This window comes from Salmo salar, chromosome ssa11 (genome assembly GCF_905237065.1).
Source record: "Salmo salar chromosome ssa11, Ssal_v3.1, whole genome shotgun sequence".
Taxonomy (NCBI): domain Eukaryota; kingdom Metazoa; phylum Chordata; class Actinopteri; order Salmoniformes; family Salmonidae; genus Salmo; species Salmo salar.
This window is the reverse complement of record NC_059452.1, coordinates 73,011,522-73,133,417: the sequence shown is the minus strand read 5'-3', so window position 1 is coordinate 73,133,417 and position 121,896 is coordinate 73,011,522. Positions and strand designations below refer to the sequence as shown.

Here is a 121,896-nt window from a genome sequence, read left to right as displayed (position 1 = left end):
AGCCTGATCACTGCATTCACCATTCTATTTCAGTGAACACAGCAATCAAGAGGGGTATCCTACATAGCAAGCTAGATCTACTCAGGATTTTCTAAAGCTAACCAGCTTCAGATTCCAGCTCAGGCTCCCTTTGTACTACGACGGTGGATATTGCTAATCCACCAGGCCACTAACTCTACCAGGCTTGTAACTGCACGTGCATGTCACACGTGGCTAGCCGAACTCCAAGCTATTTTCATTGAGACAGTGGTGAAACATCAATCCATGGGTGATTAAGCGCCACATTTTAATTTGTGCCCAAATCAAAATTAAAGTTCGTTCAAATGCAATGAGGCTATGGTGTGAAATAGGCTTTTAAAAGTGCTGTCTTTATTTTATCGTTAATGCCGCCTTTGCACAAGCACATTTTCCCAATCCTATAGATTTTTTTTATTAAATCATACAAGTGTTACATTGCGTTAAGTTTAAAATGCATTCTGTCATTACTAAATGTGATTAACATTACTATTTAACCAAAAAACATTTGATTAATAAAATGTTTAAATCTATAGTCCTCAAATGAAGGGAATTATGAAAATCTTTGCAAGAGGCAGGGAGTTGTCAAACTTGTGGCTCAGTCATTTAATTCAAGGTAAGTGGAGTTGGTCTATACCTGATTGAGGTTGACATTTAAAATGGTTAAGGATTAAGGTAAAGATGTCCCAAGGATTCTGGATAACACTGACCAAGTGGAGTTAATAAACTAAACTGCTCCGGGGCAGGCTATGAAATTTACCTGGCTAAAAAGGTGAGCCACTTTCGTATTACCGGTTATCACGAGTTGATGAAAATGACCTCGCTAACTCCTCAAACCTGCTTCATAGGCTACCCCTCTGGCTGGTTCCACAAGGTACTTGGAGGGAGAAATCTCACAACCTTTAGCTAATTCTACATTAGCTGTAACCTAGGAAACAAATAGCCCGTAAGGTAGCCTGAGGAAATCTACTGAACAAAAATATAAACACAACATGGAAAGTGTTGGTCCCATGTTCCATGAGCTGAAATAAAAGATGAAGACATAAGGGTGGAAACGTTATCACCTGGGAGCATCAGCAGCATTTTATTTTCCATGAAACAAAAGATCCCAGAAATGTTCCATATGCACAAAAAAAAACGTATTTCTCTCAAATTGTGTGCACAAATCAAATCTGTTTACATCCATTAGTGAGCATCTCCTTTGCCAAGATAATCCATTCACCTGACAGGTGGCATATGAAGCTGAAACAGCATAATCATTGCACCTTGTGCTGGGTACAAAAGGCCACTAAAATCTGCAGTTGTCACAAGTTGGCGAGCATACAATTGGCATGCTGACTGCAGGAATGTCCACCAGAGCTGTTGCCTGAGAATTTAATGTTCATTTCGCCCTCATTTGAGAATTTGGTTGTTGAAATTGTTGTGTTTATATTTTTGTTGAGTATAAATTAAGAAAACCACATATGGTCATTTCAGCAATTGAGATGAAAGTCACCAGAACACTTTATTAAAGTTTCATAATGTCACAATGTCTAAACAGAAGAATGTCCACTATACACACACACACAGGATCTTATATTCATAGCACGAAAACACTTAAAACAAAACAGATTGATTTTCAAAATTGAATTGCTTATTTTTGGGCTAAAATTCTATTAATTAGAATTAGTACTTTATTCATCTCCACAAATAAGTCCATATAAATAGATGTCACACATATACACTAACCATCACAGAAACACATTGATACTAGAAGCCAATAAGACAGAACCACAGAGACATTGCACTGCATCAGACCAAAACAACCTCTGCCTGCTTCGATTAACTAATTGAGTCAATATGCTTTATATTAGACTAGATAAATGTATAGCCTACCTATGTGAATCTTATACCCATCTGATGATTCAATTTCTAGAGAAAATAAGACTTATGAATAGAGCATTCAAGTGAGTAGGCAGAGAAAGGAGTTTGCTCCATGGGTGTAGTAGACTTATCAATGAAGCATGTAAACTGATGGCAGTGCAATGGGAGGGTGTCAGTGCTTCCTTAGTTTAAGGGATGGGGGGGATTCTAACCAGCAAAACGGTAATTGGCATGGATCTCTGGCTTGATGTCACACACCATCTTCAGCAGATTGCCCAGCACCCCTTCGCGGTTCCGCTGGTAGCTAGTCTGGATGCTGCCCATCTTGCCTACCGTCTCTTTGTCCACCTCCACAGCAGAGTTACCATGGGATCCAAGAGCCTAATGGAGAAATTAGTAATTAAGGCCACCTTACAACAAGACAAACCACTTCACAAACATACAGTGAGTATAAAGTAGGGCTGTGGCAGTCATGAAAGTCAACAGGTAACTCAGTCAAATGACTGGCAGTCTAATGTTCATTGACCATAAATTAACACACATTTAGCATCTCCAGGCTTCTATGTATACAAGCTGCTGGTGCGCACATTTGGAACATATCCATTTTAAAACAGTCAAATCCATTTAATATACACGATCACAAAAAATATATATATAATTTGAAACAGGTCTTATAGGCTACACTTAAATCAAAGTTAATTGGTAACTTTAGTTGTGATAGAACAATGTTTTAGAACATATGGGCTGCATGATGCTACTCTGTTGATGATTTGGAAAAAGTTGCAAAAGGGCATGCGCTCTGATCGTTGCGCTTCCCACAGAGAATTGCATGGCTGCTATGCTTGTGTAGCAAGCAAGTCAAGAGATTTCTAATCAATGGAAAATGAGAACGAAAGTACCTGTCAAGACAGGTATTATGTAATCGGATGGGATGATAAATAACTAGCAAGAAGTTAAGTGGTTGCTGTCTCTCTTCCTCTGGTGATCTGAACCTCCTGCGTCTTCCACATTCAAACCTCTTCCCCTGCTCCCTAGTAGCGACAGCTGCTCGCTCTGTGCCTCCTCTCCCTTTCTCCGTAGCTCTGGTTAATAAAGTAGCAAAAACAATTAGCTTATCTGCTGCTTCCCTCACTCTGATCGCTACCAACTACAGTTCCTTGACTAGGAAAGCATATGCCTCGTTTCTCCTTTGCCAATTCAAACCGTCCCCCCAGTGACTCACCGCAGCCTCCTTGGTCTTAAACTCCTTCTCCCTCTGCATACGGTACTGCTCAATCTCTGCCTGGGCTTCCTCCTTGGCCTGCTTCAGCCGACGGTTCTTACCTGATCAAAACAAACAAATCTGCACTTAGGCTTAGTAAGTCAAATGCATTGGAGCAGACACTGAATTCCCAGTCCCATGAAGTCTACCATAACTATGCAGTTGGTTGTGTGCTTCCTGGCAACAGAGGAAGTGGGAAATCCTATTGTTAGGGAAATGAGACCCAACACGGAATCCAAACCGGCTGTGCGCGTGCGCCATCGTGCATACATTTATTTTGTCCCCCTACACCAAACGCGATCACGACACACAGGTTGAAATATCAAAACAAACTCTGAACCAATGACATTAATTTGGGGACAGGTTGAAAAGCATTAAACATTTATGGCAATTTAGCTAGTTAGCTTGCTGTCGCTAGCTAATTTGTCCTGGGATATAAACATTGAGTTGTTATTTTACCTGAAATGCACAAGGTCCTCTACACCGACAATTGATCCACACATAAAACGGCCAAACGAATCGTTTCTAGTCATCTCTCCTCCTTCCAGGCCTTTTCATCTTTGAACTTATATGGTGATCGCATCTAAACTTTCATAGTATTACCAGGACTGGTCAGGTCTGCTCAGTATGTAAGCTGTAGTTGAATACCCATACTACAAGTTCATTTTAGTATACTGCAAACAAACGGTATCCTTTCAGTTGAGCGTCCTACCGCTTCGCCTGTCTACCGGAAGTTGATGCTGTTGCTATGCAATATCTTGCTAGCATAACAAATTACTAGCTAGACATTTTACAACTTCGCATGTGCCAGAGTGCGCTCTGGGTGTTTATAAATTCAGAGCATTGTCAGATTGGCTGTTTGCAAATTTAAGGCGTTTCTCTCTCAGAGCGCACACTGGACGCTCTTGCCGCGGATTAGGGTTGATTCGAGCGTTCTGACCTTACAACAGCAGTCAAGCACCCAAGCTAACGTTGGCTAGCTACTTCCAGGCACAAATGAGAGAACACCTCACTGACTATTTTACTTGCCCTATCAGAGCTGGTTAGGCTGTTATGTTATCCAGAGGGTTGGTGACTAACTGTGCTGCTGGCAACAATTTATTTACGCTTTTTTTGCCAACACCGGCCAAATTCAGCAGGTGTTGAGCGTTTGTAAATTCAGTTATTCTGCGCTCCGGTACAGTCAGACAAGACTGCTCTGACATCAGAGCAGACAGCCAGAGCGAATTTACGAAAGCACCCAAATGTCCATTGAGAACACTCAACTATACAACTTCGCTAAACTAAGAATGACATGAATAATCAAGTCAAACGTTAGGTAGTTAGATCGCATATAGTTCATATACTGGCAAGTTTGTATTAGTAGCCAACTAACGTTAGGTAGCGAGCTAACCCACCGCCACATACTGCTGTAATGATATGCTATGTGGTTCGTACGGATAGTGTAGCTAACAAATTGTCAGCCAACATAATGTGTAAGGTACCTTATTTGAAAAGTCATTACATTGCTCAACATTTGTCATAATTAGTTAAAGCAATGAATTGGTATCCGCTCTCGGACATCGGCTGCATATTTTACGCCATTTTCTTCAAATCTGAAAATGATGCGAAGCCATGCCCATTTTCTGACGAATTGCATTAAGGACCCTAAAAGCACAGAAAGAGTGTGCAAACACCATGCTCTACCAACTGAGCCACAGGGAAGGCCATTAACAACAAATCAATACAAAAAGTACATGGAAAACATAATATACTGCTCAAAAAAATAAAGGGAACACTTAAACAACACATCCTAGATCTGAATGAAATAAATAATCTTATTAAATACTTTTTTCTTTACATAGTTGAATGTGCCGACAACAAAATCACACAAAAATAATCAATGGAAATCCAATTCATCAACCCATGGAGGTCTGGATTTGGAGTCACACTCAAAATTAAAGTGGAAAACCACACTACAGGCTGATCCAACTTTGATGTAATGTCCTTAAAACAAGTCAAAATGAGGCTCAGTAGTGTGTGTGGCCTCCACGTGCCTGTATGACCTCCCTACAACGCCTGGGCATGCGCCTGATGAGGTGGCGGATGGTCTCCTGAGGGATCTCCTCCCAGACCTGGACTAAAGTATCCGCCAACTCCTGGACAGTCTGGTGCAACGTGGCGTTGGTGGATGGAGCGAGACATGATGTCCCAGATGTGCTCAATTGGATTCAGGTCTGGGGAATGGGCGGGCCAGTCCATAGCATCAATGCCTTCCTCTTGCAGGAACTGCTGACACACTCCAGCCACACGAGGTCTAGCATTGCCTTGCATTAGGAGGAACCCAGGGCCAACCGCACCAGCATATGGTCTCACAAGGGGTCTGAGGATCTCATCTCGGTACCTAATGGCAGTCAGGCTGCCTCTGGCGAGCACATGGAGGGCTGTGCGGCCCCCCAAAGAAATGCCACCCCACACCATGACTGACCCACCGCCAAACTGGTCATGCTGGAGGATGTTGCAGGCAGCAGAAGGTTATCCATGGCGTCTCCAGACTCTGTCACGTCTGTCATGTGCTCAGTGTGAACCTGCTTTCATCTGTGAAGAGCACAGGGCGCCAGTGGCGAATTTGCCAATCTTGGTGTTCTCTGGCAAATGCCAAACGTCGTGCACAGTGTTGGGCTGTAAGCACAACCCCCACCTGTGGACGTCGGGCCCTCATACCACCCTCATGGAGTCTGTTTCTGACCGTTTGAGCAGACACATGCACATTTGTGGCCTGCTGGAGGTCATTTTGCAGGGCTCTGGCAGTGCTCCTCCTTGCACAAAGGCAGAGGTAGCGGTCCTGCTGCTGGGTTGTTGCCCTCCTACGGCCTCCTCCACGTCTCCTGATGTACTGGCCTGTCTCCTGGTAGCGCCTCCATGCTCTGGACACTACGCTGACAGACACAGCAAACCTTCATGCCACAGCTCGCATTGATGTGCCATCCTGGATGAGCTGCACTACCTGAGCCACTTGTGTGGGTTGTAGACTCCGTCTCATGCTACCACTAGAGTGAAAGCACCGCCAGCATTCAAAAGTGACCAAAACATCAGCTAGGAAGCATAGGAACTGAGAAGTGGTCTGTGGTCCCCACCTGCAGAACCACTCCTTTATTGGGGGTGTCTTGCTAATTGCCTATAATTTCTACCTGTTGTCTATTCCATTTGCACAACAGCATGTGAAATGTATTGTCAATCAGTGTTGCTTCCTTAGTGGACAGTTTGATTTCACAGAAGTGTGATTGACTTGGAGTTACATTGTGTTGTTTAAGTGTTCCCTGAATCCAATTGAGCACATCTGGGACATCATGTCTCGCTCCATCCACCAACGCCACGTTGCATCACAGACTGTCCAGGAGTTGGCGGATGCTTTAGTCCAGGTCTGGGAGGAGATCCCTCAGGAGACCATCCGCCACCTCATCAGGAGCATGCCCAGGCGTTGTAGGGAGGTCATACAGGCACGTGGAGGCCACACACAATACTGAGCCTCATTCTGACTTGTTTTAAGGACATTACATCAAAGTTGGATCAGCCTGTAGTGTGGTTTTCCACTTTAATTTTGAGTGTGACTCCAAATCCAGACCTCCATGGGTTGATAAATTGGATTTCCATTGATTATTTGTGTGATTTTGTTGTCAGCACATTCAACTATGTAAAGAAAAAAGTACTTAATAAGATTATTTCTTTCATTCAGATCTAGGATGTGTTGTTTAAGGGTTCCCTTTATTTCTTTGAGCAATATATTTCAACAATATGTCCAGCGTATTCCATATAAACTCATCAAAAAAAGAAACGTCCTCTCGCTCTCAACTGTGTTTATTTTCAGCAAACTTAACATGTGTAAATATTTGTATGAACATAACAAGATTCAACTGAGACATAAACTGAACAAGTTCCACAGACATGTGACTAACAGAAATGGAATAATGTGTCCCTGAACAAAGGGGGGTCAAAATCAAAAGTAACAGTCAATACAGCTGGTGGCCACACCAGATACTAAGTACTGCAGTGCATCTCCTCCTCATGCACTGCACCAGATTTGCCAGTTCTTGCTGTGAGATGTTAAGGCACCTGCAAGTTCCCAGACATTTCTGGGGTGAACGGCCCTAGCCCTCACCCTCCAATCTAACAGGTCCCAGACGTGCTCAATGGGATTGAGATCCGGGCTCTTCGCTGGCCATGGCAGAACACTGACATTCTTGTCTTGCAGGAAATCACGCACAGACCGAGCAGTATGGCTGGTGGCATTGTCATGCTGGAGGGTCATGTTATGATGAGCCTGCAGGAAGGGTACCACATGAGGGAGGAGGTGGTCATCCCTGTAACACACAGCGTTGAGATTGGACTGAGCTTGTCATTGCAGGCAATGATGCTGTGACACACCGCCCCAGACCATGACGGACCCTTCACCTCGATCCAGCTCCAGAGTACAGGCCTCGGTGTAAATGCAAATCTGACCATCACCCCTGGTGAGACAAAACCGCGACTCGTCAGTGAAGAGCACTTTTTGCCAGTCCTGTCTGGTCCAGCGACGGTGGGTTTGTGCCCATAAGCGACGTTGTTGCAGGTGATGTCTGGTGAGGACCTGCTGCCTTACAAGCCCTCAGTCCAGACTCTCTCAGCCTATTGCGGACAGTCTGAGCACTGATGGAGGGGATTTTGCGTTCCTAGTGTAACTCGGGCAGTTGTTGTTGCCATCCTGTACCTGTCCCACAGGTGTGATGTTCGGATGTACCGATCGTGTGGAGGTGTTGTTACACGTGGTCTGTCACTGCGAGAACGATCAGCTGTCCGTCCTGTCTCCCTGTAGCGCTGTCTTAGGCGTCTCACAGTACGGACATTGCAATTTATTGCCCTGGCCACATCTGCAGTCCTCATGCCTCCTTGCAGCATGCCTAATACCCTGACTACACCGCTCACGTGCGTGAGCATTGCAAAATCATTTTTGAAATCTATGTTATTCAATAATTGAGTGCGTCTGCTTTGCCAAGGGCTAAAATAGAAGTCCTTTCTATTTCTGACGCAGATCTCACTGCAAGTCCTGCCTCTCCCATCTTATTGGTTTATAGAAGCAGGCACCCACGTGCCATCTCCTCAATGGTTATACCCACGTGGGTGATTGAAAGACGAACTGTGTTGCCGGTTGTCGTGGTAATACTATGAAAGTTTAGATGCCAATCACCATATAAGTTCAAAGATGAAAAAGCCTGGGAGGAGGAGAGATGACTAGTAACGAGTCGGTTGACCGTTTTATGTGTGGATTAATTGTTGGAGTAGAGGACCTTGTGTATTTCAGGTAAAATAACAACCCAATGTTTATATCCCAGGACAAATTAGCAAGCAACAGCAAGGTAGCTAAATAGAACAAGTTAGCTTGTACTTGCTAACTAGCTAAATTGCCATAAATGTTTAATGTTTTTCAACCTGTCCCCAAATTACTGTCATGGTTCAGAGTTTGAGCGCAGCCGGTTTGGGTTCCGTGTAAGGCACGTTAACGCAGATGAGCAGGGACACTGGGCATCTTTTCCTTTTTAGAAAGGCCTCTTTAGTGTCCTAAGTTTTCATAACTGTGTCTTAACCGTTCCACAGGTGCATGTTCATTAATTGTTTATGGTTCATTGAACAAGCATGGTAAACAGTGTTTAAAACCCTTCACAATGAAGATCTGTGAAGTTATTTGGATTTTTACAAATTATCTTTGAAAGACAGGGTCCTGAAAAGGGATATTTCTCTTTTTGCTGAGTTTATAATATCTGTGTGCAGAAAATTATGCTTATGAATTAAGGACCATAACAAGAACACCTGCTGATGGAAAGCAGAGTTTCACTGGAACTTTGTCAATATTAAAATTGCAAACCAACATGACGTTAAGGCCACCAAAAGTAAAGACATGAGGAATAAAGTCCCAGATAGAAGTGGGTCTTCTTAGGAATTGTTTTATCCAATTGATCTTCAGTGTTATTTACGGTAGTAAAGCTCAAAAATCCAGCCCACCATACTCATAAGTGTTCATTACAACAGTTTTCCTAATGTAATGGGTACGGTTTTGCCACAGAAAGTTGAAAAGCATCTGGTCTCGCTATTTGCTTATTTTACCGTCAAGATATAAAGACTAACATGCCGCTCTCTAGAGATATCTTTAAAAGGAAGAGCCCTAATAACCAAGGCTGAAGGTAAGTCCCTCTGTAGCCATTGATTTAGCTTCTGTTTTGTTATATGAGGTTTAAAATTTAGTAAGCCTCTAGACTTCTGATCCTTAGTAATGGGTTAGCATCGTCAGCCAACTGGCTTATAATAATTTCTTTAACAGAAATGGAAATACCTTGTACAGGATTATTATTAAGCATTTGTAAGAAGTTGGGTGATTCATAAAAATAGATACGGTGAGACATAACCTTGCCTAATTCCTCTACTAAACTTAAATCTAGGTGAGGTGCCATGTTTCAGTTTGAGTGTTTACCATTCGTATAGACTATAGTCTTAGCCTTACAGAAGAAAACTTCCCCAAAGCCAAATTTCTCAAGGGAGTGGAAGAGAAACTAATGCTCCACTGTCAAATGCTTTATAAAAACCTAAAAATATGAAGCTATCCTCAGTTATTAGGTCTGAGTAGTCAAGTATGCGTAATACTAGTCTGATATTGTTAGAAATATGTCTGTTCCTCATAAAGCCAGATTGCGTTTCAATGATTGCATCTAGGACTTCTTTATTTTTGCAAGTAGTAAAGCTAATATTTTAATAATGACTATGACAAATTGGACGCCAGCTATCGATGAGCAGCAGTTCTTTTTTAGGCTTAGGTATCAGTGTTATTAACCCCCGATTCATTGTAGGAGGGAGAACATTGTTTTAATACTGTAAAAAGACTTCAAGTAGCTACTTGGTCAGAAAATAAATTGTACAATTCTGCCATAATTCCATCAATATATGGGGATTTACTGTTCTTTAGATGTTTGATAGGCTCGATAATCTCTTCAACTAGGATGGGTTAATCTCACAGTTTAGATTTTATATCACTGATAGAGTGAACATTATTCAGGGAGGCAAAAAACATCTGGATTCCTGACAGTACGTAGAGTTATACAATTTCCTGTAAAAATTGCTACAGTAGTTAGCGATTAATTTTTGGTCATCTGTAATAAATGCTTAAATTATGGATAGTGTTATTTGTAAAGTGACATTTCTCAAGTCTAAAGAAATAGGATGAATTCTGTTCTCCCTCAAGCCATTTTTTCCCTTTATAGATCTAATAAAAGATTTCTTCTGCTTTTTATATATATATAAAAAAACAGTTTATTTTGTAACTCAGTTCCATGTCCTCTTCCCGACAGGCTGGCTGGGGACCTCTGAGAAAAGGGAAGTTAAATGATCACCTTTTCCTCCTCAGCCCTTCTGGTCTTCGCAAGATTACTACCATATTTTCTAAGGTACTTGGCCATTTCAAATTTAAAGAGCTCCCGGTTCTTGTAATAAGATCTCGTCACAAGTTCTTTCCCAAGTGTGAGAGCAGACCTTTAACCTCAAACTTAACTATATCATTATTTAATAAGGAGCTATTTAGCTTCCAGTAGGATGCTCTACCAAGGGTAGTATCAGGGGTAAATATTTTTGACATCAATATAAAAAAATGGCCCTATGGTCTGAGGGGAGTAGTACAAATATTTGTAGCAACACATTCACCATCAATCCATTTCGACAGAAGACAAATCTATTTTGGACTGTAAGGAACCTGTTTTGTTAATCCAAGTGAATGATCTGTCGGCCAGAAACCTCTCTCCATATATCAGTAAGATTAAACTTTCCCATAAAAAGTATTAAACCCAAATTCTGATTGTTTGGCCTACCTGGGGGCCATCTATCAGTTGAATTATCTATAGTAATATTAAAGTCCTCTCAATGATAACAAATTTGGACATTTAGATAACCAATGAAGTTTGTTTCTCTAAAGATTCAAGCAACTCATTCTCATGTTTGGTGTTGTACCCGTAGAAGTTGACAGTAATGAGCATAATGTCATTGTAACTGATTACAAGACAAATAGTGACACAGTCCAAGTGTAGAATATTCCCAAAGGTATTTTTCATTGTAATTACCCCAGCGGAGCGTTCAGAGCCACGAGAAAGCCAAATATCGTTGCCCCACTGTGACTTCCAGAAGTTGGCATCAGCCAAAATTTAGAGACTTCAAAAAAATAAAAATAATAATCTGTTCTAAGTTGTTTAGCAAATAAAAGGCCTTGCACTTCACATTGTTTCGTAACCCCCTAGCATTAAGCGAAACTATAGACAAAGACAAAAAAGTATAAACTGCAGGATGAGTCAAAAACGTAGGAGCAGTGAACATAAGCTTTAAGGAATCGAGATCTGCACCATTTTAGTCAACTTAATGTGACAATAGCTTATACCATAAACGGAGCTAGTTTTTAATCCAGCTCTTGAAATTCAACTCAACAGAAAATTGACCAAACCAAGTGTTCTCTACAATAAGAGAGAATAAAAACCCTCTTTAGTGTAATCACAGACAATTCTGATAAATAAAAAATGTACACCACCGTTCAAAAGTTTGGGGACATTTAGAAATGTCTTTGAAAGAAAAGCAAATTCGTCCATTAAAATAACATCAAATTGATCAGAAACACAGTGAAGACGTTGTTAATGACTATTGTAGCTGGAAACGGCTGTTATTCGTTTTTTTTTTTTTTTTCATGGAATGTCTACACAGGCCCATTATCAGCAACCATCACTCCTGTGTTCCAACGGCACGTTGTGTTAGCTAATCTTAGTTTATCGTTTTAAAAGGCTAATTGATCATTAGAAAACCCTTTTGCAACTATGTTAGCACAGCTGAAAACTGTTGTTCTGATTAAAGAAGCAATAAAAAAACTGGTCTTCTTTAGACTAGTTGAGTAACTGGAGCATCAGCATTTGTGGGTTCAATTACAGGCTCAAAATGGCCAGAAACAAAGAACTTTCTTCTGAAACTCGTCAGTCTATTCTTGTTCTGAGAAATTATGGCTATTCCATGCGAGAAATTGCCAAGAAACTGAAGATCTCGTACAACGCTGTGTACTACTCCCTTCACAGAACAGTGCAGACGGGCTCTAACCAGAATAGAAAGAGTGGGAGGCCCCGGTGCACAACAGGACAAGTACATTAGTGTCTAGTTTGAGAAACAGACGCCTCACAAGTCCTCAACTGGCAGCTTCATTACATAGTACCTGCAAAACACCAGTCTCAACATCAACAGGCAACTCCAGGATGCTGGCCTTCTGGGTACCCATACCAAATCTTTTCAGTCTCCTGAGGGGGAAAAGATTTTGTCGTGCCCTCTTCACGACGGTCTTGGTTTGTTTGGACCATTATAGTTCTTTGGTGATGTGGACACCAAGGAACTTGAAACTCTCGACCCGCTCCACTACAGCCCTGTCGATGTTAATGGTTAACTTGCACATCTATCACTCCTATGTTAAATTGCTAAATTGTAATTATTTCACGACTATGGCCTATTTATTGCCTTACCTCCCTAATCTTACCTCATTTGCACACAGTATATAGACTTGTCTATTGTGTTATTGACTGTTTGTTTATTCCATGTGTAACTCTGTTTGTCACACTGCTTTGCTTTATCTTGGCCAGGTCGCAGTTGTAAATGAGAACTTGTTCTCAACTGGCCTACCTGGTTAAATAAAGGTGAGAAAAAAATGGTCTGTTCACCCTGCCTTTTCCTGTGGTCCACGATCTGGTGTACCAAAATGCAATGACGCTGTCGGTGTGATCGAAGCGTTAGGTCTGACAGGCCTCCTACCAGGTTCTTGAGAGCTAGGCATATGGTAAGTGTGAGATCAGATGAGATCTACGTATCTTCACTAGATGTAGGCTAGGTGTGTTTTTTCCAAGATAATTTACTAAGGGGACAGTATAGGTGAGTTACCCGTACACACCAATTGCTGTCGCTTAATTGCCACCACTATAGAACATTTCACATCTTACTAGCTCAGTTGTGTATGATATGGAACAGCCAGCCAATGCCAATTGTAAAAAAACACAGCACTAGGCCTATTTGGTTGGCATCCATCATGTGCACGACACCCTTGAGCATAGATAGCTACTGTTATTTCTAGTAAAGGTCTAAGTTACTACAGGTGGCAATAATTTGCTAAAAAAACAAACCACAGAGACCTTAACAGTTAGCTAGTTAGGTTAAAAAAATAAAAAATAAATAAACATACCGCTGGTAGCTAACTTAGCTATCCGATGTTGCTAGCTAGTTAGCTTGGATTGAAGCAAGGCTTTGTAGGCCATCTGTACATCGCCACATTCTGCCGTTACCCAATCAATGAATGTATTCCCATCTAATCTGGGGTATATTCGAGTAGTTATTTATTGATAAACTGTTTGTTATGCCATTAGCTAGCTAACGTTACCTTCCAGCAAAATGTTAGCCAATCAATTTAAAGTCAGTTAACTGCAATCGAGCTAGTCTAGTTTACCTAAACCGTTGAATATCAGATTTTAACTTACGTTTACGGGCTTCTGCTACCTTTTCTGCAGCTCGTTTTTCAGCTTGCAGTAGCTGCTGGATACCTTGGGACTGGCTAGCCATTATTCGGTTCGGAGAGAGAGGTCTAGATGGACAAGAAGATGGTGTTCCAGCTGCTGGTCTGTGTTTGCAGAGAAGGTCGGTGAATTTACTGCAGTCAGCTGACAACGCATCATACCTTTGTCATGCTCAAACCACGTGACTGGGAGTGCGGTCGATTTGCCCCCCGGCGTATCCGAGATGCACCCCGCAGCAGCCTGTGACTAAATCTAGCCTTGTCACTAAAACCAATACTATAACCATATACTGACCGTGGTTAAACCCTACCACATACTTGTGAACACCACCTTTTCTTTCCTTGATTCCTTTCCACCTTTCCTTTCCTCTCATAGCTTCCTTTCAGCGCTCCCTTTCCTTTCCTAGCTTCCTTTCCTCATTTCCTTTCTACTGGCTGTGGTTAATCCCTACCACATACATGTGAACTCTTTTACTTTACTAGATTCCTCCTTTCCTTGCTCCCTTTCTTTTCCTTCTTTCTAGCTTAATTTCTTAACTTCCTTTCCTTCTTACTTTCCTCTCTACTGGCTGTGGTTAATCTTAGGAAAGGAGGAAAAGAAAGGGCGCAAGGAAAGGAGGAAAAGGAGCAAGTAAAGGGAGTTAGGAAAGGAGATGAAAGAAGATAGGGAAGGAGGCGCGAAAGGGAGGTAAGGAAGGAAAGGAAGGAAAGGAAGCTAGGAAAGGAGGACAAGAAAGGGAGTGAGGAAAGGAGAAAAGGAATCTAGGAAAGGGGCTGCAGCTGGATATTGTTGATTTATCCCTTCAGTGGGTGCAGGTGCCATATTACATCAGTTTGGGGCAGAAAAATCTAGCCTGAGTAGCAGTAGTAGCTTCCCCCACTCATAACAAACATTGTTCCAACAATGTTTCCCTTGACTTTCTTCAGCATAAAATGTTTGTTTAATAAATAGGGTTTCTTCACAGATTGTGTACATTCATTCAGCATCCATTCGAATAGGCTACAAACAAGCATTTCTGAAATAGAGTACAGTAATCTAAACTGTCAACAGAATGCAGTTTATACTGTAACAAACACATTATGGACATTGTATGCACAGCCAAAGACTGAAAGAATGACTAATATTGTAAAATTATATGAAACAGCCTCACCTGGAGGATGCATAACTTATTGCAGCCTGAATAAACAGTAGGCAATAAAAAATAAAGAGAGTTGCACACTATTTATAAGTTCCCAGAAATGTATTGGGTATACCACCAATGTTTCACCATCACATTTTCTTCTTCAGGGAGGGTGAAAAACTCTAAGCCTAAAGCAGGCAATGTGATGCTGAAACGTGGGTGGTTTACCCAATACATTTCTGGGAGCATAGTGTGTGACTTTTTATTTCTATAGCCTACAGTTTACTTTCAGGTAGTCAGCTCATGCCAGCTAATGCCTTTTACAAGCCTGAAAAACAGACCAATGGTGCTCAAGCCCGGAAACAAAGGAATCTATTCCCATTGGTAGAGACAGGATTAACTTATCTCATAATTGACATAATTTCAATTTCTTTGATTAATAACAAGAATTTTAACCAATGTATATCAAGCACACCTAAATACTTTAAAGTATAGATATATTATCTGACCTACAGTGCCTTCGTAAAGTATTCAGACCCCTTGACTTTTTGCACATTTTGTTAGGTTACAGCCTTATTCTAATATTGATTAAATAGTTTTTTTCTCCCCATCAATCTACACACAATACCCCATAATGACAAAGCAAAAACAGGTTTAGACATGTTTGCTAATTTATAAAAAATAAAAAAACAGAAATATCACATTTACATAAGTAATCAGTACTTTGTTGAAGGACCTTTGGCAGCGATTACAGCCTCAAGTCTTGTTAGGTATGATGCTACAAGCTTAGCACACCTGTATTTTGGGAGTTTCTCCCATTCTTCTCTGCAGATCCTCTCAAGCTTTGGGGAGCGTTACTACACAGCTATTTTCAGGTCTCTCCAGAGATGTTCGATCGGGTTAAAATCCGGGCTCTGGCTGGGCCACTCAAGGACATTCAGCGACTTGTCCCGAAGCTACTCCTGCATTGTCTTGGCTGTGTGCTTAGGATCATTGTCCTGATGGAAGGTGAGCGCTCTGGAGCAGGTTTTCATCAAGGATCTCTGCACTTTGCTCTGTTCATCTTTGCCTCGATCCTGACTAGTCTCCTAGTCCCTGCCCCTGAAAAACATCCCCACAGCATGATGGTGCCACCACCATGCTTCACTGTAGGGATGGTGCCAGGTTTCCTCCAGACGTGACGCTTGGCATTCAGGCCAAAGTGTTGAATCTTGGTTTCATCAAACTAGAAAATCTTGTTTCTCATGGTGCCTTTTGGAAAACTCCAAGTCGACTGTCATGTGCCTTTTACTGATGAGTGGCTTCCTTCTGACCACTCTATCATAAAGGCCTAATTGTTGGAGTCCTGCAGAGATAGTTGTCCTTCTGGAAGGTTCTCCCATCTCCACAGAAGAACTCTAGAGCTCTGTCAGAGTGACCATCAGGTTCTTGGTTACCTCCCTGACAGTTTGGCCGGGCGGCCAGCTCTAGGAAGAGTCTTGGTGGTTCCAAACTTCTTCCATTTAAGAATGATGGAGGTCACTGTGTTCTTGGGGACCTTCAATGCTGCAGAAATCTTTTGGTACCCTTCTCCAGATCTCGACACAATCCTGTCTCGGAGCTCTACGGACAATTCCTTTAGTCATGGCTTGGTTTTTGCTCTGACATGCACTGTCAACTGTGGGCTCTTATATAGACAGGTGTGTGCCTTTCCAAATCATGTCCAATCAATTGAATTTACCAAAGGTGGACTCCAATTAAGTTGTAGAAACAGCTCAAGGATGATCAATGGAAACAGGATGCACCTGAGCTCAATTTTGAGTCTCATAGCAAAGGGTCTGCATACTTATGTAAATAAAGGGTTTCTGTTTTTTTTTTTATACATTTGCAAACATTTCTAAAAACCTGTTTTTGCTTCGTCATTATAGTGTATTATGTGTAGATTGATGAGGAAAACAATTCATTTTAGAATGATGTGGAAAAACTCAAGGGGTCTGAATACTTTCCGAATGCACTGTACATGGGCAAAGAATCACAGGACAGTCATCTTTCCACGGAAATGTACTTCCTAAATAGGCCTATGATTAGGCTATAGTTTACTACATTGCCTAGAAATACGCCTAAATATTGATCACCCATATTTCTCAGTCTGAAAATCTTTCCACTCCTAAAAGGTAGGTTATAAAAATAGCTCAAGAGAAAGTGCAAGTCTCTCCAACTCTGCTCTCTTCAAACTACATCTAGCATATTGGCTGATATTGCCCAGTAATACAATGTAAGGGCCATGTGAGAATCTATTTTTGCACATTTGATATTGCTTATTAAAGGGCACAAAATTGCTGGGACCGTGGCTGGCAAGTGAGCTGTGTCAAATACGCCTAAAATAACATTGCTGGACAACCGTTGGGACCAGTTCTTGCAGAAGCTAGCTGGTGCGGGCAGGATGAAGAAATCTTCCCGCAGACTTTTACTGTGCACCATGACAGTGAAGCCTGTAATGTTAGAGCTGTTTATTTACATTTATAATTATATATATTTACAATTTATTACTGTGTCACTGTGAAAAGTAGGGAATTGGCTAGGGAAACTGACAGATCAGTAACGTTACATTGGCATACTGAGTAATACAACTCACATTGCACTGAAAAAACATCAGAATATCAAATCTTCAATCGTTTGGCTGATGGTTTCATCATTTGATTCAGGTCTAGTTTGATTAAGGCAAAAATAATAACAAATGTAATCCAACTTTTGGCCAGCTCTTTCTCTAACAGTACATCAACTGGCGAAAGCTTGCCAAGTTTTTTTACTTCTGAAACGTGACAAAAAAGAAGCTACAAAACGTCCATACAAACAACGGCTGTTAGACAACAATAATCACCATCGGACAGATAACTAGAGGCTAGAGCTGCCCTGGCTGTGGTAGCTACTCACTAGCGTAGCTTATTCATTCACCTCAGTCGAGAGGGGATGAAACATTAGCTAAAGTTACGTCAGTTACAATATTAGCTCAGCACTGCAAACACTAGTTTAGTTTTTTTCTTTTGTTAAGTTAAACAGCAGTTACCTTGCCAGCTACATCAGTTAACTACAGAGTAGCCCGTTTCTGTTCTTTTTACATCTCGTGAAAGAGTGCAACGCATACACTGAATGCTCAACTCTCCCGTGCTGGTCCAGCCAGCGTTCCAGAAGCTTTGCCTTCAGGTGTCCGCGTGGTCCTAAATCCAGTCGGATAAACACTCTGAACAGCCTACCCGACCGCTCGGTGGCGTCTGCATGGTCCTAAAGCACACCATTGCCTTGTTTTGGATCACATTCCAATGATAGAACTGGGGGGGACAAAAATGCAATTTCAGAATGTGTGTGTGTGTGGGGGGGCGCATGTCCCCAGTGAGGTGCCACCCTGGCGGTAAAAACCATGAGCTCACACACACGTCACCTGATGTGTGTTTACCACCACCATTTATCTGCAACTAGTGGTCTGTAGTGTAATTGCCTGAATATTACCAGACTATAAGATACACCCAAATTGGCTCCAACAATAGACATTTACTTTATTTATTGGACAATGACAAGGTTTCATGATTGCAATTAATTTTTTTACAAAGTAAAGTAGCTCGCTAGTGGCCTATCGATTGTTGGGACACTTGGCCTTACGGCTTATGTCGGAATCCATGTCACTGTCAACTGGTTTTCTACTCAAATGTATTTTGTCACAAAAACAAACACTAATGCAATATGTTTCCAATCAAAACCTTAACTGATTGGCTTTCTGTATAATTAGTGAAATCCTGAGTTTTTAGAACCTGAGAGAAGAGGGAAAACAATGATTCAAAGCACACCAAACTGGAGAAATGTCAAACATTTCTTTCTAAACAGGACTAAATAAGTGCCACAATTTCACAGTACAGTTTAGTCAATCCCAACAGCTTTAGCGTGAACACTTTTATTTACACAATTTTCCAAACATTTTACATTCAGTGCAAATGTAACTTCATTCGTAGAAGAGGGACAACTTATTGGGACAGTTTGCGAGACCCACATTATGCTGATTCCAGGACTAAATTGTATGTAGAACATGCTTTTAGTCCAGAAGTAGGCTCAATCTGGGAGTCTGGGAAACCAGCCTTTAAAATGTCTTTCTAACCAGGTATTTCTCCACGTGGCTTTATACATTAGTCTAGAAATAATTTATTGGACTTCTTCACAAAGGGGTGAACATAAAGGTAAAATCACTTGACCAAATCAAGGATCAGTTGGAATGAAAGCCAGCATACAGGCCACACCATCATCCTCTAAGAATTTGAACCAATCTCTCAATTGGGCAGAAAAGTTGATTGGCATATAGCTCCTCCAATGACCTGGCCTTTCGGTGAACATCAGTTTCTGCTGACTGCAATATCACAATGTTTGAATTAAAAAGGTATGAAATTAATTTAGATATCGTATTAACCCCTTAGTTTCATATAAATAGGTAGTCTGAAATTAAAGACAAGTCTTCACTGTGTGGAGACCATCATTGTTTTCACTGAAGTACCCAGCAGGCGACAAAGCCTCAGTCTGCTGTAAAATGTAGAAACTGTCTAAACGGAGGGCCGAGTGTCTGGGGGTTTTCGCTCCTCCCTTGATTGATTAATTAATTAAGGTCACTAATTAGTAAAGAACTCTCCTCACCTGGTCCTCTAGGTCTTAATTGAAAGGAAAAACCAAAAACCTGCAGACACTAGGCCCTCCATGGAATGAGTTTGCCACCCATGCCTTGCTTAAAAAAGGACCTCCTTACTTCCTCCCTTCCTACTAATAACAGCCCTGACATCATTCTGATTGGATAAGGGTCAAGTTTCAGGTTTCCACTCAGTCATATCAGGGATGGCAGGAGGGAAAGGGACGATAGTCAGGTATTGGAACTAGGCCCCTGGCACGTCTCTAGTGATTTAATATGGGTGTACTGTCTATCAGCACCCTCTCCCCCTACCCAAAACGTATTGTATCATCTCCCCCAGTCTAAGGCATAGAGTCAATTCAGTCACAAAAAGCATTTGCAAACATTTTTACAGCTGGCTGTGAAGCAGAAATGGTTGTTGACATTATATACAATCATAATCCAGATATCTAAAATCGAAAGTGTTATAGTGTAACATTGAAACCCAAGTACAACCCCAAAATAAAGAAATGTGAAGATAATACATTTTCAATATTTGAAAATAAAATAACTTTTAGCCTCGTCCCTCCATCAGTACCAGCAAAGTAGTGTTTTCACCAGAGAGACAGAACAAAAAGTCTTATGTCATAGGGGTCATAGTTCAATGACAGCCTTCTGGAATTTTGTCGTTTTTTGTTTCTTACAAACAAGACGATCATTCTGGAAAAAAGGCGATCCGATTTTGTTGTACTAAGACAATTAGCAGCGTGAGAATAAGCTGTAACCACTGATTATTATAAAAAGCTAAATCAACACAAAATAGGAACAAACTCCATCTCTTAAAAAAGGACTACAAAAAGCAGGACTAAAATAGAGTAATGTTTTGTCTTCCAGTCTTGAAAACGGCTTTCTTATAAATTTCTTATGACATATACATACATTTATATATTATATTAATATATCTCTGCCAGAAAAGGGAACGCAATTGACATTTTCTTACAGGTCTTTCTGCATTAGCTAATGAAACTAGCATGGGAGCTAGCATAAGAACTAGCATGAGAATTAGCAAAGGACCTAGCATAAGACCTGGCGTAGGAAACTAGCATGAGAGCTAGTATAGGAAACTAGCATGAGGAGCGAGCTAGTATAAAGAACTAGCATGAGGTATAGAATGGGAAACTAGCATTGAAGTTAACATGAGGCCTTATATTGAAGCTAGCTGAAGACCGAGCAAGAGAGCTCGCATGGAAGCTAGTCTGAAAAGGCCTAGCTGTACCCTAGCACTTAGCATGAGGGCTAGCTAGAGTTGGGTTGCAATGGTACACAATGTTCGGAACAGTCTGTTGTGTGGACAGGGGTGCTGTGAGTCCTGTGAGACTCAGAAGAGGATAGGTTTCCCGGCTGTCTTCTCCTGGACATAGCTGGTGAAGCGTTTGAGGAACTTGGGGTACTCCCTCTTGGCCACAGCCCTCAGAACTGATGCAGGAGCCCAGCCTCCCGGGTTCACTGTGACAGACAGGAAGAGGAAATGCACGTTACACAGGATATCACAGAGAACAGTTGAATTCACAACACCTTCATATTTAATTAGGGCTGTCAAACGATAAAGAATCAAGTTAATCACATGGTTTTCTGTGGTTAACTACTTGCCTCAGTACAAATATCTCCTATAGTCACCCCTGGTGGAGTGGGTGCGTACACCGCTAGGTAACCCTTGCTGCTATATGCTAGAGAGATAGCCTCCACAATCCAGTGGGAGAGATGCTGCTTAGGGAGTGCCATGCTGCGAGTTGGATTAGTAAAACAGGTCACATAACCGGATATTCTGGGTCCGTTCAATCTACGTGCGTAAAGCTCACAAAGGACACAGGCCATGTAACCTCTGCTGTTCTTGAGAAGCAAACGGTGGAGGTGAAAAAATTATAGCTCAAAAGCTAAGGACCTGTAGGACATATCCATGACTTGCCAAACCTGCCCATTTGGACGCAACATCCCCTTAGTCGCCCCGGGCGAACTGAGTACCTGATAACGCGGAGGTCTCCAAAACGTTCAGTTGAGGCCAAAGCCATGAGCAGAGAGGTTTTGCAGGAGAGGTGAGCAGAGAGGTTTTGCAGAGATCCAGATTCCAGAGGCTCACACAGTGCATCCAAAACCAGCGCCAAGTCCCATGTAGGTTGAGATCGGGTTGAGACGACGTACACCTTTCAGGAACTGCACAACCAGGACTGAGATAGCAGCCATGTACACTTAACGTGGAGAATGCCCGTCCCTGCTCGAAAAGCTCCTGTAGGAACATAAGGATGAACCTCAGAGAACACCGAAATGGAAGTCCTTTATCTTGACACCAGAGCTCAAAATGCTTGCCACTTATACGTATACAGCCCTCTCGTGGAGGCCGCCCTTGCAGACTGAATGGTAGCAATAACATTCGGAGGTAAACCTCTAGCTATCAGATTGGCACTCAGGGGCCAGGCCCGTAGGAACCAAATCTCCGGCCTCGCTTGCCAAACCTGCTTGTGCTCCTGGGACAACAGGTCCCTGCACAACGGTCTTCACCTAAAAGGCGAATGATCTCAGCGAACCAAGGCTGCCTGGGTTACAGGGAGCCACAAGTGAGTCTAGCTCGAGACCCAGAAACAGAATGTGCTGTGATGGCGTCAGACAGCTCTTTTTCTGGTTTCTTATGAAGCGTAGAGACTGAATACGGGACAGTAGCATGGATGTGTATAACACCGTTTGCCCCCTCGATTCTGCCACCACCAACCAATCAGCTGTAATAGCCGGCGGCTCGTGAGCTTTCTGAGTTTGTAGACTGAGGTGCTCGCTGAGGGCACGTAGGTCTAGAATGGGACGCAAAGTCCCTTCCCTTTTCGGAACCAGGAAATACCGTCTGTACCAGCCATCCTGGATCTTCGAGAAACCATTTGGATTGCCTGCTTCTGGAGACGGGAGGACCTTTCCTACCTCAAAACGGGTGCCGAGGCCTCAGGAACAGCCGACGTGGTGAAGCTGCAGAAGCGTGGGGGATCCACAACAAATTGTAGCCTGTACCATGACGTCACTGTTCGGACGATCCAGGGCGACAGTGCGCATGCTTGCCATTGGTCGGAGCAGACAGCGAGCCTCCCGTGAAGTGCCATCGGAAAGGGTGTGACACCACCTTGTGGACTAGGAGAGATTGCTTATTCTTCCATTTTCACCACTCTTGTGAAAAGTGTGTCTGAACGTGGAGAAGGAACACTTTTCATCAAACTCACATGCGAGAGAGAACACTTTTGTCACATGACCGCTATGGAACTTGAGGTTGAAAAGAATTTTATGTACCAAGGTTTCCCTAAAGCTCGGCCCACTCTGGGTACAAGGGCTCCGGAGATCAGTGACGTACCCCGATTACCGCCTAAACCGGTAAGATGCGTTCCGGTAAAAAATGTAAAATAGACCCAGTGAAAAAAAACATCATGGAGGTTACACTACTGACCAGTCAAAGGTACTGGCGACAAAGCGCCTTGTAACCTAGCTTGGAATGGTAACCTTTAGGGGTGATTCATAATCAAATCTAATTCCCAGGAATGAAAAGCGCTAAACTGGAGAAAGACCGCTCATTTCAGGGTTCATATGAACCACCTAGACCGTGTGGGACAATAGCATCGTTGTGTCCAACCCTGCTTGTTCCCTCAACTCCGCTACCAACCACCAATCGCCTACAGGGCCCATAACCTGCATCCCTGGACACCTCATACGGACTAGTGAGCTAAAGGCAGGAATCCACAATAAATCCCAGTGATGAACCACCCATGGGGTAGGATGCCTCCTTGTGGACACAGAGCAAATTGCCCAATTTATTACTTCCACGCTGGGGAGATTGATGAACCCTGTGAACATCATGGAATGCAGGGTGCCAGAGGGTAATTAAACATGGACAAACTTCCAAAACACGTTGTGCTTCCGTGAGACTGTGTAGCCTGCATGAAGCCCGGCTGACTCAGTGCCCCGTTTGCTGTAATAAAAAGTGGGGGGGGGGCACGGTCATCGCAGCTGTGTTTTTGTGTAGCGGTGCAGCTGCTCAGGGGGGCTACGCGCAAAAGCCTGCTCTATGTAATCCCTCCAACTCCAGGAACTTAAAATAGGAATAGGGTTGCCATAGCGCTGGGGGAATGTTAATAAGCTTCATTCACCGGAAGTTATGCATGCTAGCGGACGTTAGCCAGGAGGCTCTTTGGTCTAAGCTAGCTAGCCTCTGACCGCAGCGCGGCCCATTTAGAATAACCAAGAGACTTAACGCTACATATACTAAACAAGAGAGCTACCCCAAGCAACGCCACCGCGGGGAGGCAGGAATAGCTAGTAGTAGCTAGCTTGCCTCGGCGCTTGTTGGCTTGCCTAACATTCACTAACCCTATAACATTAACCCGGACCCTAACCTTATTATTCCGGAAAAGGAAGTCACTCAAATCCTAATTGAAGAATACGTAGTTACTGGCAATGTACTACATGGCTATTGTAATACTGCTTATTTTGTCCGTTCCAGCATGGCCATCTCTAGTGCCTATTAGAGCGGTTAAAGAGGTGAGCTCACCATTTGCGACATAGGTGATTTTACAGGTAAGGTTGTCTCTGCTGATCTCTCTGTCGCCCTCTGGTGGGCTAACCAGGGTCTGGCATATCATGGCAATGTTGATTTTGGCACGAACACACCTGTTGGTGGGCTGCAGGGCGACAATGACATGGAGGAAGATCAATTACAAGCATAGGAGATTCTTACCAAGTTTAATATTTTAATTAAGCATCATTTTGTTGTCATTATTTGGGTTGTCCCATTGAGACAAAAATATTTATTGCCAGAGAGACCTGGCCAAAGACAGACATGAATAAGAGTTTAATTAATCAATACAACATCCAAAAATCTTTGAGCTCATAAGTGGTAGGATGGGTCAAATGACCTGGGCGTTGTCGTGGTCCACAGAGAAGTTGCAGACCAGCCAGGTGTCTGGGTCGTTCTCATTGTTAGCCAGGATCTTCCTCATAGCAGACAAGTACAGCACGTCTCTCTGGGATGCTGGCCACACCCTCTGCAATACAGTTCACATGTATGCTTTACATCACAAGTCTTCAGGTTTTGGCTTTGTCTCCTTCCTTTAAAAACCCAATCGTTTCTCAGAGCCCATAGATTGTGTGTGTGTTTTATACGTTCCCTCTTACTTTGTGTGTCTGATAGACGATTACAGCATTGTCCGATAACATCTCCACAACGTTGAAGTTCTCAATGGTGGCTGAATGAATGAAAAGAGAGACGAACAGAGAAACAAATTAGAACATGTCCACTAAAAATAAGGAACATAGCAAGAAATGACAGAATTTAAAATACTGCTCCACTATATTACATTGTTCAGATGAGACTTACTCTCCCAGTCGTTGCGTACGTTCGTGTCCCAGAAGTAGTGACACAACTCATGTCCCGTGACTCCCTTCACAGAGTGGGTGGCCTTCAGGGGGTCCAGGACAATACCATTCTCCTCTACCTCCCTCCTGTACACCTACACAAAACAGAGAGGGGTACCGTGGTTACTACTTTACTTCAACTATGGGATTGAAGACAGAATGGCTTAGTTGAAGTGCTGGCAACACAAAGGTTCTTTCATTCACATAAGGCACATGCATAAATCAAATCACTGCTCTCTCTCTCTCCTCCCTCCTACCTTCATCTCCCCCTCCTCAACCACCAGCTGCCAGTTGGCGTCCCCGCCCATATCCTGCAGCGAGTAGGTCATGTGATTCTGCACCATCTCCTCCACCTATTAAAAGCAACCAGGAAGAGGAACAGGAGGGACAGATGGGGTTAAATGTCAGATGGAAATAACAGCTCACTGACAAACACAAACGTGTTAAAGAAAAGACAAACCACCAATTGTACTGTGGTGAGGTAACAGCTATGACATGCAAACTGCAAAGGCCAGTCAATCTCTGTACTAACAGAAAGACAAAAGCATGCTAGCTAAATATAGTGTAGTGACTCAGGGTGGCAACCAATAATATCATGCAGGGGTGGGCAATTCCAGTCCTCGAGGGCCTGATTGGTGTCACACTTTTGCCCCAGCTAACACACCTGACTCCAATAATCATCTAATCACAATCTTCAGTTTAGAATGCAATTTGATTAATCAGCTGTGTTTGCTAGGGATGGAGAAAAAGTGACATACCAATCAGGCCCTCGAGGACTGGAGTTGCCCACCCAGGTAAGAAAGCAGCTAGACAGATGCGATGGGGGGGCGGGGGGCAGTAAGTCAGCCAGTAGTGGAGGGGGCGCTATTGCTCTGCCACGAAGTGCAAGGGGGGGGGCAGTGAGTATCAGAGGACAGTGACTATGGGGCTACAGGGAGGATGAGAAGAAAGAGGGATGAGGAAGGAAAACAAGAGGACACACAACCAAAAAAAAAAAAAAAGAGTGAGATAAGGAAGGAGAAAAAGATGAGAGGGGGGAAAGGAAGAGAGAGAGAGCATAGCGTGATGGTGACTGTTCAAGTAACGTGTTCATGGACTAAATGAGGTGAATTACCTTGTCAGCGAATCTGTGTGATCCTATGGTGGAGTAGACATCTCCCGGGGGAACTGGACTGGATCTCTGTATCCTCGACTTCTCGGTGTGAGACTAGAGACACACGGCCAGGATGAAACACTCAATGTAATACGAAGATTGATCATTATTATCATAGAATTGGATTTCATCTCTATCAATAGAAGCGGAGGAATTTTGCCCTGGCTCCTGTACCTGTTCCTCCATCTTGTCTTGCCTGTCAAGAGCTGCTTCAACGGCATCGAAAAACTCATCCTCATTGATCAGGCTGTTAGGCCCCTCCTGGAGGAAGAGGAGAGGGAGGAGGAAAAGAAGGATAAGAAAAGGGAAGAGCAACACGGCGCTCATTACCTAGTGAGAACGGGAATGACAGGTGTCTTTTTCCACCTGGCTCAAAACCATCAGAACCGACCCAGTCGTCTCACCTCGTAATCAGGCCCTCCAAAGTGAGACTTCTTCTTGAGCTCAGAGAGAGCGGAATGGTAGCCCTCCTCTATCCTCCTCCTCTTCTCCGTCTCCTTGTCCAGTCTCTTCTGCCAGCTGTCCTCTCTCTTCACCATCAGGTCGATGCAGTGGGACAGGGTGGACAGGATCCCAGCTGTGGTGGCCTTAAACGTGATCGCCTCGCCCTTAAAGTCTATTCCATTGATGCCCTTAGGGCTCAGAGATCGGAACACTGCACAGAGGAATGTGTGTGTAAAAACACGTTTTAACATAGCTAGGTGTTTTGAAACATTTATTTCATGCTTACTACGTACATACACACATGGACTAGAAATTGTTTTTCATTTTCAACAATGGTTTTCAAAAGCACAAATAGCCTCAAAAAGGTTGAACCTGGCAAGCCATGTAACCTTTCCATAGAAGTGATTCTACTGTACTCACGCTTCTCCTTGCTACCGTTGTTGTTGTGGATGAACTCTCCGTCTGACCGAGTGTTGGGGAAATCATCCTCATCATCCTCAACAACTAGAGAGAGAAGGAGGGAGAGAAAAAGAGGGAACGAGAGCGCGAGAGGGAGAGAGAGAGATCGGCAATCGTCAAACAGTAGTACACCAGTCCCGACAAAGCCCCTGCAAAGAGTCATCAATAGAGCCCGAGTAGTGCCAAGAGTCGCCTATGCAGCCACCCAGCACGGCACGCTAACAGAACTCTACTGTCCTCAGAACAACAACAATGGCCTGGCCTCTTAGGAGTAAGGGATGGACGGACTGAGGGAGGGGGCATGAGAGGAGGGAACGAGGAAGGGATTTGATGGGTAACAAAGGAACGGTTTGATTGTTCGTGGTCATCCAGAGCCGTCGTTCGGCACGGTGACAAAGCGCAAACTCCACCATGAGCAAATGTTCTGGCTGCAGACAGAGAGAGGGGGAGAGAGGTTGAGAGGGGGAGAAAGAAAGGGGGAGAGAGAGAGAGGGTGAGAGAGAGGGGGAGTGGAGGAAGAGAATGAGAGGGAGGGTGAGAGAAAGAGAGAGTGAGGAAGGGAGAGAGAGGGAAAGTGAAATGACTGCATCTCAATGAGGGGGCTGACGGAAAACATTCCGTTGAAGATTCTGCAAATGTTTCCCCAAAGCACATGCTTAGCATTTCTGCTGGGAACACCAAATAACGTTTAGAGGCATTTTGTGGCACTTTGCCATTGTTTTTTGAGGTAGCTGTTGAGGTGTTTTCTGTTCATTTGCAAGTCAAGCAATATGTAGGAAGGAACGTGTTGGTTTTGCTGTCACAGAGTGCATGTGGAAGCATCTTCCTCCACGGTTACACAAAGGATCGTAGACCTGTGGCTGTCCAGCACTTAAGGTTTTATTGTCTGACATAAGCATCTGATTGATTGACTGATTAATTAAATCGTCTTACCTTTGTCTCTCTGCAGCTCGTCCTTGGAGACAGCGTCGGAGCAGCCGTCAAAGTATTTCTGCAGCGTGTCCACCTGTCTGCACAGGATGTCTCTGAACGTCTCCATCTCTGCCAGCTTCTCTCTCAGGCTGTGACCCTTTCGGATCCAAACAGAGGAACGGCAAGGTCAGCAAACACTCTGCGTGTGTGTGTGTGTTTGTGTGTTAGGTCAAGTCTCACCTTGAAGGAGGATGTGGAAGTGGCAGAGTAGCCGCTGGTAGCAGACGTGAGAGATAGCATGGAGCCATGTCTCCTCAGACTGGGTTCTGACCCATACCCAGACTCTGCCTAGACACAGGGAGGGAGAGAGAGAGAGACGTTAACGATGTGGATATATACTTATCTGTTATCAACTTAACACATTAGCCAAACATGAAGTGTCCTAAGCGTTTCGTCAGCAGCAGCATGGGGAGGTGACATACAAGTCACCGTATCACGCCACTATATCTACCACCACATGTAACACACCTAAACTCACCCATCACCCAGTCAGACAGACCCATGGTGTATTCAGTCAAACACTTCCGACAGTAAACATCCTGATCCCCCAAGCACCTTCCCCGCTACTTGTCACACTGGGACAGAGTTAAACACTCTCCGTCCCCATTTCTGTTCTCCGTTTGTCCCATCCCTCCCTCTATCCTTTCCTCCCAATCAATCACTTCCTGTGTTTCTGACAAGTCATGAATCAAATGTAACTTCCTCTGTGATTAGGTAACGACACATTTTCCCATGACTATTTCTTCTGTGTGCATGTTATTCACGTGTCTTTTCATATGTCCACGGTTCTACGGGTGTGGTAAACAAGGTTTAGCTAATACATCTTGTTTAAGAAAATGTGTTATAACGCCGCTATACTTCACTTGAAAACAACGTCCAGTCTTCCCTGTGGCTCAGTTGGTAGAGCATGGTGTTTGCAATGCCAGCATGGTGTGTGCAACGCCAGGGTTGCGGGTTCGATTCCCACGGGGGGCCAGTACAATTTTTTTTATTTTTCTTTAAATGCATGAAATGAAATGTATGCATTCACTACTGTAAGTCACTCTGGATAAGAGCGTCTGCTAAATGACTAAAAATGTAAATGTAAAAAATGTAAAATCTTCTACCACCCCTGTGTTTCAGAAGTGTGTGCGCAACAACATCACCCTGACCACACAGAGACTTCTCTCTATGACCCTGACACAGCAACACAGTGGGACCATGGCAACAGTGACCACGGCGACCATGGAACACTGTCACAGAATGGAGTATTGGGTGACATCCTCTAACAGAGGATAGAAGCTCTCTGGTCTCTACAGCTCTGACTTCTTACCTAACCCCGATACTTAAAATAGAGAGAGCGAGCAAGGTGGGAAAAGAGGGAAGATCTGTCTGGAGAGGACATAGTGATTCACCCTGTGTGAATTAGCACTCAGAAAAGAGTACAGACACTGTGTGGGGCCATAACACAGGGTTAAGGGTTCAAGTGGAACCGAGCCCTGTAGCCTAGTTAAGTATTTCCAACGAAGATGAAGACGGCATGTGCTTCCATTCTTCACCACCAGGTGGGAGACTGTTCCCATGGGTGCTGCCTAGCCCTGCATCACCCACCCAGAGCTTACTGTCGGTCAATGACCAGGAGTAACCATTTTCCTGCCTCCACCAGAGCTTTCAATACTACTGTCGCCCTCTCAGCTGTACCCATTTCAACAATGACCGTTCAATACAGCCGCCATCTGCCAAATCGCAGAGCTGCTATTGAATATAATGCAGTTTCTTATCTGGTTGGTTGATAAAGACAATCGCCCACAGGATCAAAGAAGCCAAAGAAGCGGTGTGTTTGATATCAGTCTATACAAACACATTCAACAGAAATTGTATTTTCATTTTTTTAAACTAGACAAGTCAGTTCTTATTTTACAATGACCGCCTACCCCGGCCAAACCCTCCCCTAACCCGGATGACGCTGGGCCAATTGTGCGCCGCCCTATGGGACTCCCGGTTGTGATACAGCCCGGGATCGAACCCGGGTCTGTAGCGTTACAGTGCCTTAGACTGCTGTGCCACTCAAGAACCAAGAAAGATGGGGAAGAGAGAGACGGAGAGAGAGGAGAGAGAGGGAGAAGAGGACAGAGAGGGAGAAAGAGTAAATATGCAATGCCCCGAGTCTGAATATAACTTAAACACACACATTGCTACAGTACTAAAACGTCTGTGTCGATGTGTGTGTGTGAGAGAGAGAGAGATGTGGACTGATTATTTAAAACTAGCTGTCTCTCAAGGAATACTAACAGATAAGAATATTTTACAGGACAGACGTGGAACTTTCCATACAATCACACCCAGACCATGTTGACTCATGAAGCAAAGAGCAATACATAATATTATTTACTATATACATTTTTAAATTTTTTTTTTACATTTTAGCCCTCACCAGATTGTTTTTCCTCTAGCGAGAGTTGACACTTTGCTGTGAGTCTGAAGAGTGATCAGAGGGAGACAGATTGCGAGGGAGAGAGAGGGGGACAGAAGGGCCTCCTCACAGGCCGAGAGTTTCTGACTGGTGACTCACTGTGGGGAGAAGGTGTGGTGTAGTGTGTGTGTGTGTGTGACTCATTCCTTCCTGCTCTGGCTGAGTCAGAGGGTCACCCTGGGGCTGGGAGGAACAAGAGGAAGGGGGAGAGTGTGACAGAGGGGTTTCCCAAAACCCACTGCCAGGAATGACTAGCATGTGTCAGGAGGAGAGGAGAGAGCGAGGAAAGGAGGGAGGGAGAGAAGAAAGCCTTCCGCATGCGTCGGTTCAGCTGGCGCCCATCCTAGGCGAACCCAACGAGTGTTCTCGCATACTCCCTGAAAAGACCTTCGCTTGAAAAAACGAGAAAAAAAGCTGCAAAAGTTTCGTTTTTCCCATCTTGAGATGTTGTAGGCAGTATACACTTCCTCAAAATAGTCTGAATTCATCTAAGATAACCCAAGAAATTTGTCATACATTTTTACGCAATTTTACATGAAGATGTTTGGTGCAGTATTTCTCAAGGGGAAAAATGTGCATGAAAACATTCGTCTCTAATTGAATGACAAACACTTATTGAAGAATCCCTACGGTTGACCAATCACCGACGAAGGGGGCATAGACTTCAGCATGCCTCGAGACAAAATGTGTGCACGAACAGCTGAAAAAAAACCTTAAAGGGATACTTCGGGATTTTGAGAATGATGCCCTTTTTTCCTTCTTCCCCAGAGTCAGACGAACTCGGCGGATACCATTTGTATGTCTCTGCGTGCAGCTTGAAGGAAGTCGCTAGCCGGCACTAGTGCAACGGCTAACTAGCATTAGCGCGCTAGCAGATACCCATTGACTTCCAGTCATTGTGCGGGCTTTGGCTGGCGAAATTTCCTTCATACTGGACTCATTGTCAAAATCCCCAAGTATCCATTTAAGGGTGGCTACTCTGCCTTCAAGAACAAATTCAGCATTATGTTCTGAAGCATTAGTGTCCGACACCACATACAAACACAATGTTCACTATTTAAATATGTTCATTACATGGTCATAGGACAAGGTCTACCATTTGTTCTGCTGTGTTCCGGGCTCTCACAAACACCCTTTCCTTCAAACTATCTGCGACCTCACAACTAGGCTTGGGCAGTATGCCGTATATCAGGGTATTTAGCCACGGGATGGTTTTTCAAAACCGTCCAAACTATTTGATGTTTTTCAATAAAATGTGAATATATGTAGCAATTTTTTTAAACACCTGCAGTCAACTTGCGCAATACGTTAAGAGATAAAAACATATTGCTTTCTTCATTTCACTGGTCACATTATGAAGCGTGCCGTAGTTCCCCAGAACAGTTGAGCCAGTCACGTGTTTGTTTGTAAATAGCACAACGGGAGACTGCGGGAGCTGGTGAGTCCGTAGTGTTCGATCTATCAGCGAGTCTCTGCTGAGCGGCGCACATGAGGTGATGAAGTTACGCTTGTATGCAATTCACTAGTAAAATCTTTGCCATCAGATATCTTAGATTGGTTTTTTGCCAAAGAGCTCTGGATGAGTTGTCTGTACAGTTGCCATTTTTCCCTGTGCTTCCTACTAGCGTTTTTTCCCCTCCTTCGTTCTTCTCCCCTCTGCTTCATGTACACATGCTGCTCGTCCTTCAGAAAAGCATCACAACTTTGTTCACTAGCACAATTTCTCTCGTTCACTTCGGCTTGTGGTAGCTACTAGCTAAGCTTGTATAACTTTGAGCTGAATTTGCCTGTCTTTGGAATTAGTTTGTTTGTTTTCACTTGTTAGCATTTAGCTAACAGTGTATGTGATTTCACTATTAGTTTGTGCTCATTTTGTTAGCATTCTGGTAATCGAGGCCCAATGGGCTTTTATTGCATTTTTAGCGCCCCCTTGTTTGCTATGCCAGTAATACCGTAAATCCCACCAAAGTCTTCTCACAACCCATTACCATTGCGTAAGCATATCCCTTCCCTAGAAGATAGCCTCAGACTGTCAGTAAGGAATCCCTTCTGTCTATTATTGTCCTCCCACTCATACACTCTTCCTCCTCCACATCTTGCCTCTCCCCCACCCTTCCTCTCTATCCTACACTCTATGCTAATCCATCCACAACTCCCTCTTTCACCCTCCCTCTCTTCCTCCTCCCTCCCTCCCTCCCTCCCTCTACCCCCTCTCTGATGAGTAACAGGACCTAATTCCAGAAGGATCAGAGCGTCTTTGGAAACATTTATAAACTGGATCAGTGATGCAGAGCCCTGTACAAGCTATTACTGCGTATGTGCATGTGTCAGTGAGAACCCCTCCCTTGGAACTTTATCCTTTAACACCGGAGTGTAAACAATAGGTGCCACTCATTACCTGACCTGCTTTCAATGGTGAGAACAGAAAATGACAAGTCTGGATAAAGCGCGCACACACACACACACACACACACACACACACTAGATTGAGGGCACTGTGCTAAATGGTAGTAGAACACACAGTAGCTGGTTTAGTATAGGTAGACTTGCCATTAAACACACTGCTGCTGGAGGGACTAGTGATGTCCTCTGGATGACTCCACTGTCTATCCTCCCCTCTCTTAGACTCTGATAGAAACACACACACACAGGTAAAACACACACAACTGTAACAGGGAGTGAGTGCTAGGTTGATACGAAATGAATGAAACAACTCAACCATCTACACTGAACCAAAATATAAACGCAACATGTAAAGTGTTGGTCTCATGTTTCATGAGCTGAAATAAAAAAAGTTTTCCATATGCACAAAATGCTTATTTCTCTCAAATTGTATGCGCAAATTTGTTTACATCCCTGTTAGTGAGCATTTCTCCTTCGCCAAGATAATCCATCCACCTGACAGGTGTGGCATATCAAGAAGCAGATTAAATAGCATGATCATTACACAGGTGCACCTTGTGCTGGGGACAATAAAAGGCCACAAAAATGTTCCGTTTTGCCACACAACATTGCCAAAGATGTCTCATGTTTTGAAGGGGCATGCAATTGGCATGCTGAATGCAGGAATGTCCACCAGAGCGGTTGCCAGATAATTTAAATGTTAATTTCTCTACCAACGTCGTTTTCAACCGGCCTCACATCCGCAGACTACGTATATGGAGACGTGTGGGTGAGCGGTCCGCTGATGTCAACGTTGTGAACATAGTGCCCATGGTGGCAGTGGGGTTATGGTGTAGGCAGGCATAAGCTACGGACAACGAACACAATTGCATTTTATCGATGGCAATTTGAATGCACAGAAATACCGTGACGAGATCCTGAGGCCCATTGTCGTGCCATTCATCTGCTGCCAGCTCATGTTTTAGCATGATAATGCACAGCCCCAGACCTGCCAACCCTGTCGCGTGTGGCAAATTGTGCTTTGACAAACATTATGGATCACACGTGGTTCAGTTCAGTCCTCTGAAAAGGTATTTTACAAAACAGAAATAAAAAAGATTCATACTGCTAAGTACAGGACATATAAAATAAATATATGTTTTGTGGAATTAGCACAGATTGTCTATGTTTATTCCATTAAATGTACAGTGTAGAATGGAGATAAGTATCTATAATGTTTTTCTTAGCACATGCCCCCAAGTTTAGTCTCTATAGTAGAAGAAAGCTTGTCACCTCTCAAACAGGGCCAATCACAAGTATTGGCTTTTTAGACACGGTTCCTAATCAACAAATAAAAGCAAATCATTTTGAAAACATAAAAACAAATGATCGCGTCGACACAGACTGCAAACTGGCTACACAAAGCTTAAGTAGGCTAGCGCAAAGGGAATCTGACCGCTGATCGCTTGAAAAGTCCGCTGTTTCAGCCTATGTAAAAGGTACCTATTGGATTTCTTTGCAGCGCATACATCATTTCAGATTTTAGAAATTTGAAAAATCTCAAATCTGGCGCAAAGGCATTTTAAAAGCATTGCCTCTATAGTTAATACTGGACACTCATTCACTCTTCATTGCACAGTCTTCTAAACTCCAGACCCCATTTAATGCCAAGATGTTTAGATTTATTTTTGATTATACTTTTATAATGCTTTTTGTGACGTGGATCATAATTAGTTAGTCTATCAGGTTGGGTGATCCTCATAATGTTACGTGGAAAATACAACTAACGGGACGTAGAATGAAATGTATCACACTCGCACAAATGCGTCCAGTTCTTTTTCGTATTTGCATTAAATTTATTTTACTAGCAAACGTGAGTGAACTGCTGGCACTTTAGAGCCCACTGAATGTCCATCTTACGTTAGCTTCTCTAACGTTTACCTTTCCACAACACACGGAGCCGATAAGGGATTTGTCCATGTGTTTACGTACAGATGACAGTCGGCAAACTCAGCAACACAACAAACAGGAGGAAGGGCAGACACTGGGTAACTACGTTGAATAATTATGTATTAAAACCTGTTGGGGCTAGGGGGCAGTATGAAAAACATACCCAATTTGAACAGGTTACTACTCTGGCCCAGAAACTAGAATATGCATATTATTAGTAGATTTGGATAGAAAACACTCTGAAGTTTCTAAAACTGTTTGAATGGTGTCTGTGAGTGTAACATAACTCATATGGCAGGCAAAAACCTGAGAGAAAGTCAAGCACGAAGTGAAAAATCTGAGGTTGTAGTTTTTTCAAGTGATTGCCTTGACTGTATACAGTGACTTAGGGTTCATTTTGCACTTCCTAAAGCTTCCACTAGATGTCAACAGTCTTTAGAACGGTGTTTGAAAATTCTATGGTGAATTTGATAGGAATAACAGCACAAGGAAGTAGGTGTCCCATTATAAGGCATGGGCTCAGTCACGCGCAAGGACTTGGGAGCGAGCTGAGTTCATATTCACTCCTAAAGAGAACAGATAGGTCCGGTTGGAATTTTATTCAAGATATATAATAAAAACAACCTAAAGATTGATTCTATACATCGTTTGACATGTTTCTACAAACTGTAGTATAACTTTGACTTTTCGTCTGGACTAAGTAAGCATGCGCGTTGTGGATTTGGATAGTGAACCTAACGCGCGAAGAAAATTGATTATTTGGACAAATATGAACTTTATCGAACATTCATTGTGGAGCTGTGGTTCCTGGGAGTGCCTTCTGATGAAGATAATCAAAGGTAAGTGAATATTTACAATGTAATTTCTTAGTTTTATTGACTCCAAGATGGCGGGTTTCTGTTTGCTTGTTGTTGGTGTCTTCTGGGCTGTACTCAGATTATTGCAAATTGTGCTTTCGCTGTGAACCTTTTTTGAAATCTGACAAAGCGGTTACATTTAGGCGAAGTGTATCTATAATTCTGTGCATAACACTTCTATATTGATCAAAGTTTATGATGAGTATTTCTGTAATATGTGTGCTCATTCACCGGTAGGTTTGGAGGGAAAACATTTCTCAACATTACGCGCCAATGTAAAATGCTGTTTTTGGATATAAATATGAACTTTATCGAGCAAAACATACATGTATTGTGTAACATAATGTCCTAGGAGTGTCATCTGATGAAGATCGTCAAAGGTTAGTGCATAATTTTAGCTGAATTTCTGGTATTTGTGACGCCTGTCCTTGCTAGGAAAATGGCTGTGTGGTTTTTCTTGTGTTGGAACTGTCCTAACCTAATCTAATTTTATGCTTTCGCCGTAAAGCCTTTTTGAAATTGGACAATGTGGTTGGATTAAGGAGAGTCTTATCTTTAAAATGGTGTAAAATAGTTGATTGTTTGAGAAATGGAATTATGAGATTTTAGCTGTTTTGAATTTGGCGCTCTGATTTTCCACTGGCTGTTGTCAAAATCAATCCCGTTAACGGGATAAGAACGGGAAGGGGTCCCCTAGAGGTTAATCTCCATGTCGGTTGGCACAAACTCCTACATCTGCGTGTTGCAGCTCGAGAATCGGATGTCAGATTTACTCAGTGGATTTATTTTTTATTAAAATGTTTTAAATAAAAACAAACAAATTAGGCGCTATTCATTTCTGCGTACTTTTAACTCGAATCTCGTACATGTACAGAGAATTGTGTAGTTGGTACGCAAAATGCGTGCATGTTGGCAGGTCTGCAGCCCCATAACATAAGGATCTGTACACAATTCCTGGAAGCTGAAAATCTCCCAGTTCTTCCATAGCCTGCATACTCACCACCAGACATGTCACCCATTAATAATGTGTGGGATGCCCTGGATTGACGTGTACGACAGCGTGTTCCAGTTTCCGCAGATATCCAGCTACTTTGCGCAGCCATTGAAGAAAAGTGGGATAACATTCCACAGGTAACAGTCAACAGCCTGATCAACTCTATGAGAAGGAGATGTGTCGCACCGCATGAGGTAAATGGTGGTCACACCAGATACTGACCGTCCCCTCCCCACGCCCCCTACTTTTTAAAAATGTATTTTTAAGGTATCTGTGACCAACAGATTCATATCTGTATTCCCAGTCATGTGAAATCCATAGATTAGGACCTAATGAATTTCTTTCAATTGACTGATTTCCTTATATGAACTGTAACTTGGTAAAATCTTTGAAATATTGTTGCGGTTATATTTGTGTTCAGTATATGTACCACATCTCTGATTGGACTGTGTGCAACCATGACCTGGCACTCATAAGATGTGACGATAAGAAACATGCAGCCTAGGTAAAACAGAAAGACATATTGAACACTCCAGTGGTGTGTGTGTGTGTTTATTATTATAAGTCTTACCCTGTGTAGTTCGATGGAGTTGATCCATTGGTGTCTGTGTTCTGGGTCTGTGGCCCTCAGGTACCACACGCTGTCGTTAACACTGACGTCCAGCCTGCACTCGTCAAACTCATGGGGCTGAGGGAGTGAGAGAGAGACGAAGGGAGGAAAGAGAATGGGAGGAAAAACTGTCAAATGTACAGCAACAAAACACTTAAATATTGCACAAGCCATAGTCCTGGGAATAACATACTTATTTGCGATTCACACGGGACAGTGAAGCTGTACGGTTTTGTAGCTTATATAGCAGGCCATTGAAAGAAAGAGAAAAAAGGCAGAGAGAGAAATCAGAGTTCAAAATCAGAACATCCTCCATTTTATGAGGCAGGCGAGAGACAAATGGGCTTTTGAAGTAGCCGATCAGCAGAAGTGAACAGACCCCTAATGTCTCTCCAGTGGCCTTCCTCTCCCTATTGCTCAAATCTGAGAAACTGATGTGCTGGCACTGCCTCTCTCTCTCTCTGTGGCGTTTATGAGCCGTTTCAGGCCCTCTGAAGGACGCATCTGCAGTGAGAGTCTAGGAGCCAAACGCTAAATCACAAACCAGGGCTAATCACAGCCAGAGGACTGTGTGTGTGTGTGTGTGTGTGTGTGGGGGGTGGGTTTGGTCAAGGGCAGTTTAGGACAGCGAGTGATAGAGAGTAAGGTAAATATCCACATCCCCAAGCTACAACATAAGATGGCTCCTTCATTTACCCCTAAAACCTGTCCAAATTCTGAACGTCAGACATTAGGCTAATTAAAAGTGGTTTTATAATCCTGTTCTGTAATTCATTCATTAGTAGAAATCTACATGCCTCAATCCCACATAAATTGTAAACACTGACAGTAGGCTCAGACATTCTTGGAGAGCTATGGCAAAAAACATTTATTTGGGGGTGAACTAATGTTAAGCCCCTCCAGACTAGTACCTCGTAAGATGGTCAATTTATTTTACAACACCCCACTTCCAATACCACACCTCACACTGGCAGATCTAATGGAATGAGAGAGTGTGTGTGCATCACAGCAGAACGGGACTATTTTAGTGAGTTGGCAGAGTCATTCTAGCCCAGCCAGCCAGCATCAGCTCTATAGAATGGGGGCTCAGTGAAAGAGTCTAATTTAGCTGTGCTGAAACCTGGACAGGAAAGAGGATAGGACCAGATGCTCAGTTTGGGTGAGAAATAACGTAATAGTAAATGGCATACAAAACACACGTTCAACGTTGCTGTCCATTACTGAAGTTAACGTTCTGAAGTCTGCAGAACGTCAATCTCCAGTCTTCGTGTTGCTCAGTAGCCTCAGCCCCACGTCACACACCAACTGACACTCAGTGACTGATTGACTATTAGCCAAACCTTGTCTGTGAACAATTTATCCGACCTTCAGCCTGCTTATAGAGAAGGGCACTCAACGTGTACTGCACTGACACAAATGACTGATGATTGGCTGAAAGAAATTGATAAGATTGTGGGAGCTATAATGTTAGCCTTTGATATTATTGACCATAGTCTGTTATTGGAAAAACTTAAGTGTTATGGCCTTTACATCCTCTCTACCATATCATGGGTTGAGAGCCATCTATACGTTAGAACATCGAGGGTCTTCTTTAATGGAAGCTTCTCTAATGTAAAACATGTAAAGTGTGGTATTCTGCAAGGCAGCAGTCTTGGTCCTTTATTGTTCTCTATTTTTTACTAATAATCTACCATTAGCCTTAAAGAAAACCTGTGTGTTTGAGGGGAGAGGAGAAGGGGTGGTATCCAGATTTTCATATCATCATACCGTCTTTCTCTCATCCCGGGATTTATGGTATTACCGGTTTAGCACGCATGGGGCCTCAAAAGACACAAAAAAAGCCCATTGGCCATCTATTACCAGAATGTTAACAAAATTAGCACAAGTAATAATGAATTTCCATGGAGGCTACTAGCTAAATATGCTAACGAGCGCAAATGAAAATAAACAAATTGCAAAGACAGGCAATCCAGCTCATAAAGTTATATATCAAATCAAAGTTTATTTGTCATGTGCGCTGAATACAACAGGTGTAGACCTTAGTGAAATGCTTACCTACAGGCTCTAACCAATAGTACACAAAAGGTATTAGGTGAACAATAGGTAGGTAAAGAAATAAAACAACAGTAAAAAGACAGGCTATATACAGTAGCGAGGCTATAAAAGTAGCGAGGCTACATACAGACACCGGTTAGTCAGGCTGATTGAGGTAGTATGTACATGTAGATATGGTTAAAGTGACTATGCGTGCGTGCGTGCGTGCGTGTGTGTAAATTAAAGAGCTACCGAATGTTATTTTTGGTGAGTTTGGACATTTACAAGTGAATGTGAACGAGAGACATTGTGTTTATCTGAAGGAAGTAGAGTACTAGCTTTGGAGTCTGGACTCGCTAGGGCAACTTTTATTTAGCTAGGCAAGTCAGTTAAGAACAAATTCTTATTTTACAATGACGGCCTGCACCGGCCAAACCCTAACCAGGATGACGCTGGGCCAATTGTGCGCCGCCCTATGGGACTCCCGATCACAGCCAGGTTGTGATACAGCCCGGGATCGAACCAGGGTCTGTAATGACACCTCTAGCACCGCGATGCAGTGCCTTAGACCGCTGCGCCACTCGGGAGCCCGCCTGCTCGGAGAAGACGGGGGAGGAGCGTAAGGAAATCCAAAATATAGCAGTGGCAGCTGTACAGATAACTCATCCAAAAGGGCTTTGACTTCTCAAACATGGCAGAAAGCTAACACATTATGATGCCCCGTCCCCTTAATAATTCAGATACTTTCTTAGATAAGGCGACCCCTAAATATAACTTGCTAGTTAACGCAGAATTCTTCGTTTTTTCACGCAGGAAAGAAAAAGGTTAAAAAAACGCATAAGAAATATCTTGCTGCGTTCTGTAAACGCAGATCGAAAATGCTTCTTATTGTAATTTCTGCTCGGCATCGGACTGATTTTGTGCCTCAGATGCACTTCTCCACTCGGATGAGAATTCACGAACGGGCATATCAGCAAACAGCGCTCTGACTTATGCAAGATTAAATTTAAGCAAAACATTAGGAAATGTATATTGGTCTACATTATTTCTACGATAAACATTAGAAATATGATGGCCGTGCATCGTTTTTGGGGAAATAAAGACCGTACTTTTTCAATTGTAAGCTCATTTACTTGTGTGGCTGCCAGCCAAATGTTTTGCACTAATGTATTTTCTGTGAAGGAAAACTATAGCTGTACTTCCCTGATCACTCGAAGCAAAACACTTGACTTTTAATATAAAAACGCAACCCCTGTAAATACACAGATGGACTCATCTGCTCCTGCTTCCTCCCGTTGTGCTGTTTTTAAAACAAACATGACTGGCTCAACTGTTCTGGGGAACTACAGTAAGCTTCCTAATGTAAAATAATGTGACAGGTGAAATGAAGAACGCAATCTGCTTCATCTCCTAACGTATTGCACAAGTTGACTGCAGGTATTTACTTAAAAAGTAGCTACAAACATGAAAATGTACTGAAAAACATCAACAAAATAGTTTCAACAGTATTGACGGTATTAAAAACATCCCGTGGCTATTTTCAAATATCCCGACAGACGATACTCTAGGGTGCTAGGAATGGGAGAATATGGTGAGAGGGCTACTTGGAATGGTCTGCCGGGCGTGGGTAAACTGGGAGGGTATACTGGGAAGCAGGGTTAAAATAAACACCCATTCCTCTGGAAGAGGCAAAGAGTGGATCTCTCAGCTGACGGACATACACACGCGAGTGAATACTTAGTTACACTCTCCTCCAATGTTCTCTTTAAAAGTTCTGTCTGAAGCATGTAGGGAGGAGTCCAGAAACTTCTAAAGGACAGGTTTAAGGCTGAGGCCTCTTTCACGCCTCTCTTTCCCAAGACAAACTCCCCATTGTGCTGTTGCAGCGGCCGGCCCAACCTGTTTTTAACATGCGATTGCATTTAGAATTGTTGCACAATGACTGGGCTTCGAATTAGAACACTTTTCACTCCAGCAGCATCCAGCTGTTCGAGAGCTGCACTGTCCGACAGGTGATATTATTCAGCTCATGGGCTACTAGGTTCTGTAACATATGCTGTGTGCGTGTGATAAATAATTTACATGATAAACTAAGAAAACAACACCCATCAATTTAATTCCACTCAATTATGCAAATTATCCTATAGATCAATAAGCATGACGCTCAAATGTATTTTCGCCGTCTAACCGATTAACAGTAAACCGTTAACATCACTAAGAGAAACCAATCTACATATATAAACAAGACTTCCAGCATTTCACAGACAGTATTACTGCGGTGTATACAACACTGAGCATAAATCTGTGTTCTGGTACAAACACTCAAATCCTAAAAGGGTAGATGGGTGGGGTCACTGGGGAAAGGAGACTATAATGGAAGACACTGATCTAGCTGAATGAGAGAGAGCAGGATAGGACAGCACAGGACGAGAGAGAGCAGGATAGGACAGGACGAGAGAGAGCAGGATAGGATAGGACGAGAGAGAGCAGGATAGGACAGGACGAGAGAGAGCAGGATAGGACAGGACGAGAGAGAGCAGGATAGGACGGGAGAGAGCAGGATAGGACGGGAGAGAGCAGGATAGGACGGGAGAGAGCAGGATAGGACGGGAGAGAGCAGGATAGGACAGGACGGGAGAGAGCAGAATAGGACAGGACTGTCTATATACAGTGCACACACTGTATATAGACCTTTCTATTGTATTATTGACTGCAACTCTGTTGTTGTTTGTGTCGCACTGCTTTGCTTTATCTTGGCCAGATCGCAGTTGTAAATGAGAACTTGTTCTCAAGTTGCCTAGCTGGTTAAATAAAGGTGAAATAAATAAAAATAGGACAGGACGGGAGAGAGCAGGATACGACAGTGGGCCAGAGACGACTCGTCTCCTGTGATATCAGCCCACAGGATGACATGAGAACCAGACAGGATGAAGAGACCCATTTCCTGTTTCAACTAACACTTTCTAACACTTTCAACACCTCCCCCCATAGCCTGTCTGTCGCTCCGGTTCTCTGTTGGTCTCTGTCTCGCCCTCTTTTTTTCCATCCTACCCTCCAATCTCTCTTAGTAAACCCTTGAAAATCAACCCTGATTGCCCCTGTCCCTTATATTCCTCCCCATCACCCCATCTCCCTCAAACTGCAATATCACTGAATAAACGACAGATTCAGCCATTCCTTGGACAGATTAAACCCATCAAAGAGCTTCCTTCTGCAATAGCAACATAAATAGGCTGAAGGGTTTGAGGTGGGCAAAGAGAAGATGTCTGATTTTGCACAAATTTACATTTGTCAATTATCTTGACCTCTGCTTTGCCATCCTTCCTCAGAGTATCACTGCCAATGGCCTTGGCTTTATCAAATATGCAGAGAGAGTCAGAGAAGGGGGAGATGGATGTATAGAGAGAGGGGGAAGGAAAGAAAGAAAGGTAGAGCGCAAAGCGGAACAAGAGCGAGAAAGAAAAGGAAAGAAAGAACGAGAGAAAGAAAGAGAAAAAAGAGGATGTAGAGAGAGAGAAGTGAAGAAAGTACATGAGAGAAAAAGAATGCCAGAAAAAAATGAAAAAGAGAAGATAAAGTAAGAGAACGAAAGAACGTGAGAGCACGATAGAAAGAACGAGAAGATGGCGAAAGAGGGAGAGAAGGAAAGAAAGAACGCGAGAGGAAGAGAACGTCAGAGAGAGAGAGAACCAAAGAACATACGAGAGATTGAAAGAACGAGAGAGAAGGAGAACGAGCGAGGGAACGAGAGAGAAAGAACCAGAGAGAAAGAGAACCAATCAACAGACCCTCCCTGTTGTGTGGTCTGTCTCCAAGCCCCTGAGGGGAGCAGAGAGGAGAGTTGAAGCTAAATCTGGAGCTAATAATGGATGCTCGTGGCTTTCTGAGTGGCGAGGCTAAAGGCCAGGTCTACTACTTTAGGGCTCTAGGCTACTCTCCAGCCTTTTGAACTGAGGAATTGATCCTTAAATGGAAAGGGGGATACCTAGTCAGTTGGATAACTGAATTCCTTCAACTGAAATGTGTCGTCCGCATTTAACCCAACCCCTCTGAATCAGAGAGGTGCGGGGGGCTGCCTTTATTGACGTCCACGTCGTCGGCGCCCGGGGAACAGTGGGTTAACTGCCGTGCTCAGGGGCAGAATGACATTTTTACCTTGTCAGCTCGGGGATTCGATCCAGCAACCTTTCGGTTACTGGCCCAACGCTCCTACAAGCAAGGCTACCTAAAGTGTCCTTTTGTTGTTGTTGTTGTTGTCTTAAGCAGGGTAAACTAACTCCTAAAACACACAAACACATTCTATTCCCCATTGTCCTGAGAAAATAACAACAAATGGACCCTTTTAATTCATGGACCACTCAAATGAAAAAAACAAATAGGCCAAAGTCCCAAAACATCCAGCCAGTAGCTGCATATTACGGTATTATTATGTAATGTTAGTTGAATGGCTGTAATATTTACATGCCTACTATTTTCACGTTTGCTTTTCTAGGAAGGCTATGAAAAGCGAGAGTGACAACAGAAAAGGTGCTTTCCTTGAAATTCGTCCTCAATGTCTAACGGATGGAATGTGTGTGTGTGCCAGGACAGCAGGCTGAAGTGGGCTTGAGCAACTCCAGTTTTAGTTCTAACAGAAACTCGTTGACCAACTGGTTGACCAACACACACAAACACACTCTGGCTCTGTTCAGTCGTTTGTATGCACTGGCTAAAGGTGTCAGCATGCTTCAGTTCGGCTATGTGATCAAGTGTGCTTGCATACTCCCTTAAAAGACATACGCTTCAAAAACTTGAAAAAAAAAGGCAGTAGTACGGTTTGTCTATTGTGAGACGCTGTAGCCAGTACAAACTTCCTCAAAATAGTCAATGACAGATTTCAGATTTCTTGAGTTTTGACGGTTTTTTTTGGCCGAGATCTTAGTTGGACAATTTTACAAGATGTTTGGTGCAGTAAATGAAAACAAATGTGCATGAAAATGAATGACAAAGACTTTACTGAAGAATCCTTACTGTTGACCAATCACAGACAAATGGGCGTAGAGTTCGGCTACCGACTTCAGCTTGAAGAAATGTCATGATACATGCAGACATCTTAAGCAGTGGCCTGACAATGAGCAGTCACGTTTTAATAGCATTCAACTGAACATATAATCCCCACTGAATGAGAGAGGAATATAGGAGAGAGAGAGAGAATGGGAGTGAAAAGAGCGAGAGAGAGAAAAAATGACGAGCGAGAATTAGAGAACTTCCCATGCTGCAGATCCACAAGGATCTGTGCTGCTTGACCACTCAACAGATATACTGGCTCAAATCTCTGATTTACCACACACACACACACACACACACACACACACGAGAGAGAGGGGATAAAAAAAAAAAAGCTAGCTCATTGAATCGGTGCAGAGCAGCAGCGGAGACGGCAGACAGACCCATTGTCAGCCCCCTCTGAGTTTCTCCCTCTTTCCCTGGGTCGTTTCTTTCTTCTTTGTCTTCTCTGCTTCCCTCAGGGAACGGACACACACTGCACGATGCGATTTCATCTGAAGCGGAACCCTGTGACCGCTCTCTCTCACTCTCACACACACACCTACCTCAGTGTCTTTCAATGACATGATAACATGTCTATTAACACTGACAGGGAAGTAAAGCCACATTTCAGCATGACCTAACCTGACTGGTGACAATCACTAAGCACTGGAGAATGACAATATATATATTTTGCCTGCCGAACCAGCCTGAGGCAAGCAGCAGACGTCTTCCACTTCAGTGAGCGTGACAGAGACAGACACACTTTGTGTAACTGGGGAGTGTGGACCTTCTTTGGGAGTCACTCAGTGATTTCAAGGCAAGGGGAGTACGCCAGAGCCACATGCAGAGTAGCAAGGGCAGATATTATATACATAAAGGAGAGACGTATATAGAAAGGGACATATATACAGGGAGAGGGAGACCGAGCGAGAAAAACCTGGTGTATTCCAGAATAAATGGAATCAGTTCAATTGAATAGAGCTGAGAGCAGTAGATCGTATTCGATCCAGGTCACAATAACTGGGAACCCAATTGTCCTGACTGCCAACCATCCTCCACTGCCTAGCTGGCGAGTAGGGTTGGGCCCATTTAGTTGACTGGTTAAAAACGTTATGGTCGACCGAGATTTCTTTAGTCGAGCAGTCGCAATTATTATTATTTTTTTAATTCTTCCATGGTGCACAGTTTTTTTCATTGCGCCCACAATGCTCGCGAGCGTCCGCGTAGCCAGGCGCTAAAATAGAACTTGGTTCTATTTGTGACACTTGAGACTCTGTAAGTCCCGCTTCTCCCATAGGTTTTTATGAGCATACAGTGAGGGAGAAAAGTATTTGATCCCCTGCTGATTTTGTACGTTTGCCCACTGACAAAGAAATGATCAGTCTATAATTTTAATTGTAGGTTTATTTGAACAGTGAGAGACAGAATAACAAATCCTGAAAAAAGCATGTCAAAAATGTTATAAAATGATTTGCATTTTAATGAGGGAAATAAGTATTTGACCCCTCTGCAAAACATGACTTAGTACTTGGTGGCAAAACACTTGTTGGCAATCACAGAGGTCAGACGTTTCTTGTAGTTGGCCACCAGGTTTGCACACATCTCAGGAGGGATTTTGTCCCACTCCTCTTTGCAGATCTTCTCCAAGTCATTAAGGTTTCGAGGCTGACGTTTGGCAACTCGAACCTTCAGCTCCCTCCACAGATTTTCTATGGGATTAAGGTCTGGAGACTGGCTAGGCCACTCCAGGTCCATAATGTGCTTCTTCTTGAGCCACTCCTTTGTTGCCTTGGCCGTGTGTTTTGGGTCATTGTCATGCTGGAATACCCATCCACGACCCATTTTCAATGCCCTGGCTGAGGGAAGGAGGTTCTCACCCAAGATTTGACGGTACATGGCCCCGTCCATCGTCCCTTTGATGCGGTGAAGTTGTCCTGTCCCCTTAGCAGAAAAACACCCCCAAAGCATAATGTTTCCACCTCCATGTTTGACGGTGGGGAAGGTGTTCTTGGGGTCATAGGCAGCATTCCTCCTCCTCCAAAAACGGCGAGTTGAGTTGATGCCAAAGAGCTCCATTTTGGTCTCATCTGACCACAACACTTTCACCCAGTTGTCCTCTGAATCATTCAGATGTTCATTGGCAAACTTCAGACGGGCATGTATATGTACTTTCTTGAGCAGGGGGACCTTGCAGGCGCTGCAGGATTTCAGTCCTTCACGGCGTAGTGTGTTACCAATTGTTTTTTTGGTGACTATGGTCCCAGCTGCCTTGAGATCATTGACAAGATACTCCCGTGTAGTTCTGGGCTGATTCCTCACCGTTCTCATGATCATTGCAACTCCACAAGGTGAGATCTTGCATGGAGCCCCAGGCCGACGGAGATTGACAGTTCTTTTGCGTTTCTTCCATTTGCGAATAATCGCACCAACTGTTGTCACCTTCTCACCAAGCTGCTTGGCGATGGTCTTGTAGCCCATTCCAGCCTTGTGTAGGTCTACAATCTTGTCCCTGACATCCTTGGAGAGCTCTTTGGTCTTGGCCATGGTGGAGAGTTTGGAATCTGATTGATTGATTGCTTCTGTGGACAGGTGTCTTTTATACAGGTAACAAACTGAGATTAGGAGCACTCTCTTTAAGAGTGTGCTCCTAATCTCAGGTCGTTACCTGTATAAAAGACACCTGTATAAAAGACACCTGCCAGAAATCTTTCTGATTGAGAGGGGGTCAAATACTTATTTCCTTCATTAAAATGCAAATCAATTTATACAATTTTTTACATGCGTTCTTCTGGATTTGTTTGTTGTTATTCTGTCTCTCACTGTTCAAATAAACCTACCATTAAAATTATAGACTGATAATTTCTTTGTCAGTGGGCAAACGTACAAAATCAGCAGGGGATCAAATACTTTTTTCCCTCACTCTATACCCACGTGGGTGATTGAAAGATGAACTGAGGTCCACACTCCAGTCCAGTTGGTGGTGGTAATGCATCTTAAAGTTGGTTGCCAACCGCCATATAAAGTCCAAAGAAGAAGAAGCCTGAAGGAGGAAAGATCACTAGAAAACAAACTTGGATTACGGTTTTATCTGTGGATTAATTATGGGAGTAGAGGACCTTGTGCATTTCAGGTAAAATAACAACCCAATGTTTATATCCCAGGACAAATTAGCTAGCAACTGTCCCCAAATTAATATAGTTGGATCAGAGTTCGTTTTGATATTTAAACCTGCATGTCCTGATCACGTCTGGTGTGGGTGGACAAAATCAACATGCTCGCGATGACGCACAAGTGGTCTGGTCAGCATGTAAGATGTGATACTGAAATTATCAAATATTTTATCAATAAATTGATTTCTCCTGCATTTAAAAAAAATATGTATTTAACAATTAACAAGGCAAGTCAGTTAAGAACAAATTCTTATTTACAATGACGGCCTACACCGGTCAAACCCGGACGACGCTGAGCCAATTGTGCGCCGCCCTATGGGACTCCCAATCACGACCGGTTGAGATACAGCCTGGATTCGAACCAAGGTGTCTGTAATGACGCCTCTAGCACTGAGATGCAGTGCCTTAGACCGCTGCGTCCATGTGTTAACTATTTAACTGTACTAGAATGCTTAAAAGGCTGCAAAAATGTTTTATTTTGGGATATCGGTATATATTTTTTGGGCAAGGAAAATAACGGATATCAGCCAAAAATGTCACAGCGGTGCATTAGTCTGAATACTTATGTAAATGCGATATTTCAGTATTACATAAAGAAAAATTGTTTTAATCTAACAGCACCTGTTTGTCACATAATATGCACACAGCTCTCGCTCCTATACCCTCCTTTTTCTTGATCTCCTTATTGTTATTATTCCAATTATTATGATGATCATCATTATAATCATCAGTGATGTCGTTATCATTAGTACGCTTGGTATAGTATCCTTGTGTAACCATCGTGCTGTAGGCCTGTTTAGTCTTAATACCGTAACTTACTTAGGCCTATATTTCAATATATAGGCTACTGTATCAATCAATCATTTGTTCATGCCATCTCACAGCATACGAGACCTTCATGCTTCGAAATGCAATCAAGCATTTTAGTTTTAAAATTAAATAAAGAGAGCTTTGAATAATTATCCTAAACAATTCATAAAACAGACATTCACGAATGCAATGCAACCGTTTCTAGTCTGCTGTAATAAAGGCATTATAATTTTGTTTTAACAGACTCTCATACACTTATTAATTTAGTGCCGTTTACACTGTTACAAATGGTCATAAAAAAGTATAATATTGTAATCTAACAGCAACTGTTGGGCGTATATAATACTCACACAACGCTTGCTCCTATACCCTACTTTATCTGGATCCCCAGTAGTTTCCACAACTAAGTCAAATGTCTTTCACACATCTGACTTCCCCTTTCCCTCCTGAGCAACCAGTAAACATTCGCCCGCTTTGCGTTTCTTTTTCACGTCCTCTGCATCCATTTTGCTGTCACTTGTTACTGTGTTCGGAGTTTGGTTATAACCAATTTATTAATGTGATTATGATAGGCTATAGGTCAAGGCCCTATAGGTCAAGGCCCTATTGGCCACATGCATGCGATGCATACATATCACGTGAAGAGAGCAAGGGTTGAGGGAATGGTTTTCTAAACAAATTACAGATTTTGGTAACAGAACCTTTCAGTCAGAAACAAGCAAGAAACTAAATGACTGAAATGTTGAGCTTCAGCACAAACACTTGCTGTGGTGCTTTTTCGATGCAGTAGGGAGGAGAGCGAGACAACGTGCGCCAGCCTCGCAGGCACTCGCTGTCATTTTTTTAACAGTGTGACTATCGGGCTCTTGAGTCCTTTGTGCGTCTTAGTTATTTAATATATCAGTATGCCTAAAGCATCAGACAAGCTCAGTGCATACATATGTAGTTGATTTTATTCAAACACATTGGGTGTGTCTGTCTATATGGGAAAAATAAGGTTAAAAAATGTTTTGGGTCGGGGGACAGCTCTACTGGCGAGTGTCTCTCTCTCACACACACAAACATTTTACATTCTAATCATATTGTGTCTGAGCCAGGGGGAATATTTTGTTTTGTTTGTTTCCATTGTTGATTTCTTATGATCAAATGGAAGCTTCCGTTATGGAAAGTTTGCTCCCCAGGTCTGGAACATAGACTAATTTACACACACAGTGGAAGTTAATATTTACAGTGGTAGAGAATGGATGAAGCTGAATAAATACAGACTGAATAGATTGACCACTCTGACCAGCCTGGGAACAGTCACTCATTCATCATGCTGTGTGTGTGTGTGTGTGTGTGTGTGTGTGTGTGTGTGTGTGGTGGTGGGATATGATAATGTGCTTGGCAAACCACTGAGCTGCCAGTTACAGGACAGTGACGGTTCACAGGGTTCAAAGCCCTGAGGAATCAGTCTTCAACGTTCATCAGTTACCATGACAACCTGACCTTTGAACCCATCCTTTTTTTCTCATTCATGTCATCATCCTGCTATGGTCAGTGGATGACATGACTGGATTGGTAAAAGCTATGATAGCTTTCCCCCTTGCCTTGCTCAAATAGTGTTAGGGCTAGATCTGCGTTAGACGACAGAATGGTTGTTTTGGCGGTGTCGGAGGTGGAACTGCGTTAGAGCTGTCAAATCCACAAGTGGCTCCCGGTGTTATACCTAAAGTGGACATTGCCATTGGCTGCACGGGGTTGCATTAAGAGAAATCCCATTTCCCCTCGTTTACAAGTCCGAACACTGGAATGTGAGATGTGATCTACACCTCAATTAGGCTGATAGAAAATCCTCATTATTTCGTTGAACGATTTTCAATTTTCGCATCATTATTTCTATAGGCCTATAGTCGTCACTTCCTCGTTCTTAACTTCTGAGGCGAGTGGGATGGGTGTAGCTTCGTGACAATCAGCTGCTCATCAATTTGACAGCTCCAACGCAGTTAAACCTCCGACACTACCAAAACATCAGCTATGCTTGTGTCGGCTATCACCGTTTAACGCTCGATCTGATTGAATCTAGGCCTTAGATCAGTGATTACTTCAAGGAAGGGAGGAAAGACGCATTGTGAAAGGATCTGAGTAGGTCTGAGTAGGGCTTAAGTTTATCCCAGCTCAGAGTGTTGTGTTGAAACCAGCAGTCACCTGATGAGCTACTTACCCTCCAGCACTAAGTTGCAATCAGGAGTTTTGTGTTGTTTTTGTTTTTAAATGAAAACAGTTTCTTCTGCTCAGTCATACACTCAGCTATAGCTCTGGGCCCAGTTCCCCAAGGGCATCTTAAGTTGAAGTTAATCTTTAGAACCATATGATTCTAATTATGAACTTGAGCCATAAGATGCTTTTGGTAGCTAGTTTTTCCTCAGTTGATTAAGAGGGCAAATTCAGGATCCAATGCACATCTCAGAGTCCATGTTAAATGTACTGTCGTTGTCAATAGCTGATCCCTCGCTAGCTCGTTACGCTGCCCATAAAATACCACGTCCAGATCATTCACATACCCACTAATTCAACTGGAGTCAGAAATCAACAAGAGCTCAGAAGTATGTGCTGAATTGTGATCTTGGCACAGCGCCAGACATGTCAGGTCATTCTCTGACCCAAACGCACTTCCACACGCCACGCTGTGTGTGTGTTGACTTGGCAGGCAGCTTGAGTCAGGAGATACCACTGTGCACCTAATCTTTGCTCGGCTGGCTCCATCCATCCATCTCTACACCTTGGAACATTGCCATTTGTGCTAGCCAGGTCCAGATCTGTTGGCCAATGTCCCAAAGCCAGACCATTCCTCAGAATTTTGTTGTCATGCCGTAAAACGGCAGAATTTGTCTTGTAGGTTTGAGCTCGGACGTCTACTCACAAGGAGGACAGCCTTGCTGACATACAGGGACCCTCTACAGCTGTTCTCTATTGCTCTCTTCGTAACAGTGTAGATCAGAAACCATGAATAGTAATGTGGTACAGTATTACCTATTATATGTACTCAGGGACAAAAGCCGTGTTGAGGCAGAGGGAACCTCTACAGCCGAACTGTCTCTCTGTCGTCGGACAGTTCTTTACTTCGTCTTCAGCATTTATAAAGTAGTATAGTAACATACTAAAGTATATAGCAGTGTTTCCCAAACCTTTCCACTCAGGCCCCCCTCCATCATTGGGGAACATCCCGCCAGCCAACAAAGCTCATTTCCTTCAATTTTACACATTTTGGAATTTCTTGTGTGTGTTCATGTGATATCAGTGACTCAAACATTACAACAAAAGCAATGGGCTAAAAAACCTAGCTTAAAAACATTAGCTGACATGGGCTAATTGATCTGGACATTTATGACAAGTTATAAATAGCTCTAAGTTCTGCAATGACTGACATGACAAGAGGAAAGCTGCAGATGCACTACCATTCCCCCCGCCTACCCATCGACCCCCCCCACAGTATGACCATTTTATTAGCATATGCTAAATATTTCGCTGTGCGACCTGGAATTTTTATTTAGGTGCACCCAATTATTACCTCAAATATTTTTTATTGTGCTCGTAAATTTCTTTATGCGCGCCTACATTTTTCAACTTAGACGCACACCTTGTAGTAAAAAAAAAAACTTTCCTTTTTTCCCCCCCTTCTTTTTTTTTTTTAAGGTCAGCGTAGAACCCTGCTAGGGGGCCCGCCTCAGTTTGGGAACCACTGGTCTATAGAACAGGGTAGCATACTCACAGTGATGACAGCCTTGCTGAGACACAGGGACCCTCTGCAGCCGAACTCTCTCTCGTCCTGAGACTTGTAGTAGCTCAGAGTGTTGTTCTTCAGGACCACCCAGCGATCCTGCCAGCCGTGGATGTAGTTAGTCCACTGAAGGGAGAGGAGAACGTAAAATAAATAAAAAGTTACCTCACTATGAGGGAGGAATTTACAAAGTGATAATGTTATGAGGATGCGCACGACAGTCTGGAACACATTAGTTGGCTACAACAGAAACACTGACAATTCAAGCAATCTGAGAAACCCCCCCCCACTAAATGAGACATTTGAATTGGATGAAAACAACCATTTCAAATCACACAACGGGTAGGTGATAAAACACTAGGAAGGGAGAGTCGTGATTAGGATAGCCAGTCGGGGACACAAACCGTAAACTTACTGTGCTTTGAGCTCTCTGGCTAAGTCTATAACATCTACATTCATATCCGATTCTTGACAAAATGCATTTGTTGCAATCGTCTACTGTGGCAACAATCTGAGGTAACAATCTGTGGCAAACACACACACACACACACACACACACACACACACACACACACACACACACACACACACAGAATATAAGGAATGTAATGTTCATCCATCTAAAACTCATGTATCATGTGTAAGGGGCTCACTATGACCGCGCAGGTGAGTTTAGCATGACGACGTGCAATAATCTCCCAAGCCATAGAAATAGAATGAATAGAACGGGTGTCCCCATTCAAGTCATTGACGGCATAAAGGGAAGATTGTTATGTGCGCCCATACTAGGCTAGGTCTAAAATATACAGGTTAAGACAATGTAATAATTCCATGCAGCAGCGTTAGAAAATAAAACACATTTATTGGACCTTTATTGATAACTACTAGCAACGCTGCTAACTAGCAAAGCTGGTCCCATTTTTGCAGAATTATGGTATATTAGAATCCCATTGCCATCTTTCAACTAGCCCATAGGAGCAAAGCAGGAAGTAAAAGCAGAAAGTACACCCATCAATCTGTGCTGTAATTTGTTGAATCAACTCAAATTACATAAAATGCACTATACAAAAATACAATTTCAAAGATTTTACAGTTCATAAGGAAATCACTCAATTGAAATAAATTCATTAGGCCCTAATCTATAGATTTCAGATGACTGGGAATACAGATATGCATCTGTTGGTCATATATACCTTTAAAAAAAAGTTAGGGGTGTGGATCAGAAAACCAGTCAGTATCTAGTGTGACCACCATTTGCCTCATGCTGCAGGACACATCTCCTTCGCATAGAGTTGATCAGACTTGATTGTGGCCTGTGGGATGTTGTCCCACTCCTCTTCAATGGCTATTGGATATTGGCGGGAACTGGAACTCGCTGTCGTACACATCAATCCAGAGCATCCCAAACATGCTCCATGGGTGACATGTCTGGTGAGTATGCAGGCCATGGAAGAACCGTGGCGATTTTCATCTTCCAGGAATTGTGTACAGATCCTTGCGACATGGGCCGTGCATTATCATGCTGAAACATGAGGTGATGGCAGCGGATTAATGGCACAACAATGGGCCTCAGGATCTCGTCACGGTATCTCTGTGCATTCAAATTGCCATTGATAAAATGCAATTGTTTTCCTTGTCCGTAGTTTATGCCTGCCTGCCCATACCATAACCCCAGCATGGGGCACTCTGTTCACAATGTTGACATCAGCAAACCGCTCGCCCACACGACGCCATACACACTGTCTGACATCTGACTGGTACAGTTGAAACCGGGATTCATCGGTGAAGAGCACACTTCTCCAGCGTGCCAGCGGCCAACGAGGGTGAGCATTTACCCGCTGAAGTCGGTTACGACGCCGAACTCCAGTCAGGTCAAGACCCTGGTGAGGACGACGAGAACCAGATGAACTTCCCTGAGACTGTGTCTGACAGTTTGTGCAGTAATTCTTTGTTTGTGCAAACCCACTGTTTTATCAGCTGTCTTGGTGGCTGGTCTCAGACCATCCCGCAGGTGAAGAAGCTGGATGTGGAGGTCTTGGGCTGGCGTCGTTACACGTGGTCTGCGGTAGTGAGGCCGGTTGGACGTACTGCCAAATTCTCTAAAACGACGTTGGAGGCTGCTTATGGTTGAGAAATTAATATTCAATTCTCTGGCAACAGATCCGGTGGACATTCCTGCAGTCAGCATACCAATTGTACACGCCCTGAAAACATGAGACATCTTGTGGAATTGTGTTGTGTGACAAGACTGTACATTTCAGAGTGGCCTTTTATTGTCCCCAGCACAAGGTGCACCTGTGTAATGATCATGCCATTAAATCAGCTTATTGACATAGCACACTTGTCAGGTAAATGGATTATCTTGGCAAAGGTATATCCACTAACAGGGATATAAACAAATTTGTGCAAAACATTTCAGAGAAATAAGCTTTTGTGCTTATGGAACATTTCTGGGATCTTTTATTTCAACTCATGAAACATGGGACCAACACTTTACATGCCGCGTTTATATTTTGGTTCAGTATACATTCCATTGCATGAGCCACATTAGTTAGCATAATTTGAATGAACATTCTACATTATCATGGAAATACCAGGCAGCCATTGCAAGTGTACCCATGAGTTTACCAGTCAAATTGTCAGGGTTAGAGATTCCAACCCCATTTAATTAATTACATTTTTATGCTCTCAACATGCTTGGGTTAGCAGGTCAGGCATACAATGTCTTTAGAATGACAACCCGACACACCTTTCAATTAGATTATCCCATCTATAAATAGCCCAAACAACTACCTCTTCCCCTACTGTATTTATTTATTTAGCTCCTTTGCACCCCAGTATTTCTACTTTGCACACTCATCTACTGTCAAATCAACCATTCCAGTGTTTTAATTGCTATATTGTATTTACTTCACCACCCTTATATCACCTCATTTACTCACATTGTATATAGACTTATTTTTCTACTGTATTATTGACTGTATGTTTGTTTTACTCCATGTGTAACTCTGTTGTTGTATGTTGTCGAACGGCTTTGCTTTATCTTGGCCAGGTCGCAGTTGTAAATGAGAACTTGTTCTCAACTTGCCTACCTGGTTAAATAAAGGTGAAACAAAATAAAATCAATCAGGCAATAACTGATTCTATAAGGCTTAGTTAGCTATTGAAAATATTTCATGTAACATCTTTCAGCGGTTACATTCGCCCACAGTTGGCTCTACGTGAGCCGAGGGGGGAAACCAACACTGTTTCGTTGAACGAGCCCACATCCGTACAGGCGAAGTACCCTCAAATCATCAACCTGTATAATTTTTGTATCTTATGAAGAGGGGGAGTGAGCCTAAAACCAGTTTAGACGTTAAAGTTACCTTGCTGATGATTCCACCGAGCTCGGCGATACCAACAACTGGCTGCCCGACTCCCGAGTCCGACGTCTCCACATCTTCATCGGAACCCGAAGAATTCCAGCTCTGGTTATCCGACATTGTTGTTGTTTAACTAGCTATCTTGCTAACAAGCTAACGTTATCTGACTGCCAATGGAATAAATACAGATATCAAAAAATGAAAGTCAAATAATGACAGCGCAATATCATCCGCGTGACACCTCGGTGTTAGGAAAGACACATATAGCTATAAAAATGTCCTAGATAATTATTTCACCGCTAGTGTTCGTCCAAATTGGCTCTTCACCTGGCAGGCTCAGTGACAGTATTTCTCACCAGACTGTAACGTCAGATTAGCTAAGGTGTTGCACAGGACTGGAGCCAGCAATGAATCGCACCCGCCCCTTTATGTTACTTCTTCTAGCGGCAAACGGTCCAGTTTGAAATACTCAAAACACGAGTAGCTCGTTTTAATAAAGAATGTCGCTCTTCTAACTGATTTGGTAATGTAATCCCTACTTTACTACGACAAAAAAAGAAACGCTCTATACCAGTAGATATGTATTTATATTGCGGCTGACAGCTCTACCAAACACCATGTACACGCCTGTAGAATTCGAGTGGAGAGCGAGTTAGGGCTTGTGTGGAAGGGGCGCTGGCTGCTGGGGTGACGTCACTTAAACTATTCCCGAAAAATAAAGCAAGTACCTCCTTCGTGTACTACATAGAGTAATTTATTTGTATACTACATCGTTTTTTATTTTATTTTATTTATTTCAAACTTTATTTAACCAGGTAGGCCAGTTGAGAACAAGTTCTCATTTACAACTGCGACCTGGCCAAGATAAAGCAAAGCAGTGCGACAAAAAAACAATAACACAGAGTTACACATGGGCTTAACAAAAGTACAGTCAATAACACTATAGAAAAATCTATATGCAGTGTGTGCAGATGGAGTAAGGAGGTAAGGCAATAAATAGGTCATAGTAGCGAAGTAATTACAATTTAGCAAATGAACACTGGAGTGATAGAAGTGCAGATGATGTGCAAGTAGAAATACTGGTGTGCAAAAAAGCAACAAAGTAAATAAAAACAATATGGAGATGAGGTAGGTAGTTGGAAGGGCTATTTACAAATCAAATCACATTTTATTTGTTACATACACATGGTTAGCAGATGTTAATGCGGGTGTAGCGAAATGCTTGTGCTTCTAGTTCCGACCATGCAGTAATATCTAACAAGTAATCTAACCTAACAATTTCACAACAACTACCTTATACACACAAGTGTAAAGGAATGAATAAGAATATGTGCATAAAAATATATGAATGAGTGATGGTCGAACGGCATAGGCAAGATGCAGTAGATGGTATAGAGTACAGTATATACAGTTTCTCACAAAAGTGAGTACACCCCTCACATTTTTGTAAATATTTGAGTATATCTTTTCATGTGACAACACTGAAGAAATGACACTTTGCTACAATGTAAATTAGTGAGTGTGCAGCTTGTATAACAGTGTAAATGTGCTGTTGCCTCAAAATAACTCACACAGCCATTAATGTCTAAACCGCTGGCAACAAAAGTGAGTACACCCCTAAGTGAAAATATCCAAATTGGGCCCAAAGTGTCAATATTTTGTGTGGCCACCATCATTTTCCAGCACTGCCTTAACTCTCTTGGGCATGGAGTTCACCAGAGCTTTACAGGTTGCCACTGGAGTCCTCTTCCATGACGACATCACGGAGCTGGTGGATGTTAGAGACCTTGCACTCCTCCACCTTCCGTTTGAGGATGCCCCACAGATGCTCAATAGGGTTTAGGTCTGGAGACATGCTTGGCCAGTCCATCACCTTTACCCTCAGCTTCTTTAGCAAGGCAGTGGTCGTCTTGGAGGTGTGTTTGGGGTCGTTATCATGTTGGAATACTGCCCTGTGACCCAGTCTCCGAAGGGAGGGGATCATGCTCTGCTTCAGTATGTCACAGTACATGTTGGCATTCATGGTTCCCTCAATGAACTGTAGCTCCCCAGTGCCGGCAGCACTCATGCAGCCCCAGACCATGACACTCCCACCACGCTTGACTGTAGGCAAGACACACTTGTCTTTGTACTCCTCACCTGGTTGCCGACACACACGCTTGACACCATCTGAACCAAATAAGTTTATCTTGGTCTCATCAGACCACTGGACATGGTTCCAGTAATCCATGTCCTTAGTCTGCTTGTCTTCAGCAAACTGTTTACGGGCTTTCTTGTGCATCATCTTTAGAAGAGGCTTCCTGGGACGACAGCCATGCAGACCAATTTGATGAAGTGTGCGGCGTATGGTCTGAGCACTGACAGGCTGACCCCCCACCCCTTCAACCTCTGCAGCAATGCTGGCAGCACTCATACGTCTATTTCCCAAAGACAACCTCTGGATATGATGCTGCACTCAACTTCTTTGGTCGACCATGGCGAGGCTTGTTCTAAGTCGAACCTGTCCTGTTAAACCACTGTATGGTCTTGGCCACCGTGCTGCAGCTCAGTTTCAGGGTCTTGGCAATCTTCTTATAGCCCAGGCCATCTTTATGTAGAGCAACAATTCTTTTTTTCAGAGCCTCAGAGAGTTCTTTGCCATGAGGTGCCATGTTGAACTTCCAGTGACCAGTCAGTATGAGGGAGTGTGAGAGCGATGACACCAAATTTAACACACCTGCTCCCCATTCACACCTGAGACCTTGTAACACTAACGAATCACATGACACAGGGGAGGGAAAATGACAAATTGGGCCCAATTTGGACATTTTCACTTAGGGGTGTACTCACCTTTGTTGCCAGTGGTTTAGACATTAATGGCTGTGTGTTGAGTTATTTTGAGGGGGACAGCAAATTTACACTGTTATACAAGCTCTACACTCACTACTTTACATTGTAGCAAAGTGTCATTTCTTCAGTGTTGTCACATGAAAAGATATACTCAAATATTTACAAAAATGTGAGGGGTGTACTCACTTTTGTGAGATACTGTACATATGAGATGAGTAATGTAGGGTATGTAAACATTATATAAAGCGCCATTGTTTAAAGTGGCTAGCGATACATTTATTACATCAAGATGGCAAGATGCAGTAGATGGTATAGAGTACAGTATATACATATGAGATGAGTAATGTAGGGTATGTAAACATTATTTAAAGTGGCTAGTGATACATTTATTACATCAATTTTTCAATTATTAAAGTGGCTAGAGTTGAGTCAGTATGTTGGCAGCAGCCACTCAATGGGCTATGTACAGCTGCAGCAATCAATAGATATGGCCTAAATAGCATGGCACATCATGTCAATGACTGCGTAGCAGTCAGACGTCTTTGTCTTTGTCCTGTTGTGTCCCTTGTATATATCTTTTTACATATTTTTCTTCGCATATCTTTTTAAAATATTTTCCTAAACCTCAACTCCTAAATATTCTCCTGCAACCCGCCTCACCCAATGTGGTGTGGATCTGGTTTTTTTTCTAAAGTATTTCTATTTACTTTGGATCTGGAATCCCTCAACTGAAGCTAGCCAGCTAACTACCTACCAGCTATCAGTCAGCAAATCATTGCTAGCGGTCATCAGCTAACCTTTAGCTCGGAAAGCTCTCGCCAGTTCGAACATCGTGACTCAAACCAGAGCATAACGGACCTATTATTATTATTTTTTTCCCCCCATATCCCCGGATTCCTACCACAAACTCTGAACATTTTAATCTGGATCTTCGCAACTAGCTAACTGCAATCCCGGGTGACTACTCCTGGCTAGCGTTTCCATCCCAGAGCAAGCACCAATTAGCCTGAAGCTAGCCCGGCCAGGGCTCCAGTGCTACCACTGAAGTCCACTGCTGGGCTACAATATCCGGACCCCTTCTACTGCCGGTACGGGGAACGGAACCCCGCCGATCCTCTACGACTGGAATACCGACATAATCTGCCAGAGGATTCAAACAGGCCCCACAGGCGCGACGTCCGCTGAAGGCCCATTCTGCTAACCGCGGCCTACTAGATACCTAGAGCTACTTGGAACCCTACTAATTCCATGACTGGTCTATCGACGTCACCGCACGAAGAGGCAAAAACAGACTTACCCCCATCGTGACGTCCCTCAAAGGCTAACTTGCTAGCCCCGGTCTGCCCATATGTTCACTTGGCTACGCATGCCTCTCTCTAAAATCAATATGCCTTGTCCATTACTGTCCTGGTTAGTGATTACTGTCTTATTTCACTGTAGAGCCTCTAGCCCTGCTCAATATGCCTTAACCAACCATGTTGTTCCACCTCCTACATATGCGATGACATCACCTGGTTTAAAAGTCTATAGAGACTATATCTCTCTCATCATTACTCAATGCCTAGGTTTACCTCCAATGTACTCACATCCTACCTTACCTTTGTCTGTACACTATGCCTTGAATCTATGCTATTGTGCCCAGAAACCTGCTCCTTTTACTCTCTGTTCCCAACGTGCTAGACGGCCAGTTCGTATAGCCTTTAGTCGTACCCTTATCCTACTTCTCCTCTGTTCCTCTGGTGATGTGGAGGTTAATCCAGGTCCTGCAGTGCCTAGCTCCACTCCCACTCCCCAGGTGCTCTCATTTGTTGACTTCTGTAACCATAAAAGCGTTGGTTTCATGCATGTTAACATTAGAAGCCTACTCCCTAAGTTTGTTTTACTCACTGCTTTAGCACACTCTGCCAACCCGGATGTCTTAGCCGTGTCTGAATCCTGGCTTAGGAAAACCACCAAAAACCCTGAAATCTCCATCGCTAACTATAACATTTTCCGCTAAGATAGAACTGCCAAAGGGGGCGGTGTTGCAAAGATAGCCTGCAGAGTTCTGTATTACTATCCAAGTCTTTACCCATACAATTCGAGCTTCTACTTCTAAAAATTCACCTTTCCAGAAACAAGTCTCTTACTGTTGCCGCTTGCTATAGACCTCCCTCTGCCCCCAGCTGTGCCCTCGATACCATATGTGAATTGATTGCCCCCCATCTATCTTCTGAGCTCATGCTACTAGGTAACCTAAACTGGGACATGCGTAACACCCCGGCCATCCTACAATCTAAGCTTGATGCCCTTAATCTCACACAATTTATCAATGAACCTACCAGGTACAACCCCAAATCCGTAAACACCGGCACCCTCATTGATGTCATCCTAACTAACTCGCCCTCCAAATACACCTCTGCTGTTTTCAATCGAAATCTCAGCGATCACTGCCTCATTGCCTACATCCGTAATGGGTCTGCGACCAAACGACCACCCCTCATCACTGTCAAACACTCCCTAAAACACTTCTGCGAGCAGGCCTTTCTAATCGACCTGGCCGGGGTATCCTGGAATGACATTGACGTCATCCCGTCAGTAGATGATGCCTGGCTATTCTTTAAAAGTGCCTTCCTCACCATCTTAAATAAGCATGCCCCACTCAAAAAATGTAGAACTAGGAATAGATATAGTCCTTGGTTCACTCCAGACCTGTCTGCCCTTGACCAGCACAAAAACATCCTGTGGCGTTCTGCATTAGCATCGAATAGCCCCCGTGATATGCAACTTTTCAGGGAAGTTAGGAACAAATATACACAGGCAGTTAGAAAAGGTAAGGCTAGCTTTTTCAAACAGAAATTTGCATCCTGTAGTACTAACTCAAAAAAGTTCTGGGACACTAAACACTGTTAAAACTGATAAATCCATTATAATTGAGAATTTCAATAAGCATTTCTCTACGGCTGGCCATGCTTTCCACCTGGCTACCCCTACCCCGGTCAACTGCCCAGCACCCTCCACAGCAACCCGCCAAAGCCCCCAACTTTTCTCCTTCACCCAAATCCAGATAGCTGATGTTCTGAAAGAGCGGCAAAATCTGGACCCATACAAATCAGCCGGGCTAGACAATCTGGACCCTCTCTTTCTAAAATGATCTGCCGAAATTGTTGCAACCCCTATTACTAGCCTGTTCAACCTCTCTTTCGTATCGTCTGAGATTCCCAAAGATTGGAAAGCTGCCGCGGTCATCCCCCTCTTCAAAGGGGGTGACACTCTAGACCCAAACTGCTACAGACTTATATCTATCCTACCCTGTCTTTCTAAGGTCTTCGAAAGCCAAGTTAACAAACAGATTACCGACCATTTTGAATCCCACCGTACCTTCTCCGCTATGCAATCTGGTTTCAGAGCTGGTCATGGGTGCACCTCAGCCACGCTCAATGTCCAAAATGATATCATAACCGCCATCGATAAGAGACAATACTGTGCAGCCGCATTCATCGACCTGGCCAAGGCTTTTGACTCTGTCAATCACCACATTCTTATCGGCAGACTCGACAGCCTTGGTTTCTCAAATGATTGCCTCGCCTAGTTTACCAACTACTTCTCTGATAGAGTTCAGTGTGTCAAATCGGAGGGCCTGTTGTCCGGACCTCTGGCAGTCTCTATGGGTGTGCCACAGGGTTCAATTCTCGGGCCGACTCTCTTCTCTGTATACATCAATGATGTTGCTCTTGCTGCTGGTGATTCTCTGATCCACCTCTACGCAGACGACACCATTCTGTATACTTCTGGCCCCTCTTTGGACACTGTGTTAACTAATCTCCAGACGAGCTTCAATGCCATACAACTCTCCTTCCGTGGTCTCCAACTGCTCTTAAACGCAAGTAAAACGAAATGCATGCTATTCAATCGATCACTGCCCGCACCTGCTCGCCCGTCCAGCATCACTACTCTGGACGGCTCTGACTTAGAATACGTGGACAACTACAAATACCTGGGTGTCTGGTTAGACTGTAAACTCTCCTTCCAGACTCACATTAAGCATCTCCAATCCAAAATGAAATCTAGAATTGGCTTCCTATATCACAACAAAGCATCCTTCACTCATGCTGCCAAACATACCCTCGTAAAACTGACCATCCTACCGATCCTCGACTTCGGTGATGTCATCTATAAAATAGCCTCCAACACTCTACTCAACAAACTGGATGCAGTCTATCACAGTGCCATCCGTTTTGTTACCAAAGCCCCATACACTACCCACCATTGCGACCTGTACGCTCTCGTTGGTTGGCCCTCGCTTCATACTCGTCGCCAAACCCACTGGCTACAGGTTATCTACAAGTCTCTGCTAGGTAAAGCCCCACCTTATCTCAGCTCACTGGTCACCATAGCAGCACCCACTCGTAGCACGCGCTCCAGCAGGTATATCTCACTGGTCACCCCCAAAGCCAATTCCTCCTTTGGTTGTCTTTCCTTCCAGTTCTCTGCTGCCAATGACTTGAACGAACTGCAAAAATCTCTGAAGCTGGAGACTCATATCTCCCTCACTAGCTTTAAGCACCAGCTGTCAAAGCAGCTCACAGATCACTGCACCTGTACATAGCCCATCTGTAAACAGCCCATCTATCTACCTACCTCATCCCCATACTGTATTTATTTATTTATCTTGCTCCTATGCACCCCAGTATCTCTACTTGCACATTCATCTTCTGCTCATCTACCATTCCAGTGTTTAATTGCTATATTGTAATTACTTCGCCACCATGGCCTATTTATTGCCTTAACTTACCTCATTTGCACTCACTGTATATAGACTTTTTGTTTTCTTTTGTTCTACTGTATTATTGACTGTATGTTTTGTTTATTCCATGTGTAACTCTGTGTTGATGTATGTGTCGAATTGCTATGCTTTATCTTGGCCAGGTCGCAGTTACAAATGAGAACTTGTTCTCAACTAGCCTACCTGGTTAAATAAAGGTGAAATAAATAAAATAAAAATATGCATTGTTTCTCATTCACATGCCATGCTCCATTTGATCTTATGTGTCTATTATAGGACAGACAAACAAACATCTGCCAAGAGGTCTGGATTTTCATGGCACAGGTGGGAGTGACTAGCCCAGAGGGTCACCTGGTCAAGGGTCAAGCCCTAGTTAGCTATTTGCTACAATCTCAATGAACAAACAGGTTTTGTAAATTAAAATGTCACTTGAGATCAGTATGACCTGGTATGAATGGAACAGTACACCTCTATTTGTTGATGACAGTAGATTAGTGTGTTTGTGTTTCAGTAACAACCCATTAGAACAGACCCACTGAGGAAACCTACACCTACCTTTATAATACCTGTGTTGTCATATAAGTGGAAAGTAGTGATTTATGTGAGCCTAGTAATCAATCAACCAGTCACATTTATTCATAAAGCTTTTTTTACATCAGCGGATGTCACAAAGTGCTTAAACAGAAACCCTGCCTAAAACCCCAAACAGCAAGCAATGCAGATGTAGAAGCACACACACACACACACACACACACACACACACACACACACACACACACACACACAAATAGCCTACCCACTGACAACATCCCTTACTCAATTCTTAAAGCCCTCCCTCTAACCGTCAATGACATCCCCAAAGCCCCAAGTTCATTCATCTTCTTGTCGCACCCCCTCCCTCTCTGTCCCTCCCTCACTGTACCAGTCATATTGGTAAGAACACATGAGCTGACTCAAAGGAGAGTTTTAAATATAAGTCACAGTCATGTGACAATCCATGCTCGCTCGGCTGGGCTGCTCTCCCTGTCACACACACACACGCCTGAGTGATATACCTATCCTTATTCTCTCCTCCAGTCTGAGATGAGATGGCCTATGCTACGCTACGCTATGATTTCCAGAATGGCTCAGCTAGATGGGTCCCTCTGATTCTATTCTACTTAGAACCATATGTATATCACAGTGGTATATCACAGTGGTATGCAGCCAAGTGTGTGTACGTGTTTGTGTTTAAATTACCCATAAACACTGATCTAGGGTCAGTTTTGTGGATTTAAAACGGGCATTTAGAGAGGGTGAACTGATCCTAGTTCTGAGCCTGAGGGCATTCTCCTCTACTAGCAGGTCACCATGTAGCTGTGTCATGGGTTCCATGGCTCTGACTTGGAGCTCAGTGCGATCATGAGACCTGTGAGAGGAAACCACAAGACCTCCATTAGCTGAACACAACACACACACACACACACACACACACACACACACACACACACACACACACACACACACACACACCTCTGTTAGCCAAACAACAATACCATCCCTCTTCACAGGAAGCAGCAGATTCCCTCCAGCTCTGTGGATTCCAGGCAAAGCTCAGCATAAATTAGCAACGTTAGTGTTATTATGCTTATGTGGATAACTCACGTCAGAGAGTTTGGTAAAATGCAAGCATAATCCCAGTGGTAGTAAAAGTACCCAATTGTCATACTTGAGTAAAAGTAAAGATATGTTACAGTTGTCAAAACTTCACACAGTCCGCGAAACAGAAGTGTATGTGGACCAAACTGTAAATCCTTTTTCATTGCTTTCACACAAAATGCATTCAATGACCACATTCTTCGAAATCCATGAACTCTTCTCATTCATACTTCAACACCTGCAAAACGATATATTTGCAGCACATGTTTTCAAATGCTAACACACTGTTTCCAAAACTGTTAAAAACACATTTCAGCTAAAAGCCCACCCAAGTGTCCTGTTTTAAGTCTCGTTACCATACAGACAAAAGAGGACGGCTTCGGAATGGTTTAGTTTGGAAACATGGATCAAGGAAGACAGGTTGGTGGGGAAAGAAGAGTGGCAGGGAGAGGGAGAATGCGTGGAGGACAAAGGAGAGCAAGAGAGGTGGTCACTGATGAGATAAGGGCCACAATTATTGACCATGTTGTAAACCATCGTCTCTCTTTGAGAGAGGCCAGTTTAAGGGTGCAACCAAATCTGCAGCGTTCAACAGTTGCATCAATAGTATGAATTTTCTGGCATATTACATATTACAGTACTACATATTACAGATAATATTACATGATAATATTACATATTACAGTACAATAGAGTATGTTCACATTTTTACATGTACTGACATTTTGAAATATATTGATTGTTTTGTGTTTTTCAGTAGGATCCAAAGGTTGCCTCCCACAGGAGGGAGAGGCAGAATATTATCAGATGTGCAGGAAATTGCCATTGTTCAAATGGTAGTTGGCAACAATAAAATAAAACTGGGGGAAATTCGGGACAGAGTGCTGGCAGACTATCACTTTTGGGAATGTGAATACAGTCAGCACAATGACGAATGCCAGAGTCCTAGAGAAACATAAAATAAGGATGAAGCAGTTGTACACTGTATGTCACGACTCCCGCCGAAGTCGACCCCTCTCCTTGTTCGGGCGGCGTTCGGCGGTCGACGTCACCGGCTTACTAGTTGCCACCGATCGATGTTTCACTGTTCATTGGCCGACTCTAACCACGGTAAAGGAGATGCAGCGGTTTTTAGGGTTTGCCAACTACTACCGAAGGTTTATCCAGGGCTTTGGCCAGGTGGCGGCTCCCATTACCTCCTTACTGAAGGGGGGACCGGTGCGGTTGCGGTGGTCGGCTGAGGCGGACAGAGCTTTTGGTAACCTGAAGGCTCTGTTTACCACGGCTCCAGTGCTGGCGCATCCTGATCCCTCCTTAGCGTTCATAGTTGAGGTGGATGCATCCGAAGCTGGAATAGGGGCTGTGCTATCTTAGCGCTCGGGTAACCCACCAAAACTCCGCCCCTGTGCTTTCTTTTCGAAGAAGCTCAGCCCGGCGGAGCGAAACTATGACGTGGGGGATAGGGAGTTGTTAGCTGTTGTCGGGGCTCTGAAAGCGTGGAGACATTGGCTTGAGGGGGCTAGACACCCTTTCCTCATTTGGACTGACCACCGAAATCTGGAGTATATTCGGGCAGCGAGGAGACTGAACCCTCGCCAGGCTAGGTGGGCTATGTTTTTCACACGCTTTTCTTTCACTCTTTCTTATAAACCAGGTTCCCAGAACGTCAAGGCAGACGCACTGTCCCGGCTGTATGATACAGAGGAGCGGTCCACAAAGCCCACTCCCATAATTCCAGCCTCATGCCTGGTGGCACCGGTGGTATGGGAGGTGGACGCGGACATCGAGCGGGCGTCACGTGCAGAACCCACTCCCTCCCAGTGTCCCGTTGGGCGCGTGTACATGCCGTTTGATGTTCGCGATCGTTTGATCTGTTGGGCCCACACATCACCCTCCTCTGGTCATCCTGGTATAGGTCGGACGGTGCGCTGCCTTACAGGGAAGTACTGGTGGTCCACGTTAGCCAAGGACGTGAGGGTTTTTGTCTCCTCCTGTTCGGTATGCGCACAGTGCAAGGCACCTAGACATCTGCCCAGAGGGAAATTACAACCCCTTCCAGTTCCGCAACGACCGTGGTCACACCTATCGGTGGATTTCGTGACGGATCTTCCCCCGTCACGGGGGAACACCACGATCCTGGTCGTTGTGGATCGGTTTTCTAAGTCCTGCCGTCTCCTTCCTTTGCCCGGTCTCCCTACGGCCCTACAGACTGCGGAGGCCCTATTTACCCATGTATTCCGGCACTACGGGGTGCCTGAGGATATAGTCTCTGATCAGGGTCCCCAATTTACGTCTAGAGTCTGGAGGGCGTTTATGGAACGCCTGGGGGTCTCGGTCAGTCTTACCTCAGGGTTCCACCCCGAGAGTAATGGGCAGGTGGAAAGAGTCAACCAAGAGGTGGGTAGGTTTCTGTGGTCCTATTGCCAGGACCGGCCGGGAGAGTGGGCATCATTTATCCCTTGGGCGGAGATGGCCCAAAATTCCTTACGCCACTCTTCCACTAACCTTACCCCTTTTCAGTGTGTGCTAGGGTATCAGCCGGTCCTGGCACCATGGCATCAGAGCCAGATCGAGGCTCCTGCGGTGGATGAATGGTTTCGGCACTCGGAGGAGACATGGAATGCTGCCCATGTACGTCTGCAACGAGCCATCAGGCGGCAAAAGGCGAGTGCCGACAGCCACCGCAGTGAGGCCCCGGTTTATGCACCGGGGGATCGGGTCTGGCTCTCGACCCGAAACCTGCCCCTTCACCTGCCCTGCCGGAAGCTGGGTCCGCGGTTTGTGGGGCCATTTAAAGTCCTGAGGAGATTGAACGAGGTTTGTTATAGGTTACAACTTCCGCCTGATTATCATATTAACCCCTCGTTCCATGTGTCTCTCCTCAGGCCGGTGGTAACTGGTCCGCTCCAGCAGTCGGAGGTACGGGAGGTTCCTCCGCCCCCTCTGGACATCGAGGGGGCCCCGGCATATACCGTACGAGCCATTATGGACTCCAGATATCGGGCGAGGGGCCTTCAGTACCTCGTGGAGTGGGAGGGGTATGGCCCGGAGGAGCGAAGCTGGGTACCGGCGGAAGACATCCTGGATCCATCGTTAATCCAGGATTTTCATCGCTTCCGTCCGGATCGCCCTGCTCTCCGTCCTCCGGATCGTCCCCGAGGCCGGTGTCGCGCGCTGCTGGAGCCGGGCTTCAGGGGGGGGGGGGGGGGGTACTGTCACGACGCCCGCCGAAGTCGACCCCTCTCCTTGTTCGGGCGACGTTCGGCGGTCGACGTCACCGGCTTACTAGTTGCCACCGATCGATGTTTCACTGTTTGTTTGGTTTTGTCTTTATTGTGCACACCTGTTTTGAGTTTCCCTAATTATGTTCATTATTTAAACCTCTGCATTTCCTGTTTGTCTTGTCGGTGATTGTTTGTCCGTTTAGTGTAGTTGGAGTTGTTTTCTCCAGACTATGTATTTTTATGAGAAGATGGATTGAATAATTTTAGTAAACACGTTTTGTTTACCTTCATCCCTGTGTCCTGCGCCTGACTCCTCCACTTCTCTAAGAAGATCTGTTACACTGTACCCTTTGAGAGAAACTGTGAACGTGTGAAAGAACTCCGGTATCAATATGTCCAGGTAAGATGTGTGTTCAATAACCAAACAGGGTACATACACAGCTATGCATAATGTAAAGTACTGGATTTACTGTATTTTACAGTAATGGAGATGAATGTATGTGCAGTTTGCCTGGCTTCCATCTTTGTGGATGAAGCTGGATTCAACCTGGCAAAAATGACGCAGGGGAAGAAATGTGATTGGACAGAGAGCAACCGTGGATGTCCTAGGCCAGAGAGGAGCTAACATCACAATGAGTGCAGCACTATCCAATGATGGTTTGCTGTTACACAAACCACTCATTGGCCCCTACAATACAGACAGGCTCTCTTTCTTTTCTGGATGACCTGCACGATTGACTTGTGCCAGCGGAGGAGAGAGGGGCAAGAAACTCCCCTACCTTCGTTGTGGTGTGGGATAATGTGGCATTCCACCGCTCTGCTGCAGTCACCGACTGGCTTGCTGCACATCCCAGGATGTAAGAACTATTCCTGCCTCCATACTCCCACTTCCTAAAGCCCATAGAGGAGTTTTTCTCTGCGTGGAGGTGGAAGGTTTATGACCACCCTCCACATGACCAGATGTCCTCACTGGACATGAATGCGGGGTGTGGAGACACTTCTCCTGAAGACTGCCAGGGTTGGATTAGACATTCCAGAAGATACTTTCCAAGATGCATTGCCAGAGAAGACATAAGATGTGATGTTGATGAGAACTTGTGGCCAAATGCAGGGGAGAGGGAGAACTAGAACCCTCACAGCACTGTACAGTATGAGTGATTATACTATATATGTTGATGATTGTTTTGTAATTATTATTGCGGCCCTGGAATTTCAGGATTTTAAAAATTTTTCACAAGTAAATGACTATTTGCAAAGATATAGAACAAATAAAGGCTATTGAAGCAAATTGCTGCATTTCTGATTCATTCTTGTTACATATACTTTACTACAGTCAATAAAGTGATAAGGTGTTTGTCACGGCTGTCAAAAGGAGAAGAGGACCAAAGTGAAGTGTGTGTCGTTCCACATTTTATTTATACTGTATGCAATACATAAATACACTGAATGAAAACAAACTGTGACAGAGATGAACACATACACAACTCAAAATTAATCACCCACAAAACCCAGGTGGAAAAACCCCTACTTAAGTATGATCTCCAATTAGAGACAACGAGGACCAGCTGCCTCTAATTGGAGATCATCCCAAACAAAACCCCAACATAGAAATACAAAACTAGAACCTAAACATATAAATAGAAAACATAGGGAAAAAAACCCTGTCACGCCCTGACCTACTCTACCATAGAAAATATCATCTTTCTATGGTCAGGACGTGACAGTGTTATTCTTATTCTATAATGAAATACTGATTTATGTGAAAAATCATTCAAACTTCAAAGAGAAGTTCATCATTTATGTATTGCTACCTGTTAGTGTGTTTTAGGTCAGTGTGATATGAGTGATGCATGCTTTCCGAGTGAGAATTGTTGCCAGTGTTATGGACGAACAAGCTTATTTTGAGACCTGTATGAAGTGTTTTGGTGGTTTGAGTGAGTTTTGGATGTGAGATTAACTGTTTCGTCAATATGCATGTTGGTAATGCTGACTATGACGAGTTTTGAAAAATTTGAATTGAAAAAAATTGAAAAAGAAATGGAATAGAAAATAACTAACAGAAAATAACTCAAGTGAAAGTCACCCAGTAAAATGTAACTTGAGTAAAAGTCTAAAAGTATTGTTTTAAATATACTTAAGTATCGAAAGTAAAAGTGTAAATCATTTCAAATTCCTTATATTAAGCAAACTAGATGGCACCATTATCTTTTTTAAATTATGGATAGCCAGGGGCACACCAACACTCAGACATAATTACAAACAAAGCATTTGTGTAGTGAGTCTGCCAGATCAGAGGCAGTAGGGATGACCAGGGACGTTCTCTTTCTAAGTGCTTGAATTGGACCATTTTCCTGTCCTGCTAAGCATTCAAAATGTAACGGGTAATTTCAGGGGTCAGGGAAAATGTATGGAGTAAAAAAGTACATTATTTTCTTTAGGAATGTAATAAAGTAAAAGTTGGAAAAAATAAAAATAGTAAAGTGCAGATACCAAACAAAATGACTTAAGTAGTACTTTAAAGTATTTTTACTTAAGTACTTTACACCACTGCATAATCCTTTACTCAGTTATTACATGTTACAGGTCATGACATCCTAATCAAACACTCATAATGCACCTGTTTATATATCTTAGATAGGTGCCCCACTAGCGCCATCTCTGGGTTGGCATTATACCCATTTATCTTAACATTTTCCTTTCATGTATAATTAGCTCGAGCACTTCATACCATTTTAATACCACAGTGAAAATACCTATTTACCTTTTCAACACTTAAATAAAACCAAAACATAAGAAACATTTTTTATTGTTCATCTCTTAATGGATGTTCGCCCTATGTTCGCCCTTGTCCTAGTGTGTCGCACTAGTAGCATATTGTGCACCTCTCGGATGTTGGGCACCTCTGGGAGCCTTAGGGCCTCTCCTTCCTCTTCCACAGCCTCCTGAAATTGTGGAGGCACGGTCGGCAGAGAACTGCCCTGGTGGGGTCTTCCCCGTCTCCTCATTATGTGTCCTGCCCACACCGGAGCACTCTGACAGCTTGGCCTTGTTTTATTACAGGCAGATGTTTTGCATGCTGGCCATAGAAATGTTTTGACTTGTCCTGACGTGCACGTTTGTGGGCCTGAACATCCCTAATGACCTTTGGTGCGAGGAGCTTGGGAGTTGTTGGCGACAGAGAGCGAGTGCATCTAGACATTAACCTGTTATGGCTAGGGGGCAGTATTTTCACGGCTGGATAATAAACGTACCCGATTTAATGTGGTTACTACTCCTGCCCAGTAACTAGAATATGCATATAATTATTGGCTTTGGATAGAAAACACTCCAAAGTTTCTAAAACTGTTTGAATGGTGTCTGTGAGTATAACAGAACTCAAATGGCAGGTCAAAACCTGAGAGATTCCTTTACAGGAAGTGGCCTGTCTGACCATTTCTTGAACTTCTTTGCCATCTCTATCTTTTACAAAGGATCTCTGCTCTAACGTGACACTTCCTACGTCTTCCATGGGCGCCCAGAGCCCGGGAAAAACGTCTTCCATGGGCGCCCAGAGCCCGGGAAAAACGCTATTCGGATATAACGACGGATTATTTAGGACCAAACCAACATTTGTTATTGAAGTAGTAGTCCTGGGAGTGCATTCTGACGAAGACAACAAAGGTAATAACATTTTTGTTATAGTAAATCTGATTTTGGTGAAGGCTAAACTTGCCGGGTGTCTAAATAGCTAGCCCGTGATGGCTGGGCTATGTACTTAGAATATTGCAAAATGTGCTTTCACCAAAAAGCTATTTTAAAATCGGACATATCGAGTGCATAGAGGAGTTCTGTATCTATAATACTTAAAATAATTGTTATGCTTTTTGTTAACGTTTATCGTGAGTAATTTAGTAAATTGTTAGTAAATTCCCCGGAAGTTTGCGGGGGGTATGCTAGTTCTGAACGTCACATGCTAATGTAAAAAGCTGTTTTTTGATATAAATATGAACTTGATTGAACAAAACATGCATGTATTGTATAACATAATGTCCTAGGTGTGTCATCTGATGAAGATCATCAAAGGTTAGTGCTGCATTTAGCTGTCTTCTGGGTTTTTGTGACATTATATGCTAGCTTGAAAAATGGGTGTCTGATTATTTCTGGCTTGGTACTCTGCTGACATAATCTAATGTTTTGCTTTCGCTGTAAAGCCTTTTTGAAATCGGACAGTGTGGTTAGATAAAGGAGAGTCTTGTCTTTAAAATGCTGTGAAATAGTCATATGTTTGAAAAATTGAAGTTTTTGTATTTTTGAGGAATTTGTAATTCGCGCCACGCCTATCATTGGATATTGGAGCAGGTGTTCCGCTAGCGGAACGTCTAGATGTAAGAGGTTTTAAGCGCTGTACTGGACTGCTGCTGAAGCCCTCTGTGGGAGTATTTCTCCATGCCAAAATGGCTTACCACACATCTGTGCCTTCCCTCATAGCCTTAGTGATGAGAGTCTTTGCTATTTTCACTGCTGACCTCCGCCTCACCATTACTCTGACTGTGGTATGGTGAAGAGGGCACAAACAAAGCGAAGTCTTGACTCGTGAACTGGGGCCACTACTCGTGAACTATACCACTGTCAGGTATGCCATATCTGCTGCTAAACTGCTGCTTATTACAGTCGATGATGCAAGCGGCTGTTGTGTCAATCACTTTCTCCACCTCCCAAAAATCTGAATAGTAGTCCACTATAATCAGAAAAGGAACGTTCTTTACTGTGAACAGATCTATTCCCTCTTTAGACCAAGGACGTGCTGGTACTGTACGTCATGTGGCTGCAGTGTTTCCTTTTGCTGCTTAGGTAGATTAGCATTACATATGCTGCACACAGCCACAAAATGTTTCAATTCTTGGGTAATGTTCGGCCAGAATACTGAGTCTCTGACTTTCCTGAGACTGGCTTCGACCCCTGAGTGCCCTGCATGGATACGAGACAGAATCGTTGGGCGTAGAGTTTCTGGCACTACCACCCTGTCGCCTTTGTAGACAACCTCTCCCTGCATTGTGAGTTCGTCTTAGTCCCTCACCAGGATGGGCGTACTCTTTCTTGTGTCCGGCCAGCCTCTTAGGATAAAAGACTGAAGCATTCGAGAAGTCTTTGTCCTCTGCTGAATGAGCTTTGATAGCATCCCGTGTCTGCGGGGAGAGGTTTTGATCAGTAGCATGGTTCACATCTTCAAACTCAGCTTGTACAGCATATACCGTCTAATTTGTCCGATATTGCGGGTGACTTGTTGGTAGTGCTGCTCTAGACAAGAAATCTGCAATGTGAAGCTCTATTCCTTTCTTGCATACTACCTGTGGTCGATAATGCTGAAGCTTTAGCATCATCCTTTGAAGTCGCTTCAGGGTAGACAGAAGAGGTTTTTTGAAGATAACCTCAAGTGGCTTGTGATCAGTGTGCACCGTGATAAAGTCCCTACCATGAAGGTATTGATCAAAACGCTCACAGGTTAACACTATGACTAGGCACTCCGTTTCAATTTGTGCATATCCTTTCTCCGTAGGTGTCAATGTCCTTGACATCTCAGGCGAACAGAGAAGAGATGTTCAAGACAAATCCCGCATATCATTGATGACTCACATTATGATGTTGCTGAATTCCGAGCCAGCTAAATCCCCACATAACAACTCAGGCAGGCTGCAGTGAGGATAGTGTTGCTGTTCGAGGAGAGCTGGAAGTTGGTGGTTAAGTACGTGTCAGCTGAGGCCATTGACCGACCATCAGAGACAGTAAGGACCATCTAATTCAGAGTCAACTCCTGCACAGTAAAAGTTCCTCCTGTTCTGTCAACATGACGACCGCCTTGGAAGAACTACAGGAAGAGGTAGTAGGAGAATTGCACACCCTGACTAAAGACAAGTTACTAGAGATATGTGATTTCCTTGACATCTCAGGCGAACAGAGAAGAGATGTTCAAGACAAATCAGGCAGGCTGCAGTGAGGATAGTGTTGCTGTTCGAGGAGAGCTATCATTGATGACTCACATTATGATGTTCCTTGAAAGAGAGGAAGTTGCAGAGTTAGAAGGTGGCGACATATCGGAATTGTTGCTACTTAAAGACAAAATGACAGAGATGATCAGTGGCATAGATAACAAAACAGGGCAAACTGACCATGATATTGAAACAGCCGGAACACATCACAGAATAGAGGAACTGAGAACTGCAACCCTACAACAAGGGGTGGGAACTGAGCAGATTACTGCAGCCAAAGCCAGTGATTCTCTGCGTCTGCCCCAACCCCATGCTAATCTTCAGGTGAGCGTGCCGCTCTCACCCAGTGCACAGCCCAGCTCATACTGGCGCAAAGAGTTTAAAATTTATGGTCAGATAGGTGAACCGGGCCAGAAAGATTTTTTCCAGCCTTGCCCATCAGATCGAGAATGGACTTAACAGAGGCTATCCTGGGGTAGAAATAGTAGACGCAGTAGTCAGGGCTATTTCTCCAGGCTCACAGCTACGCAGCTACTTGGAAGGTAAACCCCAGCTAACTCTTCCCACAGTTAGATGTATCCTGCATTCCCACTTCCAAGAGAAGAGTGCAACAGAGCTTTACAAACAGCTAGCTTCAGAAGCACAGCATAGCAAGGAGACCCCTCAAAGCTTCCTGATGCGTGTCTTAGATTTGAGGCAGAAAGTACTGTTTGCATCCCAGGAGTCAGAATCAGGGCTTAAGTATGACCCTGCTCTAGTCCAGCACATGTGTTTACACACAGTCCTTACAGGTCTCCAGAGTGACAGTATCTGGATAGACATGCAGCCTCTCCTGCTAGATAGCGAAACATCAGATGAGGTTTTGCTAGAGAAGCTTAACCTGTTATGGCTAGGGGGCAGTATTTTCACGGCTGGATAAAAAACGTACCCGATTTAATCTGGTTACTACTCCAGCCCAGTAACTAGAATATGCATATAATTATTGGCTTTGGATAGAAAACACCCTAAAGTTTCTAAAACTGTTTGAATGGTGTCTGTGAGTATAACAGAACTCATATGGCAGGCAAAAACCTGAGAAGATTTCATGCAGGAAGTGGCCTGTCTGACAAGGTGTCGTTCTTCTTGTCTCTGTTTATTGAAGGGTGAGGATCTTAGCTGTCCCGTGACACTTCCTACAGCTGCCATAGGCTCTCAGAAGGCGGCAAAACGCTGAATCGTGGCTTTGCAGGCTCTGGCTGAAACAAAGTAGCGCGTTTGGGTAGTGGCTGGTTACAGTACTGTGAGACTCAGGCTCGTGCCCGCGTCGACCGAAAGCTTTGTTTTCTTTCCTCTGTTTAGCTAAATGGACATTCCCGGTCAGAATATTATCGCTTTTTTACGAGAAAAATGGCATAAAAATGGATTTTAAACAGCGGTTGACATGCTTCGAAGTATGGTAATGGAATATTTAGATTTTTTTTGTTACGAATTGTGCTATGCGCGCGACCCTGATTTACCATTTCGGATAGTGTCTGGGACGCACGAACAAAACGCCGCTATTCGGATATAACGATGGATTATTTTGGACCAAACCAACATTTGTTATTGAAGTAGCAGTCCTGGGAGTGCATTCTGACGAAGACAACAAAAGGTAATCAAACTTTTATAATAGTAAATCTGATATTGGTGAGTGCTAAACTTGCCGGGTGTCTAAATAGCTAGCCCGTGATGGCTGGGCTATGTACTTAGAATATTGCAAAATGTGCTTTCACCAAAAAGCTATTTTAAAATCGGACATATCGAGTGCATAGAGGAGTTCTGTATCTATAATACTTAAAATAATTGTTATGCTTTTTGTTAACGTTTATCGTGAGTAATTTAGTAAATTGTTAGGCATTGAACGATTGAAAATGACTATTTCTCTAAAGGACTCTGAACCAGTCAAGCGCACATACATGTCAGTGCCCAGGCCACTGTATCAGGAGATGAAGGGTTACCTTTATGACCTCATAGCCCAGGGCTGGGTTAGGAAGTCAAACTCTTCATATTCTTCACCTGTCGTGTGCGTTCGGAAGAAGGACGGGACCCTCCGGTTGTGTATAGATTACAGAGACCTGAACAGAAAGACACATCCCGACCGCCAGCCTATCCCTCGGGTCCAAGACATCATGGACAGTTTAGGTGGTAATTCCTGGTTCTCCCTCCTAGATCAGGGAAAAGCGTATCACCAGGGGTTCATCTCTGAAGAAAGCAGACCACTGACAGCATTTGTGACCCCATGGGGACTCTATGAGTGGATACATATGCCATTCGGCCTCATGAACGCTCCTGCAGCTTTTCAGCGGTGTATGGAGGAGTGTTTGGAAGGGCTCCGGGATAACATCTGCATTCCTTATCTGGACAACACGCTAGTTTTCAGTAAAACCTTCGACAGCCATGTGAATGATGTGCGAAAAGTTTTGCAGCGTCTCAGAGAGTATGGCATTAAACTCAAACCAAGTAAGTGTGATCTCTTTAAACCCCAGGTCCGGTATTTTGACAGAATAGTGTCTGCAGAGGGCAGCCGAGTTGACCCAGCCGATTTTGAAGCAGTAAGAGCATTGAAAGAAATCAGACCAGAGACTGTGGGCCAGCTCAGAAAAATGCTTGGTTTACTCACTTACTACAGACAGTACATCAAATACTTTTCTAGGAGGGCCAGCTGCCTGTATGACCTCCTGAAAGCAGATTCAGAGAAATTACCTGACCACCCACGGAAAACAAAAACAAAGAAAGTAAGTCATGTGGTGCCCTCAAACAAGCCAATCCTGTGGACTGACCAGCATCAACAGGCACTTGAACAGCTGATTGAGTGTTTGCTTCACCCACCAGTCTTAGGTTTCCCTGATTTTACTCAGCCATTTGTTGTACACACTGATGCGTCACACCAAGGCTTGGGAGCAGTTCTGTATCAAAAGCAAGATGGGAAGCTTAGGGTCATTGCTTATGGCTCTCGAACCTTAACAGCAGCTGAGAAGAACTATCACTACCACTCGGGCAAGCTAGAATTTCTAGCTCTAAAATGGGCAATCACTGATAAGTTCCATGATTATTTGTACTATGCTCCGACCTTCACTGTATACAGCGATAACAACCCCCTCAGCTACATTCTGTCTACTGCAAAACTGAACGCAACCACTTCCAGGAGGGTTGCAGAATTGGCTGATTTCCACTTTACAATAAAGTACAGGCCAGACAGAGAGAACGGTGATGCCGATGCTTTGTCAAGGATGCCACTGGATGTAGTCACTGATGGAAGAATGTTCTGAGGAGCTTCCACCAGACACCATTGCCACCACGATACAAGCAGTTGAGGTACAGAAAGAGGCTGTTGTACCTTGGTCACTTTCAGCTGCATCTATGGCAGTATCAGCTGAAGGTGAGACAACCACTGCAACAATCAGCTCGATCCCAAAAGATGGGATAAGAGAAGCACAAGAATCTGATCCGGTCATCCGTCCTGTGCTCAATTTCAAACTGTCTGGTTCCAAACCGCCAGTTAAAGAGCAAAAGGAATCCAGTCCAAAGACAAAATGCCTATTCAGAGAATGGGACAAATTGACAATAGACAGTGATGGCATTCTGTACAGAATCACTACAGCCCGCAAGCAGTTAGTTCTACCAGAGCAGTACAAAGGTAAAGTAATGGAAGAGTTGCACAATAACATGGGACACCAAGGTACTGACCGCACTGTACTGACCCAACTGATCTCCGCCATGCCGTCCATGGGAGGGGTGCGTCACTTGAGTGGGTTGAGTCACTGACGTGGTCTTCCTGTCTGGGTTGGCGCCGCCCCCCTTGGGTTGTGCCATGGCGGAGATCGTTGTGGGCTATACTCGGCCTTGTCTTAGGACGGTAAGTTGGTGGTTGGAGACATCCCTCTAGTGGTGTGGGGGCTGTGCTTTGGCAAAGTGGGTGGGGTTATATCCTGCCTGTTTGGCCCTGTCCAGGGGTATCATCGGATGGGGCCACAGTGTCTTCTGATCCCTCCTGTCTCAGCCTCCAGTATTTATGCTGCAGTAGTTTATGTGTCGGGGGGGCTAGGGTCAGTCTGTTACATCTGGAGTATTTCTCTTGTCTTATCCGGTGTCCTGTGTGAATTTAAATATGCTCTCTCTAATTCTCTCTTTCTCTCTTTCTGTCTTTCTCTCGGAGGACCTGAGCCCTAGGACCATGCCTCAGGACTACCTGGCATGATGACTCCTTGCTGTCCCCAGTCCACCTGGCCGTGCAGCTGCTCCAGTTTCAACTGTTCTGCCTGCGGCTATGGAACCCTGACCTGTTCACCGGACGTGCTTGATGCACCCTCGACAACTACTATGATTATCATTATTTGACCATGCTGGTCATTTATGAACATTTTAACATCTTGACCATGTTCTGTTATAATATCCACTCTGCACAGCCAGAAGAGGACTGGCCACCCCTCATAGCCTGGTTCCTCTCTAGGTTTCTTCCTAGGTTTTTGGCCTTTCTAGGGAGTTTTTCCTAGGGAGTTTTTGCTAGCCACCGTGCTTCTTTCACATGCATTGCTTGCTGTTTGGGGTTTTAGGCTGGGTTTCTGTACAGCACTTTGAGATATCAGCTGATGTACGAAGGGCTATGTAAATACATTTGATTTGATTTGACTGTATCACTAGTACGTGACCGCTTCTTCTGGCCATATATGCAATCTGACATTGTGCACTATGTGACTAAAACTTGTAGCTGTGTCAAGCAGAAAAAGCCAGCCCATGAAACAAGAGCTCCTCTGACAAACATTGTGACGACACAGCCATTTGAACTGGTATGTATAGACTTCCTTCATCTCGACAGATGCAAAGGGGGATATGAGTACATCCTCGTGATTGTTGATCATTTTACACGTTTCACTCAAGCCTATACCACCACATCAAAGTCAGGTAAAACTGCTGCAAATCTCATCTTCAATGACTTTGCCGTGAAGTTTGGGTTCCCGTCCCGCATCCATGACCATGACCAAGGGGGAGAATTTGAAAATCAGTTGTTTCATCAGTTAAAGAAACTCAGGGGCTTGGCGGGGTCCAGACCAACACCCTACCACCCGATGGGGAACGGTCAAGTGGAACGCATGAACAGAACAGTGTTGCAAATGTTAAAGACACTAACTGAGACACAAAAGTCAAACTGGAAGGAGTCTCTGAACAAACTGGTTTATGCCTATAACTGCACCTGTTGCGAAGTGACTGGCTATTCACCATTTTATCTTCTGTTTGGGAGATCACCCAGGCTTCCAGTTGATATGCTCTTTGGATTGTGCACAGAGGCAGGTTCCAGTAACCAGCGAGACTACGTGGAGAACTGGAAACGAGGGATGGAAGAAGCATACGCCATTGCAAATGAAAATGCTCAGAAAGCCGCTGAAAGAAGTAAGAAGTACTATGACACTAAAGTTAGGAGTTCAGTGCTACAGCCTGGCGAGCGAGTTCTGATTAAAAACCTGACACCAAGAGGAGGACCAGGAAAACTCCGTAACTATTGGGAAGATACAATTCACACAGTAGTGAAACAAATGGGTTCAGACCTGCCGATTTATGAATTGAGACCAGAAAAGGGTAGGGGACGCTCCAGGGTCCTGCACAGAAACCTGCTCATGTCCTGTGACCACTTACCTTTTGAGACACAACCAGAAATGACCAAAAATGACAAAAGTCAGAAAAAAAGGAGACATCAGCCTAAATCAGAGCCTCTAGATTCTGATGAAGACAGCGGGGATGAATATGACCTTCATCATGAGCCGCTACAGGTTCCCACATCTCCTACAGTACCTGAGGAGAGGAATGCTGAACCAGCGAGAGAGTGGGAACACAGGCCCCCACCAGTGAAACAGACAGTTGCGGTGACAGTCCCTGATACGCTACCAGCACAGCCTCTTGTTGAAAAGCGGCTGGAGGAGACAACAACAGTTAAAGATCTGCCTGCTGAGGAGCTGAACTTGCCTGCTGAAAATTTGCCTGATAATCGTCCACCAAGTGCCTTTCCTTCATTAACTGCTGCTGCTGAACCTGAGGAACCAGCCTACCAGCTGCCACAAAGAGAGAGACACCCTCCAAGACGTATCACCTATGATCAGCTTGGTATCCCTTCCTGCTACAGTATCCAGCCACAGCCACAGTTGTTCCCTGTCTACTCTGCACCAGGAATGGTTCCATGGCTGCCATCACTACAGCAATGTTACTTTCAGCCACCTTACATGTATGGGCTTCAGCAAACATGAGGCTACAGAGTTGACATGTTTGACCATGGACTACTGACTGATTTCACAGACTGTCACAAGAGACAATTTGCAGACTATGCATATAGATCATTAAAATTGATGGATTGTTGATCAATAGTATGAGAAAAGACTGCTTATGGACTGTTTATACAGCTGGTCAACAGATATGGACTGTGAAAATAACTTGTTAGTTATATTCGAACTGTGACCCTTGACCTCTGCTCAAGTACTACCTTACAGAAGAGGATTTCCCAAGTCCAGTGCATACAGACTGTTGAAGACAATGTTGGTAATGTTGGGACAACATTTATTTTGTCGGGGAGAGTGTGACAGGTTAAAGGAAATACTCATAGCCTGTTATACATTAAAAAGTATTAGTAAGTTCATAGTATGTGAGGATCTTAAAACATCTAAGGTTAAAAAGATCATGCATTCTGTATTAGTTGATAGAGATTGATAACATTCATATAATTGGGTTAAAAAGTTAAAATCCATCAAGCGTACAAAGGGTAAGAATTGTAAAAGGAATGTGTAAACGTTATATTGATTACAGAGTCATTTAAATGTAATAACTCACTAACATGTCAAGAGTGTTTAAGGTGTGTCTTAGTAACATCTTGAGGAAGTTAGAGTTAAGTTTGCTGAGAGTAATATGAGCCCTGCTCGGTTGCAGCGAAGGCTAGCTTCGTACTGAGAGTAGCTGCCATTTTATGTCGATCGTGAATGAACATGTGCGTTGTTAATAAGATATTTTGCGGTGTTATTTGTATAATGGTTTTTCAAACACTTTATTGACTGTTGATAAATTGAGTTATGGTTTACTGAGTTAAAGCTTTGTGCTTGACAGTTATATTGAAATTAGTGTATGTTTCAGTGAATTACAGTGTATACAGTTGTGGCTTGAATAAGCCTTGTACCCTACAACACTAGCTCTTTCCTGTAGATCTGTTGTTTTGTAAAATGTGTTACTTTTGTAAAATGATTTCAGTAAAAGTTCTCAGTGAGGAAACAATACCGTATCACTCTCATGATTATTTCTCCCCTTTTTCAGGGGCGTAACATCTGCAGCCGATGTGAGACCTTTAAACAGGTCAACATTCAAAAGGCTGCAGGGCCAGACGGATTACAAGGACGTGTACTCTGAGCATGCGCTGACCAGCTGGCAAGTGTCTTCACTGACATTTTCAACCTCTCCCTGTCCGAGTCTGTAATACCAACATGTTTCAAGCAGACCACTATAGTCCCTGTGCCCAAGAACACTAAGGTAACCTGCCTAAATGACTACCGACCCGTAGCACTCACGTCTGTAGCCATGAAGAGCTTTGAAAGGCTGGTCGTGGCTCACATCAACACCATTATCCCAGGAACCCTAGACCCACTCCAATTTGAAGACCCAACAGATCCACAGATGATGCAATCTCTATTGCACTCCACACTGCCCTTTCCCACTTGGACAAAAGGAACACCTATGTGAGAATGCTATTCATTGACTACAGCTCAGCGTTCAACACCGTAGTGCCCACGATGCTCATCAATAAGCTAAGGACCCTGGGACTAAACACCTCCCTCTGCAACTGGATCCTGGACGTCCCGACGGGCCGCCCCCAGGTGGTAAGGGTAGGTAACAACACATTCGCCACGCTGATCCTCAACACAGGGGCTCAGTCCCCTCCTGTACTCCCTGTTCACTCATGACTGCATGGCTAGGCACGACTCCAACACCATCATTAACCTGTTTGGGCTAGGGGGCAGTATTGACACGGCTGGATAAAAAACGTACCCGATTTAATCTGGTTACTACTCCTGCCCAGTAACTAGAATATGCATATAATTATTGGCTTTGGATAGAAAACACCCTAAAGTTTCTAAAACTGTTTGAATGGTGTCTGTGAGTATAACAGAACTCATATGGCAGGCCAAAACCTGAGAAGATTCCATGCAGGAAGTGGCCTGTCTGACAATTTCTTGCCCTTCTTGATTATCTCTATCCATTACAGAGGATCTCTGCTGTTACATGACACTTCCTACGGCTCCCATGGGCTCTCAGAAGGCGGCAAAAAGCTGAATCGTGGCTTTGCAGGCCCTGGCTGAAAAAAGTAGCGCGTTTGGGTAGTGGCTGGTTACAGTACTGTGAGACTCAGGCGCGTGCCCGAGTCGACCTCATGCTTTGTTTTCTTTCGTCTGTTAACCTAAACGCAGATTCCCGGTCAGAATATTATCGCTTTTTTACGAGAAAAATGGCATAAAAATGGATTTCAAACAGCGGTTGACATGCTTCGAAGTACGGTAATGGAATATTTAGAATTTTTTTGTCACGAATTGCGCCATGCTCGTGACCCTTATTTACACTTCGGATAGTGTCTTGAACGCACAAACAAAACGCCGCTATTTGGATATAACGATGGATTATTTTGGACCAAACCAACATTTGTTATTGAAGTAGCAGTCCTGGGAGTGCATTCTGACGAAGAACACCAAAGGTAATCAAACTTTTGTAATAGTAAATCGGAGTTTGGTCAGGGCTAAACTTGGTGGGTGTCTAAATAGCTAGCCGTGATGGCTGGGCTATGTACTCAAAATATTGCAAAATGTGCTTTCACCGAAAAGCTATTTTAAAATCGGACACCTCGATTGCACAAAGGAGTTCTGTATCTATAATTCTTAAAATAATTGTTATGTTTTTTTTGTGAACGTTTATCGTGAGTAATTTAGTAAATTCACCGGAGGTTTGCGGGGGGTATGCTAGTTCTGAACGTCACATGCTAATGTAAAAAGCTGGTTTTTGATATAAATATGAACTTGATTGAATAAAACATGCATGTATTGTATAACATAATGTCCTAGGTGTGTCATCTGATGAAGATCATCAAAGGTTAGTGCTGCATTTAGCTGTCTTCTGGGTTTTTGTGACATTATATGCTAGCTTGAAAAATGGGTGTCTGATTATTTCTGGCTTGGTACTCTGCTGACATAATTTAATGTTTTGCTTTCGTTGTAAAGCCTTTTTGAAATCGGACAGTGTGGTTAGATTAACGAGAGTCTTGTCTTTAAAATGGTTTAAAATAGTCATATGTTTGAGAAATTGAAGTAATAGCATTTCTAAGGTATTTGAAAATCGCGCCACGGGATTACACTGGCTGTTGCGTAGGTGGGACGATTTCGTCCCACCTAGCCCAGAGAGGTTAAGTTTGCCGATGACACAGCAGTGGTAGGCCTGATCAGCGACAATGATGAGACAGCCTATAGGGAGGAGGTCAGAGACATGGCCGTGTGGTGCCAGGACAACAACCTCTCCCTCAACGTGATCAAGACAAAGGAGATGATTGCGGACTACAGGAAAAAGAGGACCGAGCACTCCCCCATTCTCATCGACGGGGCTGTAGTGGAGCAGGTTGAGAGCTTCAAGTTCCTTGGTGTCCACATCACCAACAAACTAACATGGTCCAAGCACAAGACAGTCGTGAAGAGGGCACGACAAAACCTATTCCCCCTCAGGAGATTTGGCATGGGTCCTCAGATACACAAAAGGTTCTACAGCTGCACCATCGAGAGCATCCTGACTGGTTGCATCACTGTCTGGTTTGGCAACTGCTCGGTCTCCAACCGCAAGGTACTACAGAGGGTAGTGTGTATGGCCCAGTACATCACTGGGGCAAAGCTTCCTGCCATCCAGGACCTCTATACCAGGCGGTGTCAGAGGAAGGCCCTAAAAACTGACCACTGTGAGTGACCCAAAATTAAGGAAAGCTTTGACTATATACAGACTCAGTGAGCATAGCCTTGCTATTGAGAGAGACCGCCGTAGGCAGACTTGGCTCTCAAGAGAAGACAGGCTATGTGTACAGTGCCTAGAAAATGAGGTGAAAACTGAGCTGCACTTCCTAACCTCTTGCCAAATGTATAATCATATTAGAGACACATAATTCCCTCAGATTACACAGACCCAAAAATAATTTGAAAACAAATCAAATGTTGGAAAACTCATATCTACTGGGTGAAATACCAGTGTGACATCACAGCAGCAAGATTTGTGACCCGTAGCCACAAGAAAAGAGCAACCAGTGAAGAACAAACACTATTGTAAATACATCCCATATTTATGCTTATTTATTTTACCTTTTGTACTTCAAATCAAATTTAAATCAAAACTATTGGCACATCATTATAACACTGTATATAGCCATAATATGACATTTGAAATGTCTCTATTCCTTTGTAACTTTTGTGAGTATAATGTTTACTGTGCATTTTTTTATTGTTTATTTCACTTTTGTTTATCTATTTCACTTGCTTCGGCAATGTAAACATAATGTATGTTTCCCATGCCAATAAAGAACTTTGAATTGAATTGAGAGGGGGGAAGACAGCGAGAGCGAGAGCGAGAGAAAGAAAGGAGCAGCGCAAGCCAGGGTGAATGTTTGCAATCCAAAAACTATTTTCAGGCCAGAGTTCATGGTAGAAGAGTGAGACACACCACCTCTCCAAATTCTGAGGTCAGCTCTAGTTTTTGTGCCACTAAAAATCCTCCCAAAATCTAATAATACTGATAGTACTGATACTGATAGTATAGCCAACGGGAGCGCTCGTAAATTACCTGCTGTGTTGTAGTAGAGTGGATGAGAGTAGGAATCTGAATCAATCACCATGAGTTGCAAATCACCCTGGACTCCCTGGCATTGTTATTCAGTTATGGGCTGTGAGTCAAGAGCTGGGAGCCAAGAGGCAGCAGGCTGATTCAATCACACCCCCACTCTTATTGCATATTCCTCATTTCCTGGCTGTTGGGCCCAGTGTGTATGTGTGTGTTCACACACTCCTCCTGCTTAATGACTCACACCCAGCGGGTGTTTAGGGTTCTTTAACCCTCCCTAAACGATCACAGCATGGAGGAGAACCTCACACCAACCCTCCTCAGACACGTCTTATGCCCCTTACTCCTAAGATATATTATTTAGTTCTCACACTGCTGGGATGGTGCTGTTTTGTTGTTGATGTAATCATTGATGGGGAGTGAGTCTACATCCTTGAGCAGGAACGTGAGCGTTACTGTCCATCTTCACTCTCCGTCGGTGTGAGATGTGCGCATTCGTTTATCAGCGCTTTGTTTTTACTGTAGCCTATGTCTAGTTGAAAGGGTGTGTGTTTGTTTGTGTGTGTATTTTTGGATCTCAGTAAGGTACAACAGCTGTGGCAGTAATCCTGCATAGGCACACTGACACGATTACATCACTGAGCTGATTGACTTGGCAAGACAGAGGGATGAAATAAAACCTTGTTGCACTGTGTGTGTGTGTGTGTGTGTGTGTGTGTGTGTGTGTGTGTGTGTGTGTGTGTGTGTGTGTGTGTGTGTGTGTGTGTGTGTGTGTGTGTGTGTGTGTGTGTGTGTGTGTGTGTGTGTGTGTGTGTGTGTGTTGCGTGCATGTGGCCTCATTGCCCGATATGAAGACACCAGATGTTACCCAGTCAGAATCACAGGTAGTGAGAGGAAACAGTTGGGATAATCTATGTCTGCATAGCACACCACAAACTTTCTTCTCATTGTAATTTACAGCCAGCCATCCTCATCATCATGTGATAATGCAACTGGTTTACATAATCCATTTGGGAGCAGCTGGGTTAGATTTCTATGGCCATAGCATCTGCCTAATTTCTAGAAAAATGTAGTGGAATCTCCCTTTCCGTTCTACCTCCTTGATGTATTATGTGTATTGTATACGACACAGCAGTAGAGACAGGAAATACAGCCATCTATAATATCCTCATCTTTAGCAACACCCCCCCCCCCTTCCCCCCCTTTTCTGTCTTGCTCCTGCACTTTTCAGCCCTGTGTTTATCACTCTCCCCCTCCCTCTCTCTCTCTCTGTTTACTGACGATGGCAAGGCTGTCTGTCGGCCTCATTCATCCTCATCCCACATACACACACTTTATTTATCCTCTGCTGCCGTTGGCAACGAGCAGGCTGTTGCTAGTGCGACCAGCCAAACGGAGCGGCCGGTCGGTCAGACAGGGACAAGTATAGAATTTCCCTAGTGAGGGGGGTGAGCATGGAGGGACAGGTGTTGGTTTGTGTATGTCTGTGTGAGGAGAGGGGCAGAGGCTGGGGGTGGCTGCTATGGTGGCATGGGAAAGCCAGGCTGGAAATATTGCCCCCAATTCTGAACAAACCATAAATTGCCTTCTGTCCACTCAGACTAGCCAATCAGATCCATTTCTGTGGACTCATACGTTATGGATTCTTGATAGTAATTTCCACATCTCCATCATTGGTGAGGGGAATGTTTGGCCAATATTACCCCAATGTCTGACCAGGGCAAGTCTGGGCAGGGGACACAAAGGATTCCCCCCCTGGATACACACACATACAGACAAATACAATTAACAATATCTGGTATAAGAACCAATATGTGAGTACAACCGGCATAAAAAGGGAATGTTTTAAACTAGATAGAATAACAGGTTTGACGATGTGGGAATAATGATGTACGGCTGAAATGTAACGTGCAGATTATACTCTTTTCAGTATCTTTTAACCATGTCGCTGATCTGTATCAGTCTGGGCTACATCACTGCAGGAAGAGAGAGATGACACACCAGCACATCTACTATACCATCGTATGTGTGATCGCTCTACGGTCCCAGTCAGTGACTCTTTCCTCATCTCTCTTTCCATCCATTTTTCTCTTAATCTCTTTTGTTTTGTTTGGAGATGGCCTTAGATTGCTGCTCCATGGGGGCCAGAGAGAGAAAGAAAGAGATACATGGTTTTAATCTCCACTGGTGAAGGGCCTCTCTTCCTCAATACCCTGCTGACTGGTGGAATCAATCCCTTTTTTTGTCCACCAGTCTTCCTTGAGTACTACAGGCCCAAACCTGTAGTTTTTCATTTAGGCCAAAAATGTAATTGTTTTGCTGTGTTGTCTTGCAGTATTACTTAATGTCTTTGATGCAAACATAATTTATTATTTGGAATGGATTTTATTAACACAGGCCTCCTTTTTTTCACTTTGTCATACAGGCCAGTAGTGAGGAGTGAATGCAATGTTGTTGATAGTCTGTATTTTCAAATATTGTCGTGGCAGCATCATTTTATGGGTATGCTTATCACCTGCAGACACTGGGGAGTTTGTCAGGATCAAAATAAATATGAGGAGCAAAGCCCAGATAAAAAGTTAGAGGAAAACCTGCCGTAGTCTTCTGAAAACCCTGGGATAGAATTACAATTTTCAGCAGGACAATTATGCAAATGTGAGTGCCAAAGACACACCAGAATGGCTTTCCAATTGTTGTTGAGTGTACCTGAATGTGCTTGTCACAGTCCTGACTTAAATCTGCTTGAAAATCAGAGACAAGGTTTGAATATCGCTGTCCATCAATGATTCCCAACCAAATTGACTAAATATGAGACATTTTGACAAAAACAATGGATATAAACTCAGCAAAAAAAGAAACGTCCCTTTTTCAAGACCCTGTCTTCAAAGATAATTCGTAAAAATCCAAATAACTTCACAGATCTTCATTTTAAAGGGTAAACACTGTTTTCCATTCTTGTTCAATGAACCATAAACAATTAATTAACATGCACCTATGGAACGGTCGTTAAGACACTAACAGCTTACAGACGGTAGGCAATTATGGTCAGAGTTATTAAAACTTAGGATACTAAAGAGGCCTTTCTACTGACTCTGAAAACACCAAAAGAAAGATGCCCAGGGTCCCTGCTCATCTGCGTGAACATGTCTTAGGCATGCTAAAAGGAGGCATGAGGACTGCAGATGTGGCCAGGGCAATAAATTGCAATGTCTGTACTGTGAGACGCCTAAGACAGCACTACAGGGAGACAGTGCTCATCCTCGCAGTGGCAGACCACGTGTAACAACACCTGCACAGGATCGGTACATCCGAACATCACATCTGCAGGACAGGTACAGCATGGCAACAACAACTGCCTGAGTTACACCAGGAACGCACAATCCCTCCATCAGTGCTCAGACTGTCCGCAATAGGCCGAGAGAGGCTGGACTGAGGGCTTGTAGGCCTGTTGTAAGGCAGGTCCTCACCAGACATCACCGGCAACAACGTTGCCTATGGCACAAACCCCCCGTCGCTGGACCAGACAGGACTGGCAAAAAGTGCTCTTCACTGACGAGTCGCGGTTTTGTCTCAAGGCAGGGGTAATGGTCAGATTTGACAATGCCACCAGCCATACTGCTCGTTCTGTGCGTGATTTCCTGCAAGACAGGAATGTCAGTGTTCTGCCATGGCCAGCGAAGAGCCCGGATCTCAATCCCATTGAGCAACGTCTGGGACCTGTTGGATCGGAGGGTGAGGGCTAGGGCCATTCCCCCCAGAAATGTCCGGGAACTTGCAGGTGCCTTTTGTAAGAGTGAGGTAACATCTCACAGCAAGAACAGGCAAATCTGGTGCAGTCCATGAGGAGGAGATGCACTGCAATACTTAATGCAGCTGGTGGCCACACCAGATACTGACTGTTACTTTTGATTTTGACCCCCCCTTTGTTTAGGGACACATTATTCCATTTATGTTAGTCACATATCTGTGGAACTTGTTCAGTTTATGTCTCAGTTGTTGAATCTTGTTATGTTCATACAAATATTTACACATGTTAAGTTTGCTGAAAATAAACACAGTTGCGAGCGAGAGGACATTTTTTTTGTTGTTGCTGAGTTTATGTTGCCCTAAGAGTTGTGAAAAGTTGGCACAATCGTATTCAAAACGATTCCCAGCTGTAATAGCTGCCAAAGGTGCTTCCAGCAAGTATTAACTCAGGGGTGTGACGACATACGTAATATAGACATTATTGTTTTGGGGGGGAGGGGGGGGGTGTTCTATAATTTCTCTTCCACTTTGATAATGTGGAGTAGGTTGTGTATATTGGTAGGATTTTTTTGTTGAATTGAATCCCTTTAAAGATTTATTTTGAAGGCAGCAAAATGTTAAGACTGCGCAAGGGGTGTGTAGACTTTCACCAGCGACTATATGCATTCAGTGTTCCTGCAGCTTGTCATTATGGCTCCTCTGTGGTGATATATGACGTGTGTACGCGCATCCACAGGATACACACACAACGTCAGTACAAAGGTAAGACAATGGCCTTGGCCGCAGCGGGCCTGTTGTTTAGACGTCGTGTCGTTGATTCAGCCTCTCTGGCAGCAGCAGCGAGCAGCTCAGCCCACAGGATTTCCATGGTGTCAACTGACTGTCACAGCACAGGGACCAGCAGCACACTAATACCCTCTCATAACATTACATTAGGTAATGCCCTAGCTAGTGGCCTCAGGAGAAATTTACAGATCCAAATAAATCTGCTTCAACACTTTAGTCAGGAAGGGGCCAGAAAACCACCAGATAAAATACAGTAAGCCAATTCACTTTAATTTTCGTTTCACTCTTATACAGTTATGATGTATTTGTTTTGAAAACCTATACCGTGTGGCCAAATGAATATCTTGTCAATCAAGTCTAATCTTTACAAAACCTCAGTTAAATCAACTGGTCTTGTTACACGGTGAACAGTAGGAACCCAGTAAAGGTGTTATAGTTATTAATGTCATCGTAGACGACCCTGTTAGCCCAGAGCTGGATGTAAACACTGTCTCCCACCTCCAATTGCACTACCGCTGCGTTGCTAGCGCTTTCGTGGACATTCATACTGTCATCAGTGTTCCATGTAGTAACCAGCTTCTCACTGTTCTTCATCAGAGACACGACAGAGTTGGGACGGCCGGAGTTGTTGCTGTACATGGAGTAGCGGAAGCAGTACATCCCTCTGACCATGGCTGTGAAGATGCCTATGAAGGAAGATAAATAACACTACCTGATTGACAACGCACACACACACACACACACACACACACACACACACACACACACACACACACACACACACACACACACACACACACACACACACACACACACACACACACACACACACACACACACACACACACACACACACACACACACACACAGTACCTGTAGCAGGATTGTAGCTACTGCCGGAGTTGGAGAAGACTCTTTTGTACTGTAAAGGGGTATTGGTGGTGAAGGGTCCAATATTCCCACCGCCAGAGTCTCTGAGAGCAACAGAGAATGCCACTTTTGCCTGGGCTGGGGAACGAATGAAGGAATGAATTAATGAACGAACAGTCAAGTAGATATCAAGAAGGACATCGATAGATAGATGCCACTTTGAGGAAGAGTGGAACCTTGCTCTTACCAGGTGATAAGCTCTTCAAGGCTTTCAGTTCTTCCTCTTGAGCTGTTATAACAGAAAATATTTCGTAATAAAACCTCAACATTACAGTGTAGTAAAGACTCAACAAATTTTTATTATTATTATCATTTTTTTTAAATTGAACCTTTATTTAACTATGCAAGTCAAATAAGAACAAATTATTATTTATAATGACAGCCTACACCGGACAAACCCGGACAACGCTGGGCCAATTGTGCACCGCCCTATGGGAATCGTATTCAAAATAGTAATCAATAAGACAAAGTTAAAATCAATGAAATAAGAATAAGTGTATGAAGCTGTATATCACTTCACAGAATGCTTTGCTTGTTAAATCTCTGTGCTACTTACCTGTATTCACTTTCTTCAGCTCCTCCACCTGACTCTCACTGCCCTGTAGCTTGGTCTCCACAGCTCCCAGTTTCTGTCCCATGGCCCCAAAACTTTCCTTCAGGGCAGCCTGCGTCTGGTCCATGGTTCCTAATCTCTCTTTCATGGCTGCAAGTTCCCTGAACAGGGCACAGGTGTCGGGCAGACAGACAGCTAGACTAGCCCCAGTCCCCTGGTACCCCTCACTGTCCCGATTATCACCCAGTCCCCTGGACAGGCAGCAGCACAGAGACAGCAGTAGCAAGGCTAGAACTTCCTTCATTCTTATTATATATTCTGCAAAAGACTAGAATGTTCTGCGTAGTCTTAAAGAACTGACTGTTCTGCGTAGCTCGAGTGCTCCTCTTTATGCTGTCCCACACCCAGGGTTATAAAGGGGGCTGGCGACAGAGAGGACTACGTCACTCAAAGTTATGTTGTGATAACATTGTATGTGTGTGCAGGGTTGAGAAACTCTCGTCTACTTTAATGTAATTAAGTGTAATTCCTGAACATATGAGGCAGGAACAAAAACTCCCCAATTTCCAAGCACACTTCTTGTGTTTATATATTGCCAACCTGTCAGGTTTGTGTCTGTGGAGGGTTGTGAAATTCCGGAAACTTTAAAACCCTTTTCATGGAATATTTTCACATTTATTGTAGAACATTAGAAATCTATGTTTTAGATTGTTTATATGTGCGATCATGGTATCCACAAGATACTAGTAATGTTATTGGACCAAATTATTCCGGCACACAACATTTAAGCTGTGCATGCTTCATTTGTCTGGAAAAAGGTATACTCACCTGAAATGTCAACAAACAAGTGTTATAGCTGTAGTTTGGTTTGTGTGTGCGATGTGTGAGGTGCAGAGTATACATAACGTGTGTACAGAGGTATACACAAGTTATGTGCATGTGCTGTGTGTGTGTGTTTACTTCACTACTTTGATGGTGGGTATTTGTGCGGAAGAGGGGTGTGTCCTGTTGGTGCGGGAGGGGCTCTGAATTGGCTGTGCTGATTAGCCAAACCTACCCACCACCACTTGACTGACAGCCAGCTGATTCAGAGAGAGCAAAGTCGATTCACAGATACACTCCAGTTTATGCGTTCCTCATTTGCTGTCTGCAAGTAATGTAACACTACAGCCAAAACATACAATACGTTATGATACAGTAATGTAAGACTTGTCATGAGCACATATGACCTCCTTATGTCATAGTATGATTTCATAGTAGTCCTAAATGATCATCAGCTATTTTAAACTGCACCATATGGGGAATAACAGTACGCTGCTTGAGTTCTAAATGGTAGGCTTTTTGTGTGTATGAAAATAGAACGTTTTATAATCGGCTATGTGAAATTTCGAAAATTGAGTAGTCTTCAAATGCCAGGATGTCATTCCAACTTTTCATCAAGTAGAATTCGCTGCACTCCTTCGAGGAAGAGAATCGTCTTTTCACACTCACGTGTTTGACAACAATAAACACATTGCGGGGAACAAGTGGGATGGTTGCATTAGATGACACCTTCTCAGTATGAATGAGAAGTATGTTGATATTTGTTACTTAATGCATACATTTTTACTAAACAGTACGTTCTAAATAGTATGTAGTACTATTAGTACACGATATGTCATTTTAGTAAGTAGTGGCAAGACAGATTTCGGACACAGCCACTGACTCTTACCTGTCTGACAGTGGATGTGGTGCCACCTAGTGGGCGAGAGTCGGTAAAGCCAGTGTGTCAGGAGAAGATCTGTGTGCCAGGCGTTGCACACGTGCTGGAAGTGCCTTCCTCTCCTCCTCTCCCTTTCATTCTCCCCCTGCCTCAGAGGTGGTGGACATCACTATATGAGAGATGCAGGGCAGAAAGCAAAGAATTAACAGTGATTAATAACATACCAATAATCACAACCAATGATATGTTTTCTAGGTTGTAGCAAAAAGTCAGTTTTGTCCTCACAGTCTGACGACAGAGTGGGCACATCGGGGTGCATCTCCCACCCTAACGCTCCTCTTCATCCCACGTCTTTAGTAAGTTTCTAGCCAGGTTCTCTCTCGAAAAATAGTGTTTCAACCTAAAGAGATTCTTGTGGTTTAAACAAAGGTGAAATCTGTAGAATAATCAGTAGAGGGCTGCAATCACTGGTGTCTGTGGTGAGTGTCTGTGCTGAGTGTCTGTGGTGGGTGTCTGTGGTGGGTGTCTGTGCCGGGTGTCTGTGCCGGGTGTCTGTGCCGGGTGTCTGTGCCGAGTGTCTGTGCCGAGTGTCTGTGGCGGGTGTCTGTGGCGGGTGTCTGTGGCGAGTGTCTGTGGCGGGTGTCTGTGGCGAGTGTCTGTGCCGGGTGTCTGTGCCGGGTGTCTGTGCCAGGTGTCTGTGGCGGTGTCTGTGGCGGGTGTCTGTGGCGGGTGTCTGTGGCGGGTGTCTGTGGCGGGTGTCTGTGGCGAGTGTCTGTGTCGAGTGTCTGTGGCGAGTGTCTGTGGTGAGTGTCTGTGTGTGACAGAGGAGTCAGAGGAGAGCCCAAGGTTGAGCTCAGAGGAGGAGGCCACAGATATAACCAACCTTTTAATGGACAACGTTAAAAAAAAAAAGAACAAAAAAAATAAGGAAAATCAAAACGTAGTCTGTCATGATAGAGAATAAGATAGTGCTGAGTGGATGATTAATGAGGAGTTAATTAGAAGTAACGAGGAGCTGTCCAGCTAGATGAATCACAACCACACTGACTGTCCCCTCACGCTGCAGGGCTCCGCTGTCTGGGAGAAGAGTGTGTACAGGAGTGTGTGTGTGTGTGTGTGTGTGTGTGTGTGTGTGTGTGTGTGTGTGTGTGTGTGTGTGTGTGTGTGTGTGTGAGAGAGAGAAAGAATATTAGTGTGAGAGAATCTGTGTGTGTGACAATGTGAGTGTATGCGTGTGGGTATGTGTATGACAGCGCAAGTCTGTGTGGGTGAGTATGAGTGTGTGAGAGAGTAAGAGAGTGTGTGTGTGTGTAAGGCCAGTGAGTGGGTGTTGGTGTGGAGTACAGAGGGTTTGTCACTGACAGGGAGCACTGTGACCTTTCCCAACCAGGCCCAGCCCACTCAGCACTTTGCCTCTCCCACTGAATTACACTCCTCACCTGCATGAGTGAGAACAGGTCCCCTAACACACACACACACCACTTAACCAGACCGCCTGTCTACATGGAAGTACACAAACCAATCACCCAGAGAGAGAGGGGGCCAATATGGTTTCACGTCCAACCATAAAGGAGAGTTGCCTAGCGACCATCAGAACAGTGGACGGTGGAATGGAGCATAATGACTAAATGATAAGAACTTGTGTTGTGTGCAACGAATGGCTACTTCCTACTTTTCTCAAAGAACCCTAACTCTTAACTAATCTGTAGGTCATTGGATAAGTGAGGCCATGTCTCCACTGTATTATACACTACATGACTTTCAACGTGGCACCATCATAGGATACCAAGTCAGTTCGTCAAATTTCTGCCCTGGTCAAATGTAAGCGCTGTTATTGTGAAGTGGAACCGTTTAGGAGCAATAACAGCTCAGCCGAGGAAGCGGTAGGCCACACAAGCTCGCAGAACGGGACCGCCGAGTTCTAAACTGCCTCTGGAAGCAACATCAGCACAAGAACTGTTCGTTGGGAGCTTCATAAAATGGGTTTCTATGGCCGAGCAGCCGCACACAAGCCTAAGATCACTATGCGCAATGCCAAGCATTGGCTGGAGTGGTGTAAAGCTCGCCTCCATTGGACTCTGCCATCTGGCAGTCCGACGGACGAATCTGGGTTTTCTAGATGCCAGGAGAACGTTTGCTCCCAGAACTCGTAGTGCCAACTGTAAAGTTTGGTGGAGGAGGAATAATGGTCTGGGGCTGTTTTTCATGGTTCGGGCTAAGCCCCTTAGTTCCAGTGAAGGGAAATCTTAACACTTGTCACGTATACTCCCTCTCCGACCTCTAGGTTATCAGGCTGCTGATTATCCCGCACACCTGTCACCATCGTCAAGCACACCAGCGACTCATGACACTCACCTGGACTCCATCACCTCCTTGGTTATGTTCCCTATATCTGTCACTCCCCTTGGTTCTTTCCTCAGGTGTTATTGACTCTGTTTCATGTCGGTACGTTGTTGGTGGTTTGTGTATATTGTTTTGTTTATTTATTAAAAAACTCACTCCCTGTACTTGCTTCCCGACTCTCAGCGCACTCGTTACAACACTACAGCATACAATGACATTCTAGACGATTCTGTGCTTCCATCTTTGTGGCAACAGTTTGAGGAAGGCCCTTTGCGGTTTCAGCATGATAATGCCGCCGTGCACAAAGCGAGGTCCATACAGAAATGGTTTGTTGAGAACGGTGTGTAAGAACTTGCCTGCACAGAGCCCTGGGATGTCCCTCCTACCATTTCATTCGCTCTTCCGACTGTCCAACTCCTGGCTGAACCCACGCCTGCAATCGTTACATCGTAGCTTAGCAGGGGAGAGTGGTTTCATCACAGTCGGACATTCCGAGATCGATTTATAGCCATTCACCTTAAATAATTTATAGATATTAAACAAAAAACACTTTGTTTGTCATAAACAGACAAGATTAATATGAGATGAAAGGCGAGTTCCTAACGAGTTCAGGAAGCCAAGCAGGAGCTCTGTCAGACGTTCACAGCGATGGGGGCAGATGTTTTGATCAAGAGGGACCTTTAGAAAATATGCAAATATTCTCTAACACTAAACATACAAATAATATGTATTTTACAGTTATAAGGTGAAAGGTGAAATATTATAGTTAGTAGTTTTATAATTTGATTACACTATATTTATAAAGCACATAAGTCATGTCAAGCCTTATTCATACATTATTTTTATTTAAATTTTTTAGGGTGTTTTGTTGAATAGGAAATACATCATACAAAACATTTCATATTTTCACCATATTTGTACTGTGTACTTGAGCTTGTGTCCTCAAAGGTGACTACGCCACAGCAATTTATAACTATTTACACTGGAAACCTGAGATTTTAACCTTTCTTTGAGTGTGCAGCATTACTAGTTCATGTTTATGGTCCTCTCATGCACTAGCGGTTCTGGAGGGGGGGGGCAGTGCCCCTGTGACAATTTTGGACCCCCTTGTGGCCCCCCTAAATGTGGAGTATGAAATAATTTTTACACAACTAATTTTGCTATCGTTCTTTTTTTACATCCGTTATTAGACAGTGGCAACGATGATGATTATGAACATGGTCATTTGCCTGAAGAAAACGATATGACAACAATAACATCTAATGTAACTGGCCCCTCTAACAGTACAACTGGCCCCAGCTTGGCCCCCCCCCCCCCAGTTGAAATGGTGTAGAACCGCCACTGTTCTCATGATGAATAATTACTTTTGGGGATGACTTAGATTACATTTGATGACATTTAGTTACATTTAACTGGTTAAACTAGCTTGTCAAAGAGTCTAAATATGTAAAGGGTTAAGTCTACCAGGAAGTGCAGAAAAACTGCTTGACAGTATCAGTTGGGGAGGAGCATGTTAGTTTCACTATGCTGAAGTGAAATTTAAGAGACTTATTGTACACATGAGCACAGTCTTGCGTTCTCTTCACAAATCTTTTTGGGAATAACTGCATACAATCTCCAGGCCTTGTTTGATACTACAAACAGAAAGAGCTGAGAAAGCAGCTCCAGTTAAAGAAAGGTAAGTATTACATGGACAGATGAAGAACTGATTAACTAGTGTTTATGTCTTCACCTGTTTTCTTTGAGATTATTTCAGGATTATTCCTTGTGCAACATGGTAAAATATCTATTAGAATTGGGAAGTTAGTGTATCATAATGCCACCTTGACGACTATAGAGTTGAAGCTACATTGTATTTGTATGTGCCTTTCAAAGACACTTTACATCAGCTTATGCACTATGACCAACATAATGTCTTGTGAGTGGACTCATTCTATTAAATGTCTCATGATTTCTCATTTGGTCTCTGTCTAGATATGGCGTCCTCCAGCAGTCTCCTGTCTGAAGAGCAGTTCCTGTGCTCTATCTGTCTGGATGTGTTCACTGATCCTGTAGCCATTCTATGTGGACACAACTTCTGCAAGGCCTGTATCAGAAAGTACTGGGATACCACTGACCTGTGCCAGTGACCACATCTCTTTGTCAATACTTTCATTTCTGAGATGGCTGCTCAGTTCAGGAAGTCAGTTCAAGTGAAAGCTACCAGCAGCCCAGACCATTGCCCTTCTGAGCTTAGAGGAGTGGCCTGTGACGTCTGCACTGGGACGAAGCACAAGGCCCTGAAGTCTTGCCTGGTGTGTCTGGCCTCTTACTGTGAGACTCACCTGGAGGCTCATCAGATAGCCCCAGCCCTAAAGAGACACAAGCTGATCGACCCTGTGGAGAACCTGGAAGACAGGGTGTGTAAGGAGCATGAAAAGCTCCTGGAGATGTTCTGTAGGACTGACCAGACGTGTGTTTGTGTCTTGTGTATAAAAACAGACCACAAGACTCACTACACCGTCCCTCTAGAGGAAGAGTACAGAAAGAAAAAAGCCCGGCTGGGGAAGACGGAGGTAGAAGTGCAGCAGATGATCCAGAAGCAACTGCAGAAGGTTAAGGACATCAAATACTCAATAGCGCTCTGCAAGAGAGACGCAGAGAGAGAGATAGCAGGCGGCGTGCAGGTCTTCACTGCTCTGGTGCACTCCATTGAGAGAAGCCAGGCTGATTTCATTGAGGTGGTCGAGGAGAAGCAGAAAGCAGCGGAGAGGCGGGCCGAAGGCCTCATTAAAGAACTGGAGCAGGAAATCACTGAGCTACAGAGGAGACGCACTGAGCTAGAGCAGCTGTCACACACTGAGGACCACCTCCACCTCCTCCAGAGCTCCACATCCCTCTGCAGCCTTCCCCCCACCAAGGACAGGTCTAAGATAAGTGTTCACAGTGGTCAGGGCGTGGGCACTCTGAGGAGAGCAGTGTCTCAGCTGGAGGAGACACTCATTAGTGAAGTGAAGAAGTTGTGTGATGCTGAGCTGAAAATGATTCAGCAGTATGCAGTGGATGTGACTTTGGATCCTGATACAGCAAACAGGTGTCTCATCCTGTCTAAGGACAGGAAACAAGTGAGACAGTCAAACACACCAAACAATCACCGTGACAACCCAAATAGGTTTTCCAAGTGTTCCAGTGTGCTGGGAAAGGAGGGCTTCTCCTCAGGGAGATTTTACTATGAGGTACAAGTGAAAGGGGATAGCTGGGATTTAGGAGTGGCCGGAGAGTCCTGCAACAGGAAGGGAGACGTTTGTCTGAGCCCTCTTGATTTATACTGGGCTGTTGTGCTGAGGAATGGGAACGAGTATAATGCTAATGAAGACTCTGTTGTCCCCCTCTGCCTGAGAGAGAAGCCCCAGAAGGTGGGGGTGTTTGTGGATTATGAGGAGGGTCAGGTCTCTTTTTATTATGTGGAGGCCAGGTCTCATATCTACTCTTTCACTGGCTGCACCTTCACTGAGAAACTCTATCCATACTTCAGTCCTTATTTTTCCAATCGTGGTAAAAACTCAATCCCTCTGATCATATGTCCTGTCGAATACACAGACTGAGTTGCAACCTCCAAATCAATCAATCAATCAATCAATCAATCACATTTATTTTTATATAGCCCTTCGTACATCAGCTGATATCTCAAAGTGCTGTACAGAAACCCAGCCTAAAACCCCAAACAGCAAGCAAAGCATGTGAAAGAAGCACGGTGGCTAGGAAAAACTCCCTAGGAAAAACTCCCTAGAAAGGCCAAAAACCTAGGAAGAAACCTAGAGAGGAACCAGGCTATGAGGGGTGGCCAGTCCTCTTCTGGCTGTGCAGGGTGGATATTATAACAGAACATGGTCAAGATGTTAAAATGTTAAAATGTTCATAAATGACCAGCATGGTCAAATAATAATAATCATAGTAGTTGTCGAGGGTGCAACAAGCACGTCCGGTGAACAGGTCAGGGTTCCATAGCCGCAGGCAGAACAGTTGAAACTGGAGCAGCAGCACGGCCAGGTGGACTGGGGACAGCAAGGAGTCATCATACCAGGTAGTCCTGAGGCATGGTCCTAGGGCTCAGGTCCTCCGAGAGAAAGACAGAAAGAGAGAAAGAGAGAATTAGAGAGAGCATATTTAAATTCACACAGGACACCGGATAAGACAAGAGAAATACTCCAGATGTAACAGACTGACCCTAGCCCCCGACACATAAACTACTGCAGCATAAATACTGGAGGCTGAGACAGGAGGGATCAGAAGACACTGTGGCCCCATCCGATGATACCCCGGACAGGGCCAAACAGGCAGGATATAACCCCACCCACTTTGCCAAAGCACAGCCCCCACACCACTAGAGGGATGTCTCCAACCACCAACTTACCGTCCTAAGACAAGGCCGAGTATAGCCCACAACGATCTCCGCCATGGCACAACCCAAGGGGGGGGCGCCAACCCAGACAGGAAGACCACGTCAGTGACTCAACCCACTCAAGTGACGCACCCCTCCCATGGACGGCATGGAAGAACACCAGTAAGCCAGTGACTCAGCCCCTGTAAAAGGGTTAGAGGCAGAGAATCCCAGTGGAAAGAGGGGAACCGGCAAGGCAGAGACAGCAAGGGCGGTTCGTTGCTCCAGCCTTTCCGTTCACCTTCACACTCCTGGGCCAGACTATACTTAATCATAGGACCTACTGAAGAGATAAGTCTTCAGTAAAGACTTAAAGGTTGAGACTGAGTCTGCGTCTCTCACATTGGTAGGCAGACCATTCCATAAAAATGGAGCTCTATAGGAGAAAGCCCTACCTCCAGCCGTTTGCTTAGAAATTCTAGGGACAATTAGGAGGCCTGCGTCTTGTGACCGTAGCGTACGTGTAGGTATGTACGGCAGGACCAAATCGGAAAGATAGGTAGGAGCAAGCCCATGTAATGCTTTGTAGGTTAGCAGTAAAACCTTGAAATCAGCCCTTGCCTTAACAGGAAGCCAGTGTAGGGAGGCTAGCACTGGAGTAATATGATCAAATTTTTTGGTTCTAGTCAGGATTCTAGCAGCCGTATTTAGCACTAACTGAAGTTTATTTAGTGCTTTATCCGGGTAGCCGGAAAGTAGAGCATTGCAGTAGTCCAGCCTAGAAGTAACAAAAGCATGGATTAATTTTTCTGCGTCATTTTTGGACAGAAAGTTTCAGATTTTTGCAATGTTACGTAGATGGAAAAAAGCTGTCCTTGAAACAGTCTTGATATGTTCTTCAAAAGAGAGATCAAATCTAACTTGGGAAATCATATCTGTTGTCACAAAGGACAACCAATATATTTACCAATACTGTTGCTGTGATATTTTATTTGTTTCCAACTTATTGTGCAAACAATGGTCTTTTGTATGTACATTTACGTCATTTAGCAGACGCTCTTATCCAGAGCGACTTACAAATTGGTGCATTCACCTTATGACATCCAGTGGAACAACCACTTTACAATAGTACATCTATATATCTTTTGGGGGGGGGGTTAGAAGGATTACTATATCCTATCCCAGGTTTTCCTTAAAGAGGTGGGGTTTCAGGTGTCTACGGAAGGTGGTGATTGACTCCGCTGTCCTGGCGTCGTGAGGGAGCTTGTTCCACCATTGGGGTGCCAGGGCAGCGAACAGTTTTGACTGAGCTGAGCGGGAACTGTGCTTCCGCAGAGGTAGGGGGGCCAGCAGGCCAGAGGTGGATGAACGCAGTGCCCTTGTTTGGGTGTAGGGCCTGATCAGAGCCTGAAGGTACGGAGGTGCCGTTCCCCTCACAGCTCCGTAGGCAAGCACCATGGTCTTGTAGCAGATGCGAGCTTCAACTGGAAGCCAGTGGAGTGTGCGGAGGAGCGGGGTGACGTGAGAGAACTTGGGAAGGTTGAACACCAGACGGGCTGCGGCGTTCTGGATGAGTTGTAGGGGTTTAATGGCACAGGCAGGGAGCCCCGCCAACAGGGAGTTGCAGTAATCCAGACGGGAGATGACAAGTGCTTGGATTAGGACCTGCACCGCTTCCTGTGTAAGGCAGGGTCGTACTCTGCAAATGTTGTATAGCATGAACCTACAGGATCGGGTCACCGCCTTGATGTTAGCGGAGAACGACAGGGTGTTGTCCAGGGTCACGCCGAGGCTCTTAGCACATTGGGAGGAGGACACAATGGAGTTGTCCACCGTGATGGCGAGATCATGGAAAGGGCAGTCCTTCCCCGGGAGGAAGAGCAGCTTCGTCTTGCCGAGGTTCAGCTTGAGGTGGTGATCCGTCATCCACACTGATATGTCTGCCAGACATGCAGAGATGCGATTCGCCACCTGGTTATCAGAAGGGGGAAAGGAGAAGATTAATTGTGTGTCGTCTGCGTAGCAATGATAGGAGAGACCATGTGAGGATATGACAGAGCCAAGTGACTTGGTGTATAGCGAGAATAGGAGAGGGCCTATAACTGAGCCCTGGGGGACACCAGTGGTGAGAGCACGTGGTGCGGAAACGGATTCTCGCCCTGCCACCTGGTAGGAGCGACCTGTCAGGTAGGACGCAATCCAAGAGTGAGCCGCGCCGGAGATGCCCAACTCGGAGAGGGTGGAGAGGAGGATCTGATGGTTCACAGTATCAAAGGCAGCAGATAGGTCTAGAAGGATGAGAGCAAAGGAGAGAGAGTTAGCTTTAGCAGTGCGGAGAGCCTCCGTGACACAGAGAAGAGCAGTCTCAGTTGAATGAACAGCCTTGAAACCTGACTGATTTGGATCGAGAAGGTCATTCTGAGAGAGATAGCAGGAGAGCTGGCCAAGGACGGCACGTTCAAGAGTTTTGGAGAGAAAAGAAAGAAGGGATACTGGTCTGTAGTTGTTGACATCGGGGGGATCGAGTGTAGGTTTTTTGAGAAGGGGTGCAACTCTCGCTCTCTTGAAGACGGAAGGGACGTAGCCAGCGGTCAAGGATGAGTTGATGAGCGAGGTGAGGTAAGGGAGAAGGTCTCCGGAAATGGTTTGGAGAAGAGAGGAGGGGATAGGGTCAAGCGGGCAGGTTGTTGGGCGGCCGGCCGTCACAAGACGCAAGATTTCATCTGGAGAGAGAGGGGAGAAAGAGGTCAAAGCATAGGGTAGGGCAATGTGAGCAGGACCAGCGGTGTCGTTTGACTTAACAAACGAGGATCGGATGTCGTCGACCTTCTTTTCAAAATGGTTGACGAAGTCATCCGCAGAGAGGGACGAGGGGGGGGGGGGGGGAGGAGGATTCAGGAGGGAGGAGAAGGTGGCAAAGAGTTTCCTAGGGTTAGAGGCAGATGCTTGGAAGTTAGAGTGGTAGAAAGTGGCTTTAGCAGCAGAAACAGAGGAGGAAAATGTAGAGAGGAGGGAGTGAAAAGATGCCAGGTCCGCAGGGAGGCTAGTTTTCCTCAATTTCCGCTCGGCTGCCCGGAGCACTGTTCTGTGAGCTCGCAATGAGTCGTCAAGCCACGGAGCAGGAGGGGAGGACCGAGCCGGCCGGGAGGATAGGGGACATAGAGAGTCAAAGGATGCAGAAAGGGAGGAGAGGAGGGTTGAGGAGGCAGAATCAGGAGATTGGTTGGAGAAGGATGGAGCAGAAGGAAGAGATGATAGGATGGAAGAGGAGAGAGTAGCAGGAGAGAGAGAGCGAAGGTTGCGACGGCGCAATACCATCTGAGTAGGGGCAGAGTGAGTAGTGTTGGAGGAGAGCGAGAGGGAAAAGGATACAAGGTAGTGATCGGAGACTTGGAGGGGAGTTGCAGTGAGATTAGTAGTACCTCCCACCAGTATAACTATTTTAGGTTTGATGATGAATACTACCTCCAAACGAATGGAACGTCGATGGGCTACACATTCGCTCCGAGCTATGCTAACCTTTATGTGGGTCTATTTGAAGAACGTTTTGTCAATAACAAAAAAGAAAATCCATTTTTGAATAAAATCCTGAAGTGGTATCGATATATTGACGACATTTTTTGCATATGGGAAGGAACTGAACAAGAGCTGTCAGATTTTATGGCACTACTCAATGACATGGATCCCAATCTCAAATTTACTATTGAAAGTGACACTCAACGCGTTCATTACCTCGATATGTGGATTGAGAAATCAAATGGAACCCTGTTTACAACTCTGTATCGAAAAGAAACAGACAGAAATACTCTATTACAGGGGGACAGCTTCCATCCTGAGCCATTAAAAAGAGGACTTCCTAGAAGCCAGTTTTTCAGACTGCGCCGTATATGCTACTCCAATGATGATTATCTAGAAAAAGCAGCGGAGATGCGCACTAGGTTTCTAAGAAGAGGCTATTCACCACAATGTGTGGATGAAGCCCTTCATTTGGCATTGGGAAAAACACGAGATGAATTGTTACAAAAAAGACCCGCTAAAGCAAAAGAACACTCCGTTATGTTCACAACCACATATACTTTGAATTCGCGAAAAGTGGGAGGTGTGGTTAAGAAACACTGGCATATTTTATCATCGGACCCAGCTTTGCCGGCTGAATTTAAGAATCCAGCACTCATTGTGTATAGGAGAGGTCGCAATTTACGCGATAAATTGGTTCATGCCAACTGCCAGCCACGAAAGAAAATCATCCAGGCTCTTTTACGCCCTCTACCAAATGGTAGCTATAAATGTAGAGGATGCGCACAGTGCAACAATATGATGAAGTGTGAATATTTCTGCCACCCCCACACAGGAAAACGGTTTCAAATTAACGATATCATCACGTGTACCACCACCCATGTTATTTACATTATTAAATGTCCATGTGGGCTCTGCTATGTCGGTAAAACCTCCCGCTCTCTCAAACAGAGAATTAGTGAACATAAAAGTTCAATCAGGAGAAACGACAGGGATTATCCAGTCGCAGTACATTTTAATGACCTAAAGCATGACATTTCTACCTTTAGATTTTGTGGTATAGAGAAAGTCAAGATATCAGACAGGGGAGGTGATATTAGTAATACTCTGAGCAAAAGAGAATGTTTCTGGATTTTCACCCTCCAGACATTATTTCCTAAAGGACTTAATGATGAAATGCCTATGTATGTTATGTTGTGAATTTAAAATATGTTCCTATTTAAGATTACTTAGTTTTTCCGTATGATGTACCCAATGATTAATGAAAACTTGCTATGTCCTCGTTGTGATTTTATGGACGTGTTCGGTGCGTCTTGTCTATACAGTTTTGTAGTGTTTGTGAAATGCATATTGTTATGTTTGGTAGCACTTATTTATTTTTCCTTTGACTCCAACTCCTTTCCATACGTGGAACGGATGTGGGTGGGGCTAGGTCTACATAGAAGTGCTGTTTTCAGAAAATTCACAAAAGCTCTGACGAAGGCCGTTAGGCCGATACGTAAGCTTATTAAATATCAGTGATACTATCAAGAGCAGTGTGCGGTTTCCTTTTTTCCTTCATCCTGTTTCAACTGTTGCCATGCACCTGCAACAAGATTGCTCAGATGTGCGAGTGCCTTTTGAATCGAGAAATTAATTGTTACAACAAGAACATTTTCAAACAGCCAGCACTTCTTTCTTTTCTTCCATCCCCATTTTAAAGAGATAGGTCACCCAAATTACAAAATGTTTGTGTCCTTAACTTGAAAGCAGTCTATGGATAAGGAGACTGCAATCTACGATTTGATTACCCACTGTCATCGACCATTCATATAAAAATGTTACTTTAAATTTCACCCCCCCCCAAAAAAATCTCAAAGTAACAAAGTCGTCTAATTTTGAGTGTTAATTTAATGCTTGAAGCAGCCTGAATACACCTGACCTGTGGATTTTATTTTTACATTTTCCACCCTGGTCATATGCCTAAGTGTAATCAAAATAAGTAGAATTGCAGGAAATTATCTTTAAAACAGTATAATTTTTTTTGTCTAGGGGTTGTGCCAGGGGACAATGAAATTCACATAGCAAATCTCACTCCAAGCTTTCTTCAAAAGTTGGCAGCCCTGGCTATGTGAAATTTGACAACATGCTGTTGACAACAGTTGATAATCTGAATAGGGGACGAGCTCTACAAAAACGAACGCATGATGGGGAAGAAGCGGGATTATGCATTAGATGACGCCTTCTCAGTATGAATGAGAAGTATGTTTTGTTGCTTAATTCATACGTTTTTACTAAACAGTGCATTTTTAGTAAGTAGTGGCAAGACAGATTTGGTACACAACCAGTGACTCTTACATGTCTGACAGTGGATGTGGTGCCACCTAGTGGGAGAGAGCCGGTAAAGCCAGTGTTTGCGGAAAAGAGCTGTAGTAGTACATAATAATGGCTGGAACGGAGCAAATAGAATGGCCTCGAACACACGGAAACCATGTGTTTGATGTATCTGACAACATTCCACTAATTCCGCTTCAGCCATTACCATGAGCCTGTCCTCCCCAATTAAGGTGCTACCAACCTTCTGTGTAGTACACCTGCAAATCATTGAATTAATAAAGCCACATACAAACTTCGTCTCTTGTTTTCTTTCTTGAGTAAAGCAGCTCCAAAATGCAGGTGTTTCAGCCCAGCTCAGTGCTTTCTGTGGTGGTGGGGCAGCCAACAGAAAATATGGAGTGTCAGGGTTGGTAATGTTCTCTATGTCACCACAAAATCTACGGGTAGAGCTCGAAAATTCAAGCTGCCATAGAGTTACATTAGAAGTGCCCATCCTAGAAGGCTCAAGGTCATTGGCCACAGATAAAATGATGTCAAATCACGTTATGTCTACAGTAGCTTTGATTGGACTGATCATGTCAACATCACAATTAAAACAATCTTAGCTAACAATCTAGCAGTCATCATCATGAATCAAGTTGACAATCTACAGGCCAACCCTTTTCAATCGTTGTCACATGAAGAGAAATAAGGAACAGAAATTATAGATCAAATGTATCGGTGCTCATCGGCCATTGGGCATGAACATTACACAACAAGTTGGAAATCGCAAATTCAACAATGAGTTGTTTGGAAGGAATCAGTGGCTAACTGCAAGCATTGCAAAGCCATCACTAGCCAGCTATTCAGTGGAGTGGGTGTGTGGTCCAAGTCCGGGTTTAAGGGTCTCTTTTCCAAGCTTTAAAGGATTAACATTCAACATTGGCCATGCTGTCAATCCAGCAAGACTTTTGCCACATTCAAAACAGCTGGAAACTTAGAACTGGGAAATCACAGACTTCAGTGAGTTCAAGAGAACTGGGAACTCAGACAAAGTCGAGCTCTGACTGGGAAGATACGTGTTGAACGGTCATCCAACTCGAAATTGCAAGTCGGGAAATCGTGCCTCTTTCTAGAGTAGGCTACACTGCTGCACTGTCATCTCTCTCTCTCTCTCTCTCTCTCTCTCTCTCTCTCTCTCTCTCTCTCTTTTCATTACATTTTCCCCTCTCTCTGTGTGTCATAAGATGATTGAAAATGATGGATAAGAAGAACTAATCTATTAAACCAGATTATCAAAGAGGGTTCACCCATGTGAAGGATTCCGTCTCCCAGGAAGAACAGTGAAACTGCATAACAGTATCAGATGGGGAGTAAGTAGTATATTAACGTCAAGAGACGGAGTGTGTATTGTTCACAGAAGAACGGTCTCGCAACCTCCTTTGATAATACAGACAGACCCCCCCCCCACCACGTCTATTCCACTTTGGTTCAATGCAATTTTATTAAAATGACATGGAGACAAACTTGATTGAACCAGTGTGGGCCCAGTGGGACAGAACCGAGAGAACAGTCACAAACACAGGTGTGTAGATTTGGCGTCCGCCAGCAGTCTGTCTGAAGAGCAGTTCCTGTGCTCTGTCTGGATGCGTTCACTGAGCCTGTAGCCATTCTATGTGGACACAACTTCTGCAAGATCTGTATTAGAAAGTACTGCGATGTCACTGACTTGTGCCAGTGTCCAATGTGTAAAAGATATTTGATAGGAGACCAGATCTCTTTGTCAATATTTTTTTTTCTGAGATGGCTGCTCAGTTCAGGAAGTCAGTTCAAGTGAAAGTTACCAGCAGCCCAGACCATTGCCCTACCGAGCTTAGAGGAGTGGCCTGTGATGTCTGCATGGGAACGAAGCTCCAGGCCCTGCAGTCCGGCCTGGAATATCTGAACTCTTACTTAGAGACTCATCTGCAGCCTCACATAGTCCCAGCCCTGAAGAGACACAAGCTGATCGACCCTGTGGAGAACCTGGAATACAGGATGTGTAAGGAGCATGACAAACTCCTGGAACTGTTCTGTAGGACTGACCAGACGTGTTTGTGTCTTGTGCATGAAAACAGATCACAAGACTCACTACACTGTCCCTCTACACCAGCATTTCCCAAACTCTGTGCACGTTTTGGTTTTTGCCATAGCACTACACAGCTGATTCAATTGATCAAAGCTTGATGATTAGTTGATTATTTTAATCAGCTGTGTAGTGCTAGGGAAAAAACTAAAATGTTCACCGAGTTTGGGAAACCCTGCCGTACTGGAACAGTGTGGGGAGAGGAAGGCTCAGCAAGGGAAGACAGAGGCAGAAGTACTGCAGAATGTTCAGTAGATCATACACTCAATAGACCTCCGCAAGAGAGAAGCAGAGCGAGAGATATCAGATGGTGTGCAGGTCTGGGTGTGGGGAAACTGCGGAGAGTTGTGTCTAAGCTGGAGCAGACACTCTGGAGTGGAGTGAAGTGAAGAAGTTGACTTGTGATACTGAAATGAAGAGGGTTCAGCTTTATGCAGTGGATATGACTCTGGACCCTGATACAGCAAATTCTGGTCTCAACCGGTCTGAGTATAGGAAACAAGTGAGGCATGTAGACAGAAGACAGAATCTCCCTATCAACCCGAAGACATTTTCCTCATGTACCGGTATCCTAGGAAAGAAGGGCTTCTCCTCAGGGAGATTTTACTATGAGGTGATGATCAAGGGGTAGACTGACTGGGATTTAGGAGTGACCAGAGAGTCCAGCAACGGGAAGGGGCAGATTACACTGAGCCCTCAGAATGGATACTGGAGTGTGTGGCTGAGGAATGGAATCAGTGCCACGCCAATACCTCCACTCCTGTTTGCCCCCTGAGAGAAAAGCCCCAGAAGGTGGGGGTATTTGTAGATTATGGTCTCCTTTTATGATGTGGAGGCCAGGTCTCAGATCTACTCTTTCACTGGCTGCACCTTCACTGAGAAACTCTATGCATGGTTCCGCCCTTATAACAATAATGGCGATAAAAACTCAGCCCCTCCTATCATCTCTCCTGTTAGTCCCTGAGTTTTAAAGCCACACTCCTCAGTGAGCCATAAACATTTGTGTTTGTAAACCTTTGTATTTGAATTTGGATGCGGTTATATGCAAATTCTACGCGGTCATAGAATTCAAATAAGTAGAAGGATGGAGGTCTGCGCCCGTGCATTGACTATAGAGGTCTCAATCAAATCACGGTGAGGTACAGTTACCCGCTACCTCTTATCGCCACAGCGATTGAGTCAATGCACGGGGCACGCTTCTTCACAAAACTGGACCTCAGGAGCGCATACCACCTGGTGCGTGTCCGGGAAGGAGACGAGTGGAAGACGGCGTTTAGTACCACCTCAGGGCCTTATGAGTACCTCGTCATGTCGTATGGGTTGATGAATGCTCCATCAGTCTTCCAATCCTTTGTAGACGAGATTTTCAGGGACCTGCACGGGCAGGGTGTAGTTGTGTATATTGATGACATTCTGATATACTCCGCTACACTCGCCGAGCATGTGTCTTTGGTGCGCAGGGTACTTGGACGACTGTTGGAGCATGACCTGTACGTCAAGGCTGAGAAATGCCTGTTCTTTCAGCAAGCTGTCTCCTTTCTAGGGTATCCATTTCCACATCAGGGGTGGAGATGGAGAGTGAATGCATTTCAGCCGTGCGTAATTGGCCGACTCCCACCACGGTAAAGGAGGTGCAGCGATTTTTAGGGTTTGCCAATTACTACTGGAGATTTATCCAGGGTTTTGGTCAGGTGGCTGCTCCCATTACCTCACTGCTGAAAGGGGTCCTGTACATCTGCAATGGTCAGTTGAGGAGGACAGGGCTTTTGGGCAGCTAAGGGCTCTGTTAACCTCGGCGCCCGTGCTGGCCCATCCGGATCCCTCTTTGTTCATAGTGGAGGTGTACGCGTCCGAGGCTGGGATAGGAGCGGTGCTCTCTCAGCGCTCGGGTACACCACCGAAGCTCGGGTACACCACCAAAACTATGATGTGGGGGACCGGGAGCTGTTGGCTGTCGTCAAGGCCTTGAAGGCGTGGAGACATTGTCCCTTTTCTCATCTGGACTGACCACCACAATCTGGAGTACATCCGGGCAGCGAGAAGACTGAACCCTCGCCAGGCAAGGTGGGCCATGTTTTTCACCCGTTTTGTTTTCACCCTTTCGTACAGACCAGGTTACCAGAATGTTAAGGCAGACGCACTGTCCCGGCAGTATGACACAGAGGAGCGGCCCATGGATCCCACTCCCATACTCCCCACCTCTTGCTTGGTGGCGCCGGTAGTGTGGGAGCTGGACGCGGACATTGAGCGGGAGTCACGTGCAGAGCCCGCTTCTCCTCAGTGTCCAGCTGGGCATCTGTACGTTCCGTCTGCTGTCCGCGACCGGCGGATCTATTGGGCCCACAGGTCACCCTCCTCTGGTCATCCTGGGATCGGTCGGACTGTGCGCTGTCTTAGTGGGAAGTACTGGTGGCCCACTTTGGCTAAGGATGTGAGGGTTTATGTTTCCTCCTGCTTGGTGTGTGTGTAAGGCTGTGTAAGGCTCCTAGGCACCTGCCCAGAGGGAAGTTACAACCCTTATCCGTTCCACAACGGCCGTGGTCGCACCTGTCGGTGGATTTTATAACCGATCTTCCACCTTCACAGGGTAACACCATGATCCTGGTCGTTGTGGATTGTTTTTCTAAGTCCTGTCCTCTCCTCCCTTTGCCCGGTCTCCCTACGGCCCTACAGACTGCAGAGGCCCTGTTTACTCACGTCTTCCGGCATTATGGGGTGCCTGAGGATATAGTGTCTGATCGGGGTCCCCAGTTCACGTCGAGGGTCTGGAAGGCGTTCATGGAACGTCTGGGGTTCTCGGTCAGCCTTATTTCAGGTTTTCACCCCGAGAGTAACGGGCAGGTGGAGAGAGTTAACCAGGAAGTGGGTAGGTTTCTGAGGTCTTATTGCCAGAACCGGCTGGGGGAGTGGGCAGCGTTCGTGCCCTGGGCAGAGATGGCCCAGAACTCGCTCCGCCACTCCTCTACTAACCTCTCTCCTTTCCAGTGAGTATTGGGGTATCAGCCGGTTCTGGCTCCTTGGCATCAGAGTCAGACCGAGGCTCCTGCGGTGGATGACTGGTTCCGGTGCGCAGAGGAAACATGGGATGCAGCCCATGTCCATCTTCAGCACGCCGTCTGACCGTCAACGCAGTGAGGCCCCGGTATTCGCACCGGGGGATCGGGTCTGGCTCTCGACCCAAAATCTGCTCCTCCGCCTGCCCTGTCGGAAGATGGGTCCGCGGTTTGTGGGGCCATTTAAAGTCCTGAGGAGAGTGAACAAGGTATGTTATAGGTTACAGCTTCCGCCCGATTACCGTATTAAACCCTCGTTCCATGTGTCTCTCCACAGGCCGGTGGTGGCTGGCCCGCTCCAGGGATCTGAGGTTTGGGAGGTTCCTCCGCCCCCTCTGGACATCGAGGTGGCCCCGGCGTACTCAGTTCGATCCATCCTGGAATCGAGACGTCGGGCGAGGGGCCTTCAGTACCTCGTGGACTGGGAGGGGTACGGTCTGGAGGAGAGATGCTGGGTTCCGGAGGAGGACGTGTTGGAACCTTCTATGCTGCGGGATTTCCACCGTCTCCGTCCGGATCACCCTGCACCTCGCCCTCCGGGTTGTCCCCGAGGCAGGTGTCTGCGCACTGCTGGAGCCGCGCGTCAAGGGGGAGTCTGTCACGACTTCTGCCGAAGTCGGTTCCTCTCCTTGTTCGGGCGGTGTTCGGCGGTCGATGTCACCGGTCTTCTAGCCATCGCCGATCCATTTTTCACATTCCATTTGTTTTGTCTTGTTTTCACAACACACCTGGTTTCAATTCCCTAATTACATGTTGTATATTTTCCCTCTGTTTCCCCCATGTCCTTGTCAGGAATTGTTTATTTTGTAAGTACTCATGCTATGTGTTATTGGTGCGCTACGGGTTTTGTACCCATGTGTTTGTTGTTTTTTATGCCATTAGTTTTATATATTAAACTGCTCCGGCTATTCACCAAGTTCTGCTCTCCTGCGTTTGACTCTGCCACCAGTTACGCACCCCTTACAGTTAGACTGTAAACTCTCCTTCCAGACTCACATTAAACATCTCCAATCCAAAATTAAATCTAGAATCGGCTTCCTATTTCGCAACAAAGCATCCTTCACTCATGCTGCCAAACATACCCTCGTAAAACTGACCATCCTACCGATCCTCGACTTCGGCGATGTCATTTACAAAATAGCCTCCAACACTCTACTCAACAAATTGGATGCAGTCTATCACAGTGTCATCCGTTTTGTCACCAAAGCCCCATATACTACCCACCACTGCGACCTGTATGCTCTCGTTGGCTGGCCCTCGCTTCATACTCGTTGCCAAACCCACTGGCTCCAGGTCATCTACAAGTCTCTGCTAGGTAAAGCCCCGCCTTATCTCAGCTCACTGGTCACCATAGCAGCACCCACCCGTAGCACGCGCTCCAGCAGATATATCTCACCGGTCACCCCCAAAGCCAATTCTTCCTTTGGCCGCCTCTCCTTCCAGTTCTCTGCAGCCAATGACTTGAACGAATTGCAAAAATCTCTGAAGCTGGAGACTCTTACCTCCCTCACTAGCTTTAAGCACCAGCTGTCAGAGCAGCTCACAGATCACTGCACCTGTACATAGCTCATCTGTAAATAGCCCATCCAATCTACCTCATCCCCATACTGTATTTATTTATTTATCTTGCTCCTTTGCACCCCAGTATCTCTACTTGCACATTCAATTTAATTACTATATTGTAATTACTTCGCCACCATGGCCTATTTATTGCCTTACCTCTCTTATCCTTCCTCATTTGCACTCACTGTATATAGATTTTTCTACTGTATTATTGATTGTATGTTTGTTTATTCCATGTGTAAGTCTGTGTTGTTGTATGTGTCGAACTGCTTTGCTTTATCTTGGCCAGGTCGCAGTTGCAAATGAGAACTTGTTCTCAACTAGCCTACCTGGTTAAATAAAGGTGAAATAAAAATAAATAAATAAAATTGCACACTCTTGGCATTCGCTCAACCAGCTTCATGAGGTAGTCACCTGGAATGCATTTCAATTAACAGGTGTGCCTTATTAAAAGTTAATTTGTGGAATTTCTTTCCTTCTTAATGCGTTTGAGCCAATCAGGTGTGTTGTGACAAGGTAGGGGTGGTATACAGAAGATAGCCCTATTTGGTAAAAGACCAAGTCCATATTATGGACTGCTGCAGAGGATAAGTTCATTTGAGTTACCAGCCTCAGAAATTGCAGCCCAATAAATGCTTCACTACTAAAGGACACCAATAAGAAGAAGAGACTTGCTTGGGCCAAGAAACAAGAGCAATGGACATTAGACCGGTGGAAATCTGTTCTTTGGTTGATGAGTCCAAAATTGAGATTTTTGGTTCCAACCACCGTGTCTTTGTGCAACGTAGAGTAGGTGAACGGATGATCTTCATATGTATGGTTCCGACCGTGAAGCATGGAGGTGTGATGGTGTGGGAGTGCTTTGCTGGTGACACTGTATGTGATTTATTTAGAATTCAAGGCACACTTAACCAGCATGGCTACCACAGCATTCTGCAGCAATACACCATCCCATCTGGTTTGCACTTAGTGGGACTATCATTTGTTTTTCAACAGGACAATGACCCAACACACCTCCAAGCTGTGTAAGTGCTATTTGACCAAGAAGGAGAGTGATGGAGTGCTGTGATGGAGTGCTGTATCAGATGACCTGGCCTCCACAATCACCCGAACTCAACCCAGTTGAGATGGTTTGGGATGAGTTGGACCGAAGAGTGAAGGAAAAGCAGCCAACAAGTGCTCAGCATATGTGGGAACTCCTTCAAGACTGTTGGAAAAGCATTCCAGGTGGAGCTGGTTGAGAGAATGCCAAAGAGGGTGCAAAGCTGTCATCAAGGTAAAGGGTGGCTACTTTGAAGAGTCAAAAATATAAAATATATTTTGATTTGTTTAAAACTTTTGTTTACAACATGATTCCAAATGTGTTGTTTCATAGCTTTGATGTCTTCACCATTATTCTACAATGTAGAAAATAGTAAAAATAAAAACCTGAATAAGTAGGTGTGTCCAAACTTTTGACTGGTACTGTATATGTTAATGATGTGTTTGAATCTATAGTTACTATATAATGCCTGTGTGCTTCCTGAAGTGTGTATATTATGCTCATGCACTTACCTATACCTGTATGATGCCACCCACTGTGAGTGTTGGATATTAAAGTCAATGGTCTTCCCCTGGCTGAGTTCCTCTGTTGGTGACAGCATCACATTTACACTAGTATTTGTACATCATACGTCAGCGCATGTGCAGAGGCGAGTAAGTCTGGGTACCAGTCTGTAACATGCAACTCCTTATGCCAGACAGTAGTGGTGCGCATTAATGAACAACCACTAGGCTACACTGCTGCACTGTTCGCTCTCTGCACTCTCTCTCTCTGCACTCTCTCTCTCTGCACTCTCTCTCTCTGCACTCTCTCTCTGCACTCTCTCTCTCTGCACTCTCTCTCTCTGCTCTCTCTCTCTCTGCTCTCTCTCTCTCTCTCTCTCTCTCTCTCTCTCTCTCTCTCTCTCTCTTTCTTTCTCCCTCTCTCCGCAAACTTGCGTGTTCCCCTCTCGTTTCTAGTTTTTGTAGCTTACAGTTTATTCGCCGTTAGTCAGCACCTCTACACTGAATAATTGTCCCTGGGTGTGCGCCAGCTCACGCTTTTTTTTTCTAGTTTCTAACCACTGAATGAGAAAAGAAAATAAGTCATTTTAAATTCACCGAGGTTGCTGATGCACCTGTCTACATCGCGGCCTTCTTGCACTCTTTTTTCATCACTTTCTCATCCTCTTCTTTTCTCTGGGCCTTTCAGCCATTCATCAGAGGAGACTCCACACAGATGAGTGTCGTGTTCTGGGGATTCACTCACACGGGTAACGTGTTCGTGTCTAACACACTACATACACACACACACACAATTGAAGGCAAAAACACATACTGTACACACAATGTACACACATCAATATAAATAAGACTCCCTACCTCTTCCATCCTGGTGTTGTGGTCCTCAGCCAAGCTGTCAACAGATCTGTTCTGACCTGTCGTGGCTCTCCCTCTCCACCTTCTGCCTCCACCGGGCCCTGAATAGGCCCTGCCACCCGACCCACACACACACCTCTCTAAACCCAGCTTGTAGTGCCGTTCCGCCAGCCTGCCACCCTGGGCAGGAGGATACAAACAGACCAGGACACAGAGACAGAGCCAAGATTCAGGATGAAAACAGTTGTATATGCAAAGTTGTATACTGTAAGGTCATTCCATATGATTCAATCACTTTCTTTTGTTCTTTTTTTGCAATACAAAGCATACACATACAAATGACACCATACAGACGATCACAAACACCCACATCATCATCCCTGCCCAGACCTACTTGCTCACACCCCCATCTCCATTGTCCGCATCGCTCTCCGACCACATGCCCTCAAACTGCACTATTTTGTTTCTCTCTGTCGCCCACGCACTTTCCACGTGTTAACGACGGAGGACATGTTTGGAAGATTTTGTTCAACTCTAAAGGGGTTCAGTTGGAAAGATATTGAATTCATATGGAACAACTCTGTAGTCAATTATTCTATAATATATGATATATTTTACAAGAATAACATATTTCATTGTCTACTTTAAGAATAAAGTGAGTTGATTTTACAGGGGAAAAGAAGAAAGTGTATTATTAAAGGTGCCCATATACCAGGTTCGGTTTGTTCCTATCAGAACTCGGCTAGGCTAAGGGAACGTCTATGCCTTGCATACTCCCTTCAATGAAAAACGAGAAAAAAAGCGCCAATATTACTGTTTGTCCCTCTTGAGACGCCGTAGCAACAACATATCTAGTATACACTTCCTCAAAATAGTCAGAATTAATCTAAGATCAATCAAAAAATCTGTAATACATGTTCACGTTTTGCCAAGGAGGTCTTAGTCACACAATTTTACATTAACTAAGATGTTTGGTGCAGTGTTTCTCAAGTTAAAAAATGAGCAGGAAAACTAGACGCCTCTCGTTGAATGACAACAAACACTTCATTGAAGAATCCAGTCCATTGTTCCCAATCCTACTAGTAGTACTGCTGACCAATCACTGACGAAGGGGCATAGACGAAGGGGCGTAGGCTCATGGCCTCTCCTCTCCTCTGCAGATTGTCTAATTCTGATCCAATCTTAATTAAATGACCAAGCAGAGGACACAAGATTAACGACCAAAAGACCAGGGAAGATGGCTTGATGACATCCCACCAGATCGTTACAGACGAGGCATTAAATCCAGGCGCTGTATACAAGCAGGACAGGCTCAAAGGTTAACTGTCTACCTGGTCTGGGGAGTGAACTACTGTATACCACCAGAGGGACTTTTTACATTGCTAAGAAATCACCAGCCACACATTTGTCTGGTAGTCTGGCCAGGTTATGGATATCACTGATCACTGCTTTAGCGAAAGACACTAGACCCTTGTTCTAGCCAAAACCTTTAGACTTGAGAGATTTTCTTCTCCAAGTCGAAACGATGCTAAGTCATATTGTAGGCACCGCGGAGCCGGCACGGGATACACACTACCATTCAAAAGTTTGGGGTCACTTAGAAATGTCCTTGTTTTTGAAAGAAAATCTTTTTTTTTATCCATTAAAATAACATCAAATTGGTCAGAAATACAGTGTAGACATTGTTAATGTTGTTAATGACTATTGTAGTTGGAAACGGCTGATTTTTTGTGGAATATTTACACAGGCGTACAGAGGCCCATTATCAGCAACCACCACTCCTGTGTTCCAATGGCACGTTGTGTTAGCTAATCCAAGCTTATCGTTTTAAAAGTCTAATTGATCATTAGAAAACTCTTTTGCGATTATGTTAGCACAGCTGAAAACTGTTGTTCTAGTTAAAGAAGCAATACAACTGGCCTTTAGACTAGTTAAGTATCTGGAGCATCAGCATTTGTGGGTTCGATTACAGGCTCAAAATGGCTAGAAATAAAGAACTTTCTTCTGAAACTCAGTCTATGCTTGTTCTGAGAAATGAAGGCTATTCCTTGCGAGAAACTGCCAAGAAACTGAAGTTCTGGTACAACGCTGTGTACTAAGGAGACCTAGCCATACTAAAATGACAAGACCCAGGCTCCGTCTTCTGCTGCTGCAGTTACCTGGCTAATAATAGATAAAGGTCTGAAACTCTGTATTGTGTGCGTGTTTGTGTGTGTGTGTGTGTGTGTGGGTGCAGCATTAGGTAAAGGCGATACGTGCCATATTTTCCAGCAGCGTCCTGTACACATTAGTCAACTCAGCCAGAGATGACAGCCATTGATTTCAGCCTACAATAACTCAGCATCCACATAATTAAGAGGGACATCTAGGCATGACCTGTGGCTGTTTGTGTGTTTATGCGTGTGTGTGTGTGTGTGTGTGTTTGTTGTACCATACCATTACTATTGTCCCCACAGTAACACCAGAAAAAAACAAATGCTTCAACAACTTCCGTTACCATGGAAATATACTGCCCTTGCATTTCCCCTCTTCCACTCTGAAACAGAATAGCACTTGAAGCAGTTCGAATTTTTTACTTTGACCATCAACAATAATCAAACCTCTTTACTTCCTTATCTGGCATCTTCTGTTACAGATAAACACCTCAACACTCTACTTCTCTCAAAGCTGAAGTGACCTGAAGGCCATGTCACCCCTGTAGAACGTCTATGTTAAGATTGCTCCTGGGGCCAGATTTCTCTTTGGAGACTCTCTGAAAACGTTCTGCTGGATTGGTTTGGTTTGTGTTTGTAGTATTGCCATAGTAAACAGATCAATGTTTGCATGAATGAAACACTCTGCATAAGCAGCCAGCATCCATATCTCTAGATTACAATGCTATCGATCGCAGAGTATCTCTCGCCCGTTCAGCCCCTTGGCTAAAGCCAAGTAGGTCAGAGGAGATGGAGCTTAGGCCAGACTGGGGACATATCCAAGTATGTAGGTCCGCATGGTGCCATTCCGTTCAACTAGGCCTGCTGATTTCCATTTGATTGACTTGACCGTTTCCGATGGTTTCATTGCAAACTACAAGAAATGAATCCACTCCATTATATCCCTCTCTCTGAGGGCCAAAGACACTGCTGAGTGTGAGCAGCAGTGTGTGTGTGTGTGTGTGTGTGTGTGTGTGTGTGTGTGTGTGTGTGTGTGGACGTGTTTAACTGTTCTTGCGGGGACCAGAAGTCCCCACAAGAATAGTCAACGAGGTCAAATGCTATTTCTATGGGGTTTAGGGTTAGAATTAGGGTTAAGAGCTAGGGTTAGTTTTAGGGTTAGGAGCTAGGGTTAGGGTTAATGTTAGGTTTTGGGTTAAGGTTAAGGTTAAGTTTAGGGTTAGGGTAAGAGTAAGGGTAAGGTTACAGGTTAGGGTTAGGGGTTAGGGAAAATAGTATTTTTAATGGGACTGGATTCTGTGTCCCCACAAGGTTAGCTGTAAAAGACTGTGTGTGTGTGTGTGTGTGTGTGTGTGTGTGTGTGTGTGTGTGTGTGTGTGTGTGTGTGTGTGTGTGTGTGTGTGTGTGTGTGTGTGTGTGTGTGTGTGTGTGTGTGTATAGTGTGTGTGTATAGCGTGTATAGTGTGTATAGTTTGTATAGTGTCTATAGTGTGTGTGTGGAAATTGAGTGATTGAGTAATGCAGAGACAATATTTCGCTAAGCTGCTGAGTGGATTTGTCATGTTAGCGTTTAGCAGTTTACCATATTCTCCAATATCCCTTCTCATTCCTAGCAAGACCACCCTTATTCATCAGGACAGGAATCTCTTTCAAAAGAGATGAAACAGTATCTAAATTAATATAGCCTCATTGAAAAAGAGATGGGCTGTACTCTTACAACTAAGTTCAAAAGAAACACATTGTTTATTCTGTTTTGAACATGGACTTTTCAAGCAGACCATATGAAACACAACTGAAAGTAACTTCAAGTGCACAGACTAACACAATGGATAGACAGAGGGTGGATGACTAAAACAACTGGTTAAATAACAGTGACTCAGACAGAGAGAAGAGAGGTCTTGATACACCCTCACAGATGCCCCGTACACACACGTACACACACACAAAGCTTACTTTCCCACACATCCCTGTAATTCACTTATCCGTAGCCAACACTGTGACAGATGTAACTAGCTGAGATCTTTAGTTTTTCTCCTTATTGCACACTGTTATTCAAGGAATATGACTTCAACAGTTAGTACCTGTTACCCTATCACTGCTCTCAGTAGCAAAAAGACAAGGATGCAGGGTACTCAGAATTCAGTCACACATGGTAGTAGATACATGCGGGGAATCCTTATGAATTACGAATAGCACAGCGGGAAAGATTAATAGAGTCTCTGAGAGGGAGAGAGAGAGAGAGAGAGATGGGAAACGGGGGTAGGGAATTGACAGAAAGAGAGTGATATTCTCTCATTGGACTGTGATAATAAAAAGCCCATTTCTCTGTGGAAAGAGAGTGAGCTTGATAAAATGTTAAAGAGATGATTCTCTGTGAGAGGGTGTCAGAGAGAGAAAGGAAGGGGAGTATTCTCTGTGAGAGGGTGTCAGAGAGAGAAAGGAAGGAGAGTATTCTCTGTGAGAGGGTATCAGAGAGAGAAAGGAAGGGGAGTATTCTCTGTGAGAGGGTGTCAGAGAGAGAAAGGAAGGGGAGTATTCTCTGTGACAGGGTGTCAGAGAGAGAAAGGGAAGGGAGTATTCTCTGTGAGAGGGTGTCAGAGAGAGAAAGGAAGGGGAGTATTCTCTGTGAGAGGGTGTCAGAGAGAGAAAGGGAAGGGAGTATTCTCTGTGAGAGAGTGTCAGAGAGAAAGGAAGGGGAGTATTCTCTGTGAGAGGGGGTCAGATAGAGAAAGGAAGGGGAGTATTCTTTGTGAGAGGGTGTCAGAGAGAGAAAGGGAAGGGGAGTATTCTCTGTGAGAGTGTGTCAGGAAAAAGGAAGGGGACAATTCTCTGTGAGAGGGTGTCAGAGAGAGAAAGGGAAGGGGAGTATTCTCTGTGAGAGTGTGTCAGGAAAAAGGAAGGGGACAATTCTCTGTGAGAGGGTGTCAGAGAGAGAAAGGAAGGGGAGTATTCTTTGTGAGAGTGTGTCAGAGAGAGAAAGGAAGGGGAGTATTCTTTGTGAGAGTGTGTCAGAGAGAGAAAGGAAGGGGAGTATTCTCTGTGAGAGGGGACTTCCTCTTTCTCTCTGTCCCTCCCCCTCTCTCTCTTTCTCCCTCTCACTTTCTCTCCCTCTATCCCTCCGGGCCGCCATTACTCAGCATGGTGGTGAATGGGGCTGATTTAGATGTCACTGAGGATTTCTTCTCTGAGCGACACAGAGAGGGATGAGGGAGAGGAGAGTGTGTGGAGGTGGGACACATAAGAGTCACCGGCAGTAGAAAATGAAACGCACTCGGCGTTTCCGGGGTCGTGTTTAGCGCAGGGCAGATTCTCCCGCCCACTCCAGTCACGATGCACAGGGACCATGCTGGGTCACGTCTCACCACAGGAGACACACACACACACACACATACACACGTGCCCCAACTTGACCCTAAGGAGGGAATCTCACTATTCTAATGTGGCTTCTCCTTACCTCCTGACATCACATAGAACATCTGACATAACCACTTTTGGCAGCGATTACAGCTGTGAGTCTTTCTGGGTAAGTTTTTAAGATTGAAAAGCACAGATTCATGAAAAGCAGTCTTTAATGATTGAAAAAAGGGGTAACTCAGTGATGTGTTGCATTGGATTTGCCCCAAACATAACTCGTTGTATTCAGGACATAAAGTTAATTTATTTTGCCACATTTTTTGCAGTTTTGCTTTAGTTCTTTATTGCAAACAGGAATATTTTCATTCTGTACAGGCTTCCTTCCTTTCACTCTGTCATTTAGGTTAGCATTGTGGAGTAATTATAATGTTGTTGATCCATCCTCAGTTTTCCCCTATCACATCCACGCTAAGTGTTTTAACGTCACCATCGGCCTCATGGTGAAATCCCTGATCCGTTTCCTTGCTCTCCGGCAACTGAGTTAGGAAGGACACCTGTATATTTGTAGTGACTGGGTGTATTGATACACCATTCAAAGTGTAATGAATAACTTCACCATGCTCAAAGGGATATTCAATGTCTGCTTTTCTTTTTACCCATCTACCAATAGGTGCCCTTCTTTGCAAGGCATTGGAAAACCTCCCTGGTCTTTGTCGTTGAATCTGTGCTTGAAATTCACTGCTTGACTGAGAAACCTTATAGATAGTTTGATGTGTGGGGTAGAGATATTGGGTAGTCATTCAAAAAACATGTTAAACACCATTATTGCACACAGAGTTAGTCCATTCAACTTGTTATCTGACTTGTTAAGCAAATGTTTACTCCTGAAATTATTGAGGCTTGCCATAACAAAGGGGTTTAATACTTATTGACTCAAGACATTTTAGCTTTTCATTTTTTATTAATTTGTAAAAATGGCTAAAAACATAATTCCATGTTGACATTATGGGGTATTGTGTGTAGATCAGTGACACAAAATCTAAATGTAATACATTTTCAATACTTTCTGAATTCACTGTATGGTCATATTAACGCATGCACACTCTCTGCTCTTCAATCTGATAGGAAACACACACAGTTCCTGAGCGGGAGGTAGTTGACAGGAAAATGGAGCTAATGGATGACAAGAGGCATAGCTCTCGCCTCTCCGTCTTTTCTCTTTGTTTCTCCTCTTCCTTTCTCTCTGAAGATTAATATTCTACATCACTACGGTAGCTCGCTACTGTTTACTCCCTATCTAACATCACCCACACTCTGTCTCACCCCACCTTCTCCTCATTCAGTCCCCCCCACCCCTCTCCTCGCCCTATACTCTCCATGTCTCTCCCCCCCCCCCCCCACCGTCCGCCTCAGTGTGTAAATCAGGTGCAAGTCTCAGTGAGGACTGACGGAGTGGTCAATACCTCATACAGCTGCTGTCATTTTGCTGCTAGTCATATATCAACTCTGTCCTCGCAGTGTTCGTAACCTCTCTCTTTCTCTCTCTGGCAGTGTACTACTGCATAGGCCTAACACCCAGCTAACGTGTTGCTGTACATCTGTATTCCATTTTTTGGGGGCTATAATAAATCACATGGACACGGTGTTGTTTTGAATTGTCTTAAGGAAAAAGAACAGACTATCTGAAAATAGCCCTTTGATTAATGGTGATGTTAAGATGGCGCCGACGGAGATGGCAGCATCGCGACTAGCTCTTAGAAAACTTTGCAGTATTTTTTTTTTTTTTATGTATTATTTTTTACATTATTAGCTCAGGAAATGTTGTGTGTCAGTACATATTGCCGGGAAGAACTATTGGATATTAGAGGCGGTAACTCACCAGAACTACCAGCATTACAACCAGGAATATGACTTCTATGGAGCAGATCCTTTGTTCACTCTCCCCAGAGCAATTTAACTTATTCCAGAGGCCGACCCAAAACATCGCAGGCGGAAGAGAGGCACTCAAGGTGACCTGCTGGTTCGACCTGGGAGGCACGCACACCACCCACCGCTTCCGAGTATATTACTCGCTAATGTTCAGTCTTTGGATAACAAAGTTGATGAGCTTAGAGCAAGTATTTCCAGAGAGACATCGGGGCCTGTAACATACTTTGTTTCACAGAAACATGGCTCTCTCGGGATACTCTGTCGGAGTTAGTAAAGCCAGCAGGATTCTCAGTACATCGCGCAGACAGGAATAAATATCTCTCCAGGAATCAGAATGGCAGGGGGTGTGTTTCATGATTAACAACTCATGGTGTAATTCTAGGAACATACAGGAACTCAAGTAATTTTGTTCACCCGACCTAGAATACCTCACAATTAAATGCCGACCATATTATCTCCCAAGAGAATTCTCCTCTGTCATCGC

The 121,896-nt window shown here is 44.2% G+C and overlaps 4 protein-coding genes across 5 annotated transcripts; 1 reads left to right on the top strand and 3 right to left on the bottom strand.

Moving 5' to 3' along the window:
- Window positions 1-1,494: 1,494 nt before the first annotated feature.
- Window positions 1,495-13,971, bottom strand: atp6v1g1 (ATPase H+ transporting V1 subunit G1). Its single transcript, XM_014128235.2, has 3 exons — window positions 13,681-13,971; window positions 3,101-3,201; window positions 1,495-2,259 (listed from the first exon to the last, which is right to left on the bottom strand). Exons 1-3 carry the CDS (start codon window positions 13,760-13,762, stop codon window positions 2,086-2,088), a joined length of 357 nt encoding a protein of 118 aa, XP_013983710.1. The 5' UTR covers window positions 13,763-13,971; the 3' UTR covers window positions 1,495-2,085.
- A 4,774-nt stretch (window positions 13,972-18,745) lies between these two features.
- Window positions 18,746-55,995, bottom strand: LOC106563031 (ceramide transfer protein). 2 transcript variants are annotated; one of them, XM_014128236.2, is made up of 16 exons: window positions 55,340-55,995; window positions 51,963-52,097; window positions 37,131-37,247; window positions 32,927-33,004; window positions 28,105-28,212; window positions 27,886-28,021; window positions 26,914-26,997; window positions 26,454-26,704; window positions 26,224-26,310; window positions 26,011-26,103; window positions 25,154-25,249; window positions 24,859-24,991; window positions 24,657-24,727; window positions 24,398-24,526; window positions 24,034-24,163; window positions 18,746-20,963 (listed from the first exon to the last, which is right to left on the bottom strand). In XM_014128236.2, the coding sequence occupies exons 1-16, from the start codon at window positions 55,454-55,456 to the stop codon at window positions 20,836-20,838; spliced, it is 1,893 nt and encodes a 630-aa protein (XP_013983711.1). In that variant the 5' UTR covers window positions 55,457-55,995; the 3' UTR covers window positions 18,746-20,835. The 2 variants fall into 2 exon arrangements, with proteins under 2 accessions (XP_013983711.1, XP_013983713.1); XM_014128238.2 differs by lacking the exon at window positions 32,927-33,004.
- A 33,390-nt stretch (window positions 55,996-89,385) lies between these two features.
- LOC106563105 (complement C1q-like protein 2) lies at window positions 89,386-91,017 on the bottom strand. The gene is made up of 4 exons (XM_014128330.2): window positions 90,623-91,017; window positions 90,254-90,295; window positions 90,010-90,144; window positions 89,386-89,822 (listed from the first exon to the last, which is right to left on the bottom strand). The coding sequence occupies exons 1-4, from the start codon at window positions 90,921-90,923 to the stop codon at window positions 89,533-89,535; spliced, it is 768 nt and encodes a 255-aa protein (XP_013983805.2). The 5' UTR covers window positions 90,924-91,017; the 3' UTR covers window positions 89,386-89,532.
- A 5,152-nt stretch (window positions 91,018-96,169) lies between these two features.
- On the top strand, window positions 96,170-98,467 carry LOC106563106 (zinc-binding protein A33-like). The gene is made up of 2 exons (XM_045689912.1): window positions 96,170-96,342; window positions 96,639-98,467. Exon 2 carries the CDS (start codon window positions 96,827-96,829, stop codon window positions 98,246-98,248), a length of 1,422 nt encoding a protein of 473 aa, XP_045545868.1. The 5' UTR covers window positions 96,170-96,342; window positions 96,639-96,826; the 3' UTR covers window positions 98,249-98,467.
- The last annotated feature ends 23,429 nt before the right edge of the window (window positions 98,468-121,896 follow it).

Bases quoted from the DNA above. Each gene is read 5' to 3' on its own strand.
- atp6v1g1 (XM_014128235.2), bottom strand. From the start codon at position 13,762: ATGGCTAGCCAGTCCCAAGGTATCCAGCAGCTACTGCAAGCTGAAAAA. The intron at 3,202-13,680 runs GTAAGTTAAAAT...TGTTTTGATCAG, and splicing joins GGTAGCAGAAGCCCGTAAAC to GTAAGAACCGTCGGCTGAAG. The intron at 2,260-3,100 runs GTGAGTCACTGG...TTTCTCCATTAG, and splicing joins TTAAGACCAAGGAGGCTGCG to GCTCTTGGATCCCATGGTAA.
- LOC106563031 (XM_014128236.2), bottom strand. From the start codon at position 55,456: ATGTCGGATAACCAGAGCTGGAATTCTTCGGGTTCCGATGAAGATGTG. The intron at 33,005-37,130 runs GTAAGACTTATA...TGTTTCTATCAG, and splicing joins ACTCCATCGAACTACACAGG to AGTCTAAGAGAGGGGAGGAT. The intron at 26,311-26,453 runs GTGAGACGACTG...CTCTTCCTCCAG, and splicing joins TTGGAGGGCCTGATTACGAG to GAGGGGCCTAACAGCCTGAT.
- LOC106563105 (XM_014128330.2), bottom strand. From the start codon at position 90,923: ATGAAGGAAGTTCTAGCCTTGCTACTGCTGTCTCTGTGCTGCTGCCTG. The intron at 90,296-90,622 runs GTAAGTAGCACA...CTGTTATAACAG, and splicing joins GCTGAAGAAAGTGAATACAG to CTCAAGAGGAAGAACTGAAA. The intron at 90,145-90,253 runs GTAAGAGCAAGG...TTCGTTCCCCAG, and splicing joins CTTGAAGAGCTTATCACCTG to CCCAGGCAAAAGTGGCATTC.
- LOC106563106 (XM_045689912.1), top strand. From the start codon at position 96,827: ATGGCTGCTCAGTTCAGGAAGTCAGTTCAAGTGAAAGCTACCAGCAGC.